The sequence below is a fragment of the Aplidium turbinatum genome, chromosome 10 (genome assembly GCF_918807975.1).
Source record: "Aplidium turbinatum chromosome 10, kaAplTurb1.1, whole genome shotgun sequence".
In the NCBI taxonomy this organism is placed as follows: domain Eukaryota; kingdom Metazoa; phylum Chordata; class Ascidiacea; order Aplousobranchia; family Polyclinidae; genus Aplidium; species Aplidium turbinatum.
Window position 1 is genome coordinate 11,805,269 of NC_137481.1, and position 112,881 is coordinate 11,918,149.

Here is a 112,881-nt window from a genome sequence, read left to right on the forward strand (position 1 = left end):
TTTAAAAAAAATCTGGCGGGTTAGGCAATCTCAACCTTGCTTTTGCTACGCTATGCCCCCCCCCCCCCCCCCCCCCGGACAGGAGAATAACTAACTTTTATGATTTAATTTAGGGTGCTTTTAAGAGAACATTTTTAACGTAAAGCATTAAATCACCATGTTAGGCCCCTAATTTGCGCACAATGCACTTAGTTACCTTTCCGGGCCCTCTTGCTACATTACGGGCCCCCCCAGGACTTAATAATAACAACTTTTATGCTTGAATTAAGTCGTTTAGGGTGGTTTTAATCAAACATTTTTGCGCGTAAACTATAAAATCACAATTCCGGGCCCCCCAACAATCACAGGTCTGGGCTCTCAAGGGTACGCCGTACCCTCCGTACCCCCCTCTCATAGGCCCTGACCCCAGATGGGGACAACATCTCGGGTGAGTTCACCCCGGAAGAATTTTCCGCCGCCCTCCAGCACATAAAGCCAGGTAAAGCCCCGGGCCGCAACTTTCCAAAAGGTACCATTAAAAAATCCCCTTTGAGAAACAAAACAAAAACGCAAATCATAGTTAAATTAAGTCATTCGTATTCCATCGGCTGACTTGGCGCAGAGGGTTAGGGCGGTGATAGGCTAGTCATTTCATTGACGTGGGTTTGATTCCCACCACTGCTATTGCTCTTTTTTCTTCTGTAATTACCAAACAAACTTCAAAGGGGATTTTTTAATGGTACCTTTTGGAAAGTTGCCCCCGGGCCCTGACCCTTTGCCTGCTGATACTCCATGCTGCTTCCTTAAAGTCCTGGTTAAAAGACTTCCTTTCCTGCTGTTTGCGCCACCTGAGAATTCCCAGAATCTGGAGAAGAGCCCTTGTGGTTGCAGTTCCTAAGACGAATAAGCCCCCAGGGGACCCGAAGAACTACCATCATCATCATCATCATGCAAATAGAAAAAAGATATGTGACAACTGCGTCAAACTAATTCTAATCTAGTTTAAACTCTGGCAATCTTAGTAAATTGGTGATTAAGTGAAAATCTAAAAATTAAAAATCGCCACTAGACGTTCAGCTTCAGCAAATTGAATTGATTGATCATTTAATGATGATTCGTGCATGGGTTTTACTTTTTATTATGTGCAATAATTTAAATAAGCTTATTAAAGCATTTGAACGATAAATTACTTTTTTCTAGACCTCTTCTTCGTAAAAATGAAAAAGACATTAACAACACGCAAAACATCAACACTCGAAAACGAATTGCGAAATGCTATATATGGACTACGTTATACTCTACAATGCAGAAACATGGACACTGTCATCACAGATGGTTAAACGACTTGAGGCATTTGAAATGTGGATTTATAAAAGAGTGCTGAAAATTTCATGGAAGGATAAAATCACAAACAAAGACGTACTAGCCAGAATACAAACCAACATGAAAGTTCTACAAACAATTAAATCAAAAAAATTGAAATATTTTGGCCACATGATTCGCAATAATTCTATTCAAAGACAACTAGGGGAGGGTGGGGTAAGATGAGCAGCTTTTTGCTTAAGTCGCTTTTTCAAAAAAACGGTTTGTTTTGGAAAATTTTAATAAGGTGAACTTAAAGCACTAATGAATCAGCTACATTTTAGATTGAGTTTTATCACCTTGCGATTTTTAAATTTTTTTTTATTGATACTTATTTGTGTGTTGCTCAACTTACCCCGGCATAAATTGCATGGGGTAAATTGAGCAATGACCTGGGGTAAGTTGAGCAATTCGATTAAGTTGAAGCATTCCCCTGTCAGTTTGTTTGTATTATTGCGAGGCATTATGCTTTACAACACAACACTGTTTTTTTATCCAATACGAACCTAAAAAGACACAAATTCAGCAGTTCAACATTAAATAAGCTAAGGTTATTTCTTTTGGGGTAAGTTGAGCAACTGCTCCAAGATACGTCAACTAGCATTGCACATTTTACCCCATCCTGATTTTTCTGACAAAATTACAAATATTTAAAAAACTACAAGACTAACCAACCTGAACGTTTTATTGAATATCCTCACACTTTATACTTACCAATACAAAAAAACAGATTTGATTTACATAGTGTAACAATAAAGTTATTTAGTTTTTGGCAAAAAAATAAAAATTTCGATTTTTCGACATACCGGTACGTAAACAATATAATTGCGTGCCATTGTAAAATGCAATTCGCAGTGGACAAAACAAATACATTGAATGAAGTGGTATTATGAGTGATATATCCAGAATAAAAAAAAAAAAATTTCGCCAACTCGTTTTTCCAAAAACAGGGGTTGCTCATCTTACCCCATTGCACACTTTACCCCAGTCTCCCCTACTAGAAGGAAAAATGAACGGCAAACGAAACAGGGGCAGACCACCAAGAATTTGGACTAATGATATTGAAGACTGGTCAGGACTTAACTACAAAACTGCAGTAGAAAAATCTTACAACAGAGAAACTTGGCGTCTCATTGCCTCCAACCCTCGACGAGAGGAAGGAACTTAATGATGATGATGATGAGACCTCTTCTATGTTTGATATATATTGTTTTAAGTTGTGATGGTCAGAAATAAAAACAAACTGAAACGTGTGTCGTTGATGCTCATGCCAATTCAGTCTTTTCTTGTGGTTAATGAAAAAATCATTATCCTCCAAGAGACCCACTACCACAGCGCAGACAGACTACAGTAGTAATTTCAAATTACTCACTAGCTGGATCAATCCTAAGCAGGACACACAGCCTATAGCCACATTTGTCCATGAGGTGCTGACCTGAAGTCTTGTCTAACAATCCTTTTCAGACTCAGAGCTTAAATGGTTAAGTGTGATCGTCAGTTGCTACAAAGTTGTCAACATCTACAAGCCACCTCGCTCGCTATTCACTCGAATGGCCATTCCAGTGTAACCTAACCCCACCCAGTGATGTACGCGCATACAAAAAATATTGACACCGTCAGCGTAAACGCAAACGTTCGAAATAGTCCGGTTGCCAAATCCATTTTTTGGCTGAACCTGGAAATTTTATGCAAACTTTTTTTTTTATTGATTTTGGTAGCCTAGGGTCTACTCTTTCAGAATCTGGCGGGTGCACTCCGTGCATACTTGAGCGTTTTGAGAAATTCTAGATGGCGTCCAAAATGGCCGCTGTTTCAGATAACTCCCTATAACTCAGTTAGTATTTGACCTAGGATGATAGTTTTGGTGTCTAACCAAATGTTTTGAGGGGCAAGGAATACATTGAAACTATTTATTTGACTGTTTGGGGATTGCATCATGTAGAAATGCAATAATGCCGCCAATAGGGCTGCCATGTTACAAAATTCAAACAAAACGTACGAACCTTCTTTATTGTGTACTTGTGGGGCTTCGATCATACATTTGTGACTATAACTCCGCGTATCGTTACTGTAGATTCAATTTCCAAACTACGGAGATCAATTCGGAGACTCTTGGGCTATGACGGACCATAATCGGTAAATACCCTGTATGCATTCCCACTTTCGTGTTAATTATTCGTGATAGAATCGTACCTGAGTACCTTTATTTATCTATTTTAGAAAACCGTCCTCCAGCACGAGGTTAGAATTGGCGGAGAGAAAATGCGTCTTCAATTGGAAATTCAACTGTGACGACAAATCAGAAAGACTTACTGAGGCAGGCTCTGCCAGAATTCAGAACATTATTAGATGTAGCAGGATCTACGATGACGATGTACACATTTCGCTGCAGGAAAAACTTGAGAATAATGCTAACTTAACCATTGACTGCCATAAAAGCTGTGTTTCTAGTTACACATCCACTCATCATGTTAAAGTGTTTAATAAGCGAAAACATTCCGAAGAACCATCATCCTATATTCTCCCAAAGACAAGGCGACGATCGTCCGCTTGTGGAAAGTTTGATCTCCTTCAGGACTGTTTGTTTTGTGGAGAAAAATGTGAACTCCAGAAAGACAGTAAGAATCCATCACGTTGGAGAACTGCTTATAAATTCAGACAAATACTCAGTCCAGATAAAAAGACGACTCTGAAGGAATCGATCTTAGAGACATGTGTTGTTCGAAATGATTACTTGGCTGAACAAGTTAGACTCCGCATTCATGGGATTGTGGGTGATCTCCATGCTGCTGAAGCAAGATACCACACAGACTGTCGGGCATGCTTTCTGTCTCTCGATCACGTAACATTTGCAGCAACTAAGCCAAATAAACTTGAACAAGATGATCTTGCCATGGAATACGTCATTGGTGTGATGAAGAAAGAACAGTCACAACTTTGGAATTCGATTGACCTGTACAAACTATACACGGAAAATGGGGGCAAAATTCAGTCACGGAAAACCCTGCTACGGAAATTGTCAATTCATATTCATATTTTATTTTTCTTTAAAGAGAATGTAAGAAGGGCCTATCACCAAGCCATTGTGTGGCGTTCCCTGGAAGACAGCAATCCGCCTGAACGTGATGTAGAAATGTACGGATGGGTGAGAGACTCGAAACAAAACGCTACAACCGGTCCTCTTTCCCGCAAATGTTGAACTCGCCCCAGAAACTGTCATGCGCATGATCAGATGTGGATGCAAGAGTGACAACCCCTGCAGAACGCTTTTTTGCAACTGCACAAGGGATGGTTTGAAATGTACAATATTCTGTGCGTGTTATGTTGCAGGTTGCAGCCAGACTCTTACTTAGCATTTTAATTCAATTGGACAACGTCGCAGATTTATGGACTAGCTTAATGACGAGATGATAACCACAACTGACTGTCCTGTGACTGTGAGAGAGGCTTGTAAATTACTTAATGGTAACATTTGTGATAACTAATGATGGTGACATTTGTAAGTGATGTTATATGTTAGATGGTATTTCACAAGCAAAGTCGTAGAAATAATGATTTTCTATAAGTATTCAGCAAATGTATCAGCAGCCATTTTGGATTTTACTGCAACGGAATTCATATGCAACTGTTTTAATCCCTTAAATGGAATCCTTGTCAACGAAACATATGGATAGACACCAAAATTATCATTCTAGACCAAATACAAGTGAATTTGTTTGTTTTTGTTTGAATTTTGTAACATGGCAGCCCTATTGGCGGCATTATTGCATTTCTACATGATGCAATCCCCAACCAGTCAAATAAATAGTTTCAATGTATTCCTTGCCACTCAAAACATATGATTAGACACCAAAATTATCATCATGGGTCAAATACTAACTGAGTTATAGGGAGTTATCTAAAACCGCGGCCATTTTGGACGCCATCTAGAATTTCTCAAAACGCTCAAGTATGCACGGAATGCACCCGACAGATTCTGAAAGAGTAGACCCTAGGCTACCAAAATTAATAAAAAAAAAAGTTTGCATAAAATTTCCAGGTTCAGTCATACTTCTGCCGGACTAAAAAACCATACGCCGTATGCGTCAACGTAACTTGTAAAAAAAGTTGGCGGCGTCAGCGTCAGCGCATATACTAGCGTAAACTCATTTTGTTTGCTAGGTGCCAAACATTCACACGGTATAAACCACTCGAAACAAACAAGTTTTATTTTGAATTTCCACGAAGAAACACAAGCATCTGAAAGTGTTCATCTGACATTTTGCTGCGTTTTTGTTTCAATATGTCTTTGCCCATTGAAAACAATCTTTTAACTTATTTAAAATTTGGAAAGTTTGGCTTAAAAAAATGCAAACAACAGCTAAGACATTAAAAAGTATGCGTTGACGCTATGCGCTAAAAACCGCGAAAACTTTACGGCGTAGCCTCAAGCGACAATTATCTAAAAAAATGTGGCCGCAAGCGTTAGCGTAAATAAAAAGTCTACGCCGCAAGTCTACAATTAAAAAGAAAGAAAAAGCTAAACAGATATGAACAATGATACTACGACATATACGATATGCTAAAAAATAGACATTAAAACAACCACTTTCATCAATTGTGATGCCGAGGGACTAATATCAGCTGTTTAGAAGCATATCAAACCATTTGATGCGGAAACATACAATTTTTCACAAAATTTCGGGGGGGGGGCCGGGCCCCCCCCATAAATCCGCGCCTGGAAGCAAGTGCTGCAAAATGTTGTTCATCAACAAATTCTTGCCACGCTGATAAGCACCGCAAGTGACAGTTGTCAAAGAAAGACGGTTTTATAGACTCTCACAAAAAGGATGAAAAACCAACTCATTGCTTTTTTAGAGGGAAGCCTGCTCATGAATTACGATAGAATTACGATTTTTCGGTGATTTCCACAAGCGTTTGTTTCATGGTGCCTGGTTTCTTTTTCCCTGTTATTGGAGCCTCTTTTTCGCTGATATGTTTGCAGGTCACTATTGTTGCCTCATTGCCTGTATTGCGATGTGTCAAACATTTCCTTGTTTACTGAAATTGTTAATTGCAAGATATCTTTTGTGAAGCGAAGTGACAACACCACTCTTGCTTGACGATGAATATTCTGATGAAACCGCTCGCCTCGCTATAAGTGCGCAAAACAAGTGGCCTCGTTTATTAGACATTGTCAAAAAAGTCAAAAGTGCTGTAAAAGAGCTTGGCCTGGCAGTAGCGTTGTTCGATTAATTTTGTTGGTGCGGTATTCTAACATAAATATGAACAACATGTAACGCTGGATACTGGGTACGAAATGCGTTCTTCTCTACCATAAGAGTCAAGCTATCTAACATTTTATTAGTGCGGCCCGCCACAGCTCTCCTTAGTGCCTAAGTGGCCCGCATGCAAAAAAGGTTGGTGACCCCTGACCTAGACAATGCCATTCCTGCTAATACGATCGCATCGCAGATAATAAAAACGGTACATAGGCGGCTAGGCCATATAGCCTAAGCCGTGTGATCGTAGCCAACATCTGACCGTTTTGTGACCAAACAAGTGACAAGCTTTGGAAGATTAATACACACACCAGGAGAGCGTTTTTAACTTCTTTTCACAGAGCGAATTCAATGCTTCCCTCGATCAAGCATCTAAAAACTGGGAAAGCTCCTGGTCCAGATAGAATAGGCCTATGTCCAGAGCTTATCAACGCACGCTGGTTACAGATTAAAGTCCTGGTTATGCGATATCCTCCACGATAAAGCTCAATTGGTTAGCGCGTTACTTCGTGATCGAAGAAGCTTTAATATTAGGCCTAAGCGATGGTGTTTCGACTTTCAGGGTGTGCGCATGCATGCGCAACGCTTCCCAAAAAACAAGCTGGATTTCAACACGAGAGATCAACCGTAGATCAAGTCACACCAGTCTATGAGTCACCCTAATAACTCAGAACATTGAGCAGGGGCGAGTTTAACTGATGGAGGGCCCGGGGGCACTTTTAGATTGGGGGGCCCTCGTGCAAAAATTTTTTTCGCCCAAATGGCGCGAAAAACTTTACAAGGTAACTTGGAAGTCACCCACACCGTTGCTAATGCCTGTACGCCAAGTTCAGTCGCCACCTTGTGACTAAAAATTAACCTTGAAAGAGAAAGGAGGTACTTTGCAGAAACTTCAATGGCTGAGAGAAAATAATCATGATAACACAAAATCATATTTTTTCACGTTGGAGAGCCCTTCAAAAAGGGCCCGGGGCAACTGCACCCTCTTCCCTCCTCTAAATCTGGACCTGACATTGAGGAGGGTTATTTTCGGCAAAAAAGAAAGCGGAGGCTGTGTTTGTTGATCTATCAGCAGTCTATGACAGCGTCTGGCAACGTGGTCTAGTCTACAAGCTAATTCGCCTACTTCCTAATAGATAGCCTACATAGTCAAAATGATCATGGGACTCATCCACAACAGAAGTTTTACCCTTACCACCCAGGGGCGCCGGAAGCGGGGGGGCAATAGTGCAATTTTAAAGTCATGTAAGCTACTGCACATTTTGCAATATAACAATTTCTGCTATTCGCTTTTAGCCTAATTATAATCTTTCATTTTTGCCTCAAAATAATATTTACGGCAAAAAAATTTGCAACACAGTAGGCCTACAGGCCTTAAAACTCGTGTTTTTGCGGCAGCCGTCGTGGCCTACCGGGAGCTCCTTCTCGGCAGCCAAATCTGCGTGCTTGGAGGCCAAAATAAAAATAACGATATCACAAGTAAATAGAATTAAACTTGCAACAATGCTAAAATGATCATTTAGCGTTGTTGAAGTCTGGGCCTGGGCGACGTCCTACGATAGAATCGTTGCACCACACAATAACTGCTTTATCGGGATTGTAATCCAGTACTGCGGGACCATCTAACGACACTCGCACGAGTGTCTCCAATGTGGCTGATTTTAAAGAAGTTCGCCACTCCCCTAGAATTCTTTTTAGCAACAAAAAACAACGTTCGACATGTGTTGACGATGACGGCAAGGTAATAAAATAAGTATTTCAATGATGTGAAGGACATTACTAAACGAAGCATGATTTTTGCAAAATATAATCAAAAAATGTTTTCCCCTCGGATGTCAACTAACCTAGTTCTCCTTTTTAACAACGATTCAATGTGCGACAACATCGAATCGACATAAAAACGAAAATATTGCCAGCCGATGTAAATTAGCACTTCGGATTAAGACTTTGTTAAAATAAACGTCGGTAATTACAAACAAGACTTAGGCTACAGCGCTGGTGATCGCAGATGGATATATTCCATCAATAACAAATATTCCCGCACAATGCAACAGTGGCGATTATGACGCGCTGACCTAATTTTGCGTCACTCTTTGATACTACATATTTTCGACAGTTAATCCACGATCATTCTATTGCGAAATTAAATAATTGGCTAGAAGAGACCGGCGGCCAAACTTGGCCGATTGAGGAGGTAGCACCGGCGGTCATTCAAGCACTACTTAGAGGCCATGGCCGCAGGCTGCTTTAAGGTTTGACAGTAGGTTACATTCAGGGGCGCCGGAAGCGGGGGGGCAGGGGGGGCAAATGCCCCCCCTGCCCTCAATTTTTCTGCAGATGGAGGGGCAGGGGGGGCAATGGTGCCTTTTTAAAGTCACGTAAGCTACTGCACATTTTACAACATAACAATTTCTGCTATTCGCTTTTAGTCTAATTATAATCTTTCATTTTTGCCTCAAAATAATATTTACTGCACAAAATTTTGCAACACAGTACAGGCCTTAAAACTCGTTTCTTTTTCGGCAGCCATCGTGGCCTACCGGAAACTCCTCCTCGGCGGCCAAATCTGTGCGCTTGGAGGCCAAAATACAAAATAAAAATAACAATAGCACAAGTAAATAGAATTAAACTTGCAACAATGCTAAAATGATCACTTAGCGTTGTTGAAGTCTGGGCCTGGGCGACGTCCTACAATAGAATCGTTGCACCACGCAATAACTGCTTTATCGGGATTGCAATCCAGTACTGCGGGACCATCTAACGACACTCGCACGAGTGTCTCCAATGTGGCTGATTTTAAAGAAGTTCGCCACTCCCTTAGAATTCTTTTTAGCAACGAAAAACAACGTTCGACATGTGTTGACGATGACGGCAAGGTAATAAAATAAGTATTTCAATGATGTGAAGGACATTACCGGTACTAAAAGAAGCATAATTTTTGCAAAATATGATCAAAAAATGTTTTTCCCTCGGATTTCAACTAACCTAGTTCTCCTTTTTAACAACGATTCAATGTCCGACAACATCGAATCGACATAAAAACGACAATAACTTATTGCCAGCCAATGTAAATTAGCACTTGGATAAAGACTGTGTTAAAATAAACGTCGGTAATTACAAACAAGACTTACAGCGCTGGTGATCGCAGATGGATATATTCCATCAATAACAAATATTCCCGCACAATGCAACAGTGGCGATTATGACGCGCTGACCTAATTTTGCGTCACTCATTGATACTACATATTTTCGACAGTTAATCCACGATCATTCTATTGCGAAATTAAATAATTGGCTAGAAGAGACCGGCGGCCAAACTTGGCCGATTGAGGAGGTAGCACCGGCGGTCATTCAAGCACTACTTAGCGGCCATGGCCGCCGGCTGCTTTAAGGCTTGACAGTAGGTTACATCATTATAACATAGCATGATGCCCTTCTTTGTATACCCATGGCCACCTCAAGATATGGCCTGATTTGTCACATTTTGCAGAAATTTTCAGGTTTTTCTAACTTTGGGCGAACGTTTAAATAAATTTTTCTAAAAATTAGATTTTTACGCTTTCTTTATTCTTTTCCCCAGATGACACAATAGGTTTTAACATTCTCACATGTTGAAAAACAAAGAAAATTTGATTTCGAAGATTTTAGTCAGACTGTTAATTTTCAATAACAGTCTGATTTAGCGTTTTTCAACTTATTTTTGCTCATTTGCTACTGCTTTCCCAAGGCAACAAAAAAGTTTTATGTCATTAGGAAACAGCAAAAAGTAAAAGCATCTCAGAAAATGTCAGTCAAACACTAGCAGTAGCTGTAATCAAAATCTGCAAAATGTGACAAATCAGGCCGCATCTCCAGGTGGTCATGGTATACCGAACACTTGTAGGCTATCATTACTCAGTAAAAATTGAGCTGATAGATTAGCATTATCGCTATATTTTATAACTTGAAAAAAATTGGCCTTTTAGTAAACAAAAGTGCCCTTTTTTCGTAATCTTGCCCCCCCAGTCAAAAATCGTTCCGGCGCCCCTGGTTACATTATTATAACATAGCATGATGCCCTTCTTTGTATACCGGACACTTGTAGGCTATCATTACTCAATACATAGTGAGCTGATAGATTAGCATTATCTCTATATCTTAGGCTATCTTAAAACTTGAAAAAAATTGGCCTTTTAATAAACAAAAGTGCCCTTTTTCGTAATCTTGCCCCCCTAAACAAAAATCGTTCCGGCGCCCTTGTTACCACCGGAAGCGGAAAACCGAGTAGGTTACAGTAGATAGGGCGTCTCAAAAATAGGGATCAGTCTTGGCACCCCTTCTTTTCAACGTCTAAATGCATGACCTACCATTTACAACATCTGACAAATATGCATATAGGCTACGCTATGATGACTTGGCCATTTGGCCAACTTGCACACTGCGAAAGACTGGCAATCATTAAAAACGACGTTGAGTCAAGACATCACGAGCATATCAGGATACTTTCATCTTATTTTAATTTTTTCAGCTTATTCTTTGTGGAAACATGCTAGGCATTCGTCACTTGTTTCTAACGAACGTGAGAGAGCTTAGTGTTTGCTAAAATGATACAAAAACTTTTATTCCCGCCTAGACGTTCAAAAGTCTGTGACCCAAACCCAATATTTCCAACTCCCACATTCGAACTTTGGCTCATAATTTGAGACGCACCATCGTGAAACATTTTAGTCGCTGTTGCCAAAATATAGAGTGACCGGAGATTGAGGTGGTGCTCACATAGGCTACGACTGTTCAACTTATACATTTTATTGAATTAAAGGATGGCGAGTTAATATAATAAATAGGTTTTTCACCCTTTTCTTGCCACTCTAAATAAGCTATTGAGCATGAACATTCAAAATCAAACTTCCAAGTTCATCAATGCTCACATGGATTCATCATTGAGTGAAGAAATCTGTTTAATGCACCTTCAAGATAAAGGAAATGCAGATATTTCAAAATGTAAACTCACCAATGATTTGATTCATTTTTCTTATTCTAAAATTATTTCAAAATGTAAAATCACCAATAATTTCATTCATTTTTGTTATTCTAAAGTCCATGTTTTGCAATTTGACAATGTATTAAAAAGCAGCCTGTTAAAGCAGCTAAATAGGGTATTTTTCAGTATGCTTTGTGTTACAAAAGTAACACTACTGCCTGGTGTATAATCATGACATGCTATGAAATGATCGGTATACACACCTTGTTAAAAGTTGAATAATGACAAAACACCGTCAAATTGATTCTTCACTTGGAATATCAAATTTTAACCGGCAAAAATTTTACATAGCTTGAACTAGCCTGTTCTTATGAAAGCCTCAGCAACATAATCATAGGCTATCGCGCATTCATCTTAATTGCTTCAGTTGTTAGGTCAGCCTTAGAAAAAGCGCAAGTAGTCGTAAGAATTTGTTTTTCATTGTTTTCACATATGCAAACTAAAAGTTCAAACATGTAAGCCTATATAATACCATGCCAGGTCCCAGTATAGAAATAGAAGGATTAAATGTAATGAGAGATATCAGAGATTACCACTGTTATTACATTTTCATTTCTCTTGTGAATATTTCAAGAGGAATCATAAAAAGGTGCCATAATTTGTGACAGCAGTTTTGGCAAGTCAATTATTCTCATGAGATCTGCTGAGAAATAGGTTGGCCTACAACCAAGCTTTGGTGATGTGTCAGATTATTTTTTAATTTAACATCTAAGAATGTTAAAATAACGCAATATACTGCTTGGCCGGGCATGGATTGATCATCGCGATCATAAAACATCCAAGCTCTTTCATATTTTCTTGATGCACTGACGTCAATCGAGCGTGATCGACGTTTGTCCCTTTGCAATGTTCCATCATGGTTTACAACATTTTGTCATGTTTCGATCACACCAAATGAAGTCGTCGTCCTCGAACAAAAAGTGACATTTCGGCCGAAGTTAATCAGGCGTAACTCATCACAACACGATGCAATCAGCAAGCGATTTACACAGTCATGCTGTCTTCATCAAGAAAATAACCCACATGCTTCGTCGGCTGCGCAGAGCCACCTGCAAAGGCCATTTATACATAGTAATTGCTCCGCTCCATCTGCGTATTTGCAAAAACTATAATTAATCCCGTGAGGCCAATCTTTCCCTCGCTCAAAGACTAATCAAATTATCGACTGGCAAAACGTTAATTTCTTTTTGATTGAAAATTCCAACTTTGAGAAAGCTGACTTTAACTAGGATGAAGAAATCCTAACTGCCATCCTTGATTTTCTTAATTAGATTTGTGAATATCTCACGTCTGATCAAAGATAATCATGCATCAGTAATTTTCTGAACTGCTGCTATCACATCTATTTAAAACCGTTACAAAATAAAAATAACTCTTCAAAAGAATATAATACAGCCCGCAATGAGATACGAAAATTCCACTCTTGTATCATTTCAGTGATTCTTAAAGCCATTTCTACAAGTAGGCTACGTTTCATATATTTTAAAGAAACAAGCGTAACTATTGCAATTGGCCTATTTCAAAAATAATGTTAGGCTACGTTTTTTTCACAAAAGTGCTAAAGTGTAAGATTACAAACGAAGTCAAAGAAGATGGACACGGACAGTTTGTAAAGTGAGCTTTCAATATGTGTGAAACAGAAAGGAAACATCAATAAATTAGATAATTATGTTGGATAAATGATTTGCAATGGGTGGGGAAAAGAACGAGAAGAATACCCAAAAAGAGATAGGAAGCTTTGAAAATGAAAATGTGGAAGTGGTTGGTTACAGAAATGAGAATTCGAGCCAAAGACACTGCGTTGTAAAATTTAAGTCAGAAATAAAGGCTGTAAGTTGTGGATGTGATGCTTGATAATAGTGCCCTTACAATTTTCACATTCACACATCGTTTTAAAACTTCTTGATGTTCATGAAAAGTGACACCATGAGTTTATTAACTTAGCGTTCGGTCTACCGTAGCTTTTAGTCGCATTACAAAACCTGCAAGATTTATCTTTATGTAGTTGTACCACAGACATGTGGTACCCACAACAAAGTGAACTCTCTACCAAAGCTGTACGATTTATGTACAGTAGTTCGTAACCGAAGGCATCGAACTGCTTGGAAATTGTGAACACATTCTGTTGAAAAAATTGACTTTTACAAAAGATCTTCAACAAGCAAAATGTCTACAACGCATGAGGAAAGAAAATTACTTTTCTTGCAGCAATTAAACGCAGCAAAGAAACGCTAACTGTAGCCTATATTCATCAACTTCAACTGCATCAACTGAAACAAACAAGCCCAGAAATTAGATTCTAATTTCGAACTAGTAGCGAATCGAATGGACAGACATTAATTACCTGAAAGGAATTAAGCCTATTGAAGCGTAACAGCATTTGTCATTGCTCCGTTAATGAGACTTCGATCGGATATCTAGCACAGGAAGGAGTGGTAAATGACTTGTCAATCGCAAGACATCTCTCACTGAATAAGCTTCAACAAGCTTCATCACCAGCCAAGGCTTTTCGCTTTAGATAATTTGTATTTATTTTTATCCACTAAACGTTTTATATGATCGAATCAATGTTATACAAAAGAGAACTACTACCGAACAAACGTGTTAATGACACTCAAGAACAAGAAAGTTACAAGAGCAATGCTAACAACCGTAAACGTGAAATATGGTGTGGTAATGCACAAGAATTATGTGTGCAGTACTGTGCAATGTGCATTTACTGGCCAGTTTTCAATATATTATCATACTAAAATTTTCTGCAGACGTCTTTGCAAAATTACCCAATTAACTTAAATTCACTGCCTAACATGCTCTGTGATTACGTGTTTTCAATTTTTAAATTATTCACACTTTTAGCTCTAATTTTCAATAAATACAGTCCATGGCATGTAGGTGATTGTCTGGGATGTTTAAGCAGCTCATGGTATACTGGAGCGGTTTTTGCAATAAAAATTGCAACTTTTATCACAAAAATCTACTGTACAATAACTGTTTGCTTGATTGGTCTCATATCGTAATCTGCTTATTTAGGTCAAGTAGTTCGTTGTAATAAATAAAATATTTCATTTGTGAGAAATTTTCAGACGAGCGAAAGTGACCTCCAAAGCCTACATCTCGTTTACAAAAATAAAAGCCTCTCGCGGTAATCACGAAAAACGACGCGTACGTCGTTCCTCAGGGTCTTATTCATCGTGGCAGTCGCGTCGGACTCACAACCGAGACTTGGGAAATCCTGATCAGGTGTGTTTTCTATTTAAACCCAGGCATAAATTTTTATCCGATTATAACTAGGACCTCAACAAAAGTCAGTTTGTCTTTAGAAACAGAAGCAAAAGCAGGTCATAGCGGTCTGAGATGAGTGCGTCACTTGTGGCAACACTCGGAGTTGAAACAAAGCAAAAGGATAATTTACAAGCAAGCAAAGTGAGGTGTACATAACAAACCAGAGCTTGAATTTGAAGTCATGATTGCGGTAGGTCACAGCCAGTGGAAATTTTCAAGTTAAGTGAACAGGTGCAATGCAAATCTAAAGTAAAGATGGATTGTATGGATAATTTATATTCATTACGTTAAAGTGATAACACAATCTCAAAACCTATTTACTGGAAAATATAGAGGTTTGCAATTTGTACGAGAGGTAAAAGCTTCATAAAATGCACTCAAAAGTTTAAGACCACCAGAAAGAAAGCAATTTATTTTGCAGAATCTAAATTTTTGTCCATTTTTCATTGTAATCTTTTCACGTTTCACAAAACAAAGATTCAGATTTAAATGAAAAAGCACACTTCTAAAAAAGTCTTCCATCACATTAGTGTCTGATAAAAACAGGATTTTCTTACTTGTCATTTAGCGAGCTCTATGGTCATAAATCAAATGCAATAAGCTCAATGTCAACAAAATACATTCGAAGGTAGCATTTCATCTTCGCTGCGTGTCGAAAGGAGCAGGACGTAATACGAAGGTTTCACACAGCAGCGGGTGTTTAAATAGGTAAAAGGCACGCGTGAAGTCATTTCCTAAAGTGTTTTTTAACTTTGCAATTTCAAACAGTTTTCTGGCTTTGTATACAAAAAGTGAAAATAAGTTAAATAATTTTGAAGTTCAAAGCTTCAAAATATTTCAAGCAGAACAGTGACGATAGGTTTGATACCAGACAGAAAGATTACGCATGAAAAATTGAAAGAGAGTTCGTGCAAAATATTAAATCTGAGTAAAATCTTCCGCTGATGACAATTTGATATTTTACAAAACTTTTTTAAAGCTTGCCCTACTTAAAGCAAAACAATTGAGTTGGAGGTTCAAGTTATAAGTTGTATCAAGGCTAGTGACTTTGTTTTAATTGTCGCTGCTACCAAGAACTGTTTCAAACATTATGGCTATCTTTGATTACGTAGATACTTTGAAACTACTATAGTTTGGAATAGCTATTTATCGCAGTCAAATAGGCTAACCACAAAAATTTACTTTAGGTTTGAAACAAGAACTGGAAATTTTATCAATAAAACATTGTTTCTAAAGTATATGCTGTCTTATAGGCCACAGTAGATATTAGGTAGGCGTAGGCTACATTAAAGGAGTGGCAGACGAAAGTTGTCTAATTCAACCATTTTGTTTTTTAGATTAATTAAGCTTATATAGTTGCATAAATAAATCTAGCCTATAGGTCACTTTTTATCTGTTATGGCTGTTAGATTGTCAAATCAAATTGGACACGAACAAAATAAAAACAATTCCATCTGTGTCCACGAAAAGCGAATCACACCTTTCTCAATTGACGATATCTTAGCGAATACGAAAGATCACGCAGAAAAGTTGAAGAGCACGAACAATTGTAACTTTTCGAATCATGACTGCCTACCTTCGTATTCAAATTTTGCAAGTAACATCGCCAACGATAATCGCTGCTGGAATCAAGAGGCGTATGCAAAGTGGATAGAAGGTTTTCAACAGATCTGTGCTGCAACCGCTTTGCAGCCATTTTGGTTTTCCGAATATCGGACGCAACCGAAACTCGCAAGTTGCTACAAAGCTGTGCGTCGAAGTTGTTCACATCTTTACGCGAAAGACAAACTGAAACTGCGACCCCAAAATAAACTTGATGTTTGTGACTTGGATGATTGCCTAAATGGCATTCCAAAAAGACAAAACAGGACAATCCCGTGCGAAACAAGATCAACTGAACTGAAAATTAACAACCGTCAGCCGAAAGAGGAATTGATTGCAAATGGCGACGATTCAAAAGAGGTTTCATGTGGTTCGGGTAGTGAAGATGGTCTCTCTATTCAAACGTCAAACAAAGATCCTGTAGCTTCTGACTCTCCATTAAGCGCACTTGAAAAGTTAACTTGCGTCACTTTTAGAGGAATGGAAGAAAGTAAGACCAACAAATAGACTTATAATGCTTACTGTAGCCTATCAATAAATCAAATTGTGGTTATAAAAGTAATACGAAAAACGCTAAGCCACGTAGGCTTCCAGTGTCCAGTATATATTTTATTCTCCTTGTAAAAAAAAAAATTTAAATGATTTTATAGAATAAATATTACAATGTTTTTATAAAAAATATTAAAATGCACCTACAAAGCACAAGCGAATGTGGGTGACAAATTCTCAAAGTTCTTTTGTCAGTATAGCTTCTACAATTTGTATTAAATTTTTTATTGTCCGTGCTTTTAGAACCACATGAACTGCATGCCGTAGCTGTTGGTCGTGAGGCGAAACAAAAACGAAGAAAATGCAGAACAGCCTTCACTGCTCTTCAACTGTCCGTTCTTGAACGAAGATTTACCTGTCACAAATATTTAACTCCGACGGACAGAGATCAAATTGCCCGAATTCTCGGACTTTCGGCACCACAAGTAAGAAGAATCTTAAATTTGTTATGGCAATAACATTTAAAGCCGTAGACGTCTTAAACAAATCAGTACAAAATAAAACAAAAGCAAAATTTCCCATGTTAGAATTGATGCAGGCTGAACATCAGCAGCCTGGCAAGCAGCAATGAAACAATTTTACTTGGACCCTGTGAAGCTTAAATAATGTTAATTTTTCTACACTACAAGATAAAATAAATTTTGAACGTTGATATGGCACAGGAGGTGAAACAGGTACCATAGCATGAACAAAATATATTTTTATTACTTTTTATGGAATCGGTCATCGGGTAGTGAAATGTATTAAAACTTGTTTAAATCAAATATAGCCTATCAGACAAAGGGAAAATTTGCTGTAAATCCAAGAAATTAGAACAAACAATCCAAAAAAATTATGAACATTTTGTGAATTTTCTAAGATTTGTATGTTGTTTTATCAGTTTCATCAAAACTTTGACAATGTTTCAAAATTTTAAATTTTTACAATTCAAAATTTCATCACAGCCTCTCTATTGTGATTAGGCGGAGAAAGATGAACCTTTTATAGATTTAATATCCTACAACTTTTGTTGTCATAATACATTTCTATTTTTAGTAAGTTGCTATGAAGCACCCTTGAGACTGCCCGGTTGAGTGAGATATGAAAGTGTATGCATGATGTTCGAAAGGACATCGATTCGATACCTTTCAAAAGCAAGCGGCTGTGTCTTAGCAAAAATTTGAAGGTTGGCATCAAAATGGCTTCCTTGCCTTCTTGTCCACTTATTTCAAATTTTTACCTGTGGAAATCAGCCTGGATACGACAAAGCAAAGCTGTCGGTAGTCTGCCCTCAAACTTTTGTGTGAATTTGTACATTTCTGGGACTATTTTTCGTTTATAGGTGATCACATGGTTTCAAAATAGAAGAGCAAAGCTGAAGCGAGATCTGGAAGAAATGAGAAACGACATAAAAACGGTAAGGAAGTCAGAAATCATTATTTGATTGTTTACAGGTGCGCTTGTCATTTCCTTCCCAGTTGATAGATAAGAAACTCGGTCAAAACATTTGGAAAACGTTATTATTGATGTGTTGCTTTTGTGATACATAAGTTGACGTTTACGTCACATCTCCGGCGTGTTGGCATCATTATCAGAAGACAAATTGAAACTTTTAAAAGTACTGTAGATAATAAAACACAATATTCACCAGAATGTTTAAAAAAATAGGGAGTTTACATATTGTACACCGAAGTAATGTTGTGAAGATTGCCATGGTAAAGACTATTTACTTAGCCTATCTATGATCTTGGTTGCCAGCAGACGATCCAAAAGCTTCATGCCGTTTTGTTTTCTTCTACTTCAAATTTTTCAATAAATTTATTGCCGATTAACGACCATGGCAATGTGATCAATTCATATTTTTGAAAAACGTTTTGACAAACGGGAGCATTTACCGGATATTTAACAGTTTTTAATTTTTTGGAATTGTTGCTCACAAGAATCTCAGTTGAAAGTTTAAAATTTGAAAATAGAGGGTTACGAGTACGACTGTCCTTGATTGCTGGCCATCTATTTTGCTGTGAAAATAACGCTAGAACAAACACTTTTTTTAACGATTTTCAATGTTTTGCAGCCTAAAATTTTGTAAGACCCAAACACATTTGAAATACGTTATACGGTTGATTGATTTCCGTTGTTTTTATAAACGAAGAGTTCTATACAAGCCTTATATTGGTATTTGAGTTGAATTTATTCAAACTGTCATCTCAAAAAATATCTTTCTAAAAAAATTTGTTAGTAAAATTTTCTTTTGAAAAGTAAAAACAATAGGCATTCGGGAATTGGCCTCTTCCAACCATTATATCAACTTATGACCAAAACAAAATAATCGAAGATGCTCCTTGCAAACGCTTTGTAATTTAAAATAAGAAGGAAAAAGATCAAGAATCAGTGACATGGACTAACCATGGCCAGGCCCATTCGTTTTCAAAAATAGTTCCTTCAAAGTTTGATGACAAGCTTGATTTCGGTTTTTATTTCATAGTTTGCAAACCACATGACCGCTTTTATCATTCAAGAAAATTTGAATATGAGACATTATACAAAAAGCTGATAGTATTTTTACTACCTTCCTGGTAAGCAAAATAAAAGAGGTTTCTGAATTTGAGTCAAAGATATGCATTTTATCACATTATCCATGTATCCATGCATTCAACAACCGTTGCCTTTCCTGACGCAAAGTCGAAGTTACGCCACTGGTGGTATACAACAGTTGGTACAACTTTTTTAAATTTATGTGCATGCTTAATTGAGATAGTTAAATTTATCCGCAACTTTGTACACACAGGTGAAGAAATGGTCACAAAAAGATCAAAAAATATTATCGCCGTCTTCGCCATACGCCAAGCTCACGTGCGATGAAAGAATGGAAGCGGACAATGAATAAGTTAAATTTAATGGTATTTTTACTTTTGCGAACAAATATTGTTTCTGGCTTTCCGGTTGTCTTATTTTTTCATAATGATGTAAAATTATTGCAAGACCTTCAGCCTGGCTGGCTATTCTTTGCACGAAATGGTATTTTGAGAATGCGTTTTCATGCAAGCAGCGATGTCAAACCGTGGATGACACTTTCGCAACGATTTATTAGCGGAAAATGATATAACTTGTGAGATCAGTAAACAATCCTATTTCCTAATTTTTTTTCAATAATGAAGAAATTTGTTAACCGTGACGTACAATCTTCATTGAATCGTGACAAATTGGAATAACTTAGTGACATTATGTGCTTCAAAAGTTACGGTTTTGCATCAAGTGTTATAAATATTATGTGTTTGAGCCAGTTTGAGCACTAAATTTTCATAAATAGTTTATAGATTTGCTTTTCCTTATTGTGTTTTTTTACTGTTTATTAATGAAACAGAATTTATTGTCAAAATTTAGTAGTATTGTTCAACACTTTACAAAAAAAAATTAGAAAACATGTTTTAAAATATAATTGCTTCTCAAAGTGTGCTGGAATACAAAGCAGTGACCAGTCGTTTCAAGCCATTGGTTTGGTTTTAGTATGAAATCTGCCTACACAAAATTTAACATTGTGTATTTTTAGGCGAAAGCGTTTTACACAAAAATTCCACATTCAAACTTTTCAGTATTTGTTCGTTGTTGTTTTTGGCATTCAAGGTTATTAAATACTATATTACTGAATGCTAACATAATAAACGGTGTCTCGCTTTTTGAATGGAGCTTACACATAACAAGTCATAGACAAAAAGCACCATTTAACCCCACATCTGAGGCCACCCAAGTTGCTAACGATTTAAGGAGTGCATGGGTGAGCTGCAGGCCATCTTACATCCCAATTAACATACCTGTCAAACGAAAATAAATAACCTATTATCCAACCCATTCAACTAGCAGTGATCGCATTTTGTCCGCGTCTTTGCATTTTAAACAGTGTTTGAATGCTCCAACCTTTCTTTTCTGATTTGACGTCAAATACATGAAAAAAAGATTTGAAACCAAAACACCTTGATCCGGAATGAATAGCGCCAATAGATAATTGGTTGATCCTGATGGGCACTAGGCAGAGTACAGCTTGTGTAAGCCCACCCATCGTGCCGTGTTAGATATCGATGGTTTTGCTTTGATCGATTTGTGTTTGAACAGGTTTGAGAGTGATAATTTCTTGAACCGATTTTATTCACTCACCCGAAGCATACGCCCCGTGCTTCACATCAATAAGCTTGTTTGGCAATTGTTAAGCTTCCCCGTTTGCAGCTCGTTCCTAATCAAGTAATCCTCTTGTGACGTCAAATATATGACGTAAAGTTTGGTTACAGGCTCTTGATAAAAAGATTTTTTTTATTCACAAAACCTCAACCTATCTAATTTCAAGAAGTTAAGAAGATGATCGAATTTGAAAATACTCATAAGACTAAAACTAAAATACCAATAAGACTCTTTTTATCGTTAAGACAGCTTTCAAGGACATATAAGGAAGCAATAGTCAGTCTGCAGTGAAAGCAACACCGATAAAGCCAAACAAGGAAAAAAGCTTGTTTCTTTTGTTAGCAGCCCCACATCACTAGACCAATTTTGAAATTTTGCATGCTGAATTGAGAAAGATAGAGTTTCCACTTTCAACGGTATGTGACGTGCGCGATTTCGTAAATTGCTCTGTCGTTTCACACCTGAAGTCAGCATTAGAATTCTTTATTGAGATCTCCTTAAAATCCCATAAATTTCCTAAAGGTTGAGTGATCATTTTATCTACCATCTCTATTGAACTTGTACCTTCCTGACTAATTGTAAATATTTTGCTATGTACATTTGTATCGTTTAGTGAAAGAATGAAATTAATTAATGGCTTAAACGTTAGTCTCACTTGTATAAGCATTACATCGAGAAGTATTAGTTGTTAACCCAGCTGTGAGATGTGGGTGTCCGATTACGGCTCTCTTCCTTTGACTTTGGAATGACAGATATTGTTAACTTTCAATTAACTGCGAATGAACCAGAACGTTTCGGTAAGCGATTTTCAAACTTTGCGTGGACTTCTGTTGTTTTGCTTAATCGTTGTTAAGACGTTGTGAGAAATTAGCCGCATCACTTTCAATGCAGGACCTTTCACGACCTTCACAGCAGCAAGCTCTATTCAAGCCAACACCAGTGCCAAGATAGCAGAAGCTTATTAAATGGATTCATCAAACCTTATAAAAATCGATAGTCAGTGATTGTTTGACAATAGGTCATGGGAAAATGTTTATCGATTTTAGGGTTAACACAAGCAAATGCTTTAAAAAAAATTTACAACTAGGTCTAATAATTTTAACTGTTTTGAAAAGATGGTGTTTTTCTTTCTCAATAGGCCACTTCAATTTTTATTGATTTCAAGCAAGCAATTTAATGCTCTCTAATACGGCTTCTCGGAACTTAGAAGACTGTGGCAAGTAACTTGGGATTGTAAAAGGATAGATACTAGATAGCGAGCCCAGGAGTTCAAACAAGCAAACTCTTTCCCAAACGCACAAAAAGATCAAACATAAACCTTTGATTTTCAGCACCATTATTTTTTGTCTGGTTTTACAATGGAGCTAAGTTGTAGATTTTTTTATTTTAGTATCTTCCCAGTCCGCTGATTTGAGAAATAATTTTCCAATCTCGTTTGGTTTAATTTCACCCAGTAAAGACATATTATTTCAATCGTTGCACCTGCACTTTTGCAAATGAGATTAACGATTGCAAATATTTAACCATAATTTGTAAAACAGCCTTAATATTTTTACAACACTACGTAATAATCAATCAACGACCTCACATTCGGTCTCATCATTCATAATTAACTTGTCATGCGTCGCCTACATATTCCATTAGAACTGAGACAAAATTTCAAGCAGGCATTATTTATTTAAACAACTACCAAATGTTAAGAGTTGTTTCTACACGTTAGAAAAACAATTCTGTTGAAGAAGAAATTTTTTCAGTTATTTCATCAACATATTAAATTCGCTTTGCGTGTCATTAGGCTAGACCAGTGCTTCCCAACCGGTGGGTCGCGACCCATTGGTGGGTGGCAAAGCTATTTAAGATGGGTCGCGAAGCATTTCTAAATGTTACTGAATGTTAAAATTTTCTAAAAAATACCGACATTACTATGGATCTCACAAGCCGCAGTTTGGTCTTGAGCAGTACTGCGCCTTCGCCATCGCTACCCTTCACTTCATTTGTTGACCTTCCATTTTCATGAATTGTGCACCCTGTTTTCTATTAGATCGGGAAATTATTGCATTATGATTACGTAACAATTATGTAACAATGCAACAAATATGTAATAATGTGTAGTGTTGTGACGCATTAACTATTTCAGTACGTACGCTAGCAGATCTCATCGTGGGTCGAACAATAAAACTTGCATTGAAAGTGGGTCGCGAACTGAAAAAGGTTGGGAAGCACTGGGCTAGACTCTGATTTTGATTTTCTTGAGTAGGTCTACTAAGCGAAAAGAATACTGCAACTCTATCATGAAGGTTTAAATTACACTGGATGTTTAAATATTAAAGTATTAAAAATTGGGAATTGTATCATAAAATTTCCCAAGTTTTTTTTAAAACGATAACATTTATTTTTCGATTAAAAAAGTGATTTCCATACTTGAATCCAAGCATCGGAGATGAACAGATAAGGTTTTCATTGTAACCCTTCCGCACCTGTGAGAGTAGTGTGACCAGCTCTTTTCTTGCGGCCGCCTTTTTCAACAATTACGCCCGTTTCATTTGTTACATCCTGAGCGATGATTTTCAACAACTAGTTTAAACCGGGTGTCGAACCAGGATTACTTGATTAGAAAATCAACGTCTTATTCGCTACGCTATGACAAGACATCGGCATGCTTAACAACAAGTTAAAACTACGTGTAGGTATATGCACAATGCACATGAAAAGAAAAATAGCCGCAGTTGCCTATTCTTCCAGCCGCTACAAAAACCATCAGCACAAAAGCCAAGTTTGTCGAAGTTGTAGAAACTGTGGACGTTACAGATGACTTTCAAAATACGATTAGCTGCACCTGTGATTGATCATGTGGGACTGAGCAAATACGATTATTATCGCCTGGCTCATGAAGAAGTATTAATGGGACATTTATCACCCGATAACGACATTTTAACTTTTCGAAGGATAGTGAAGAATCGGATACGGAAATATTCACCTCGCTTTTGTTTGCTAACCGTTTATCGTAGGTTACAAGACGACTAAATAGATGGATAACTTACATTGCAGGCCATACCTAAATCTTAAAATTTACCTTTTACTTTCATTCAATGTCTTGCAATCAAAATTTTTGGTCAAACTGATGGATTTCGTTTGCTGTCGCTCGTCTGTACATAGGTCTATGAGGCGCCAACGAACAAAAGAACACGCCTTTTCGAGACGCGTTGATTTTTCAGATAAATTTTTGATTAATCAATGTAGTTTAAAGCGTGTGTCGCTAACTACTTTGTTCACACAAGCGTTGGAAAAATATTCTTTTATGAAAAGAAAGGTCTAAATATGATTTTCTGCGTGATTAATCTGACAGTTCCACATAGGCTAGCATAGTTAATAAGTTTTTATCAGTCCTTTTTGTCATTGCTGTTTTATACATCACTTTTGGTTGATTTATCAACTAGCCTATGTTGAAGGGTTATCAAGTGGCAATGGCGTACGCAGGGAGGGGGCCATGCCCCCCCTGCCCCTTAAAAATGGTTTAGTAGTTAACGACGTAGATTAAGGCATTTAATATGTTTTGCATTGCTTTGTCAAAGCAATCAATGTAACAATGTTGTTTTATAGACTAAGCCAATGCGAAATACATGGCCCAATCCACCTACCCCACCCTAGGTATGCCAATGTAGCATAGTGTTCTGTAAGCCTATTATAGTGATTAGTGAGAGAGAAATGGATAAAGTCTAAACTAAAACCATACTGGGATATCATGAAGACGTCTGGGATATCAATGGCTAGTGGCGTAGCCAAAGGGGGGGGGGGGAGGTTGGGGGTTACAACCCCACTTTGGCACGCGTGTGACGTCACGATATTGAGAATGATGCTTCCAGTCTCTTTATGCTTGGGAATGATGCTTTCAGTCTAAAAAAAACTTGCCTAATTTTTAACAAAACTGCATTAAAAGAGCGAGTTTTGCCAATACCAAACATTCAAACATTTCAGCCAGGAATTAACAACAAGAAAACATAGAGACTTAGCTTTATTTCCGAAAAATGCCGAAGAAAACATGATCTTATCCTTTTGCTATGCCACCAGACAGCACCATTTTACAGGAATATTCATACCCACATTTTTTTGAAAATGCTCTCAGAATGCACCAAATTCAAAGTAATTTTTCAAAATTTTCTGGGGGAGGCCCCCCAGACCCCCCGCCGCTGGGTGTCCTCTTGTCCTCTTGTCGTCCTGTCGTCAAAAACCCCCCTTTCAAAATTTCTAGCTACGCTACTCTCAATGGCCCCCCCCCCTTGAGAAAATCCTGCGTACGCCACTGTCAAGTGGTCAGACCATTCGAGACCAGGAATCAGAAAAAATTTATAAACTTTTTAAAGGGTCCGAAAACGAAAAAAATGCCGTCACCGCGTATTCTATCGAGTCCTATTGCTCTACCTATCACGTGTTTTAATATAGGATTAGTAAAAGCCTACATCTACAACAACACAATTAATTAGGCCTACATAAATATATTATTCAAGTTTCTGAGTAACAATGTGTGAACAAGAAAATCGGTATAGGCCACTGTACGTAAAAGTATGTTTGCCTTTTATCAAGCTAAATTAGCTAACGTAGGCCTAAATGGTGAGAATACATCGTCTCAATAAGAAAACAAGCGAATGAAGTAGGCTACCGAAGACTAGATAAAATTGCAATCGAAATACTTTGTAAAGTAAGTTAAGATTATCTTTAATTAATTTACGATGTAATGGCTTGGTATTCAAACACCCAGTTATTTTACACAATCAGTCCGTTCCCCAAACTCGGCGAATGACCACAAGGCTTTGACTAGGTAGAAACGAAAAAAGGTCAAGTAAAGTAATGATTACTTCACAGCAGGGGCTCCGGACACTTCCTGAGAGTGGGGGGGTAATTTAAGCAGAGCGGGAACGATGTTTTGACATCGACAGGGGGCTCATTGGATTATCGCATCACATATACTTCTGGGAGGTCGCTTCCCAGACCCTCCTTCGCATTACTGAAAGCTTCAGTTTCTTATACAGCGTCTTAGGCGGCAAATTTCGCGCCGAAGGCGCAAAATTTTTGCCTTTCAGCACGATTTAAGGTCGAAAAATTATTTCAACAAATCTAAAATCGCGAGCAAAAGCTCTTTAATATTTGCCACATTTTTTGAGGTTTTTAGACAAATTTGACTGGAAGAGGGGACGTAGGCCTACGCAAAAATTCCTCTCTGTATTCTTCTTTGGCTCAAGTCTTCCAAACTTTGCGCTTCAGACGCTAAATGGTTACATTTAAAAGATCAAAAGCGTTAAGGTCCAAGCTTTCTATAACTTAATTTACAATTGCATGAATACAACACGATAACCTGTGCCATAACATCCACAGTGAAAGAAAAAGTTTCGGCATCTAGGGTCTAGGCCAACGGTGTTTAACCTGCGGCCGTATGGCCGCATGCGGCGTCGATGAATAATTATGCGGCCGTTAACACGTAGCCTAATTTCATAAGCATGTGTTGGCGACCGTGTCCTATTGTTAAAATGAAAAAATTATTTCATTAAAAAAATGAAATGTATTTTAAATATTATAGGCTACAAGGATATCTAGAACCACTGGATACCTTCAAATTTTAGAGCTTGAAAAACATTTTCATCGTAACTTTTTGTAGGCTAGACTGTATTGTTAAAATCGTTTAGAGACAAAACTTTTTCCTCGACCCAATTTCATTGTAACATTAGCCTACATTGCATTATGTCCTTAAAAAGAAAAAGAAAACTAGCAGAGGAGAAAAGGGTATTCAATTCCAAATGGGAGTTGGATTATTTCATGATCGAGACGGCAGCGCATACTATGATATGTCTAATATGCAGTCAAGTAGTTAAAACTGTTAAAGGAGATAATGCAAAGCAGCATTTTCGTCGTCATATGTCACACAATTACGCAAAATTAGGCAAGTCGAGGAAAATCTGTGTCGAAAATGTGGAAAAGTGCACTTGATTATCCAATGTTGCGAGAATTGGCAAGAGAAACTCTTGTTCATTTCGGAAGCCCTTAGGCTACGTGTGCGAGTCTGCCTTTTCACAAATGAAGTAGCCTACCTGAAAAACGAGTAGCCTACCGAACGCGATTGTTGGACGGAAACCTGGAGTCTCAACTAAGACTGTATCTCGAGAGGTTCTCAACTTAGCAATTTTGTCTGCTCGTATGCAAAATCAAGGGAGTCACTTGTTGCAATGTCGCAGACGGAATAAATTCATTTCAAAAAGTGTTATGGCGCTATTAGGTAGAAGTATGATAAGTTTAGTAGATATTAACGAATAAATTCTTCTCTTTAATAACGCAAATTAAAAAAAATCATTTAAAACTCACTAGCGGCCGTGCTTTGTAGAATTAATCTGAATGCGGCCGACAATAGCAAAAAGGTTGTGCACCCCTGGTCTAGGCCTACATTCAATTCACAAAAAAAATAAAAGCTAAAATGCATTAACTTTTACAACAACCAAAAGTATAAAGACATTGAAACAGTGCAACTGCAGTGGGTTTCGTTCGTGAGTGGTAAAAGCGAAATTAAACAGTTTGTAGCAGTGAGAAACTATGACGTCACACACAGCGCATTGCGATGCGTATATTTTTGACAGGATTCATAGTTTGGCCATAGATGACTTGGCGTTGTCTTGCGAGTCGGAGTTTCCAAACAAAAACCTCAAAAGTTGTGCAAAGAAAAATAAAAACATAAAAATAAAACACAAAAGTAAAAACTATATTAAAAATGACATTTTTATCTCTACATTAGTGGGGGGGTAATTTTGCATTAGTTACTCCCCCCGGCCCCCCCTCTAACGGAGCCCATGCTTCACAGTGTAGATTCAAACGATCTGTTATAGCCTGATGCTGCGGGTTCTTTTTGGCAATATCAAATGACACTAGCTTTCGGAACACAGTTCCCTAGTCATGTGCTATGACGAATGGTGTTGAAGTCAGTGAGTGGTTCTTTAAAGTGGCTCTTTGGTTTAGCTTGAGGCTGCCGGCTGTTGAGTTTCTGTGCTGTTAGGCGTTATTGCTGTGAGGTTTTGTTGGATCAGTTGCTGTGAGGTTTTGTTGGATCACTAATCTACTAATCAACTGATCCAACAAAACCTCACAGCAATAACGCCTAACAGCACAGAAACTCAACAGCCGGCAGCCTCAAGCTAAACCAAAGAGCCACTTTAAAGAACCACTCACTGACTTCAACACCATTCGTCATAGCACATGACTAGGGAACTGTGTTCCGAAAGCTAGTGTAATTTGATGTTGCCAAATAGAACCCGCAGCATCAGGCTATAACAGATCGTTTGAATCTACACTGTGAAGTAAGCAACGATCATGCTGCTAAAAGCGAAACTCATTCAACTAAAGCAGAGGTGACAAACCTGCGGCCCGCGGGCCGCATGCGGACCGTCAAAGAATTTTGTGCGGTCCGCAAAACAATTTGACATACGCTCATGCATTAAGACAAAAGATCAAAGGAAGAGTTTCCAAACTTGAGAGCTCAAGCTCTCAAATGGTCATCTGTTTTTGGCAGCACGTCCCTATGCGAACAGCTTTTTTCTAAAATGCACTTTACAAAAAGTCGTTAGCCTACAGGTCGAGGCTGACAGATGAAAATCTTAGTAGCCTATGCAGTTGAGAGTTGCCACATCGTCTGTTCGACCTAATATTGAACGCTTAGTCAAGCAAAAAAACTTTCCAAAATTCCACTAAGCAAAACAATTCAATGCTTCAATGTTATTTTGTAATATTTTATGCTTCAATGCTGCATTAGATAGCTTCAGGTGTATGATTCGCATGGGCTTTTGTTTGTTGTTTGAAAAGAAATTTTATCAACTGATTTGTTGTTTCGGAGCATAATGGTCGAAACATTTAGTCAACTTGAGCAAAAAGGATAGAGCCAAAAAAGAAGAAATCATGCTCATATGAAAGCAAACGCTTCGAAAATTAAACTGTCTTCATTGTCAGTGCAAGTACTGTTGCTCTATCCTTTTTGCTTAAGTTGATTTGTTTTTATTTTTTACTGTTGTATGTTTCGATTCTGCGTAAGATAATTTGAACTGTGTGGGTTTTATTACTTTCATCTGCCGTTTGTTACTTTTCATAAATAATATCTTGTGTCGCTTCCAAAAGATTTCATAGTAGGTTACGATTAAAAAGTTGTGTGGCCCGATAACTCATGTGTAATTGACAAAGTGGCCCGCGACCGCAAAAAGGTTCGTCACCCCTGAACTAAAGTAATGATCTTTCAACTCTCGACTTGTGCACTTGAACAACGCAATTTCTGGACAGCTATCCTTCAGTAACACCTAGTGGACTAAATAAATGAAAAACATCAACACCTGGAAACCTGACGAGGTATCAACCTCATAGACCTGGCCTCAGTTTGTGATTCAAAACTTTCCAAAACTGATAGGATTCAGCTTTCCCAGTTTTAGATAAAGATTCCAATATTAAGTAAAAGGATCACGTTTGCTTCTCATGTGAAATATAAGCCACCACAATAAATGTACATTTTTTCAGTCACTACAAGTGTTGTTTGATGCAGCCTGCATGATGTTGTTTTAGTCTGATACTGTATTTTGTGATACCTAACTGTTTAAAATTTGAATTCTATGGACTTTGTGTCGGATGCAAATAAATAGATATCATTTGTTTACGCTGCCCTTTCAACGTTGTTGTTAACTTAGAAAACACGTTGTAGGCTAGGTGAAATTTATCGTTACGAATCTTTCAAAAACACCATCATTTTACAATGCGGGTCTTTGAATCTTGCTCACTTGGGCTTCGGCACGTCTTTTCTAATGGACAAAAGTCTATCCACGTCCGCCCCGTTAACTCAGTGGTTAGGCTACGCGCCTGGCTTAAGATCACGCGGCGCAAGTTCGACTCTCGAGGTGTCCGCTTGAGCAACGCATTTCAGGACTGCTCTCCTTTTAGCGGCACCTAGTGAATGGAACATTGGAATAATTTCCCAGCAACAACACTTCAACATATTGTCAGCTGCTATGCGTAACCGAGTGGTGAGAACGTCTGCGCGACGTTCGAAAGGACGTGGATGCGGCACCGCTCCAGAGCACGCGGCTGTGCCTCGGCAAAGACACTTAATGGCAAGCCAAAATAAAGGAAGCAGCTGACTCGAAGACTATATGTCACTTCTCTGCTTCCTGTATAGTCTGTTGTATCGCATCTGTGATCGCAGTGTACTGTATGTTATCGCAATGGGCGCAAATAAAAACACGATTATTATTAACAATTGAAAAGTTCACTCTGCCAATCTCGGTAACCGGCCCTGTGTCAAGAGCCCCTACAAGTATGCGAAACTACCAGGAATAACCAATCAAGGCTTGTCAGTCCGAGGATAAAGATTCAAAACCAAACCAACCAACCACCACAACACTGGAAGTTGTGTGTGGCGAATGGGGGTGTTATATTTAATGAACAAACGTTTTAAATCGGCACTGGGAAAGCTCAAGGACTTGGTTTTGTCTGCCCGTACCGACGTTGCATGCGATGGCACCAACACACCAAAAAAATTCATCCTTGGAGTAGTGACTGGTGTTGGTTTCACTCCTGTCGGTATCAACGTGGCTTGATGTTTCTTGCAATAGTCGAATGATTTCTGCCTTGACTTTTTTATGCATTGTTGCCATAAAAATCTCCAAAAACGAGTCATTTTTTTAACATTAAATTGGAAAGTAGCGGGTAGTGCGACTGAAAAAAATGCAGCACCTGTACACTGTATTGAAAAAAAGTAGCTCCAAAACGTTATCGTTACTCCAAAAATGTACCGTCGCTACCGCTACAACTACCAGCAGCGCTGTACTGCCCACCTCTGCAATTCGGCAACACCCATTGAAACATAGCCTATGGCTGTTGAAACGTCCCACTTGTCTTTTTGAATGTTGAAAATATAGTCTCAGAAGTCTGTAGCATGTCGAGAAAAAAGTAGGCGAGGGACCGGAAAGTTGTGCCTATGAATGGACAGTTTTGAATTTTAACCCTTATCCTGTAATTACGGACCTGGGAGGCCCGGTGAGAGAGAAAATTCTTTTAATTTTTTTTTTTTTTGGTTTTTAGAGCTGTTCTCCAGAAATGCCTAAAATAGTGTCGTTTGCAAAACTTAAACCCGGAATGTAAGGATTAATAAGTCCAAAAAAATTTTTTTTGGCTAAAAACAAAAGTACACCTCAAATTGCAATTTAGGGCCTCGGAGGCCCGGTTGTAACTTAGTTTAGAGTAAACTTTAGATTATAATCTAAGTTATAATAGAATAAAGAAGTGGTAGGCATACACCAGCGAGGTGGTGTTCGCCCATTTGAAAGTTCATGAGTCAGTAATTCTAGAACTGGCCTGTGTTGACTTTGATTTGGGTACGAACATCGGTCTTGCGTAGCGTGAAGTGTCGACCTAAGATTAGTCACCTTGCCATCTCTGAGCTGTGTCGTTCTGTGTTCTGCAGAGGCTGTTAGGAGAGTTTCACTATCCCAACCTGAGTATAGCTTCAATTGGGGTTTCAGGGTGGGATTGGGGAATGATTTGGATGTCGGGGTGGCTCTCTTGAGTGTGGAGCTCATTTATCTTGGGTTAGGGTTGTGTTTGTCCATCATTCACATTACGTTTTTTTCATTTTGTTTCCGTATATGTTAATTCCGTAGGCTATATATATATATATAATATGTAGGCTATAACGATCAATGCAACCTTCCAACCGCTACATATGGTGCAGAAACTTGGAACCTTACAAAGAAATTAACACTTAAACTAAGAACTATGCAGAGAGCACATGAACGAATCATGATGGGATTAACATGGCGAGATAAAAAGACTGCCGAATGGATCAGAAATCAAACGAAATTACGACATATATTAAGCACAATCAAGAAACTAAAATGGTCCTGGGCAGGTCATATAGCAAGATATCAGGACAATAGATGGACTAAAAAATTAACAACATGTACACCACGAGAAACCAAAAGAAAGAAAGGAAAACCAAAAGTGAGATGGAGGGACGACATTGACAAACAATGCAATACAACCAATTGGTACCAACTAGCACACAATCATGTAAATTGGCATGAAAAAGGGAAGGCTTACGCTTTGCAGCTTGGGCTCTCACAGGCTAACAATGATGATGATGATATGTTAATTCATTTACATAGATAGTAGTAGACAAAACGTTAAATTTCAGTAACATATATTGGGCTGCAGATTCATTGCTTTATATCCAATGAAACACATTTACTGTTTAGTTTTACAAAGATTTACAACTGTCAACATTGAAGTGATTACTGGTAATGCTTACTGAGTATTCTATTGGCGTGCCCATAATCTAATTAATCTATTTCAATTATATCACTAAGTTATGACTGTATTACAATAGTTGTTTGTTTGTTTATCTTTATCCTGCATTGCGGGAAAGCGGACTTGAGCGCTATGCATCGGTGTACGCCTTCCGACATACACCTGACCCACGCTGCAGCCGACTGCAATGTCTGTTTTCCGGTTGTCTACTTTACTTATGACTTAAATTTGGTACTACCCATTACTCGAAATCGACCACTAGGTAAAGGCAATTATCGTTAAGTTTCTTGCCCAGAGAAACAACAGCAAGTGCGGGTGGCTGGAGTCGAACATGCAGGCTCTCGACTGCGAGCCCAACGCGCTAACCACTCGGCCACGGCTGCCGAAGTTGCTTAATACATGTGTTTTTTATATAACTACAGTTGTTTGATTTTGACACTGGATAGGCTGAAAATGTAGTTTTTTGTTGTTAATTATTGCAGGAATGAAACCAGTTTCAAAAAATTTGGGGGAAAAAAGGAAAATCTGGAGTCACCCCAAGAAAATATTTTTGAAACGGTAGAGCTACATTGAATTTAGCACATTCTGTGGCAATTTTGGGATCGCAATTTTTCGGAGGGCAAAATAATTTTTTAGGGGGGCAGTTCCTCCCCTGGGAAACCCTGTTGCTACATCCGTGCATTATAGGCAACTTTGGCCTGCAATCATTTTCTGAAAACGAATACAGCCGATGTCATGAATTGAGATACGATTGACTTACTTTTTCATATTATTGTTAGTATTGGGCCTAAGAGGCCCGTAATCGCTGTTTGTGTTACAGAACAGTAATTACAGGGTAAGGGTTAAAATAAAATTACCAGTTTAAACATTTTCATAAAGCACATCAAGGTTTTCTTCTTCAGCAACTGAATCACAAGCAAAGCTACCCAAACAATCAAAAACGTCTTGCTTTAAAAGCAAAATTCAATCAATGCACGAAACTTGGAAATATTAAATAAATGACGCCTTACAAAAGGGCACCTTTGTTTCCTAGTCTGAATATCAAATGAAAACTGAGCACTTGAACACGAAATGAATATTGCGCTCTGCTGATCATGTCGGTAGGCCTATTAGATTAACATACATGTGGCATAGAAAGCGTAAAGTTGCAATCTGTTTGATGGCTTTTGAAATTTTTGTACATATACTGTATATTAAGCAGACGCAAGCCTTAGACACGGTGAGCCCTGCAAATCTCACACGTGACTAAATATTGCAATAAATACTAAATCGTTTAAAGTTTACACGCTATTGCTACAGAACGGCGTAAGATGTCACGTAAAACCTATCAACACGGCAGGCAAGTACCACGAGAATAATCGTTGCATCGACGATTTGCTCGTCCGCAGCTGCTGAGATCACGCAGGGTGTTGCAACTGACGTCACATCAGGCAACTACAATGTGAAACGTGCTCATACCAAACTGTAACAAGGGAGTGAGTTTTAAGATATGGCAACAGGTGTGTCCGTCTATGTGCAATTCATCAACATTCACAAATTGTAAACAACGAATTTTATAACTACGGTATTTTTAGTGGCGTAGCTACGCGATGAATACTTAATGCGGCAGAATTATTGGGACAAAAAATGTAGTTTTTTGCGGAATGTTACTCAATCTGTAAAGACAAAACAAAATGTAGTCAAACTTATGCTAAGTTTATGTCATAACATGGTGTGCAGTTAGGTTAACAGCCAAACATCAAAAACGTTATGCCAATAAAGACTAAAGTGGGTAGTTGAATCAAAGAATGAGCAATACCATAACAGCCAGAGTAAAGACAACACAAACCTTGTCATGGTGATGACATGGACATTGGACAGTGGGCACACAAAGCTTACGCTTCCTTGGCCTTGTAGCCAATTTCTTACTAATGCAACAGGCAGTGATTAACTGATTATAACACTGCGATACCAAGCGTATTATACTGTATTGTGAGGGGGGAGCACAAAGACGGTTGCATCTCAATTGATTGGTAATAATGTGAAGGCCACCCCACTAGTGGGGAACAAACCGACGATGGATTATGATGATGTGAAGCATACATTCATAAGAAAATAAACATCGTAGGACGACGTAGATGATAAAAACAAAACACCACAACGGAGCTTAGAAATTTTCTCTGAAACCAAAAGGACATTTTGTTAAAATCTAAAAGGAACAGCGCAGCAGGAATAAGGAATAGATGTTGCATTGCAAACATCTCACAACCGAAGCGAAAACGTCGCAATAAAATGAATGTTGCCTACAATAGTAATGATAGTCGTGATGCCTGTCTTTTACAGTGTTTTTAGAAATAAGCACGTACATTAAAATTAAATAGTCACAGTATGAATGCACAAAAAAATAACAGGACAGTTAAAAGTCACCTGAACAAAGGCACTGATGCAATCTGTGAAATTCTTCAAGGTTACCTTTTACCTATGAAATACTGATAAAAAAAAATACCTTTCCGGACAAGCACCTCAGCTAACCAATCGCGTAGTCGGACAGAAAAGTCAACCATAGTGTTAAAAAAAATCTTTATAAAGCTTTTCAACAAACTACCGACAAAGGCTAATGCATGTTCTTTTGGGGGAATATATATCATCTTTGTGAGCATTGAAAATGTCGCATATCTGTCTGACTTTAGGATTTGGCTTGTCAACTTGACATGCCGCAAGAATCGACAAAGTGCAGATAAGTTGAAAAAAATACACAAAAGCCTAAAGCAGTGACATTTGCGTAATTGCAGCAACAAGACTTGCGATGACAACGAGGGGTTGTGTCCACGTACAGATGACGCGTACAACTTGGTTCCTTCGGGACAAGGCTACCATCTTTGCAATTCGTAATCTGAGTCTTCGCCAAGGCACATGAAAAATCCCAGTATAGTTAAAAAGGCGATTACATTCCCAGCAAGAACAAGTGCACAAGCTCCCGGCTGAATCTGGAAGGTAAATAAATGAAATCCTAATGCAAGCTGACAACACTCAACAGATACAACATTCACGATTTTTAAGAAATTGAAACAAAAATCAATTGGTGATAATGCTGCCCAAAATTTTGTAATTATTCAAATACTATAGTCAAAGAAACGCAGCGTAGTTCGTTCCTTGGGTACCACTAATCCGCGCCAAATGCGAACATCCTGTGATAATAAATCGTTTTTCTACGAGTTGTTATCATTGAAGTTTTGTTATTACACTACTTTCACCAGGTATTATTATTATTTATTTGCATCAGGCACTAAAGAGACAGGCCCATATTCATAAACACAACACAAGTCACAGAACACACAAGGTTACATATATAAGCAAAACCTATGCATACATAGTCAGTTAGTCACGTTATAGTGAGACGCATAGTCAGAAGAAGCATAACACTCTGAGGTAAAAACTGCAACTAACCACTTGTTAGATGAGACCTGACAGCGGTTGACAAAATTAAATATACGATTTCGAAATAGGGCATGAAACGTAGGAATATGATGGTACGTCTGAATACTACTAACGCTAACAATGTTCGAAATGCGGAATGGCCCGTTTCGGTGAGTCCGATTCGGTTAGTCCGATTCGGTGAGTCCGACCCCTTAACGGGAAATTTTTTCAATTTTTTTTTTTAAATTATTGAGTACCGTAGCCTAATTATCATTGCCGTTTTAGGGTTAAGGGTTAGGGGTTAAGGTTAGGGGTTAGAAGTTAGGAACTCACCGAATCAGACTCACCGAATCGGACTCACCGAATAGTAGCAGACCCTTCGAAATGCATTATTGTAAGCCACACGCAATTTATTCATACTTGAGGATAAGTATCTGGCCCACAGTTGACTGGAGTACATAGGTAAACAAAACGTGCGAAATAGTACATTCAGTACAGCGAAAGAGCAGTTAGAAAAGCGTGAACGTAGCAGGTTTGCTGTACAATATATAAAGCTCTAACTAGGCGCTTAATGTCAAAGCTCTAACTTGGCGCTTAATGTCATCGTCATCAGACAAAAACTTGTTTATAACAATGCCTAGATACTTGACAGCAGTGGTGTACGCAGGGGGGGGGCCATTGGGCCATGCCCCCCCCCCTTAAAATTTGTTTTGTAATTAACGACGTAGATTAAGGCATTTAATATGTTTTGCATTCCTCTGTCAAAGCAATTACTGTAACAATGTTGTTTTATAGACTAAGCCAATACGAAATACATGGGGGGGGGGGGTTACAACTCCACTTTGGCACGCGTGTGACGTTACGATATTGAGAATGATGCTTTCAGTCTCTTTATGCTTGGGAATGATGCTTTCAGTCTAAAAAAAAACTTGCCTAATTTTAAACAAAACTGCATTAAAAGAGCGAGTTTTGCCAATACCAAACATCTCAGCCAGGAATTAACAACAAGAAAACATAGAGACTTAGCTTTATTTCCGAAAAATGCCAAAGAAAACATGATCTTATCCTTTTGCTATGCCACCTGTCAGCGCCATTTTACAGGAATATTCATACCCACGTTTTTGTTGAAAATGCTCTCAGAATGCACCAAATTCAAAGTAATTTTTCAAAATTTTCTGGGGGAGGCCCCCCAGACCCCCCGCCGCTGGGTGTCGTCTTACGCGAAAACGCTGTCGGGTTTCGCCCGCCGGTAGTCAAAAACCCCCCTTTCAAAATTCCTGGCTACGCTACTCTCAATGGGCCCCCCCTTGAGAAAATCCTGCGTACGCCACTGCTTGACAGTGTCAACAAATTTGATGTAGGAGGTTCCCAATTTGACTTTGGGCTGCAGGTTTAGCTTTGGGTAAGTAGTATCAAACATCATGCCAACAGTTTTATCAGAATTAAATAAAATATCATGTGAACCTGCATATGAATAACACTCATCAACCAATGTTTGCAACCCATTCAAACCAGGTGCAAAGCAGCATACATTAAATGATTTAGACATGAACTGCCAACATAGCAACCTATTTCGAAGTTGTTTAGATTACTGTACAGTTCATCCATATACACAGTGAGAGGTATGGACTGAGTACCAGGGCTGGGGAGCCACTGCAAAAAAGCATAGGCTCCGGCTCCAGCTCCGGAGCTATCAAGCATTCATCCACTAGCTCCAGCGCTATAAACTTTTAAACAACGGCTCCGGCTCCCTTAAGAGTGTTTTGTAGCATTTGCCACAGTAGGATGCAATGGTTTAGAAGTCTGCACTGCAGCGCTTAAAATTCTGTTAAAAAATATAAACACACATTTCAAATTTTGTAAAGGGAAAAGACACTAAATTACTAACTTACAACTTCTTGTCTTCAGTTTAGACTACGGTACTTAATTTCAAGCTAAGACAAATTATTAAAGTTTGTTATGTATTCAATACTGGAGCTGATAAATATTTTGTAGCTCCAGCTCCACAAGAAATGTTTAAAAAGGCTCCAGCTCCGGCGAAAATGCTTGGCTCCAACGCTCCAGCTCCGGCTCCCCAGCCCTGCTGAGTACACCTCCTTGTCTCACTCCGTTAGATACAGTAAATGAGTCAGAAAAAGCACAACCTCACCTCACAATCATTGATTGCTGGCTATACCAAAACGCTATTAGACGAACAAATATTGCAGGCACATTCCTAGCAATTAGTTTGCAGAACAATACAGAATGATTTACATGGTCGAATGCTTTGGAAGCATCAAGAAATACCGCAAACATAGGGCTACCATGACTGACATAGTGGGAAATAGCCTGTTTAAGCATGTGTACACACATGTCGATGTCAGTACTGTGTTTCGATTTAAAGCCAAATTGGTTGTCAGTAGTGTATAGAAAATGCTCAATGTGATACAAAATGAAATGTTCAAACAACTTAGAAATGACACTAGCAATGGCTATTGGTCTAAAGTTTCCAGTGTCACTGATATCAGATCTGCTATTTTTAACAATAGGTAACAACACAGTCTTCAGGCAACTGTTTGGTACAAACCCATGAAAAAGACAGATATTAAAAAATAAACTTATGTACAAAGCAGTAACTGGGTGAGAGTGAATAATATGCTCAGCAAAAATATTATCTGGGCCAGCAGAGCGGTTCATAGACAACTTTCGACACAACATAAGTACAGTATCAATGGTACACAAATACCTTCTGCTATCAGCATAATTGGACGAATTGATAACATAAGAATGGACAAAATCTTTGGGTTGACTACTGGACTCAACAGAGTTGAGCAGTGTTCTATAATGATTTTCCCACATATGACCTGCCAGCTATATCTGAGCTACCTGTGTCCTGTAGCCTCACCTACTGAAAGTGGTAAAGGAGGTTCTCCTTTGGCACGATTTATGTGCTTCCAGAATTTGTTTGTTGGACAACCTGCAATTAACTTATTAGCTAGGTTATTAGCTTTTATACAGTCTTTTTTCCTTTTACACCGCCGTAGTGCGTACTTGAAGTCCTTTCTACTGCAAGTCATACGAGAATAAATTGGGCCATTGCGTGGCCTCCCGTGGTCCACCCACAAGGAGTAGCTATCACGTGCAAGATCATGTGCTTGCCTGACTGTTTCGTTCCATCCGTGAACCACATTTTGACTGTGTCTTTGAGAGGTAACAAAGCAGCTAGATGCATCCAGCATGGCGTTGACAATGCAGTCATAAAGCATAGTTATATCCTCCAAATGTGAAGAGTTGTTACAAATAGGATAAAAAGCAAACCATAAGACTACAGTATTTGCAGATGAAACTTCGCGCATCCATTATAATTAGTTTCAAAGAGAAGGAGATCTACTTGCTGGCCGATCATAGACAAAAGCATATCAGATAAAAATTGCTACATTTAAGCAAAGCAATCAAGTAGAAAGCTGGGAATGGTTGCTTATTGACACAAGCACGAAGTAGCCAAGAAATGCAAGATTCGATGTGGACTTACCGTTCCGGCATGTGCTAAAACACATGGAAGACCAAATGCACAGACAACTATTCCTGTTGTGAAGAATATGGCTAGTTCCTTACAAGCAGTGCTGGTGGTGGCTGGACCACCTTCAAGGTGGCGAACAATTACCATGGGGACCGGTGCCATAAAATAAAACATCAACACGAAAAGAGGCCAGTAAACACTGCAAATTAGAATACCAGTAAGTCATACAAATGTGCAACACATCAATAGAGCAGAAATGCCATTCACTTTCGCTGAAATGCATTTAATGTCATTGTCAAAAAATTGCCATAAGATATGTCACATGTGCCTTACAATGAAGTGTTTTTTTTATGAAACGTACTGATGAACATGACTGGTGCGTTCTAGTTTGAAAATGTTACAGGTGAAACAATGGATTTATCATTATGAAATATGAAGGTATCAAAAAATAAATAGTATCAAAAACATGCAAAACATTTAAGCAACATATTGCATTTGGCAGACTCCTTGATATGCATTATGCATGCTTACCCAAAACTTGGTAGAGCACATGATAACATGAGAAATGTCAATGCTAGAGCACCAGAAAGAGCAAGTAACATCAACCTAAATACAAAAGCATTTAAGCACATGAACAGATGCAACAGGAAACATAACAGAAACAAAACTTCTCACGTGACAAGCCCCCAATGTTAGAACCCTGATATGCCAATGTAGCTACTTTCGTGACCATACATAATGAACACTGCCAGATTGGAAAGTTTGAACATTGCGCGGGGGAGAAGAGTTTCAGGTGTTGCATTTGCGCGGCTGTCAACATCAAACGCTGGTAATTGCGCGGTTGTCAATATCAAACGCTGGAAATTGCGCGTTTGAAAATTATTTACAAAAACGTAAGGAAAATGCTTACTGAAACCTTAACTTTGCAATTGCAATGCTGTCCTGCCTCGTTGAGCTTCTTTTGGAAATAGCATAACAGCAGCAGCTTAATAACTGCGCTAAGCGTGCTCCTATAGAATCAAGGCGATCTCTATCGTCTTATAGGGATCGTCTTGTATATAATCCGCCTCCCTGGTTAATATGACGTCACAAAACAGACGCAACTATTATTGGGAGGGTGAAAAAAAGGAAGGTAAAAAGCGGCGGAATGGAGATGATAAGACGGAATGGATATGGATTTTTTTACAATTTTACTATGTGTTTAACAATAAAAACATTACACCAACGTCGAGTGTTCGATATAAGGCCCTAGAATGACTTAAAACTTATCAATTTGCATCAATTCAACTAAAAAATTGTCTAATTAAAGTTTAACATTAAAGATATGAAACCTTTGCCACTATAGTCAGGAAAGATCAGTTGACTGGTAAAACGGGTCGTACCAGGGCAATTGATAGCACTTTAATTCAAGAACCTTTAGCCAGAGTGCATATCGATACTTCTTACCTTACCGGAATGGTGGAAGCTTTGTGTTTGGAAAGGTGTTTGTTTGACATTGATTTAGTAATTGGTAATGTGGATGAAGCAAGGGCACCTAGTAAACCTGATCCGGAGTGGGGTATATGTGCTGCCGCTGTTACGAGGGCACAGGCAAGGAAGATGGAAGATAATGTAAAGCCTCTAAGGATAGCTGAGGTACAGTCTAAATTAACCGTTAAGAGGAATAAATTGGCTGAGATTCAAGAAAACGACCTGACAGGCTGACACTGAAGAAATTTGTTAATATGAAAGACTCAATTAAAAGAGGAGGCAGGGGACGGCCATTTGGAGTTTGCTACAGATGCGGTAGACACGGACACTTTGCCAGGGAATGCGTTGCTGACGGCGGACATTCGGAAAACAGACGTTGCCGTGACAACCATTGCTACCGATGTTGGGAGATTGGACACATAGCTTGGAGCTGCCCTTTTGATGAAAAGGCTTGCTACAATTGTCACAAAGAAGGTCATCTCGCCAAGGACTGTCCGGAGAGGAAGTGTTTCCGATTTAAGAAGATGGGTCATCTCGCTCGCCAGTGCACTGAAGACATTGAGGACGTTGGAAACTTTCGCAGAAAACGTAATTATTGTTTTGAAAAACGCCGTCCTTGGTAATTCATGCAACGATGGACTAATGAGTCGTTGAAGATAACTTATGAGAATTGTTTTATCGAGTAATTAATTGTTTTGTAATGTGTTTTGTATTGATTGTGGTGTTATATTGTTTGCAACAATATTCTAAGGAGAGGCGTATGTCACAATCAATGTGCAATGCCTCGCGATGGGTTGCTTTGTATCTTGACCGAACGCGCTGTTTTAATTATAGAATTCTTGAGCGGTATGTTATTATCGGTCAATGACCAGTAGTAACCTTTGATTGCGAATCTTTGTTATGTAATGTAATTTTATATCATTCTGTAAAATGCGAACCTCGAATATTCTGTTGTTTTCCACAATTGCCAAATGTCGTATGTCATGACGCCATAAGGATGTTTACCAATGAATCTCTGATTGCGAAATTATTATTAGGTAATGTATTTTCTAGAACCGTTTACCCTACGTGACAATCTAGAAACTTCTGCTGTTTACGGTTTAATGCAACTTGACAGAACAATGAGTCCTTCTCGACGTTACTAGACCAACAACCTTCTATAAATAGTGGTGTAATTAACGTAATGATTATTATGATGAGTTGATTATGAGAGATCATTGTTGTAGTAGTAGCAGTTGTTAATAGACGCAAAGATTATTGTTGATCGAGAGTTGAAGTATTGAATACGAGTAAAGCAAAGTTGATGCTAATATCAGAAAAGAAGATTTAGAAAATATCTGTCTAAGCAGCCGCCTTCTCGGGAAACGTGCTCGTGGCAGACAACGAACAACATTTATATCCAATTTCAATACATCAATCAGCCAACCAAGAACACTTTGGGACACTGCGCGACAAAGGGAACACTGGAAAAATTTACGAACTGAGCATCTAGTTCTTCAAAGGCCGCAATAATCGGCTATGATACTGTTGATGATGATGCTAATATAATTTCTGATTGAAATTAGAATCGTATGAGAAGCTGTGAGTGGATTACGTTAAACTCGATCAATAGTCGCAAGCGTTGGAATCTATTGCTGTTCACTGTTACTTTGATTAATTGCTGGAAGTGGTGAACCATTCGTTGGAGTCCTTCAAGCGTTTTCATATATCATTTCACTAGTATAACTGTAACGTTCCTAGGATTGCTGGTTGAATGCTTCTGTCTAAGGGTGGCTGACAACGATACTAGATTGTTGGTATCAGGAAGTACATCTTGTATTACGCCACGTGTGAAGCGATCAAGGCGGATTCAGAAACGTCACGTCATTCCATCAGAAGTTTGTTGATTGAAAAAGGAGAAAATTACCACACCAGTCTGTTTTATAGGCGAAATCAGTCACCCTTGGCGAGTGCTGCCAGACGCAATGCTAAAAATATTAAAACTTGAAAGTAGGCTAAACAGTACAGAATTATGAGAACGTTGGACTGCACCGCAGAATACCGGCTGGTGACGAATACGAGACAGCAGTCGGTACAGAACTATCCGTGAATTTAATTGACTGCTTTTCGGTTATAATCCATTAAACTACGTCATTGAACCTTTCCAAGTCTCTTTTCTGGTAAGAGATAAAAAAAAATCGTGACATATCTACAAAACGGGCAATCGTCGTTCAAACGTTGCCGCTCGGCAACACTTTTTTCCAATGCATTGTAAAGGCGAATCGATCATTATATTCAGTATAAGCCACCCCCTGTTTGCTGTGATCGGTAAATATAGTGCTTCCACTAAACTTGCTGTAGTTTTCTCGTTTCTTCTCGAATTTTATCAATTTTGCCATAGTTGGAAAGCACAATCATACATCTACACGATTCAATTGGCTACAAATCCAAAACAAGTACTATCTTTGTCTTGTAATAACTTAAACTTCACCAACTTGTACCAATTTTCAGTAATTTAATTTTTACAATAAAATTATTATTTTGTTGCAAACTAAAAGAGTATGTCTTGCTTTATGCACCTGCAAAATTTCATGTTGATGTCTTATCTGTGAAGCGAGCATTCGTCGTTCGTATTTGGACAACACTGATACATCTCACATCTAAAACAAGAGCAAGATGCTATCCGTTTTCGTTACTCGTCCATTTCAAAGAACATGGAACACAATTTAAACCCTTTGAATTGGGATTGTTTGGAGGGTAGCTCATAGCCTTCCTACCCAAAAAAATGAAACATAGGCCTATGTGTCTGTTATGGCTATTTGGAAGCTTGATTGTTTTTAAATTTTAAAGTGATCACAAAACATGGACTACGGTAAGTTAGCCTACTCTTTTTGTTGTTGAGTAGCCCTAAAAAAGACTGTTTCGGTAGCCCCAACAACGACTATTTGTGTAGCTCTTGTGTAGACTGTTTTGAATATATGAGCGCTTGGGATAGCCTACTATAGCAGCGGGTATGATTCCGCTTTGGCTCGAATAACTTCTGGAAAATATCCTACTGTTCCCGTGCGAATTGGTGTCTCCACATAAATTCGTCCAAATAACCAGGAATCATATCCCTGCTTGTACCCCCCATTCTTTTTAGCTCCCTCTTGCTGTTCAGCCACAGGTTTTTTATGTGATTGGTGTGAGCCCCTGTGGCTGATACGTACCGATAACGGTGATTTGCCGTTTGATGCAGATAACCAATACCTAAAAATGCAAAATAAGGTGCTGTATGAAATTTTTTTAATTAAAAGGTTGGCTACAAAACATTTCATTCATCTGTAAACTGGCATAGCCTAGTAAATGATTGTGTTGGCATAATTCGTTTATACCCATAAACCCGTATCAATCGCTGGGTTACTGATTGGTTGCTGTCATAAAATCTTCTTCAAAATCAGATACTTTCCATCAGATACGGTAGGCCCACACTAACAAAGTTGTGGGTAGCCTACGTGTCGAGAGCTGCAATCAGATGACTAAATGCAGTCACTTGTTAGGCTATTTATCAGGGACAGTAGGCTAACACAAGCCTACTGACTTTATTCGTTGCTTTATTGCATGTTTGCGATAAAACTGAAAGATAAACAAACACTCACTGGATAAATTCGAGTATGCGCCCCATTCATCAGAATGGATTTCGGTGCCGGGAGCAATGTGGCGTATAATTTCAGCCACGAGAGTAGCTCGGTCCCGGCGCGGCACCAGTGTGATGAAGCAACAAAACACTGGAATTAAAACTCCTTTTAAATAGGGTGTTTATTGACATATCATAGTCCATTGTCTACAAATAACAAGTAGCCTAGTATGGACAACAAGATATTGACCAATTGTCATAGCTACGGTACTAACTGCGTTCGCTGGACTTAACCGCTAAGCAATTACCAAGGAGGATTTTTACCTGAAAGAATTCGACCCAAAACTGTTGTCATAAGTTTCTCGGCAGCCGATTTGTAGCAAGAATTGACAGCGATAGACACCTTGTTTCGCCCATGAGGCGAAAACTCGTCAGTATCACACCATTAGTGTTAAACTGTTTTATTTGCATCAACAGCGCACGGGTACAAATAATTGACACGGCGAGAGAGCACAAACAAACATAGCCAGGTCGAAGACTTTAGAAAACCGGCCTGCCACACCCCGCGGCGGCGGGGAGCAGGGTTGCCAACCTGTCTTCACCAAAAAAAGCCAGACCTAGTCACAAAAAAAGCCTAAAAAAAGCCAGAAGAAAATAGCTGAAAAAGCCAGTATAAAATAGCTGAAACAGCCAAGAAAAAGCCAATTAGTATTCATTAAACATACACATATAAAAATTGCACAACCAAATAGTGTTCCACCGAACTTTGACTTCAGCGACAACGCAGAAATATAGTTAATGAAAAGACAAGCAACTAGAAAATTTTCTCGTTTCGGCTTCAAAACGACATTCGGTCGGACACTACAACCAAATATAAGTTAGAAATTACTGCTCCGATTGACGCTGACTGAATTTTTTTTCTAAAAAAAACGGGAAAGATAAAATTAAGCCAAAAAAAGCCAAAATTATGTTGGCTTTTTATTAAGTTGACAAAAAATCGATGAAACATGAAAAAAAGCCAGAAAAAGCCTAATTTTTCTGGCTTTTTTTATTTAAAAAAAATAAGCCAAGGGAGTTGAAAAACAGCCAGATTCTCAAAATCTGGCTTCAAAAAAGCCAAATTGGTCACCCTGGCGGGGAGTGGCGTGATTTAGGGGTGACGATGCACCCGGAGGGGTAAGTCCACCAGCTTAGGTCGCGGGGGCACAATGATATTCGACCACCGCTTTACCAGTCAGTTTAACTCTTATCTTTGTGGAAACAAAGAAAGAGCCAACAAAACCAGCAGGCGCCAGGGCAGAGGACATGTGAAGAGAGGGGCGTTCTTCCCGGCTATCAGCACAAGGCTGAGCACTCGCTAGCACAGCGAAAGCTACACCGTTATGGTTAGCGAATCGCAGCTGCTCGCTGTGCTAGCGAGTGCTCAGCCTTGTGCTGATAGCCGGGAAGAACGCCCCTCTCTTCACTGTTGTCATAACTTAGAGTTTAGCAGGCTGAGTAACCTTTCTCTTCTTTCCGATCAAAACTAGGCAATGTAAAGTCTTGTTACTGAATCAAACAGGGGTGGCTTAGAGGCTACTGATGAATGATCGATTCGCCTTTACAATGCATTGTAAAAAAGCTTCTCCAGGCGATTAAGTTTGAACGACGATTGCCCGTTTTATAGATGAGACATAAACTTGAAACTTTTCAGGTGCATAAAGCAAGACATATTGTTTTAGCTTGGAAAGAAATAATAGTTTTATTGTAAAAATTAAATTGCTGAGAATTGGTACAAGTTGGTGAAGTTTAAGTTATCACAAAATAAAGATAGTAGCCTACTTGTTTTGGGTTTGTAGCCAATTGATTCAGGTAGATGTAGGCCTACGATCGTGCTTTCCAACGATGGCAAAATTGCTAAAATCCGAGCAGTATGAGAAAGCTACAGCACATAGTGGCAAAGGTTTCATATTTTTGATGTTAAACTTTAATTAGATAAATTTTTAGTTGAGTTGATGCAAATTGATAAGCTTTAAGTTATCCTAGGGCCTTATATCGAACACTCGACGTTGGTGTAATGTTTTTATTGTGAAAAAATAGTAAAATTGTCAAAAAACCATATTCATTCCGCCTTATCACCTCCATTCCGCCGCTTTTTACATTCCTTTTTTTCACCCTCCCAATAATAGTTGCGTCCGTTTTGTGACGTCATATTGACATTAAAGCGGATTTTACACGAGCAATGGAGCACCATTGTTGCCATTATTTAGTTGCAGTCTCGCGGCTGGCCTGAGCGATTTTGCGCGACTGCGCTTGTAATTTTTTGTGAATTGCGCGGCTGAAACCGCGGCTGGAATTTGAAGTGCGCGGGGGATTTATCCCCCGCGCAGGCCAAACTTTCCAATGTGGGAACACTGCATAATTATACTGACTTATTCACAACAGTATCATAACATAGCCTACCTAGTCATTTGAAAATAAATGGAACAATACCTGGAATTAACAAACAAAAAAATGTATTTTGTTGAACAAAAGAGTCACATTCCTTGCTTGGTTTGTAAATTAAATATCTTATTCTGGAATCTGCATATCCTACCGACTGACGTCAAATGGAAGGATATTTACAATCTAAGTTTACAGAAAACTGTCTCAAAAACATCACTTTTACATTAAAAGCAAATTTGTGTTTTACAGAACTATACCTTATGGCCTCTATAATAAAATATAATAACCTAAAGTAACAGGTGATAAAGGTTTTTTTTCTTGTTCCCTCAACTCATTTGAAAAATTTTAAACTGAACAACAATGACTTACAAATATCTTCATGACAACTAAAATGCTGCCTTAGTTTAAAAAAAATAAATAAAAAATATTAACAAAAACCAGTTGTCACTTATTGCAGAAATAATAAAAATTATCAAGCATTCAAGCAGGCATAGAATCATGAAAAATTGAACTGTCATGTCATAAACTTGACTAAAACTTTGCTACTGGAACATAAATTTAAAAAATCTGTTTTAAAACTTACGCTTTGAAGATCATCAATGTTAATATGTGTGCATTGGAGAAAACATGAAAAAAAAGATTTTAAGTTAGAAATATGTAGTGTAAGTTTCTCAGAAGTCATACATGCATGTAAAACATTTTTTTATAATATAGCTTTGGTAGAGAGGTACTTTTTAAAAACCATAGACAGACAATCGATAACAACTTAATAACATTGAATTGCATAATTCAAAATTAATACAGAAATGAAATAGATACATAATTTCGAACGTTTTCGGCAAAACTTTCTGCCCTCTTCAGGAAAATATCTTAATTCATCTAAACAAAACAGTTATTCGTGAAATGTTAATAATAAATGACTGAAATTCAATAAAACTGCACTGACCTGCGTACAAGCAACAACTGACGAACAAACACAAAAGGTGGTAGCAATCTGTCATAATTATGCGGGAGTGTGGTCATGAGACGAGATAGTGAGCGGACAACATAACATAAAATAAACGTAAGCTAATACAAATTCAACAAAAAAGATGCCCCTCCAGCGAATAATTGTTTGTTGAGCCTGGGGTTGTGCTGCTTTATTTGGAGTGCCTCATGAATTTTAGTTTCAAACTCCGATTGACAGTTGCGAATTATTTTGAATGAATCTAATGTAAATTTGATGTTGGAACAAATACTGCAGTCATAAATGTGGTCTTTGATTGCACTGTGCTTATTGATGTCTGTTAAATTTAGGTGTTCCGTTGCTCTTGTTACCAAGTGTCTTGTGGACATACCTATGTATGTCATGTTCGTGTCGCACGAACAAGTGAATTTGTAGACAATGTTGGAACGAAGAGACTGCGGAACGGGAGATTTCAGCGAAAAATATCTACTGATTTTAAAGGTTTTGTACAGAGGAACAATGTCGATATCAAATTTACACTTAAAGAGTTTAGATAGTTTTTTAGCATATACGAGAGATTCCTTTCCTAGGAAAGGTATGGATATAGAGTTTTGGAAATTTATGACGTCAGTATTCGGTGAAGATACTGAATTGAAACGTTGTAGAACCTTATCAAAAAACTGCCCGGGATATCCATTCGCACATAACATGGATTTAATTTTGGCGATTTCATTCATGTAGTGGTATTTGTCTGAGCAGATAGAACGAGCACGATTAAGCAAACTTAACACCAACCCAAATTTCCATTTCATAGGACACACTGCGTTGAAATTTAATAATAATCCAGTGTTACTAGGTTTTCGCCAAACCCATGTGTCAAAAGTACTTTCGTTAATCTTTAGTTCAACATCCAAGAATGGTATAGTTTCTCTAGCTTTTTCCACTGTGAATTTTATGTTTTTATGTTGGGAATTTAGCACATTTAGAAAAGTTGAGCACGAATCTTCATCATCAAAAACAGCAAAAATATCATCTACATACCTAAGATAAAGTTTCGGATGGAAATCTTTAGACTCTTCAAGAACTTTTGTTTCAATAAAATAATTTATAAAAAATAATTTATACAAACAAATCGATGGCGCAGCAATGGGGTCTCCATTAGGCCCTACCATTGCTAATTTTTTCCTCGCACATATTGAAACAAAAGTTCTTGAAGAGTCTAAAGATTTCCATCCGAAACTTTATCTTAGGTATGTAGATGATATTTTTGCTGTTTTTGATGATGAAGATTCGTGCTCAACTTTTCTAAATGTGCTAAATTCCCAACATAAAAACATAAAATTCACAGTGGAAAAAGCTAGAGAAACTATACCATTCTTGGATGTTGAACTAAAGATTAACGAAAGTACTTTTGACACATGGGTTTGGAGAAAACCTAGTAACACTGGATTATTATTAAATTTCAACGCAGTGTGTCCTATGAAATGGAAATTTGGGTTGGTGTTAGGTTTGCTTAATCGTGCTCGTTCTATCTGCTCAGACAAATACCACTACATGAATGAAATCGCCAAAATTAAATCCATGTTATGTGCGAATGGATATCCCGGGCAGTTTTTTGATAAGGTTCTACAACGTTTCAATTCAGTATCTTCACCGAATACTGACGTCATAAATTTCCAAAACTCTATATCCATACCTTTCCTAGGAAAGGAATCTCTCGTATATGCTAAAAAACTATCTAAACTCTTTAAGTGTAAATTTGATATCGACATTGTTCCTCTGTACAAAACCTTTAAAATCAGTAGATATTTTTCGCTGAAATCTCCCGTTCCGCAGTCTCTTCGTTCCAACATTGTCTACAAATTCACTTGTTCGTGCGACACGAACATGACATACATAGGTATGTCCACAAGACACTTGGTAACAAGAGCAACGGAACACCTAAATTTAACAGACATCAATAAGCACAGTGCAATCAAAGACCACATTTATGACTGCAGTATTTGTTCCAACATCAAATTTACATTAGATTCATTCAAAATAATTCGCAACTGTCAATCGGAGTTTGAAACTAAAATTCATGAGGCACTCCAAATAAAGCAGCACAACCCCAGGCTCAACAAACAATTATTCGCTGGAGGGGCATCTTTTTTGTTGAATTTGTATTAGCTTACGTTTATTTTATGTTATGTTGTCCGCTCACTATCTCGTCTCATGACCACACTCCCGCATAATTATGACAGATTGCTACCACCTTTTGTGTTTGTTCGTCAGTTGTTGCTTGTACGCAGGTCAGTGCAGTTTTATTGAATTTCAGTCATTTATTATTAACATTTCACGAATAACTGTTTTGTTTAGATGAATTAAGATATTTTCCTGAAGAGGGCAGAAAGTTTTGCCGAAAACGTTCGAAATTATGTATCTATTTCATTTCTGTATTAATTTTGAATTATGCAATTCAATGTTATTAAGTTGTTATCGATTGTCTGTCTATTTTTTTATAATTTTATCAACACTACATTGAATAAATTTTTACACCAATAGGCCTAGACAAGGAAGTGCCATGCATGTTGCATAAAACATCATTATATTTTTTGTCATCTTAAAAAGATAGGAAGTCTATTACCATATGTGTAATCAGCTACATACCAAACATCAATAAATGGAAGGTTAAGCACGTTAAGAACTGCTCTCCATTCAGTGGCAAGTGATGGATGGAATAATTCCCCGGTAACAACATTTCAACAATCGGAAATTTCACTCTGTCAATCTGGGTAATCGGCCTTGCGTCAAAAGCCTCTACAAGTATGCAAAACAACCAGGAATAACCTATCAAAGCTTTGTCAGTCCGAGGATAAAGATTCCAAACCAAACTAACAATTAGATACATATACAATTATACATACCTTTTATTGTCATTGTCAAAACCTCTCTGCTATTTTAAAACTTTGTCTTCAATACAAAGATACAGTTATTTTGATCCAGTACCGGTAGCTATTAATGTGGTATATCTTTCCTATTTTACTTTATGTATGTGAATCCTGGACGTTAAGCAAAGAAACACAAAACTATTTAAATGCCACTGAAATGTGGTTTACTTGAAGAATGCAACAAATACTATACCACAACCATAAAACAAATGAAGGCATATATATGTATGATATGTACTAACTCAAACCAGAACTCTCTTGAAGCACATCATCAAGCAACAGACAAGCTTTTTTGGCCATGTTGTGAGAAAAGAAATGTTAAACACTGCTTTTTGTGGAAAAATCAAAGAAAAATGAGCTCGTGGAAAATATCATCTCACTTTCTTCAATAACTTTAAGGATCACCTTCAAGTTACAACCGCCAAAATTTTTAATACTTTATTACATTTGATTGATTGATTTGAATACAGTTAAACAAAGAAATAAATGGAAAGAACTACCCGATTCATGAATGCCTAAGCCTAGAACAGGCACGGTACACGAAGAAGAACTATGTACATCTAAACATAAAGGAGGCAATCTGACATGACTGAAAAGCTTCAAAATATACATCATTACAATACTGAAGTTTGATTATGGCCAGAGATGGGCAACTTAGGGCAAGATCACCAGTTTTGGTGATAAGGATTAAGGAACAATAGAATAGACATTTCCCGTAGGGTTGCCAGAGGTTAATATAAAAAAGAACCCTAGCTCAGTCCTCGAAATTAGCGGCGGCACACGCAATTGCCGTGGTAAATGCTGCCGCAAACGTCATAATGGCCATTTTGCTACGGCAATAAAAATGCAATAAAAACGGCAATAAAACTTTGACGGCGTCATATGACGGCGTCAGCTTTTTGTTTACGCTGAGGCTAGCGCCGTCAATTTATTTTTCAGTTGACGGAAGTGATAGCGCCGTCAACTATTTTGCCGATTTTAAGCGTCAAGCGCTAAGCGTCATTTTTTGTTTTCATGGAAAATCTCGTTTCACAATAAGAGTTTCACAATATATTCTGGCCAGCGCGACTCATCCGAATTACCGGCCTTGGCGTTGGTTGGAATGGCTTCCTGGAATACACGCGGAAGAAGTTCGCCAAATGGTGATCACCCATGTACGGTATTGAGAACGAGGGATCAGAGACAGAAAGCGAAAAATCGATGAATGGCATCGTGGAGGTTGAATATACTTTATTTCAAGAACTCTATGCCCCTGAAAAGAGCGATGTTGGTGCAGTGGACTTCGTTAAAAGATTTATGCATGCTAAACTATCACAGTATGCTTGGAACAGTGATACTTTTCCGACTAAACGTTTTCAACTTGTTTTTGAAATACAACACACCAATACTAACCAAGCGCTGCTGTGAAACGCATGTTTTCACTTGGAAAGGACAATATGCGCAGGGGCGCCGGAAGTGGGTGGGGGGGAGCGGATGCCCACCTGTCCTCAAATTTCTGTGGATGGGGAGGGAAGAGGGGGCAATGGTGCCCTTTTAAGGTCATGTAAGCTACTGCACACTTTGCAATATAACAATTTATGCTATTCGCTTTTAGCCTAATTATAATGTTCTATTTTTGCCTCAAAATAATATTCACGACACAAAATTCTCCATCACAGTAAGTTATATTACATCATTATAAAATAGCATGATGCCCTTCCGTGCCATTGTTGTTTGTATAGCGGACACTTGTATCATTACTCGATAATGAGCTGATAGATGAGCATTATCGCTATATCTTATCTTAAAACTTAAAAACAAATTAGCCTTTCAGCAACAAAAGTGCCATTTTTTCATACTCTTGCCCTCCACTCAAAAATCGCTCCGGCGCCCCTGAATATGCGTCCCAAACGCAGCAGATTGTCAGACAAACGTTTTGAAAAGCTTGTTTTTCTGCAAGGAAATAACTAATAGGCTGAGCAGCTAATTACAATACAGTCTCAAAACATAATATCTGCTCTTTATTTACAGCTTTTGTTAGTCTGAACTTGGTTGAAATATTTCCGTTTTATGAGACGCTGGCAAAAAATAGCGCTAGAAATTAGCGCTGACGCCGTCAATTTCTTCAAGAGCTTACGCAGTCTTTCACGCCGTAAAGTTTTTAGGCAATTTGCGCTGACGCTGACGCCGTCAAATTATTTCAATGACGCGTACAACACTGGTCAGCAGACATCACACGACTCACCAAAAATAAAAACTTTCAGCACTAACTGTGAAAGTGAAATAAATCATTGTCTACTTCGCTGCATTTTTTATCTGTAAATAAAACTTCGAAATTTTTAGTGGACGGCTATGTTATTTCTCATTTTATGTGGCCCGCAATACTAAAACGGTTCCCCACCCCTGATATAGAGTAACCTACCGTAGGCTCGTAGTGTAGGCTACAGTGTCGAACAGACGTCTTTTACGGACGTCGCGCAAACGTTCTCACCACTCAACTATGCAACTCCTGCATTAGGCTACCGTACTATAAGTTGTAGTTAATCAGAATTTTACAATGTTAAAAAGTTTACTAAAAATTTAGACAACAGTTAATGGGCTGATAGGCTACTTTAAATACATGTAGTAGCCTAGCTAAAAAGTATGGTATTTGATGGATCCATTTGCTCTGAAGTCAAATTTAAAATGAAAGCGTATGTGTTACTAACTTATGATGAGATTGTTTCTATTTCGGCAGAAAGTAACAATTGCAAAAATACAAATGCTGTTTAATTCTACATTAATATATTAGTTCCATTATAGCAAAAGAAACTGAACTAAACACAGACATTAAGTGGCTAGAGACCTGGATTGACCCAGGGAGTGATTCTAAGCAGGGAGTGATTTCTACTTTTCGTTCAGTGGCCCGATACAGTTGAGTAGACTGTGCCGGCTGCACGATGTGCTAGGGAAGTTCGGCCTACGATCTCAGTAGCCTAATAGGCCTACCCAGTCAATGAAGTAGCATTAGTACAAAATGTACCGTAGCCTAGGCCTACAACTAAAATGCGTGATTGTTTGATCAAAACAACAACCAAAATGTTCAAACACTGTGCTTCACCCACTATAAACTTACCTAGTGGAGTGCTTTGTTTTCCACGTCACGCTTCATTGGGTGGCTGCGGGAAAGGTTTATTAATTCATCATTGTTATGACTGTTACTGCACTTCCGATAAGCATATTCTGCATAACAATACAACAGGGTTGAGCATTATAACAATATATTTTACATAGGCTATTTACAAATAATTTAACAGTCAAATTTTCGGCTTAACTTAAGCCCTCATCGGGAATCTACAGATATTTATAAAAATGCACTAAATTTCAACTTTTTGAAGGTATAACTAACTAACTGACTATAAGCATCAAGAAACACGCAGCGATTAAAAGCAATGGTGTGGAAAACATGTAACGTTCCTAGGATTGCCGGTTGAATGCTTCTGACTAAGGGTGGCTGACAACGATACTAGATTGTTGAGATCAGGAAGTACATCTTGTATTACGCCACGTGTGAAGCGATCAAGGCGGATTCAGAAACGTCACGTCATTCCATCAAAGGTGTGTTGATTGAAAAAGGAAGAAGATTACCACACCAGTCTGTTTTATAGGCGAAATCAGTCATCCTTGGCGAGTGCTGCCAGATTCAATGGTAATAATATTAAAACTTGAAAGTAAGCTAAACAGCAGAATTATGAGAACATTGGACTGCACTGCAAAATATTGGCTGGTGACAAATACGAGACAGCAGTCGGTACAAACAGACAGACATGGGGAAAACAAATTACATTAAGAAAAGTCAACTACAGTAGTTTTTGACTGATACCCCATCACATCACTAATTCCTTGGCAACTGTTGGAAGTGTTTCTACTAGTACGGATCTTTACCAAATAAGTACCCGACCTGGTAACGATCATAACCAGATGAAATGGCTGTCTGAGTGTTCATTATGATTACGATATTTTTAATGATTGACTGGATTGTTTTACATTGTTACGCAATGCTGAGAAATTGAGTAGACATGTCATTTGATTTTAAAACAGGCTTATAGGAGTTTAGCGGAATTTTGTCTTTAATTAGAAAAATTTGGTCCAGATCCTGAACACCTCTGCTCCTCTGGCTGTGTTGAGCGAAGTGTAATTTTTGACACTTTGACTCCACTCCTACTCGATGAAACCAGACGCCACTCCAACCATAAATGCTCCAACCCGGCTCCGAAAAATCTCATCACTTTAGACTGCGAATCAGCTCCACTCCAAAATCGAATTACAAGTTAACAATAGCTAAGGGGTGCGAAAATCTTGGTCAATTATTAGCATTACACACTTATTAGCATTACCGCTTGGTCGAAAATTGTGGGGATATTTTTTCTACAATCATAACTATTCGGCACTAGTAGAGTACGGTAGCCTAGTAGTAGTTTCGTTTGGTGTTCAGTTCAGTTTGTTATTTTTCTGACCATCACAGCGAAAAAACAATATATGACAAATATAGCAGAGGTCTAGAAAAAGGTAGAAGCGACAAAACGATGACGTTATAACGTGTATGATACCAAAGCAAGACAATGAGTTTAAACTCCATTTTTTGAAAATCAGGCAAATTCCAGCTACTCTCCGACTCCACTGCAAGCTAATCCATGGCTAAACTCAATCCTTTCTGCGTGGGGATAAAAAAAAAAATTACTTCAGTGTTGCCAGATAAAAATATCTTTCCATAAATTTGAAAAAAAGTTGGTGAAGTTTTTTAGAGTGCTTGGGAACAAAAATTTGACTACAAACCCGTCAAGATTCACAACCTTGAATTTGTAAGGCAGTTGTGAAAAAATTCATTTGACGACATCTAGCAACATTCCTTTTGAAGCGTCTGGCAACTCTTGTCCTAAAACACGTGAGTTTTAAAAACTTCAACTTGTGAGGAATGAGTCAATGAGATTATGAGAAAACCAATGCGGTATTGATCAAAATGAGGAAATAAGAGAATTTGTTAAAGAAATAAGATGGATACAAAACAAAGTTCCTTTTTAACATGTAGAATTTCACAGAAATTGTAGGACTAAGCAAAAAACTTCATTTTAAGTATTTTTAACACTCCCTGAGCTTCAACGTTTGGACAAATTGTTATGGAGCTTCAGATTTTAGACTCTCTTGTATCTTCTTCTTCTTCAAAAAAAACTTACCTCTTTGATTTTTACACATTTTAAAAAAAATTTCCTAAGTTATAACTTGCACCCTTCAAAATATCATAATCGATACGGTATGATAAATAAACCGATTGATTGTTCCACATTATCAAAAGGTCAAAATAGAAATAACCCCAAATAACTGAAAACTTTTTAAAACTAACTTCAAAAACAGTTTTCTTACCAAATTTTCAACTCAATAGTAGCTCTTAATTCATCAGATTATTATTGAGATTGATTAAGGATTATTGAGATACTTACCGTTACCGTATAGTGCATGTTGCATGCAAGTGAATTCGTTGATTTGTTCTTTTCACTTAATATACTGTAGATTGCAAGGTCTGAAATAAACATTTAATGATACTAATTTTGCAAACTATATTAAGAAATTGTAAACTGCTATTTCTTGTGGAGTGTGGAATATTAGTCAGGGTGAGATAAAGGTTTAGATTGTTTTCAATTACAAGCTTCATTGCTGCCAAGTTGGCAAGTTTCAGACCAATCGAAAAGAGTAGTTTGAGATTGTGTGTTTTTTTTGACAGTTGAAATGCCATAGAGTAGCCTAACCCTATACGGCACCACAGTTTTTTGAAGCAAATTTTTGTCTGTAGAAATAATAGCCTATTCTTCACAAAGAATTTAATTCAAAACAAATTTTGTATCAATTTTTTTTGTCCAAATACCCATAAGCCTGTTACAAATTGACAACAAACATTAATCACATTATGAAATAGGCTACATGCAAATACAGTAGAATACTTGTAAGCGATCATACACCAATCACCAACAACAATAATCATTATTTATCGCTTGAAGGTGACATATTGAACTAACTGCTTGAGACGAACTTACCACATCAGTGTTTGGAAACATGCCATGTAACTATTTTTGAGTTATATACTACAGCCTGTTTCACCTTAAAAGAGGGATCATCAGAAGGTCCTTATTCAAATAGAATTTATAGGCCTATGTATTACACTATATTATTTGTATCAGTCTCTGAGACCATTAAACATCTGATACAGTTTCTTAGTCCAGGTTTTTGCTGCTGTGTGAGAAACTTTACTGGAAGTCTTATTCACACATTTTTTAATTGAACATATATTTATATTACTTGTATAATCTGCAAGTTTTGTAGGAAAATGCAAAGAAAATACCAGTTATATTGCGAGCATGTTGTGTGAGTTACTTAGAGCTCTAATTGCTTTGGTTTCATTCATGGCAACTTATATACACTGGCCTTGCCAGTGTTTGCTTCAAACTTGACTGGAGGTCAATCTGCTACGCTTGATATTCAGTCAAGCTTGCTGATATAATTTGATGGTTTATTAATTGAAACATTTAACTGTTGTGTAGTTTTGAGCTTTCGTGCTTCTGTTCTGTTACCATGCAGATATTGAACTAGATCTTTGCATTTGTTCCGGAAATGTGAAGAGCATCTGGCAATGCTGGTAACAGGGCTGGTTTGTCATTTTTTAAAAGTGAAATCATGAGCTATGCAGTGATTTGAGGTTAAGTTTTTTCATTAATTGTCTTTAAAGATTACATCAATGTCAGTTACTACTCTCTAAAAATCTCTACAGTCTGTTTCACCCTTATTCAGGATCATTAGAAACTCCTTATTCAAATAGGAGGTTTTTAGAGTGTAGGCTACTAGGCTAGTAACTGAATTTGATGTAATTTGTTCTGCTTGGTATTTTTGCTTGGAATTGAACACTTTTTTTTTAGTATATATTAATAGCATTTATTGTTTTTACAGATTAAACTCTTCTTTTACTGAAACATTTGTTATTCATTAAAATAATGACTGCAACTTCAAAAAAACTTCGGGCATCCTGTGGATTGGATCTTGGCTTTGAAGCAGATGTGGAATGTGCAATAGAAAGTGCTTGTGGTGAGGGTTATGATTTCGCTTGTATAAATGTGGTTGACCCATCCCAGATGACCTCACTTATCAAGTGTGAACCTGGGCACCGGCTGGGAGATGCATCAAAACCTGAATTCATGCTGAAAAGCCAAGAATGGAGTACTGTAGTTGTTGGAAAATTGTCACAATGGTTATTATTAGAGGATGAAAATGACTTTGAAAAGGCTAAAGCTCAAGAAGCTGCAATTGAGGAACTGAATTTTGCAGCTTACTTGAGTTTACCAGCAATCTTAATTTCTGTGCAAACTGAAAAATGTGAAAACCTTGCAAAATTGGTGTACTCTCATTTACTAACAAGTCATCATAGCATGAGTATGTGGGTTACTGTGCCTTTAACTACTTCAAAAGAAGAGTGCAATAGCACTCCAGAAGAAGCAGCAGAATGCTGTACATGGAATTGGTGGAACAAGTTTCGTTGTCTTTGTAATGAACATAGCCGTGTTGGTGTTGTTTTAGAAATTACAGCCAACTTGCCTGACAGTATTTATCTAAAACAATGGTTAGGTGAACCTGTACGGGCAGTTATTTTACCAACTTCAATTTTTCTTGTCAACAAAAAAGGTTTCCCAGTTTTATCAAGAGCTCATCAGTATCTTATGATGCAGTTGTTTAGATTAAACTGTCAGATTATCATTACTGGCAGCAACAGTCACAATTATGGAATGCGTGTTTACCAGCAATATATTACTCATCTTTATGAGAATCGCCCACCTCCTGATCAGTATGAAATGTTTTCCAAAGGCTATGAGGATTACTTGCAGTCTCCATTGCAACCTCTTATGGATAATTTAGAATCTGCAACATATGAAGTTTTTGAAAAAGATCCTGTGAAGTATGCCAAGTATGAAGAAGCCATTAGCAAGTGTCTTACCAAACGCATCTCTGTTGAAGAATCAAAGAAAAATCCTGTTGTGTTAATGGTTTTGGGTGCTGGAAGAGGTCCTCTAGTCCGAGCAGCTTTGCAAGCTTCAAATAAAGTTAGCAGAAAGATCAAATGTTATGCTGTTGAAAAGAATGCCAACGCTGCAATAACACTTAATCTGCTGAAACGCACAGAATGGAAAGAAGATGATGTGACTGTTGTGTCATGTGATATGAGAGTTTGGTCACCACCAGAGTTGGCAGACATTATTGTTTCAGAGCTTTTAGGGTCTTTTGGAGATAACGAACTTTCTCCAGAATGCTTGGATGGTGCTGAAAGGTTTCTCAAGCATGATGCCATCAGCATACCTTCCTCCTACACCAGTTATATGTCTCCTGCCTCCTCTCAAAAACTATTCAATGAAGTCACATCGGCCAGTGGAATTGACTGCGATAAACCTAAAGAAACTGCATTTGAAACACCATATGTGGTTCGTATTCATAATTACCATGAACTAGCAAAAGCTAAGCCTGTCTTCACTTTTACTCATCCCAGTTTTTCCAATCAAAAACAAGACAATGATAAAGAAAAACCGCTGTTGAAGGATGCACATTTAAAAAATTCCCGTAGTATAGAGTTAACCTTTCAAATGCCATGTGATAGTTTACTTCACGGTTTTGCCGGTTATTTTTACTGCACACTTTATGATGATGTTTTTATCAGCATAGTACCAGAATCTCACTCTCCAGGAATGTTTAGTTGGTTTCCAATTTTCTTTCCTCTACGAAACCCAATTCATGTCACTCAGGGATGTAACGTAACTGTGAAAATTTGGCGCCAATGCACAAAGCAGAAGGTCTGGTATGAATGGGCTGTTACCAAGCCCTATATGTCTGCTATTCACAATCCATCAGGAAGATCATACACAATTGGACTATGATAGAATAGTGACCACTGCTTTTGTGTTTGATTGTCCATCGCATTACAAGTCTCATTGTGTTTGGTGTCAGTTTTCATCTCTGTTTGTATGGCATTACTGATGGCGCAACATCGCCTTTTTGAAAAAAATATTTTACCCCACGTCATGTAGTAGCTTACTATAACTCTTAAATGCCTTCACACGTATCTAACGCAATATAAACTTTTAAATGATTAAAAGCAAAAAAATCTGGCCATTCGTTATCATCCGTGACCTTATGCAGTGGCGAAATCACACTGCAGTATTGGTGACACAGAGTTTTCCACTTTTGTGCCAAGTACGTCGCTGAAAGCTGAGTGTGTTTCACACCAAAATGTGTTTCATTAGCTCTCCATAGCACTATCTATTCGATCGTCAGACTACTTGGCAGTGGCCGCTTGTCCTAATAGACTGCAAGGCTGCAGTTGACCCTCGTAAAATTAGTAAATGTAATGTAAAATATTTTTGCAGCCTATCCATTAAAGCTAACCATGAACTGCCACTCGGCATGCGACAACTCAGCAAGTACATTTCAGCCACTGCCACGTCAGCAAATGAGATTTACTTTCGCAGTTCTAACTTGCTTGGTCATCGCTTGCTAAACTGATTTTACTGACTTGTGACGTGCTAACTTCAGCCACTTGCTGAAATGTTGCTAGCTCAGTTGTCATTTGCTCAGTTCACAACTTCTGACTTGTAGGAGACTCTATGTATTCAACTAAAAATTATTTGATTCAATTGAATTTTACTGATTGCTGTAGAACAGGGGTGTGCAACGTGCGGCCCGCGAAGAAAAATTATGCGGCCCGCAAAGATGTGCCAATTTTGAATTGTGTGCGGCCCGCGAAACGTGTTTATAATTTAGTTTAGTGTGGTACGTGCGAACGATTCATTATAGAGTGGATTATTGTACATTTCTCACCTTCTGTTAACCACTTTAGAAATCTTCCCCCGGCCACCGCTCATCCGATTGTGTTTAATTATTTGGAACGTCTGTAGATCAGAGGCACAGAATTGCACAGAGAATAGCTGAACTATGAAACCGTATTCTGACAGTAATTTTGTGAAGCAATGTCTTATCTATGTCGCAGAGGAAATGTGCCCTAAAATGAAGAGTGAGTTCGAGAAAATAAGTAGGCTATGTCACGGTAGACGGTAGCGAGGCGTAGGCTATCGATGATCTTGCTTGTGATATTAGTGACACTCTCAGGGATAAGGTGAAGAACTTTGTTTCATGGAGTTTTGCAATCGATGAAAGTACGGACCAGAAGGACACAGCACAGTTGGCCATATTTGTAAAAGGAGTGGACAAAGACTTGAACGAAACGGAAGAGCTTCTGTCACTACAGTCAATGAAGGGCAATGAAGGGCAATACAGTCAATGAACAACTTACTGGTGCTGACATTTTTACTGAAGTAATTGATGCTTTTGACAAGTTCGAACTGGACTTTTCCAGCTTATGCGGAATCGCAACTGATGGTGGTCGATCCATGTCCGGAACTGGCATTGGATTCATAGGTCTCTTGAAGTCTGCCTTGAGGGAGGGAAAAATCGATGATGACATAGCAAATATTCATTGTATCCTTCACCAGCAAAACCTGTGCGCAAAACCCTTGAAGTTCAAACACGTCTTGAGCCCGGTTATTAAGGCAGCAATTTCATTCGAGCACGAGGGCTCAACCATCGTCAGTTTCAAAAGTTTCTGGATGATCTCAACACGACACATACAGATCTTTACTTTTCCGAGGTGCGTGGGTTAAGCAAGGGCTGCATGTTGCAACGATTTTACGAACTGCGGAAAGAAGTCGTGAATTTTTTGATTTTTCCGAAAACATCTCAACCAAGATGACTTTCCACATTTGAAAAAATTTATGACTTCAAAAATGGCTCTTTTTGGCTCAACGTATTTGTGAGAACAATTTTTTTTCTAAAATGGGCGTCATAAAATATCCCTATCGATCGGTTCTGACAGGCGAACACCTGGAAAATGGACTTCGAATTGCGAGCACTTCCACTAAAGTAAATTTGGAAAAAGTCGTCAGGAAAAGAAACCAGCTGCAAACTTCTCACTGAACTCGTAGTCAGTGTGACAAAAAATTTGAATAGCAGTTTTCTTCAGAAATTTATGCGTCTTAACTTATTATTTCTGCAAGGAGATAACCTCTAATAATGCCATAAGAATAACATGAATAACAAAAAACTACTTTTTTGTACCTGCAACTACTAGAAAGCATATGTTAAATAAACGTGTGGCCCGCGGTTTCATCCATATATTTATATATGGCCCTCGACGCTAGACATTTCAGGTTATATTTTTGCTAGATTCCAGATTAACTCTCTCACGAGGTTTGCCCCTTTTACCATTGGTTCACTTTGTCATATGGTCACTTTGGTTTCAGACCGTTATAAATGGACAATACACGATCAAACGCAGCTCAAGCAGGACTTCTAGTAACGACACAATAACATGAAACGTACTTGAGAAATGCCAAGTTGTTATTCACAACATATGGCATGTGATTTTCTACGATGAGCTAGCAGTGTTTTCAACCCTTTCCGATCCACGGAACACTATACATCAAAATAATCTTGCGGAACACCAAACGAACTTTTATAATGGTGCAACAAAATAAACAACACAACGTCAATTTATTTACTTTCAGTTTTTCTCAGTGCGATATCTCAGTCTGTTTGGATGACCACATAATTGCAAAGATCTTGATTTTCGACCGGTCCATGGAACACTAGTCAAACTAACAAATTTCTTGTGGAACTCCTGACGATCTTTTACGGAACACCGGTTGAAAAGCACCGGGGTATACTGCAAAGTAGTGTTATTATCCTTTTGTTGACATTCCTCCAACAATGATCACATGCTCTGCACCCCCCTCGGTTTTAAACAGCTGTAGCACCAATAGTCATAGGCGCCGACTTTTATTTTTGCACGGGGTGGCGGATAGCACAATATGGCAACCTAAAAACTTTCAAACTGCTTGTTTTTGTTTGATTTTTACTAAGCGTGTTTCGTAGATGCAATTGTCTTTTCACACCTGATTTGTAGCTCGATAATTTACAAAGCAACTTTAAAACAAAGCACAGGAGGTATGTCGTGAATTTTATTGTTACGTTGCTGCTCTGACACTTAACATTTGGCAAAAGTATTTTTGCGAACAGCAGCTCTGTCAATCCAACTGTTAATCAACTGGTCAAGTTGTAACCGTGAAGCTTCAGCTTGATAAACATTTAAAATTAGGACGTGGTTCAATCGCTGTTGCGTCATGGTAGATCGCAAGTAGGTTTTTATGCGCCTGAGTGCACTAAACGATCGCTCCGCCTCGCAGGTGGTGGAAGGCAAACGATAAGTATATTTTCAAAACTTTCTTTTCAAAAGTATAGCTTTCCTCGAATAGAATCATGTAAACGTGTAAATTTGCAGAACGTTAAAACTGCGACTTTACTAAGTGCACTTTTTAAATAAAGCTCAAAAAGTTTCGAAAATTGCATTTTTTTTAATGAAATTTGAAAATAAATATTCATTTAGGGGGTGGAGCACTGGAGCTATCGATCAACGAGATAATTTTATTTCCAAGTATTTTATAGCTGTCATAATTTATAGCGATATTATGAGCAGTTTAAAAATTTTCAAAACAGATTTTTGAGGGAGGCAATGGAAAAATCGTATTTTATTGATTAATAAATCCCATTGTAAACCTAACAAATGTAACAATGACTTATGACAAGTAACAAATAAAACGATCGCAACAACAAGGAAAAAACTCGTAGCCACGTGTTGCGTAATCTTCACGTAGCTTGCTTGATGTTACGCGAGCATCATGCTTGTGACAAAAACAATCATTTTCTTCGCGATACTGTATTGGTTCACCTCTTGCTTTACGTTGACTTGAAGCGAAAACCAATGATCAAAAAAAGATTTAAACGTCCGTTCAAATTACATTTATTTGCAGTAAGTAATGTAACGTAAACGAGGTGACTGCCACCCCGTAACCCTCGTAAGTCGGCGCCAGTGCCAATGGTCATTTAATTTTTATTTATTTACTGATCGCGGTAGATATTAGTGACTATCCTACTTGAAATTTCTTCTAAGCAACTAGATTTTTAATGCGAGGTAATATTTTGAGTTGAGGAAAGTGGGTCAATAAGGAAGGTCATCTCGAGTTTCAGCTCTTTGAAAGCAAAAACTCCTCTTCTGCTTCTTCAAAAACATTTGATTGGTTTCCACGTTTGTATCTGGAAAGTATTTTATAATTTTTCCTTTCAAGCCATTTAGATGAGCTGTTGCTTGATTCGTCCACTCAAACTTACCATCTGCGAGTGCAGCGTCCAACTTATTGAATCTTCCTAGATTTCCTTGTTCACATGGGCTCTTTCAAATATAGTTTGGATATGACACTTCAAATTAGCATGTTCTTTGGTGTGTTCATTCCATCAAACATTCGTGTGGAAAATACACGAGATGAGATTTTACGATCAGATTACATCTCCTTACAACAGGTTGAATTGCAAAATGCTTCATCGTGTTATAATGCCTCCAGCTTTTGTAAAGTTGACTACCTTGATAATCAAGTTCAAAACACCCTTGATTGTTTCACTGGAGGCAAACTTTTGGATGCTAAGGCTTTGCGATAAATGCAATGAATACTTAATTATTTTTTTTTTACTTTCTGTTCCACGTAGCCAGATGGCAGAGCAAGGACGACAAAAGTTTTATTTATATTAAGCCCTACCTGTGAAACAGGACATCGAAGTCACTACAAAAAGATTGTATATCGTTGTAAACTGTCTCACATTCAGATGCGTCTGTTAAAATCGCTACAGCAAACCATTCGTAGTAAAGTTGATCTTGTCAACTCACCCTTATCCGGTTTAGCACAAACAAATCATATTTCTAATCATTTCGAGCTGACGGTAAAATATGAGTTGAATGCATTTACAATATTACTGCTGAGTAGCCTAGGTGTTTTTGTCCGAAAACCAATGAGTTAAAGAATTTAAAACGTTTTTTCTTTCATTTTACACAACAAATAAAGGACCTTCAGAGTGGACACATACTTCCGGATGAAGTCGGCTTGCTTTGTTTATAATTTTTTTCTCTGCGTGATGTGAATCAGACATATGGATATGTCAACGTGGCATTTCTCTTTCAAGGCTGGTTAGCGTTGCCAAACGAAATGACAAACACTGCGTTGCTTTTGGACGTAAAGATGTTCAAATGAAAATATACTCAGCCTACTTCAAATTACTGATCAAGCTAAGCTTATGTAGGCTGACCAAATGAAACAACCTGTCGTCGTGACGTTTATTAGTAGGCCTACTACCCAAAAGGTAATACTCGATACGATTTAGAAGTCACATGTGTTCAAAGTTGGTGAAAAAAATGCGTGTAAAGTACTGCGTTGTTCTGCCTAAGATTGTAGGCCACTCAATCATTGTTTTTGAAAATGGACGTTTTTCCAGCTACAGAGCTTGTAATTAAATGGACTACCTACTTATTAACTCCACAGACAACATTTTATTTTATATTGGCCTCGATTTTTGTGAGTTTTGAGCCATTTTCTTGCTCTAGGCTCGTTCTATGCGATACCGGACACCACCATCTGTTCATGTTAGCCTAGTTTGTTCTGTAATCTTTTCATCAGGCAGCCGTGGCCGAGTGGTTAGCGCGTTGGGCTCGCAGTCGAGAGTCTGCATGTTCTACTCCAGCCACCCGCACTTGCTGTTGTTTCTCTGGGCAAGAAACTTAACGATAATTGCCTCTACCCAGTAATCGATTTTGAGTAATGGGTAGTACCAAATTTAAGTCATAAGTGGAGTAGACAACCGGAAACAGACATTGCCGTCGGCTGCAGCGTGGGTCAGGTGTACGTCGGAAGGCCTATACCGATGCATAGCGCTCAAGTCCGCTTTCTCGCAATGCAGGATAAAGATAAACAAACAAAAAACAAACATCAGTTACTCGCAGTGAATGGAATTTAAGCATCGAAGTAAATTATCGAATATTGTTGTGGAAGGCATTTTTGTATGTATTTTTAGAGACACTAGTTTCGACTTGACATAATTTGTGCTTATATTTTATGCTGCCAACTGCATGATCTTCCGTGTTGAATGAAGCCAGGTTTTCGCATTGGTTTGGATAAGTTTATTTTTGTCAGTTGAGTTGCATGATTTTTTTTTATGTAAGTTGTGTTCACACGCATGCCCAGTTTCCCAGTCAGCAACAGTTTCTGGTTTACATCGTTTAGCGACCTTAAAAGTTTTGCTGGCTGGACTGTTTCTTGTAACTGGTGGTGCTTTTTGTAATGTTCAGTTTTATAATGTGATTTCAGTAATAAACTTCTTTATTTCGTACCTTGACTTTTAGCAATCGTTGAGCTGCCAACTTTTGAAACTGTCGGTTCAAAGAAGCAGCTGCTTTAGTAACAAAAATCAACCACTGCTGTCACATGTTTCCACAGTGATCTGCGACTTGTAGGACTACAGCGAAACAGTACAAGCTGTAATATAGCAAATGTAGAAAGATGGGTTTGCTAGACAAAATACAGCGTTATGTCATGCTTGAAATCGAAACGAGATGGTCAGTAAAACATATTTACGCTTATACTATAAAATACATTGGCTTATCAGTGTACAACATGGTGCTTTGATCTAATTACCCTACAACAATGCATTGTTATGCTTAAGCACAGCAAGGTTTCCGCTTGTTTTTAGCATATGGCCATTCAAACATGTCATTGCTTCGTCAGAAAAAATGCATGACCAGGAAGCATGTTAGTCTTCGCAGCCTCAGTAGATTTGCCATCAGATGACTTTGCCAGTCACAGCTTTAAACGTGGTTTGCTAGACATGTTTTTTGAACTGTAACGTTGATCCTTGGCAAATAAGGTTGAAATGTTTTAGCTTATTTACTGATCTTGATAATATAAAAGCGTATTGAATAGTCAGGCTCTGTCGATGAAGAAAGTTTGTCTGTTGAGTACAGCTATGATCTACTTTACAGAACTAATATTTTTCATATCGCACACTGGCTAGCTAGATTCAGGCAATCTATAAACAACACCCGTCGATTGCGAAGTGGCGCCCCTTCGACAACAGCCCTTGATTTTTCTCATGATTATGAACAGTAGGCTATACAGCTCTAGATGGAAATGTCTCCTGCCCTTAGATTAGAGCTATGGCCTGCTGAATTGAATACACAGCGCCCAGTCGTTACTATTTTGGACAAGACAGGGAGTAAGAAGTGTTTGCGTTGGTTGTTCAGAGTGGGGATAAAGCAGATTTTCTACTTTTGGTTATGGGTCACAAATGTCACTTGCTGTCTTAAAAATATATTAAACGGTCATATTCTATTTTACGGTTTAAATCTAGTCCTACCAGTCGAAAGTGATGGCTTTAGTTTGTCCGTAACACAAATCAGACAAAAAGATTGCTCATTTTTACATTGATTCAGCGTCTGCAAACGTTGAATGGACGGATTTGGCTGTCTGGGATAGTTGAATTACAGTGTCATGTAGCCTAATAATAATCAACACACATTCGATATAGCGAAACTTAGTGGATGGTAAGTCTGTCGTTTACCGCAATCATTGTTTCTGACCAGTGACCCAAATATTTTGCAAATATGTGAACCTGCAGGGATTAAGCTTCCAAATTGACCTTTTCAAAGATAAACATTCTGGGTTTACCAATATTATCAAGTGTCGGTTTGGAAGATTGGCTGTCAATTGCTTCCATACGTCACGTTCTTCCGCTACTCTTCTTGTTTTCTGATGTTTGACAAGTCAGTCCACTGTTTTACATCATCTCTCCAAGTTAATATCCTTCTTCTCATGCATCTTTTTTTTTCCACCATACCTTCAATAACAAATTGTGGTAGCTGCCCTGCCGATCCTCTCAAAATATGTGCTGTGAACTTCATCTTTTATTTTGCTAAATCATTTGCCCATCTATCTTGCATTCCAATTTTTTTCTAACTGTTTCGTTTGTAATGTGTTTTTTTTTTATGATAATTTTAATATTCTTCTGTAGCACCAAAGCTAAAAAGCATTAATTTTTTTCTGAATTTCTTTGATGTAGATCCAACTTTCAATTCCATACGGTATAACATAACTGGCTTGAAATAAAAATATAATAGTTTCAGTTTAATTGCAAATCTATATCGCTTTGTAGGTAGTGACCTGTTTCAATTCTTTTCCTTCCAGCTTGTTTTTTTTTTACATCGCTATTTTCTATCAACATTGTCTTTGTTTTCTTTCAATTTAGTTTCATTCTGTACTTTTTTCTGCTTTTATTAATTTTGTTCATACTTTCCTGAAATTTTTCCTCGGTGTCAGCCAGAATGACAGTAGGCCTATCATCTGCAATCTACATATCGTATGTTGCTCACTATTTGTCCAATAAATCTGATTCCGTTTCTGTCCAGTGTCGTTAACGTTTCCTTGGTTTTGCTTCGCTTTATAAATTAAATAAAATTGGTGAGAGTAGGCTACGCAATACGCATCCCCGTGGAACTCCTTTGGATCTATAAAACTAGTGGTCTACAAACCTACGTAATTGTAATTAGGCTATGAAAACCAAGAGTGTTAACCCTTACGAGGTTGGGCTCCCTGGAGTCTTGCTCAGTTTGGGGGGGGGCTGTCGATTCTTCTTATGCTTTAGGAGTGATATCTCTGTTATTTTTTAAGGTACGGCTTCAAACTTTGGGATTCACTTTGTAAAATTATTCACGCTGAGCATATCCGAAAATTAAACCTATGTGAATTTTAGAACTGCTCATAGACGTTGAAATGTTGAGGTGACTTATGACTTTTGGATTATTTTGCGATTAAAGCAATTGTAGCGTGAGTTTACACATTATTTTTTGGTAGAGTAATGAAGAACATGCATTGCCATGTTGTGATTAAATTTTTTTTACATAATCTCAATTTGAATCTATATTTTTCATGCAAAATAATAACTTTTCCCACGCTCAAAATAAAGCTCGCTTCTTGACTAAAAGAACAATGCTTCATCAATTACATGCAGTAATGAGATTTCTGAACGCGTGTCACACCAATTTGGATTACGATCTTGTGACCTCGGTTCCAAGAACAGCAACTCCTACGCTTTATTAACAAATGTAGACCAGCTGAAGAAGCAGGGTGGCGTTTATCAAATACTATTATGTAATCCACGAAACGAATGAAAAATCATGCAACAAAAAAAGCGGTTTAAATGCAATGTATTGTAGTTGCAACAGCGTCTCTCAATGTAAGTTCAATGTGAACTCGGCTACATACAAGGCTAGTACTAGGAGTAAGATTACCCGATAAAGTCGATGATGCTTTACATAAACAGAAGTCAGAAAGAAATTCAAAATAAAACAGTTACGGTTCATTAATTAACAGAACGTCACAACGCTTTTCATCAAAAGGAAAATCTGTAATGCCTCGGGTCATTTTCTTGTGGATTCAATAAGCTCTCTAAGATTCATATGCCACACACTAAAATCCAAACAATATTTAGATTTATTCAAAGTAGTATTTATTATGCGTCAAATCATTGTGAACCTGGAGAAATACTTTACAAAGAATTAGCTGCCTTTTTTTTTTGCCTAATGGGCGTTTATGCGATAAAAATGTCAGTTTGGCAGCAAAATATTGATAAGTATTTTGATTTGGTTACAGCAATACCGGACTGCAGCAATTGGCACAAGGCTCTTGCAGCAACGTTTTTCAACTTGATTCAATGGTAAAGCAACCTGTGTTCTGTCAGGTTATGTACACACAAATTCAGAAATATTTAAGAATATGCAATGAGGCACATTGAAATTACAAGTGGCTGCACATTTACAGTTCGATAATACGAGAAATTGAATACAACGCTAATACAATCATTTCGACGTGGATTCAACATTGCAAGACGATGTAAACATGCGCGGGTTTGCAATTAGATTACTTCTCTTCTGTCCTTGTTTGTATAAAAGTCATAAAATCAGTCGTTGTATCCGTGCTAAAATTCAGCTATGCTCAAACCGCATTCTATTGATATTTTCTAAATAGAAAATGGATTTATAAAATATGAATACAATACTGTTTCAGCATATAAAAATGCTGAATTTTACATCGAGTATTACGATTAGTTTTATGACCCACTTTTTATACAAAAAAGGATAGATGATTTTGATAAGCAATCTAATTGCAAAACCGCACATGTTTACAAGTATTCAACGTCTTGATATGTTGAATCAACGTAAAAATAGCTATCTGTCTAATAAAAGGAAAAAAGGAAAATCTCTCATTGAGCTCCGCGTTTTATTTAGGCTGTGGTTGAAGCCAAAGTTTATAAAACCGCAATCATTCAAATAGTTTATTCTGCGCAAAAGCAAACTTGACATACTCGTATGGAATGTGCAGGGCATAAAGGCTTTTCACAGCATTGACATTGGCCACGGTTTTTTGGTAGTTTATTTTTTCTGGCTTTGGCACCTTCTCAATAAGCAAACGCAGTAGTTGTCCACCGTGGGGACTTCGCTTTGCACGTGAATGAACCCATCCTTTGGTCGATGATATCGGTGCCACCCTTTGTGAAGTCGTAAAGCTTATACAAGCCTGGCTTCTTTTTGCCGTCATCCTTGGTAATCCCCAATAGAGGTTGCATGGTCGTCAACATCAACACATTCCGCATGCCAGAATTCTTCGTTTTTACTACATAAGAATGTAGGCTGAGATCAGCCTCACTCGTCTGCCAATAAATTTCGTACGAAGATTTCTCCCTACCACTCACTTGCTTCACTTCCAGGGGTATTCCTCTACGTATAGCGTTGAGGGTTCCAGCTGACGTTATACCCCTCTCAAGCAACCACTGCGCGAGTGGTATGGAGGTGTAAAAGCGCTCATACAAAATATTCCGACCTTGAAGGTCACCGTGTTGTTCCAGGCTCATCACCATTCCTTTTACCAGTTCTTCTGTTCCACAAACGTAAAAATTAAATGGCTTTTCCTTCGGTTTACCTAAATAGACCGATGCCGCAAATGTGTATGGGAATCTGCTGGCGTTTACCGACTTGAACAGAAGGCCATATTTCGCAGGCTTGTTTGGATTATATTGCTTGAAGGCAATTTGTGTCCTCATGGGGTATAGCGTTTTGTCCAACGACAAGTAGTCACCTGGAATGACATGTTTGCCGCAGTTTTCGTTAAACATTTCGAAAACGACTCGAAATGCGGCCAACCGGTCATTCTTCCAACGTTGCGGCCTAGTATTTTGGTCGTCGAACGAAATGTTCGAAAATAAAAATTTAAAGCGGTTCTTGCTCATTGTTGCACTAAACACGGGATGTCCTTGCAGTTGATTGAACAATACATCCGTGGAATGACCAGCCTGTCCTAAAAGCCCCCGAAAATACTCCAATTCAACAAAGGCCAGCATCTCCTCGTTGTTGGTTGGGCCAAAATAACAGTATCTGCTGTCATCTAAAATTCTCTCTGGCAATTGAGAAATGAGTGTGGCAATTTTTCTATTTGTTTCTTGAACAATAATGTTCAAAATGTTTAAAGAAAAAAATAGTTCCCATGCTTGCCGAGGGGTCTTGGCTTCTTTGGCTTTTCCTCTAACACCAATCGGGCCAGATATAATGTTAGCCCGGCCCCTTCTCCCATTGTGGACCGGTCTCGCATTAGACCAAGTAATGCTGACGCTGCCCTCTTGTCTGTTCTTTGGCTTTTCTACAAAAGTTGTATAAGACTTCAGTGTGTCAGGAAAACTCAACAGCATCGTAGTTGTTCATGTCGAGATAGGAATCTATGCTGTTCACCAGTCTTTTCGATGTTATAATCCGTCCTGATGGCGCAAACTCCGGTTGAACATCGCCCATGGAAGGTAACTGGTCGTCAATCTCGATCGGAATCGCTGTTGCGGAAGTTGACGGAGAAGAATCCGCTTCTTCATCTGAATCGGAGTGCCATAAATCCTCCAAATCATCCGCCTGGCTTTCGTCGTCAGAATCCAGTAAAACATGTTGCAATATTTCTTCAGCACTGAATCCTTGCCTTGCCATGTTTTATTTAAAAGTGAAAAGGACGTAATTTTTTTAATAATGGCGTTGAAATACTAAAGAAAATGTATAGTGAAACAAATTGTTAGTCCCATAGAAACTAGTTAGAAAAAAACTGTTACACAGAATTATAAAAATCGAGAATAAATCAAAACTTTGCAATATAATAAATTGTCAGACCGTTGTTAAAAATTGTGAAGTGCACTTTACATATTTACTGATGATGAAACTATATGAATGCTATGGTTATCTATGGTGATTCAGATTAGCTTTTTGAGCAATGCTTCACGTTTATGATAAACTACACGTAGAAGGGAAATCCAACAGGCGTTTGCACAATATCGTCGTTTAGCGATGTAGATTCGACGAAAGCGGCGTAATAATTAGTAGGCCTACCTGGTATCAATATTGGCTGTTTCTGCAATGTTGCGTTATGACCATGAACGCCACGTGGCTTGAAAAACAACATTATAACGCTGAATGAAACCATGTGCATGAAACTGATAATCTATCTAATAAAATTATCTCTGATGTAAATTCAACGATTGGGCAATGGTATGTCTCAACAAAATTACCAAATATTCCATCATTTTGACGGCTAGAATGCATTGTTGAACCTAAACCGAAAAATATAGATGCGTTGTTCATTCATAATTTTTGATATTTGTTTATATGTTTAGTGAAAATAAGCTGTCATTCTTGTTATTATATTGAAAACGAAAAGAGCAGTTTGCAAAACGTCTATATTACCATGAATGCGGTTTCATCTATTTTGATTGTCCCTTGCTGTAGGCCTACTCAGGCAAGTTGTAATTATCACAATCTAACTTTTCCAAACTGTGAGCACTATATCTCGATGCGCATTTGTGTATTGTGAGAAAATTTTGATGGTGTCCAAAAATCAAATACTATTTACAAAATAACTCGGTCTCTTACAATATCCTCATATGTCACATCAACAAATACTTTCCTGACTTACCAATAGGCCTAACTAAGGTAATAAAGAAACATTCTACTAACGGACAGTTTAGTGATAAAAAAAATCCAAAAGTTTGATATTTCTTGCAAATGCAAACAATATAAGCTTTTCATAAAAAGATGAAGTTCAATAGCATTACAAGAATTCCATCACCATAATTCAAAAAGAACCTTTCCATTACTTGGGTTGACCCTTGCGATTACCCCGCATATGGGTTATGTTATGTACCACTATAGTTCACCGTACTGCCGATTGCCTAAAGCATGAAAAAAGTTGCATCTGTCTGCGGTTATAAGTTATATTTTTTTCTAAATTCAACTAAAACAGCTATTCGCATTATGAAACAGTTGGATAAGTGCCATAAATCAAACTATGGAATAAGTTTGTATCTCTATAAAAACGCCTGCCTGCAAAATGATACCATGTTCATAAAAATTACTAGATGTACATAACGCAATATACTTTATGATATTATATTTTCTGATTATACATTTCCAGTCCTTGTCGCAGACTGCATAATGCTTACTCATTCACTTTCAATGTAACTGAAAGTAGTTGTTAGATAAAACCTATATATCACACGCGCTATCAAGTAAAAGCGTTCTATTTTACATTGATTGGATTGGCTCAATATGAGATGGCTACTTCTAAACTACACTTATGAAGGCAGAGTCTGCAATTGCTTGAATTTTTGCAGGTGTTACCTACAATAAATAATGCGATTAATCGAATACAATTCTCACACAACTCGTGAATATGTCTAGTCAATCAGCGCTGACATAATGCTGGATGATGCATTATTGTTTATTGAATAATTTAGTAAATATGCGTAACTTCATTTGTTTGTTATTGTGAGACGAAACTAGGAAAAATGGAAATAGAAATAGATAAAATAAAGGTATTTTTATTCAATGTAAACGCGCTGCCGCGTGTCATTATCTAACTAAAATATCTCTCGCCGCTAGCCTATGTCGATTCATCGTTTTCTGACGTCACGTCCATTCGATAATAAACGATTTCTTTCATGCATTCTCAGTTCAGTTTGGCAGTTACCCGCCTTTCCGTCGATTCAACGTTGCAAGACGTCGCATAAGTTCATATCTTTAGTTTGGTAAACGGAGATAAGATTTCATTGTGACATTGCTATGCAAACTTATATTTCACATGAGACAACTTGACAAGTAAATACACAAGTTTTCACAATTTATGACGAGTTATAGCACATGGAAATGTTACGCTACAATTGCTTTGCGAGGTACTGCATCGCGGTTTAGTTTATCAGTGACAGTGAACCTGGTACAAGAAGCCTCGAATATATTGATTCAACTAAGCTGCATCACGTATAAACGTGGTGGAATGATCGTCCTTTTCACAAAAGCGTGATGTTCTGGTTTATCCTACACAAATGAGAAGTGTATTGCATTTCAAATCTTTACATGTCGACTTGGAAATAAATGTTTACAAGTATATGTGAGAAGCTTTGGGAACATCGACGCCTTTTCTGCTTTTGATAGTGTGTCGGACAAAAGGAAAGATTTGAAACCAAAATCATAATATGTTACAGAGCAGCTTCTATAGTAGGCAATAACGTTGTAGCCTATGCTTTGTTTGATTGAAAGGACATAATTGTCTGCGAAAAACTATTCTCGCTCTAGATGCATTGGCACCAAGTCTTATGTTTAATTTTACGCAATTTCAACCGCAAGCGACGGTAACTCATCGTATCAAAGTTGAAACTTTTCTTGTATCGACGTCGCTTATAAGCCGTGGTGAGAACAAAAGGTCCACGCATACTGTCAATTTCCTTCACGCTGTGAAGCAGTTAGGATTAACGAGACATGGGCCAAATTAATTACTTTCATCCAGCTGGTGGGAAAATTTTGAACAATAGAATATGAAATATTTCAGAGGATGTGCTGAGAAATGCCTTATATCTCTCAATTTATAATCTTTATTCGCTCAAAATTTCAGCTCAATAGAGGTGAATGAAAGTTAGGAAAAGTCAAGAAATCTCATAGTCGCAGCCTCAGTGGTTTTAGAGATACAACTGTTGATGCAAAAAAGTTGAATTGACAGCCCCCCCCCCAACCTTCAAACAGTTAAAAGTCATTCATTTGCAATAAGCAATTTTCGGAATCAGTTATCTATTCGACTAGCCTGCTGTAGGCCTATGATAAGTCATTTTGTGTGTAAAAAAGTAAAGTAGCCTACACGTTAGCTAACATATTGCAGCAACGGGCTGTAGCCTAATCAGTGTAGAAAGACGGAAGGTCTTCTTAGTGATCTGTGGCCTCTAAAATCTGATTGAGCCCTCATCGGTAACTTACAGAAAGCTTATTTCGACTTTCCAACTGATCAATGGACTAAACTGGTGCATATATTATGGTGATCGAAACCCATTGTAGGAAGAATTAACGGTGCGGTACAGATAAGATAAGACCAGCCCAAATTTCGAAACATGTTTCTATCGCTATCGATTCTTGGTACACTACAACTGTCAAGCACATGCACAATCAATGTTGCTCTATGTAGATGTTGTTTGCATTGAATGTTACTATATTGATATATCTGAACTGTGTGTTGATTGACGCTGCAAATGAGGTAAAATCAGACCTACTTCCATTGGGAAAACAAAAGCCTACTCTAGGACCAATTAAAATTCTTCATTATGAGCCCACTCCTAACGACTTTTATCACAACTTTATTTGGTCCAGTGTACCTGTCTTAATTCGTACTAGAAATCCATCCTGGCTTGAAAGCTTTGCTTCATTAAAAAAATCTGATGCTTTAAGCAAACATTACGGAGACGTATTTGGGAGAGCATACAAGAGAACAGTTTGGACAAAAAGTTGGCCCCTAGAGATCAGATTAAAATTCAATAATTTTTTGGAAAAAAAGTCGGAAAATTTGTACTGGGACTCTCAGCTTCCTTTAAATAATAAACTTTTAAATCACGTCCCGCTGCCGTTGTTTTTGCAATGTCCGGCTTACAAAGACTGGATCAACGAGGGCACTGTTTTGTACACCAATCAAAACGCTAGTTCTGTTTTCCATCAAGACGATGCAGAAAACTTCTTCTTTCAAGTTTCTGGACAAAAAACGTGGCTTCTTACTGATCCTTCTTCTGGCCATAAAGCTTACGCCAATGATTTCGATACTCAACCTGGCTTGTCACCCGTCAATCCTGAAAGCATCGACTTGACAAAATATCCGCTAATTTCCGAAATCGATTTTTATGAAATCACAACAAAGCCTGGCGATATGTTGTACGTTCCTCAACAATGGTGGCATCAAGTTCGTTCCCACCATCCGCCGATCGTGTCAGTGAACTTGTGGAGTGAAATATTTTATTCACCTGAACACAATGATAAAGATGTTGTACTGAATTCACAAACATTTGCAGAGGCTCGCAAGGCTGCATCCCCTTCAATTGATTGTGAATGGGAAAGAGCAACTTTATACGATGCTCTGAAAAACGATCACAATCACTTTTTTCCGCTGCTTTCTCAGAACGCAGAAAAAAGCCTTTTCATATATTTTGGTTCTGATGAAGACGCTTTTTATGCAGTTAACCCGGAAAAGGGACAAGTTATTTGGAAGCGTACTACAAAGCAAGATGCAGGCTCCACTCCAGTATTACATGGGAAATCGGTATACTTTGCAGGAGAAGACTCCACGGTATACGCGTACGCTTCTGAATCTGGTGAACTGCTTTGGAAGACGTTGATCAGCAATGGAGTGGCTGCGTCGCTCAGACTTAATGCCGATGGCTCGATTTTGCTTGTCGCGGCTATTGCTGGGCAAGTTTACGGAATTGACACAAAGACTGGGAAAATATTATGGAAAATGAACATAAAAGGAGAAATCTGGTCTTCACCGCTTGTGTACAAAAATGGAATGATTGTATGTATATGGTTTGAAGATGCATTGGATGAAGGGGATCCAGTTGTTGTAATGCTCGACACACGGAATGGAAAAGAAATTTGGAAATACTCTATAAACGAGCCAATTTTTTCCTCTCCAGAAATTGACTTCATGAACGGCTTGCTCTACGTCTTAGACTACAGCGGGCGATTCCATGTTTTAGACGCAGAAACTGGAACAGTGACAAAAAATTTTCTTACCGAAGGTCCCTGTGAAGCTTCTCCGGTTTTGAGCCCAAAGTTTGACAAAGTGTACTTTATGACAATATTAGGAGTAACTAAGCGTGTAGATTTGAAAACGAGGAAAGTTGATTGGGAAACCGAATTTAACTTCGACAGCAAAAGCGACGCATTATCATCACCATTGTTGTCATCAAAATTCAATGTCTTGTACGTTGCTGTGGATGCCACTCTCAGTGCTCTAAATGCAGACACTGGAGAAACTTTATGGAAATTTTACGCCAATGGAACATTTATTTCAAGCCCCCGAATAGACAAAAGCCGAGTACTCTACATTGGTTGCAATGACGGCATACTGTATGCCATCAAAGCTGCAGACGGCACACTGGTGTGGAAGTTGCTAACTAATGGCCCTGTTGTCAGCAGTGTCGCAATGCATGACGAGTTCATGGAGGAAGGGAGTGCTGGTGGGCTGATAGCACGAAAATTCAAATAGTCTTGCTCAACTTACTCGTTGCATGTTAAATTGTTAATCCACCGATGTTTGATATCATGACCGCACGAAATTCACTGTACGGATTAAAATAACGTTTATTGTTAAAGAGCTTAATGAATATAAGTTGTTTCGAGTTTTGATATAGCGGATTGCTTTAAGAAATTGCACAGTAGTCTACTTGTTGAACCATAGGCATACGAAGCCGAGTAACGTGATCAAGTTTAACATCTTCAAGTTTATTACATATAGAAACACAAAACTACGTAGTTTTGTGTTTCTATATGTAGTAAACTTGACTTATTACATATAGAAACACAAGACTACGTAGTTTTGTGTTTCTATATGTAATAAACTTGAAGATGTTAAACTTGATCACGTTACTCGGCTTCGTATGCCTATGGTTCAACAAGACAAACTCTCTACCGAAGCTCTACTAGTCTACTTCTACATCATAAAGCTTGCAATTCAGTTGCTAGTAGGTGTGCCGTGTGAGTACACCATTTCAAGTGACGGAAATATTGTGGATTAATGGTAGCGTAAGCTGACAAATCATGTTGCTAATGTTACGACTGCTACAGACATCGCTTAACAATGATCAGTAATCTGACCAACCCGTAATTCAATCAATAGAATACAATAGAAAAGAACGATAATATGTTGTGCTGTTTATTGTGAAGGTTTGCATCGACAATAATTACATTTTTATAAAAATATATTTTAATTTGAAAAACTAACCACTTCAAACAAATCGATCTATACCTAGACAGCAAATCAATCGTGTGTTACACTGATTCTGCGGACGTTGAATCAATGTAAAAAACCCAATTGATTTGCTGTCTAGGCACAAGACAACATCATAAAAAAATCACGTCACTTCTTCTTTGATTCAACATTGTAGACGTTGAGACGATGTTGAATCAACGTGATATCGGGTTGGGAAACAAGATGAAAATCAGGCAACATCTAACGTCTGTAGCTCGTCGACTTCTAGAGCTTGAAGTGTTTGCTGAACGAATATCGAGCGAATGTCCTATGGGAAGAAATATTTGTTAATGTTTTTACGTTTAAAATAAAAGTTTGCCAATGGTTGGTTTAATATTGGTTAGTTTAAGATCTTTATCCTCGGACTGATAAAGCCTTGATTGGTTATTCCTGGTAGTTTCGCATATTTGTACAGGCTTTTGACGCAGGGCCGGTTACCGAGATTGGCACAGTCAAGTTTCCCATTGTTGAAGTGTTCTTGCCTGTGAATTATTTCATCTACTAGGTGCCGCTGAATAAAGAGTAGTTCTGGAAATGCGTTGCTCAAGCGCACACCCTAAGAGCCGAACCAGCGCCGCGTGAACTTGAGGCAGGCGCTCAACCACTGAGCTAACGCGGCGGGCATGAGTAACACGGTCTCAACAGTAATTCACGATCTCAACATTACCTGAGGATTCAGCGTAAACTTACTGGAAGTCGGTGGCGCTTTGCTGAAGCTATGGCATCCTGCAAGACGGAATGACGAACTAGAATTTGTATGGGAAGAGCCGTACCATCTGCAGAATCAAGCTCGCTGTAAACTTGCCGAAGTTTTTCCTGATTTGAAAACAAAAAACACATTTTGAATAAAAAAACATACAAGATTTTTTTTTAGAAAATATGAGTGTTAAGTAACAACAACGCATACGCGTAAGAAACAAGTAACAACTACGCAATTAAAAAGTAGGAAACAGTCTTTTTTATGTTTGTTTGTTTGTTTTTCATATCTTTATCCTGCATTGCGAGAAAGCGGACTTGAGCGCTATGCATCGGTGTACGCCTTCCGACGTACACCAGACCCACGCTGCAGCCGACGGCAATGTCTGTTTCCGGTTGTCTACTCTACTTATGACTTAAATTTAGTACTACCCATTACTCGAAATCGATCACTGGATAGAGGCAATTATCGTAAAGTTTCTTGCCCAGAGAAACAACAGCAAGTGCGAGTAGTTGGAGTCGAACATGCAGGCTCTAAAAGTATTTACTTGATGCTGAAAAGTACCACACAAGCCTAACAGTTAGAAAGACAAATATAATTATGAAAACAGATAAGACTTACGACAATGGACACAGGTTAAGAAATAAAACTCCAAAGAAACGGGCAGTCACAAAATGCCCGTCTACTTCTTCAGACGTGTAAACAACATCAGAAAAGCTATGTTTAAAAAACATACAAAATACCACGAAAATTTTCAACACTACGCTGCAGGTTTGCAGCTTAGCTACAATGTTTTGACTTCGGGTCATTTTTTATATACAAACCATCGAATATTTTTCTTCCGGGTCCTCCGACATGGAAAAGCGATGAGAATCTCCCAGACGGGAGCTCCCGTGATGCAGCACCAGCCACCAGATATCAGGAGTGATGGTGGGAGAAGGAGAAGGTTCCAGTTCGATGTAGAATCTTTTGTAGGAAGAACGTTCGGATGGAAGTTCGAAAGTAATCGCATCTTCAGGACCTATGTCCTGTAAAAAAAGTTTTGATGACAGCTCAGCAACAAAATTACGAGGCTTTTGCATTAAGTGACGTAACCAGTGGTTCTCAAATGTTTTTGCTATGTTGAAACATTATTTTCTCCCCCTTTTTGAAAATGCAATAGGCTATTTCACGCAATCAATACAAGATAGCCTGGTTCACGATTCAATGTAATGCATGAGCTTAGTTTGAAAGATTTATCATAATCTTAGTACGGTAATGCATGTAACGAATATACCATCCAATACACTTGGCTAGTGGTTTAATATTTTAGCCAATCAATCGCCCCTTTTGACTTTTTTCTTTCCATTAATTTTAAAATCGCCTACTTTGAGAACTACTGGCCCTAGCCTACTGTAGCCTACATTGAACTAAACACAGTTCAATATTAACTTTTTCATGCTACGCGATTGAACAAAGTGTCAGTACCAACTAGTTTTACGTCCTTTTAAGTCATCTTACCCAGTTTCATCATGGTAATTGGTACTGGAACCTTATTAACAGGCATGGTACAAAAAAAAAAACAATCGGAAACATCACTGTCAATCTTGGTGACCGGCCTTGGTCAGTGGTTCAAAGCTTCTACAAGTATGCAAAACTGCCAGGATTAAGCTCTTAAAGAAGCTTTCCCAGTCCGAGGATAAAAATTCAATCAATCAATCCATTTGAGCTGTTGCTTACTAGGCTACTCTAAGGAGCATTGCAATGCTATCATCCGACACGTCAAATCGTTCACACCTGCAATAATCTTTTGCACTACTAAAATATTAAAGAAAGTCGTTACCATTATCCTCTATCCTTCTCACCTTTTCTGGAGCTTGCAACTCAGATGATTTGGTAAACTTTGGCATCATTTGTCCAGACGCTACGCTCAAAGCACTAGGACGAAAAAGAAACGATTTCATTAAAAATAAAATGTTTAGTCAATACCTCATTAAATTTGAGTCTCTAAAAAAAATTTACAAGGTCTTACAGCGTCATGACCAATACAGAGAAATGCTGCTTGCGATAGGCCTACATCTATGGAATCCAAAGTAACGACATTAAAAAAACAAAACAGTCGATTACAAAAATTACTTAAAAACTCCGGTGAGGTGATCTCTATCAGCCGAGAAATAGATCAACATGTTGACGTAATCCAATCGAGAAGGAAGCTGTGAAAAAGATAAATTCAATATCAGAACCATTTCATTGGAATCGCAGCTGGGGTATTATTTGCATCTGTTTCCTTTACGTTAAACTAGCCTACACCATAGCACTGAAATTTCACTGATTATAGTAAGTAGGTTAGCTATGAAGAGATATGTGCATTGTGCAACCTCTTGATTCGCGGCTTAAGCCATCACGGAAGAAAGTTATGATAAGTTTAGAAAAAAACATAACAGCGTATGATTATAAATGACGTTTCTTCATTGCGTGGGTAGCCGTTGCATCACTGAAAAGACAAATTCATCAATCATGTAGCCTACGATTGTGCGTGGAAAAGAGTGATTAAATGAAAGATCTACCGCTAAAGTTAGTTCTAATAACTATTTGCAGAACACAATACAATGATGAATACGTCACGGCGTACCTGCTCCCAATCAGCAAACAAGGTGTAGAAGAAATCTTTGAGATTCCGATCACGATTGTAAGGATATGGCTCTTCAAGATCCTCTGGTGATTGCGGACGTGAATTTTGTCGACTTGAAAACCACAAATCAACCTGAAAGTTCAAACACTTTTTCTGAAAAAATGCTCAAAAATCCAGGCTTCGAAAGTAACGCAGAATTGTTCATATGATTCAGGCTTTCGCTTTATGTACTTTACCATTTTTTCGCTACCAGGCGAAATACATGACGCAATAGAAGAGTTTTGGTGACGCAGCACATGTAAGGAAAACGATGGTAATAATTTATCGCGCACTGTTGTATACAAATTCAAAATATAGCACATAGTTTAGCTTAGCAATGAAAACATATATAAAAACCAACGTACCATGTCATACTGGTCTTTAGTGATCCAACCGTTCCCAGCAACATCAACTTCAACGAATGCATTTCTGACAGTTAGAAGGTGCTCACACGTTGGCCTGGGCCAAGGCTGGGCAGCGAGCAACAGGAACTTTCTCCAATCAATGTATTCAGATTGTGGGGCAAGATGGCCGCACAGGTCCAACAGCTGTGGAAGTAGGGGAAGGTGGGGTTAGTTGAGTCATGTTTCAGATTTTTCCTTATAATTTTTCACCTATTGTAGATACACTTATGAAACTCTAAGTGAAACAAAGGTAATGAAGTATGGTTGCTACTACCCATTTATCAAAATGTCATCTCCCATTTAATTGCCATTTTTATTACCTCGAACACAGAGCACCGTTTGACTCAACCAACTCCGCATGCAGGGTTAGTTGAGTCAGTGGGTGGGGTTAGTTGAGGCGCAATTGCATTCATGAGATGCATAACTTTTTGGGGCTATTGGGCACCGTCCCCATATGGCAGACTGGCACCTCTGATCTATACCATCAATGAACGTTTATTGTACCCAGAAGTGGGGAATAACCTACTTTGTAATATGAGCCACAGGAAATATTAAAAATACCAGGCGGGCCACATGGCTCCTCCAAATTCGCCCGTTTCCACAAACTTTCTATAAAAAAAAGAGTTTTCACAGCAACCAGCAGACACAAATTTTCTTCGAATTTGCCCGACTTCATGCCATTTCTCTAAAAAAAATTTAAAAAAAGGTCTTCACCGCAACCAGGCCCAAATTTCTCTCGATTTCGCCCGACTTCATGCCATTTCTCTAAAAAAAAGGTCTTCATACCGCCCAGACCCAAATTTCGCACGTATATCGAAAGTGACGTGAAATCTAATACTTTTCATGCTCCCACAGGCCACATTATATTGCTTCGCGAACCACATTTGGCCCGCGGGCCGTAAGTTCCCTACCCCTGAATTAATCACAAGTGGGACATGTTGTCGGTGCACGCCAAATGTGCCCAACTGTTGCATTGGAAACATGTAGAACTACTACTTCCACCATAGGACAGCACGAGTTGCATCCAGTGCAGCAACAACAAATCGAGCAATTCCAAGAGTATTGATGGTGCCGATCATAGTCACTGAATCTCCTCTATCCCAAATTGTTTCATGCCTTGTTTGTGGTTTGAGTATCCCATCTTTACTTTAGAAGCATCAGCTCCAGTTTCATTTATCTTCTTCAAATATCTACGAAACGTTTCTTTGTCCACACCAACTCTTTCTGCTGCCTTTCTTAACGACATAGCCTACCATCTTGCACTAACTTCAAACCAGCTTCAAAAGTCTCCATAAACCATTGTCCACGACCAGTTTTTTTCATTAATTTTTAAGACTTAATTTGAAAATATTTTAAAGCTAAACAGAAAAGTAATAATCAAATAATAGCTCATTTTGTCTAAGTAACTGAATTAATAATGCGCGTTTAGCAATAAAATTCAGAAGAAAGATTTCAGCAGCCTGCAACTTGAGATATAGGGTTAGTTGAGTCACTGCCTCAACTAGCCCCGCAGCAATTGACTCAACCAACCCCAATCCTTCCTCGTGACAATTATTGAAAGTATTATCTATACGTAAAGCTTTATCAGTTTTACACAAATACACTTTGCATAAGATAGCTATAAACTATATGAAACTTTGACGCTATCTTCGCTTACGCCTAGCATAGCTTCAGCATCCCAATCAACTTTGAGCTGAAAATATTTACTTTTTAGTCAAAAAAATGGCATTTTGCTGACTGTATAACCTGTATAACTTACACAGCTGCTAAAACAAGATGGACGCAGTTACCCATAATTCTCATTATTTCAAGCAATTAATCTTCACGAAGTCATGCTTGGTTAGTCAGAAAACAATGGTGACTCAACTAACCCACTGACTCAACTAACCCCACCTTCCCCTACGAGGTGATGATGAAGAAAATAATCTTCTCGTAACAAAAATTCATGCTAAAAGCGGCTTTATCTCAGCTAGTCAACTCGTACTGTTTACATTGATTCAACGCCTGCAAACGTGGCATTGCCGGACTACAGTGGGAGGCTACTTGAGAACAGCCAGACTTTAGCACCCTCATCCAATACACAAAGACCTTCCAATCTGTTTGGTGGACGTAGGATGGTACAGTCATTGATGACATGATCTGCGGTTTGTTCCTTAGCGTCATAGTCTCAAAAAGATGCCACTCCTCATTAGTGCATAGTTGAACAAAAAGTCTAACGCCAGTATAAAGACCTTTAAGACTCGTGGTTATCTCGATAGGGACAGAGCAGTGGGGTGGATATCAGCACCGGGATGAAAGGACAGCACCTACTTGCATTGGCTTTCCCATTCCATAACTTAAAGAAGAATTGCTTTACGCTTAAATGCAATCATGATTCACTTAGAACAAAACTATTTACAATCGCAGTTTTCAATCAAGAACACTTCACTGATGTACCTGCGAGTAAGAGATGTTCATCCACATGTCCGGTAGAGCATCAAGACCATGAGTCAAAGCAGCCACGTCAGCAAGTAATTCCACGAACGCTTTGTTGATTATCATGCCGCCGGGCGCAACCTCTATAAGTGTGGGTGTCAGGTTACCATGTTAAATGTGGAATAAATTGTGAATGTCAACTAAACATTTGTCTATGGCTCGCATTCTCTTACACAATAGTTTTTCAAACTTTAAACCATCGTAGCTTTTCGGTTAAATACAAAAGATCGAAGAATAATATAATGTATGGACTTGGGAGCAACGTTTCCCACCTTTGAATTGCTCGAAAAGATTGCGGAGTTGAACGATGGTGAATACATCGACCTGGGTCGTTTCCACTGACGGTGGGCGAGGCGGGGGAGGGGGAGAGGCCACAACTTTTCTTTCGCTGTTGATCACAAACTCCTAAACGGTGCATCAAAGTGTCAGATGTAAAACTTACAGCTAGTAAAAAAGTCTACCTTGAGATTGATTGATTGATTGATTGATTGAATCTTTATCCTCGGACTGGGAAAGCTTCTTGCAGAGCTTAATCCTGGCAGTTTCGCATACTTGTAGAGGCTTTGAATCACTGACGCAGGCCCGGTCACCGAGATTGACAGAGTGAAGTTTCCGATTGTTGAAGTCTTGTTGCCAGGGAATTATTCCATCCATTAGATGCCGCTGAATGGAGAGCAGTCCTTAACGTGCGTTGCTCAAGCGCACACCCCGAGAGTCGAACCAGCGGCCCTTGATCTTGAAGCTTCTTCGTTCCAGAAGTGACGCGCTAACCAATTGAGCTATCGGGGCGGTTTTCTCAAAATGAAGAGAAAATTAAATGTCAACGAAAAACGTTTTAGGTTAAAAGAAAATCAGTAAGTTTGGAGAGATTTTTTTCATCTAAATTCATAATTTTCAATTTGATAACTTTGCACCTGATATTCAGTCCCTTGGTTTTTTAAAAAAGATCCCAATTGGGTAACGTTGCTTTTGTTTATGTAACCCAAAATTTAACAAGAATAATCAGCTTGTAGGCAACATAAATAGCTACTTTGATGTAAAACAAACGCATATTCAGAGCGATGTTTATTCGAAAAAGTTTTGAAATTATTCAACATTAACTTTCAAACAAAAGAATCTTTAAATTCCACGACATTCTGTGGTGGCCTAAAAACAGCAGGAAGGCCACTAGAGACAACGTAAAAAGTTACAAGTTTAAACTGTTTGACAATTGCAGTATAAGTAAATACTAGACTGCTTACATCTTGATGAAGTCGAAGTTCTTCTTTCAATTTTTCTCCTTCTTCGATGTGGTGACGTGCAAAAGTACTCAGCGCATCGACAGCCGCCATTTCACGCAGGTACCGAGCTCCCAACCAATCGTTCATGTCCATGAAAGTTTGATCGGATTTGGTGTGCAGGTCAGTCAGTGTCAAGCTTGCTCGGTTCCTGTGAAAACAGCAAGTATCAGACGCTGTTGAAAAAGGTAACAGCTTAAACATGGTCATAGATTTGATGAAGCAAAGCATAAGCGACAAGGTAAAAACGAGTGTGGTTTAAAAAAACAAGATAATAACAAGAGAGAGTAACATTGAGGTGGTCTTTTTAATCTCTTGTTTTCGCAAACCATTCTCACTTTTTCTCACCCCTTATGCTTTTCTTTATTAAATCTATGAACATGCATTTATTGAGTTCCATTAAGGATAGGGGATCTCCTGACTACGAAGCAGCAGGCCAGCGATTCTCCATCAAGTATCAGTTCAGTATTTTTTATTAAAAATGCATGGAGAATCAGCAGAGCCCTATTTATGGCATATGCATTTCGCTCTACTACTGTAGAGAATCATTAGTGCCTTATTCAAATAGATTTAAATAGATTCTATTTGAATAAGGCACTAATGATGCTCTACAATAGTAGAGCGAAATGCATATGCCATAAATAGAGCTTTGCTGATTCTCCATGCATTTTTAATAAAAAATCTATGACCATTTTAAAGCTTTTAACGTTGAAAAGAGGCAAGTGTTCAGCAATATACGATAAGATGGCAAACATTGTTTCAACGTTACTTGATCAATTCAAGCCTTTCTTTGACTCCAGCTTCTTCTTGGAAAAGCGCGCCCAGATATTCATTCCGCAACCGAACAGTGGTTTGCCTTTTTCTTTTATCTTCTTCGCTCTCCTCTTCTATTGGTGTAGGAGGAGTGGGAGTTGGAGTTTTGCTCTTTCCCCCTTTACCTTTCTTTCCCTTTGCACTTTTTCCGCCTCCCTTTTTACCACCTGCTTGTAAACCAAAACAAAAATTGCTTTAAAAAATATCGTTTACACTTGAAAATAGTATTTTGTTGTAAAATGCAGTAAAAAAAAAATTGAACAGCCAGGTAATTGTACCAAATATAGAATCTACTAAATCACTAGCTGTTGTCAAATTACGAGTGGACTCCCTTTCATACAAAATGGAGCAACAGTATGAGGGTAGTTATCAAAAAAAACTTTTTTCAGTGGTAACTTGGCAACGAACACACTCAATAAAGAGGAATCGGTATGTTTTCTTTTGTAGTTACTGCACTGATGACACCCAGAAGGTCAAAACAGAGGCTCTGTCTTTAATTATTGCTCTTCAACAACTTGTTGCTCTGATGGACTGACGGTCATTTTGAAAAGTCAATTTGCTTATCATAGTCACTATTAGCTTTAACACGTTTAAGTGCCGGTTCAATGTTGAGCACTTCCCACACTATCACTTCAGTCACCTTTCTTGTCGGGAAGAAGCAACGTCGCCTTCGCTCGCGCCTCTTCCTCCTTGAGACGTTTTTCTTCCTCTTCTTCCGCCTCCTTTTCACTCACACGGCTGTGCACTGTTGAGGTGATAATGCTGAAAAACAAACCAGACAATTAAAAACAGTTTAGGCTGAAAGAACGTTCGTTCAAATAACAATTGGCTGATTCTGAAGAAGCAAACGTAAAAAAAGCAACTTTAACACCATCGTATAATGGGCTATATCAGAGGTTTTAAGAGTCATGAAAACTTAACTCACTTACAATGACTAATTTTAAGTTAATTAAGGCTTAATACTAAACAGTATAAAAGAGGAAAAATATAAACTCTACCGACTTAAAATAAATCAAATCAATGTTTGAATCACACTCTTGCAAAACCTTTGTGCTACTTCTGCTTTCTAGCAACAGCCTAGCCAGCATTGGCAACAGACACTTTGAAGCGAAAACCTGATCACATTGAAATTATAATGTTGCATGAATAATTGAATATATGAGCATAAATAGTTTTGTGAAATATTAGGCATTGTACGTGTAATTTTGAACAAATTTCAAAAACATTGACATGAAAGAACATTTAGATCTTAATCCTGAGCCTACTTTAATGCAAAGTTGTATGCTTCAGCTACTGTCTTCTCCTCCAAATTTTCCTCTCCTACTGGACTTTCACTTCCTTGAGGAGGAGCAGCAGCAGCTTTTCCCTTCTTTCCTTTAGCACCATCATCTCCTGTTTGTGTCCCAATGGCTGCTCCTCGTTGAACCAATGGGATCTTGGTCCGACTTCCGCTGACCATTAAACTGGTGCCATCATCTGATGTGGAGGAATCAAAGAACAAGGATTACAGAGCGCAAAAGAAGAGTAGACGAGTTTCACCGGAAGAAGTGATTATGATCGATAAGATAAAATCTAAGAAGCTTTTCGGAACCCATGTTAGATGCAAAGCGTGTTACGTAAACAAAAGCATCAAAGAGGTAAGACAGTAAATTTAGTTTTGCCTCGAGCTTTTACAGTAAGCCTACAAGCCACACATGTGGCTTTTTAAGTCAGTATTTATTTAACCGAAAAACCCTTTTGTGTATTACTTCATTGATGCGGTATTGAAATGACCGGAGATCTTCTGATACTGACATGCTGAGAAATTAAACGAATCGCACATACTTGAACAACACAAGGAACCATGTTATATACTATTACTAGGCGTATATTAAAAAAGATAAAGCATCAACTTACTGTCATTTACAGCTTCTTCACTGCTCTTCTTGACTGCTTTCAACTGCGAGGCTTGTGGAGACACAGACGGGTCACTGCGTAGTAAAGTGTTATCGCTGATAGAGTTTCAGTAGAAAGTTTTTATTGTTGAATAGAATATGAAATGAAATCGAAATGTCCTTCTCTGAACAATATTTTCGAATTTACAAGCGTTGGTCAGCAAGTTACAAGTTGACAATTTATTCAAATGTTTATTTTCTCACGTTTTTTAACAGTTCTCACATTAAATAAGTAACATACATTCAGTGCATGCAAAGCGTTAGTTTATAAATCATAAACTTGTCAAACGAAACTTCATTGCAGCGAGCGACTGATGCAGTGTGTCCAAACCATAACGATCTACGCACACAGTCCTTCCCAACGTGCGAAACCATAATAATGAGTTGATGCAATTTCGATTTCTAACTCTAAGCTAACAGTACTTTATACTTTTATTGAAATTATAGCTACGGAAAACCAAATTGCGAAAGTGTAATCACCAACTCTCAAATCAATGCAAAACTCTTGGTTTCACTTTGAAGAGATGACAAATCTTCCGTGTCATCAGTGTTGCCAGATGCTTATCGGATTTCTAGCACAAATGTTAAAATCTAACTTGAAGCTTTGATGGCAACAGTAGCACAAACGTTGCCCAACATATACTTCAAGACTATGTGTATCGACTACTGCTCAGACTGTCAACTTATACTAGCAATTCCGACTGCTATCAAGCGTAGCAGATCAGCCTCCAGTCCAGTGGTTCCCAACCTTTTTTGGTGTCGGGGCCGAATTTCAAACTTCAGAGTGCGTATGGAGCCGCATGAAAACACTCAAGTAAATATAGCGAAAATTTTAAAGCATGAAAGCATGTACCAACGAATAGCGACACTAACAAGAAAAATATCACAAATCAATTTAATGTCCAACTTGGCATTGGCTTTGAGCCAAGTTTGTCAAAGCGAGGCGCAATTGCAGAGGATGCAGTAGCTGCTTGAGGTGCTCATCGGTCAACCGATTGCGATATTTATTTTTGATTCTGATCATTTTGCTGAAAAGTGCTTCATTTGCGTAAGTTGATCCAAATACAGAGGCGTTTTTCTGGGCATTGGTTTTCAAGTTGAGATACTTTTCCTCTAGAATTCGACTCCAAAATTCAAGTAGCAACTCCAATTGTAAATTATCAGGAGCAGTGGCCGCATTAACTGCAATAGGATTTGATTTATAATTTCACATGTCGTACCCCCTGCTTTGGTACTTCGTACCCCCAAACGGTACACGTACCCCTGGTAAAGAACCCCTGATGTAAGATGTAAAATGAAAAGTTCACTGACAGTCCAACCTCTACGACACAACGACAATGCACAGTTTGTAAACAATTTTGACAAGTCAAAAAATAATCGCCTTAATTATTATAAATAGATTTTTTATATGTTTTGTGGGATTTTCAGGGGTCAATGAGAGCCGCAAGAAGGCTAGCTTGGAGCCGCATGCGGCTCTAAGAGCCGCGGTTGGGAATCACTGCTCCAGTCGAAGCTGGCATGTTGGTACATCCTGTGTATGTAGATCTCCATGGTCCAAACATATTACCTTCCTATTGTAACAGCGCTATGGGAGGCACTCAGCTCCTGTCCTCCAACATCCAACTCCACCAACGGCATCCGATGGAAGTTGCTCGCGGGTCCAATCTCTCCAGGAGTCTTAACTTGCATCCCTCCGTAATAGTCCTTGAGCACGTGAACAGTGTCTTGAAAGCGATCCACTTCCGCCTGCAAGATTCGACTATTTCACATCTCAAAGCAACGTTGGATTACGAAAATCCACAAAGAAAGAGCCAAATATATTTTCAAAATACATAGTGACTTATGGTAAGGACAAAGTAGTCACAGACACAATGTATCCAGACTAACATAGGAAACTATTCCCTTAACGACACAAACCACATTGCGCTAAAATAAAGCAAGTACTAACCACTGGCAGTTCACTAAAATGTCGAGAATCAATCTGCTGGCTTCTTTGATAGAGCTCATATTTCTGAATCCTGATTTTAAAAAAAGCATCTACAAAGTTTTTCGATACAAATGAAGCAAGTCGAAATGATAAAAGTAAGTTTTTTTTTATAGTACTGTAATAAAAAGGGTCACCTGCATCAGGGTTAAGTAGTGGTTTGTTAGAACTCCCAGATGGTCTTCCATCCAACCTTCGTTTATCAAATTTGCTCTTTCTGTCTCCACTTGCTCTTTCCTTGTGTCGCAAATATCCCACAAGCGCTCACGGAGATCCTAAAAAGAACAACGTCATCATCATCGTTTTCTCACCGGCCACAGCCTACAAGTTGTTTTACTTTCAACAAAGTCAGCAAGTTATGGTGCACGTGAAATGATTTGAAGCCGTGTCTTGGGGTCAAAATCAACACAACAACGACTGAGAGTGATTGCATATTGAAAGTCGACAAACCCACAACACACAGATCGTATCAAGTTGGCACGGCAAATGTGGTCCAACGGCACAAACAGTAATGCCAAAAAACAACACAACTAATTTTTGAGCAGTCAATAAATTTTGCATAATTTACACCAAACTCTTACATCCAGCCTCTGATGCAATTCAGCCTTCAATTCCTCATCCTTCCTCAGGTCACTTGTTACATCGTTGTAATCTTTCTGCCAGGCACTGACGAATATCTGCTTATGGTCAGGTCTCGTCAGGTGCTCACGGAAGTCTTTTCGGATGTTGTACAAATATCTATCAGTAGTTTACAAATTACTAAAATTCGTGGAACTTTTGAAAGTTGACAACGTAGAAAAAGCAGTGAATGGTGAAATCAACTGTATCCGATTGTTGTAATATTCTGAAGTTCGGTGCTGAAGTCGCTTCTAAGAAATAAACTTTCCACAACGCCAAAAAATAACGCAAGAAAAGAAACAAAAAGGAAACTCACGTATTGGTCGCTGTGACAATAAAAAGAAAAGAGATACAACAACAAAATCACTAACTAACGAGGTTCATCTTGGTTTCAGCAACAAAAATTCAACACACTGTTTTACGTCGTCCGTCTTACCTTATGATGCTCTCACGCTCAAAGCGAACTTGACGGAAAATGAACTTGGTCATTTTGAGATAGTTGTTTTCCGTGTTCTCCCAATAAGGAACAAGAGCGTGCACCAGGGAATGTGGCAGATCTTCACTCACGTATACCCAGTCCGCATCTCCCGGCTGAGGTTGGGGAGGACCAACTGGCTCCTCTACTGCTGGTTCTGGATGAAGGATCGGACTGGGAGACCTTGACTTCTTCCTACCTTTCGGACTGAAAAAAGATATTCTTCGCTATGAATTGAAATCCACGATAAGCAGTAATGGTGTGTTAATAAGTTAAGTCTATTTCACAACCTTGACGTCATCGCCATTCAAGTTTTCGACAATATGTACATAGTAGTTGGCAGTCTTCGATTAACTCAATATTTGAGGGCAGAAACGAATAGAAAGTCAAAAACAACAGACTCGTTCGTTGGTCACATGACTATAATGTGCGGCTTTCCTTGGCAGCACAAGTCTGCATTAGGTCTAGCACCGATTAGGGAAAGAATGAATGCGAGAAACAAAGAAACTAAACGTTGTTTTGTCGCATTACAGAATAGTTCGACAAAGTCACCTCATGGTCTCTAGCGGTCTATGGACAAAATCTGAACAGGAAACTCTAAAATCACCTCTTTCCAGAATGAATTCTACTTTTCGATTTTCCACCTTTATCACCCGACTCAGACTTCTTTCTTCCACGGCCTGACCCTTTGGGAGACTTCACATTTTCACTCGATGGCTTCGATTTTCGGCTAAATCAAAAGAATGTAACTTATGCTGTGTTGATAGTTCAATGAACGAAATAAATTGATCTATTTTTGTGAATAAAAAAACATCCGTAAGTAACACAGTTGTAATAGCAGATCAGATTCTGAACAGACAGCAAGTAGCGAAAGAATAAATACTAAAATAGTCATCAAATTAGGTGCTCCATTGATAATGGAGGTTGAGATAGTATTATCGATAGCGTAAGGAAGCCAACTTTTGTGTCCACCCTGCAGCGCGCCATTAAGTGTCGTGCCAAGACACAGCTGCGTGATTTCAGTGGGTTTCGAACCGATGACTTATGAAGGCTCAGCCTTTTACCACTCAACCACACAATTGTAGATGGTCATCAGTGTTGACTTCTATCAAAGATGATCCTTACTGGCTGGAGCGAGATTCTGATCTTGGCGTTTCTGTGCTTTCCGCGGGAGGAGGAGGAGTAGATATTGGAAGAGGAGGAACTTGTGCAACTTTCAATATCTCACTTTCTGATTCCTTTTGTAGCTCTTTCTCTGCATCTTGTTTCGCTTGAATCTGCAAAAACACAAAAGATTCAAAGATGAAAACAAGCGAACAAGACAAGAACCAGTGGCACTGATGCTACTACTACAACTACAGAAAAACTCATTTGTCCATAAGCTTTTAAGGTAACCTGATAAAAAAGGATCCCTGGAAGAAAGGTAAACCTGAGGCACAGAAAAGGTTCGATCAAGCAAAAACATATGAAAGTTTAAGGAGGTAAGGAACTCCCACAATAATGACTTGCCAAAATCAGACCCACAAAATACTGCTCTATCAAGATCGTTCATGCGTAGCAATGAAAAAATAACTGTATCTTCAGCGGTAAAAATGAGCTCAAGTGCATACCGACCTTGTCTAAAGTATCGAAAAAACACTGTTGAAGATCATCATACACAGTTTGAGGGTCATGGTCTGCGTCAACGTGACGTATGGTCGATACTTCCGCGTACAACTTCTCCAACGTTCCCCAGTTCTTGTGGAACTCTAAAAAAAATAAGCTGACACTTTCGAAATGGTAAATTCCTTCCATACAAGCTAGTCAGTAGCCATAAAAACGACATAAAAAAGATCACACGCGTTTTTTGTTTTGTTTTTTCACCCAACTTTTCTTGAGTAGCAGCAGCAATCAGAGCTCACCTGATATTCTTTGCTGAACTTGTTCTTTGTCAAAAGCGACATCTTTAATTGGAACGACTTGCTCAGTGTTTGCGTGTCCAGTTTGGCTTCCTAGCGGAGGTGGACGGAACTCAGCGTGGTATGATTCGTTCGCTTCTTTCGCTTCTGTTGACAATGCGATAAAACCCGATAAAAATTGAAACCTACAGCAAACGTGTGAGATTGCGGTCGACCCTGTTGTCACTCTGACTTAGTCGACAACAGAAGTGTTTCTAGCCCGGTTCAATTTGGTATCAACGTTCAAAAATTGACTTTCTCAGAAACGTAAAATAACTTCAATGAAAGTAACTAAAATATCCCGTATTGCAGTTGGTGATACGAGTCGTTTTGAACCTACCAGTCCTGCCGTAAGCTCTCTTCAGTACCAATTCGTCGTTCAAGTCCAACACAATGACAACATCGATGCCTGAAACGACTGGTGGAAACTTCGCGACTGGTGTCGGGTCATTCACGATAGTCGACTTCCTAAGCAAAAGCAAAAGAAAACAAATTTATGTATTAAATTAACGTTGATACTATATTAACTAGTTAACATAGTTGATATTGTGAAGAAAGAGGCGTTCTTCCCGGCTATCAGCACAAGGCTGAGCACTCACTAGTACAGCGAGCAGTTGCGATTCGCTAACCATAACGGTGTAGCTTTCACGCTAGCCATTCAGACCATCCAATCAACAATATGTTTCTCGGCAGCCGATTTGTAGCAAGAATTGACAGCGATAGACACGTGTTTCGCCCATGAGGCTGGGCTCATCAGTATCGCACCGTATTCTAGCCACAAACTCTTGCTACAAATCGGCTGCCGAGAAACATATTGTTGATTGGATGGTCTGAATGGCTAGCGTGGAAGCTACACCGTTATGGTTAGCGAATCGCAACTGCTCGCTGTACTAGTGAGTGCTCAGCTTTGTGCTGATAGCCGCGCCCGGCCCATCGCAGGCCATCTTTCTGGGCTATGCAGAAGGAGCATGTCTCCCTGGCCCGCTCCGCCATTCTAAATTTGCGGACGGATCATGAAACGTTTTCGATCCACACTCTCCCTCCACAGGTACCTCGACTCCCCAGCCTGGTCCCCGCGACCTAAGCTGGTGGACTTACCCCTCCGGGTGCATCGTCACCCCTAAATCACGCCGCTCCCCGCCGCCGCGGGGTGTGGCAGACCGGTTTCTTAAAGTCTTCGACCTGGCTATGTTTGTTTGTGCTCTCTCGCCGTGTCAATCCTTTGTACCCGTGCGCTGTTGATGCGAATAAAACAGTTGAACATACGGTGCGATACTGATGAGCCCAGCCTCATGGGCGAAACATGTGTCTATCGCTGTCAACTCTTGCTACAAATCGGCTGCCGAGAAACATATAATTAATATTGTCATAATTACTTGGATCCTTTTCTTTTCACGGGTGGGTTTTGCGATACATCTTTTCCAGTCAAAGCTTTTTCGAATGTTATAGCCTGCTCAACAGTGGTCGGAAATCCATCCAGTACCCAACCAGTTCCATCAGGAATCCTGCGGATGGCCTCGACTATCACCTCAACTAAAACCGATTCAGGAACTGGTAGTCCTTTCTTGAGGTAACCCTTGTGTAAAAATATCTAATGAGTGTATGCTCAAGTGAACAGCCGATATTGCAAAGTTTCAAGTAATATGGAAACGCATGACATGACACTACGTCATATGTTGATTCTCTTGAAGCATAAAAACTAGTTTATCAAAAACTTTAAAATATCTCTTTTGTTTAATGAAGAGATTACCTAGCAATTTATCAGTGTAACATACGAATTTTAGGCTAAAGAAGAGAAAGTCGTGACATGTTGAAAGGTGATCAGAAGAGAGAATGTAAAGAGGATAAAATTCTGTGGCAGCAACTTACCATTGCTTGCTTTCCTAACTTGGCTCTGAGCGAATATCGCGGCTCTGTAGTTTTGCTCGGAATTTCATTTCCTTCTTCATCATACGTCACTTCCTTTTCAGCGTCTCGTTTCTCTTCACCTTCCCCTGGTGATAAAGATCGATCATACGTTGTTATTTTTGTTGTTGTAAATTTTATGATGTTCTCGCTTAAAACACATTTCTAATACGTTATTTGCCATTATTAATTGATTGAGTTTCGCTTTTAGCAGCATGATCGTTGCTTTCTTCACAGTGTAGATTCTAACGATCTGTTTTAGCCTGATGCTGCGAGTTCGTTGTGGCAATATCGAATTACACTAGCTTTCGAAACATATGTGCTATGACGAATGGTCTCAACGTTCAAAAAATTAGTCATTATTAGTTTGTCGCAACTTACCAACATCGTTTTCAAGCAGCTGAACAGAGTCCGTGTTGTCGATCCCTGGTCTGCTATTTTCCATTGTGACCAACGTTACAGGTGCTATACCTTCCAATGACACTGCCAAAGAATGTAGGACCAGTAAATACAATGCGAAACCTTATATTTTTCTTACACCATAAACAAAAAATATATGTAAAAAATGCCAAATTTAAAGATTACTCTTGAACATACCAACATTACTGGCCAAGCAATAGCATTTTTTAAACATTTTATAAACTTCTAAGCGCTTTTAATTTTAAAGTTTAAAAAAGCGCAATGGACTTACTTGCGCTATGCAAGGGAGCAGTGGTATCCAGTTCAATGGTTTGAAAAGATTCAACGGCCGCAGCAAGCAACTTGTCGACTGAGAGGCAAACGATGCGATGGTTTTGGCAGAGGCGAGCTAAGGCGGTCGACTTGCCAGAAAACATTTTTCCAACCACGGCCGCTCTGATTGAAAACTCGGGAAATATCGGAGGAGGCGTGGGAGGCTGAATGTAATAGCAAACAGGGTTAATATAGAATTTTAAATACTGACAGAAACTACAATAGCAAAACCTGTAATATTTTTTTTTCATTCATAAGAGCATCACCATTCATGTTCAGCCTGTGGTAACCCACTGGCTTCCACTTTTCTTGCCAATCCAGTCGATCGTGTGTTTTTATGTACGTTTATTGTTCTGCATTCTTTATCAATTTCGTCTCTCCATCTCATTTTTGGCTTTCCTCGTTTGCGTTTATTTTCTCAGGGTGTCCAAGCTCATAGAAGCATAACAGAATATGCGTTTTTGAGCAGTCATTTTTGGCGCTGCAAAGCAATTACTGGAAGTCAAAACACTTTTTTTCAAATCACTCACCGGTGTCGGAGCCACAATGCTAAATATTCTATGTAGAATGTGCCCGAGAATGTTGTTGTTGGCCGGGGTTTGTTTCACGACTGCGTCTTCATGAGGGGACCACTCCCCGACCATATTCTAAATAAAGTGCAAAAATCAGACGTGAAAATTTTGATAAACTCTGTCAAATTTAACGATAAATCTGCATTGTAGCACAACATGCATCCACAAATCTGCAACGATTTTGTAAACTTGCATAAAAAGTTGCGGTTGCTATAACCCGCATAGATAATACACTCTAGAAATCGTGCATTTGTTTTTTATACAAACAAGCGGCATCTTACTTTGTATTCTGCAAAATCTTGATTATCCAAAAGCTCTTCTCTGCTCATGTCTAACTCAGCTTGTTTGCTACCATCGCTTTCAATGTAGAGAGGTTGGCCAGACAGCACAAGTTCCCTCCACTCTCGAACAAGCTTGTCCGGGACTTTTCTGCAGAAAATATTTTTCCAGTTAGCAAAATCTGTCTTTTTTACATTGATTCAACGACAGAAGACGTTGAATCAATGTAAAAAGGGCAGATTTTTCTATTTGGGCTTAAAATGCGACGCAAGAGCATTAAGAAACTGTTCAACATATCAGTGTCTACTTATAGTTGTTACACTTTTGCTAATTCATATTCACTTTTCAGTAAGCTCCCTGTATTCCGCTATCTTGCAAGAAAAGTCAAGAATAGAACACAGAGTGTCGTGGCAAACGTCGTAATGTATACAGTATTTGTTATGCGCTTCCTCGCTCATGATTCGTTCATGTAACTCCTTTTCTCTTGTCAGTTCCTCTTCGTAATCTATGCGTGCTTGTCGGCATAGCTCCTAGGAAAATACAAAGTTTGTGTTGAACTCCCATTGTTACCGCCATTTTAAGAGTTGCCACTTACATTTTTTCACATTGTCCTATCGTTAACCATTTCTGTAATATTAGCATAAGTAGATATTTGCGTCCATTCTTTTAGTCTTAAAATTATAAAAAGCTTTCATTACTTGTCGATTTTGGTTTTATTTTAGTGACGTCTTGTATTTTATCATAGGAGCATGGACCTACCGCTTCTTTGTCAAGTGCTTCTTGAAAATCTTTGAGACGTCGCGCTTCGTTTTGCTTCTCCTGGAATATTCGGTTCTTTCTGATCGTGTCTTTCTCACAACGAGTCTGTTTAGCAAATGAGTTCAAAATTAGATGAGTTCTAAACGCATCAAGCTCAGTTAAAGTGCTATCAAGAAATAACAAAGCTTTCCGAACAACGGTCATTTCAACATAGACGTATTGAAAGTTCTACAAACCTGCATCAGCTGCACAGCAATCCTTCGCTCCTGCTGGGATTGTCTCATCAGCCTTTGAACAACTTGCTCTTGTCGCAGAGCTTCCTAGAGGACACACGACAAGAGTTATATCTGCCGGAATTATGCTGCAGCTTCTGAGCATATGACCTGTCAGCTAACATCCACACAAACTTAATAGAGAGTCTGTTGAAAAATGTAAATAGAATCTACATAAAATGGATTCGCAACGAGATTTACTTCCTGAGCGTGGTGTGCTTTCATCTGATCGACCAAGACTTTTCTCCTCCGCTTTGCTCTCTCCTCCCTTGCAGTAGAATCCTCCTCCAAACGATTCTTGATCCTTTGCAAGTATTCCATGCTGCTCTCCACGCTCCCGTCTCCACGGTCTCTGTTTAACGTAAGCGAAGTCAGCACTTGGTGATATTTTCAATAGAAACATAATGGTTGTCACTAAAATAAAACAATATGGACTGTAACTGGAAAAACTTTAAAATGTCCAGCAATGCTCCAATCGCGGCAAAGTTAGTACCAAAGTAAACAAGAGTAGGGCAATTGAATTTGACATAAAGTATCAAACAACTATTTGGTGCAGTGCCAAGATGCTTGTAGGCTATGGTCCGTGCTTCAAAGCAAAAGCACCTAAGTAAACCAATGCAAATACCCTTCAAAATGAAAACAGCAAATCGATAGGGGCTTAGATACTGTAGCTATTCGTCAAATACGAGTTCATCGACAGCGTTCAAGCATACAACAACGCTGACGTCGCAATGTCGCTTTCTAAAACCAAGCAAATTAAACGTAAGTCCCGGTTAGCAAAAATTAGTCCCTTTGCAGCCTGCAGACGTTGAATCAATGTAAAAAAGATCAATTTTTGGTCGCCGTGGTAAGGTTTTTAAGGATAATAAACGATTGCTTACGTTTCTTCGTCGTCATGAGATGACGCAGGTGCTACCAGCCTCTTCAAACTTGTCTCAAAGTTTTCAATGTTGATTGAAGCCGCCATTGCTTCTCTCTTTCTTCGAGCTTCTCTTTTTTGATTCATAGCCTAACACAATAATTTTATTGTAGTTTTCAACACAAGAAATGTGACCCCACGTATAAGATAACGTTGATGCCAGCTGCAACAAGGGAGAAAGCCGGGACAACCTTGTCACAAACGTTGGATTGGCACGTAAGTTTTAAAAAGCTCTTTAAACTTGGAGATATTCAACACTTTTCCAACTATTTTTAAACATATGGTGGTGAAATCTGTTAGCTTAGTAGTTGCAACAGAAGTTTTGTCAAAATATCATTACGGATGTAAAAAGGCACGAATGAAGAACAACGGCAATCAAACTCCTAAATGTTGGATTACCACCTTTAGGCTATACAATTAAACAAAATAAAAACGGTAAAAACTTAAAAGTAGATTGTACTCGTAACTTTAGTATCTTTGCAAGCAAAGATATTGAACAATAACACAATTTTGTACAACGCATCAACTTTGATCAACCTTCAATGATTTGACAGGGGGAGGCTTGGGAATGTGCACACTGGCTGCTTGAATTTTGGCGAGAAGTTCTGTTTGCTTCTGCCTCGCTACTCGTGATTTCTCAATTGAAACTCTTCTCTGTTCTTGCTTGACCAGCTCATAGGCTTTCATTTCTTTGTATCTAGAAACAATTAACTGATCAAAATAATGCAATTAACTCCAATAAAAAGAACATGTAGGCCTATGTCGAAAAGCGTTTTTTAGTCTCGTTTTCAATATATTATTTATTTAAGATTTGTTTACGTTCTGTTTATTTTGGTTTGTTTACATTACAAGGTGGTATAACTGATGTAACCAACCCTCTCTAGCAAGTTTTGCAACACAAAAACCAATAATACACCACCTCTCGTCCATTGCCTTCTTGTCTTGCTCTTCTCCTTTGGCAAGAAATTGAGTGGAAACTTTCCTCAAAGTCAAATCCGCTTCACGGGGAACAAGAACTTTTAATCTCTGAAATTTAAATTGCAAATACGTTTTGATCTATAAACTCCATTTGTTAAAACATCGGTGCAGCTGCTCGTGGTTAAAAGTCGAATTCTACTAAAAGAAACTAAATTAGGCAAAACTTCATTGTAACCTCAAAGTTAGTTTCAATTCAATTTATTTTTCTTTGTCAGAATGCAGAAGAAATGATATTGTGAAAAAGAAATACAGTAACGAAACCAACAAAAGGAAAAGGTGGCAAAACCTTAATGGTTTAAGACGTGCATGAAAAGATCTAATTCTGCGGTATATGCATCGATAATAAATATAGTTAAGCACGGCCACCAAACCAGAAAACTAGATTATCATTCATTTAGGAAAGAAGAAAAAGGGAATTCTCCAGGAGAAACAGATTCTATACAAACGGTGTTACGTTTACCGGTAACGTTTATAAAAAAACAATCAACACGAAAAACAGTTGAAAATCCACAACTTCAAAAGCAACAGCTCCACAATACCTCCTTGTATAATCCACTTTCAATGTTTTGTAGCTTCACAGGAGCAGCAGCTCGCATCGTTTCCATGGCAGCTCCAGTGAGATTGTTCTTAACTTTTCTTTGTATGGCGACGTAAAGCTATGCAACAAAAATAGATAATCAGTGAATTCATTTTATATACAGTCCCAAGATTAGATATGTTTACATGCTTGACAAAAGTGTATTGTGGGCATAGTTTCTGTGTGCACAGTCGCACGTTCATAAGTTATTCTAAATATTGAAAAGATCAGTTGCATTTAGAATTTAGACTATTCGAGTTCGCATTCATTGCGGACCTGTGAGTGACACATATTAAACATAAAATTAATACAAAATCACATGCGGACTGTTGTGAACAAAATTACGGTCTATTTTTATAGCTTTTAAAAGTTAAAAACTGAAGCCATGCTGATTCAACTATAGTGCGACAACAAAGCAAGCTACATTCTCTCTCTCCATATTGCTTCAAAGAAGCCTGGTCGAGTGGTCGTCATCCTGAAACACCAGGTTCAACTAGAATCAAGCTACATAGCTACAGATACGATAAATGGTGATCAACTTGTGGTAACAGCGGTACTCACCTGGTATAGAAGTCTTGTGGCAACGCCATGCTTTAGCATCATGATATCGTATGCCAAGTTGGTGTCAAAAGGAATCTGGAACATTATACCAAGCTTGTGTGTTATGTTAACAAATTTTATGCACCAAATGGTGTGCGTGAAATGGATGAGGAATCAATTCAATGGCTGCTCGACACCTGCCCAGACATCTAGACCGCGTCGCCACCACTGGCCAAGCGTGGTAAAATGCAGAGCCCCTCGACTCCTGGAGTGGCGAAGAAGGTTCAAACAAAGAAGAAGATGAAATTTTGTGAACAGTTCTAAAAGTCACAAAAAGTTTAAATGAACATTTTGTTGCGATACATATTCAGTAAAATGGGTATTTTGAAGCAGTACTAACATTACGCTTTATGTCAACAACTCCGCTTGAAAACCACATGACAACACAAGTATTTGTGTTACAAAGGTTGAGCATTACCAGAATATTTTTAAATAAAAAATATTAATTGAAGAACTTTTTGCTTTGGATGAATAAAATACTGACAATAGCACTACCAAAATGGTTTAAGTTTTGTATTGTAACCTTTAAAAAAATTCAAATTCCAAAACTACAAATTATGCTTAACCTATCGAGTATATCAATATTCAAAATTATCCTAGTGTATCAATATTGCTGATTAAGCCATTGAAACTAGAAAACCTGCAACAGATGCAGAGTGGGTTCAAGCCTTGTAAAGTTGTTGAGCTTTGCATCTGCCGTTTGACCCATTGAAAAGGCATCAAAGTCATTTTGCAGTTGAGATTTGTGAAGGATTTCTCCAAGATAATATCCGGATGCAAAAGTTTCAGCCACTGATGTTTTTTCTACAAAAGGAAAACAAAATATTTTAAATTTTTATTGTAATTTAGTAAGCTACTATGCATCACAAATGCTTGCAATACTATAGAAGTAACGTTTTGCAATAACCCGTTACACAAAAGTGTTATAAAATGATATAGGCCTACACACAAATTTGCTTAATGTAACATTTTGAGTTTTTGGATGTGGTTCTGTTGTTTGTCATCTTTAAAGATTGTTATTTGACAAATCATTTTTGATTCATAGGGCATGACATCTATAAGAGAGCTTACATCAATACTACTACACACCTATATGCTTGGAAAGCTTCACTTCTTCATTGAGCCACTTGCAAAGGATTTCAGTCATAATGCTTGTGCTTTTATTACACTTTTTTGTTGCCCATTACAAATAGTTGAATTTGGTACTGATTCGGCCTCACCATGACCTAAAAATACATGATACAATTATAACAACGAGGGTTTTTATATAGCACTGTATCCATTCCCTAAATGTGTTGCTCTCGGTGCTATAAACTACAAGGCAGACAGTGTCAACACAGTCATAAAAAAGCATAGCCAAATACACTATTACCCTAAATTGATTCTTTTGCTGAGCGCCAAGCAAGATTCAGTACTATTTTTTAAGTTTGTGGTATAACCTGACAGGACATTGAGCCCATCGACTGGCTGTGAGAATCTTCATCCTTGAACTGAAAAAATCGCTATATGGAAGCTTATTTCAGGCAGTTGCGCTTAGTTGGCATTGAACCGCTGATGTAGACCCAGCCACTGAGGTTAACAGAGTGAAGTTTCTGCTTGTTGTTGAAGTGTTGTTGTGTAAAGTATTTTATTCACTAGATGTCAAGGAATGGAGAAGTGTTATCGAAATGTGTTGCTCAAGCACATGCCCCGAAAGTCAAACTAGCATCGCAATGTTGCTGTTTTTTTGTTGAAAAATCTGAGAGCTTAACCAATCAAGCTAACAGTTAATCGAAACAGCTGCTGTATTCAGTTAAAATGCTTAGGAATCAGAGGATTGAGTAGGCTATATTTATTTTTACCACATAAAAACTAGTACATTAACAAGTATTTACAGTGAATGTTTTCAAAGCATCATGGTTTCTTTATAAAGAAAAAACAATAGAATAATATGATTTAGCTGCATCTAAAAAACAACATTGCAACGGTTGTAGAATGATTTTAAATTAACATGATAAACAGCACTTCTAAACAGAATAACTTGAACATCACATACAACAATTGGAATTGACCGAGATTGGAATAATTGAAATAAATTGGAATTGACCAAGAATGAAGATTGAAGTAGCTGTTTTGTGTTTTGACCACTTTCCCTTTGCTTTACTAGTTTCTAACCCCAGCCGTAACCCTTGCCAACCCTGAAAGTTGGAGTTGAAAATAGTGAAGTAAAAGGAAAATAGTAAAGTCTTAAATTTCTTTTTTTGTGTAATAAAATTTTAAATCGCCTTTGCACTTGCAAGTGTTAATTGTAAAACTATCTTTGCAAAAAAAAGTTTTAATTTTTCTATCTCTCTTCTAGGTTTGATAGCTGTACAATTTTAAGATTGATTGAATTCTTATCCTCAGTCTGGCAAAGCTTCTTTGAGAGCTTAATCCAAGCAGTTTCGCATACTTGTAGAGGCTTTTGAACCACTGGCGAAGGTCTGGTCACCGAGATTGACAGAGTGAAGTTTCCAATTGTTAAAGTATGGTTGCCAGGGAATTATTCCATCCACTTAGTGTACCGCTGAATGGAGAGCAGTCCTTAGAATGCGCTGCTCAAGCGCATATCCCGAGAGTCGAACCAGCGCCAATTGATCTTGAAGCTTCTTCATTCCAGAAATCACGCGCTAACCAACTGAGCTATCTGGGCGATAGTAGTAACACTGTTTTATCGATGTATACTTTAAACCTTTAAGTTTTGCCATCTTTTCCTTTTGTTGTTGTCAAATTTGAATGTTTACTTTGCCGTTTTGCACATGTTTGCACCAGCAGCAAAAAATAAAATAAAAATAGAAGTAAAAGATGAAAACTACATAAACAGAGCACTGGACTTTTTTAGATTTAGATTTAAGGACATAGAATTTTCACCTTGTAGTCTATGTGGAGGCAGACTGGCAGTTTTTACAAACAAATCTAATTTTAATTCCCTGTTTTTTCAAAATTCTTACAAATGTTTTACTTTAGTAAAAGTTTTAAAATTAACTGTGACTTTCTACAACGATTGATTGGGCTAATGAAAGACATGAAGCAACAAATATTTTAAATGTGTTCTTAGTTGATGACAGTGGGTAATGAAAACACAGTGATAATGATCAGGCATGATTACCGTACTGTAGCTTGTTGAGTCAGTTGATTAATACAATAGATTAGGTCTTGTCATTTCACCAAGCCTCAACACACCACAGTAATGACAGCAGCCTCGAGCCAATGTAAAAAACTTTTTAAAATAATGACACTCTGACTGCAACACCACTCGTTATTGCAAATAACTATAAAACTGTGTATTGAAAGCTAGTGACAAAACCGCTACCACCACAGCAAAACCAAAGCATCAAGCTAAAACAGGGCGTTTGTACATTAGCCTACCGGTACCGTACTGTAGCCTACCTGTGAAACAAACAGCAATCATGCTGCAAAAAACGAAACTCAATTTATTATACATTTTCATTATACAAACTCTACCTTATAAAGCAAAGTATGCTGGCCCCACTGCCACCCAGTCTGATTTAATGCTTGCTTATGATAGGCCATAGCACCATACCACAATAGGCCAGTATGAGTAAGATGAGAAGTTTGCTGAAAACCGAAAGCAATCAAGCATCACACTTTATTCGTTTCCATAGAAGCAATAGAGTCGCTGTAGCGAAAACTTGATTTTCAAGAAATGCAAAGAATCTCTACTTTGAAGTGAGGGAGAGAGAGAAACCTTTTATTTCATCTGTTGCGAGAATAGTATACGGTACAAATATAAACCCGTACAAATATATTTCACAAAAATATATTCCATTTCCCAGCTATACAAATGATTTTATTTTCACACGAGTCAGTTCAATCATAAACAGTTCAATCAATTTAGCTGTTTATGATTGAACTGACTCGAGTGAAAATAAATTCGTTTGTATTACAAGACATGTAACCGAGTCGTTCATATCAAACATTGTCGTGGGTTTGACACCTGTCAGAAGATATTCCATTTTCTTGACTACTTTAAAGCTTCCACTTTTTCATGACATTGACCTAGTTTCGAATCTTCTTTTCACTACCCTACAAACAGAACTTGATTGTTTATCAGCTCATAGTTACTCAGTTTATAACTTTAATTACTTGTTTTGAAACTAAATTTACATCAAAAAACAAAAAGCAGGTTCGCTTTAGAAAATAACAAACAAGATTGGTCCATTTTTCAATTCCCTTTATTATTAATTTATAGTTCGATTTTTTTTTCTTGAGAAGAAGAATAAATAAAATAAAAAATACACACTGCTTTATTTTTATGCTGCAGGCTATGTGAAAGTTAAATAAGCTACCAGTAGGCTAGCAAACGATATGGTAGCAGTTGAAACCTTTTCTTGTTGGCTACTATACCTCCCTTCTTCTTTGTGGTGCGAGCCTCTGAGGCCGAGGGTCTGTCCTTTTACTAACCCAGATTCAAGATGCTCCCGAACTACACTGGAAACATAGACTGGAAAGCTACTAAAGAGCAGCCAGTCTTTGGTTTCATCATTCATCAAGACGCGCAGACCTTCCATTCTGTTAGGTGGCTTGAAGATGATGCAACCATTGATGATGTGGTCTGCGATCTGTTCCTCGGCTGCGCTTTCTGCACACCAGAGTTGGATCAAATACTAGGCCTATAGGCCTACGGTACAATTGCAATTGAATGTTTTACATTGAATTGATTACATATTTTTATGCAGTTATAATTATATTTGAGAATTGAGACCATGTGTTGTTGTGCAATGGAGAAAAGTATGGTAATATGATATTAGGCATGCCATTCGTCTCAGTTTAGTCGGAACAGTCCCGATTTTGAGGCCTTGTCCCGTTGTCCGCCCGTTTAACCAGTTCGTCCCGGAGTTTTCAATTTGAGATTGAGTTAGCCATTTTAGCAATTCTTTCTCAAGTGAGTCTGCGGAAAATATCAACAAAATGTTTCCGAAGCAAATGATCAACATCGATCGACTTCCTTTTCGATGAGCATGATTTGATAAAGAACTACATGTCTGAGCGGAAAGAATCATGGCAAAATGCAACGACATCTCTTGAACAAAAGGAGATCCAATTGTTCCAAACTTTCATTAACAAAAAAATAACCATTCCAAACTTTTAAAAACTTGTCGAGTTTGTGTTTTGTTTGCCTAGGACATCAGCACCAGCTGAGCGGATACTTTCAATTATGAACAATATGTGGTCTGATGACAGAAGCCAAATGCAAGAACAGCATGTCAAAGCTCTCCTCACTTGCAAACTTAATGTTGATTTGACATGTAGTGAATCTTATGAAAAGATAAAATCGAACACTGTAGGCCTACTTTTGAAAAGGGTGCTTAACACAGAAAAATATTATTAGCCTGATTCATTTGCTCATAAATATGATTAAGTTCTTTTGTTTTTGTTGGTGAAATAGGTCTATAGCCTACATATATTGGTAAGTTGCCCATATTAATTTGTTGCATTATATTCTTTTGTATTAGGCCTACATTAAGTTCATTTGCGGTTTTCAATATGCGTCCCGGATTTGCATTTCTAAAAAATGGCAAGCCTAGTAAGTAGGCTAATATGGGCAGTGATGGGCATTATCGGCGATAATTTATCGGCGATAATTATCGGCGATAAATTTTTATCGCTTATCGTTATCGCTTAATTATTTTTTCAGTTATCGTTTATCGTTATCGCCAAAGGCAATATTTGATTATCGCCGATAATTAATCGCCGATAAATTTTATTTCGGATCAACACACAAGTGGAAAGACCATGAAAAGTAATATTTTTACTAGCCACCTAGTTAATGAAACTAGAATTAAAACCAGTTCTTCTTCAGTGCCTGAAGTGTATGTGCACAGATCGTTGTCAAGGGAGGGGCACGCCCCCCTGCAGCGACGGCCCTGACAACACAATAATTTTTAGAGTTGCAAATTGCAATGCAATGAAATGCATGCAACAAGTCTCTTGTTGTTTTGCTGCAATCGGCAATCGCGAGTGAATTTTACAATTAAAATGTAAGCGCACAGACAGTACAGATTCCTTTGAAGCGAAGCGAAAGAAATTGGCAAGTGGTTTGTGAAAGTGTCGCAATACGAGGCCGTTTTTACATCGGAAACATGGTCTTTCGCGCCACCTCACGATCAACCATTTTATTCTTGTGTTTTCTTTTTTCTTTGGAAGTGTTAGTTTTTAGTAATTGTCGTAAAAAAATAAAATCCCTCTCGTCAAAACATGAAACTTACTGTTTTAAGCGCATTAAATCTTTAGATGAGTAGATTAACTAAAATTGCAAGAACTTGCCTTGAGACGTGCGGTTACGTCACAAACTCAGTTTAAAAGACAAAATTCACACACAATAACAACACAAGATCGGTTATAGACTGTAAGATCGATTTTTTTCTAGCTTGGCGATCTAACTTTAATCCAAAAATAATACCCAAATTCGTAAGACCCATTTAACTTAAAAAGTTAACCCATTTGTGCCGAAAGTGAAAGTAGGCTACTTAAAAAAAATTTCGGAAAATTTAAATACAAATTGCATAATTATGACCTAAAGAACATAGCCTATCACAATTACTTTTTTCCTAATTGTGTTTGTACTTTTTGAGAAAAAAACCGTCCTATAAGACGCTAGGCAAATCCGTTATCAAATTTCACAAGTTTCTTGTGCGTAATGCTTAAGCGTTATTACATTTTACTTATCGCTCAAAGTGATAAATGGGAAATGTCTTGTTCATGTCTTGTCATGTCATTATTGTCATCAAGCATTTTATTAAAATGAAAGTTCAAAAAATATGAAGATGAAAATTAGCAAAGTAACACAATATCACTGAAACAAGTCATTGCGGAATATGATATTGCTTGAAGCATTTGACATGCAGACCGACATCACATTTTTTGCATCTTGTAGTAGTTTTTGCATGACAATAGGCGCATCGAGTTGCGTGGTAAAATGATGCTAAATACAGTATAACCTTTCTCATTTACCTATGCGACCTAGCCTACCTCAATCAAATATTTTTATTCCCACTAATACAGTGCCTATATTGTAATTCTTATCTCAACAACTCAGCGTTCTGCCATTGCTTTAATGATGGTGTTCACAAAAAAAACAAAAAAAATTATCTGAAATTAGCAGTAGGCTAAATTACGATAATTATGTTATTGTTTTTAAACAAACAAGACAAGCTTGATTTATAATTTGACAAGCTTGATGGATTTCACAGTATGCACATTTTTACTACCAATAACGCTTAAGATTACAGATAAATTTTCAAGCATTTTGCGTTTTTTGGAATTTTTTCAATTATTGCTGACTTTGCTGTAAACAGCCCTTTAAGCAGAAAGCAAAATACAAAGTTTGGAATTTTTATGGTATTTTCATTTGATTTAATTATTTTTCCTACTGCACGTAAGCGGCAGTGTAACTCAATTGATAAAAGCATCCAACTGGTATCTGAAGGTATAATCATAAGCACGGCCGTTACCTCAGTGATTTGATTCTGGATCAAGAGGTTGAAGATTCGATACCTACTGCCGCTGTTGCGATTCTATTCATGCATAACTTACAAAAAGTTTTGTCCCTTTACAGCATATTATGTTCGATTTTTCGTCATGTTGATGAAAACAGTTCGTGCTGCATGGGATGGGGCAGCGTTAATCAAGAAAAAAAATTATCGTTATCGGACATTATCGGCGATAATTTATCGCTTAACTTTTTTTTGATTTATCGTTTATCGTTATCGCTTTAGGCATTTTTCGTTTATCGATTATCGTTATCGCTTAACTGAAAAATGTGTTATCGCGCCCAACACTGAATATGGGCCACTTGGTAATATGGTCCACCTTTCTTGGCGTATTTGAAAAGGGCTGTAGTCAAGCTTCCTGAACAACTTAACAGACAACTTAGAAAAATGGTTGAAAGCTTAAACATGCACAGAAAATTTGTGCATAGTGTAACAGAAAGCTTTGAAAAGATTTGTTCATATATGATGAAAAAATGAGAAATTACAAAAGGTCGTGCCATTGTGTAATAGCCTACGGGCCACGTGGTTTTGTGTAGTAGCTATAGACTAGTGGTCCTGCTTAGGTGGTCTATATTTAGGCTACTTCCTTTCCCCCGAATTGTAATTTCAAAAATTTTTAGTCCAAATTAATTACATATTTTTTGATTTACACCCATTGCACTTAGCCTATCAGGTACAGACAATTTTTATCAAAAAAATATAGTTCTACTGTCTTTCATGAAATCAAACTGATCAAACCATTGTTGAACATAAATCTTGAAACATTTAATTTTTGTTATAGAAGCGTGTATATTAGAAGTTGCACCAAAAAAAGACCACAGTAGCCTATAGGTTTTCTACAGTGGGTAAGTTCCAACACCAGACTGCACATAATCCTTAGAAAAATTGAATATTAAATTAAATTTAATTTCATATTCAATTGGCCTTATTAAATTTCTTAGCCACAAAATTTGTAGATGGAAGAAATTTTTAAAATGGAATGGAAGAAAATCTCAGAATGAAAGATGGAAAAAACTTTCCATTCCATCTCATACCCTGCCTACCAGACATTTTTGTAGCCCCAAACCACCTCATTCCTCAATGATTTTGATTAGGTTTGATTTGGGTTTGTTTTTTCACTTTTGAAACGTTCCTTGTTTCTTTTTAGAGATGTCTTGAAATGGCCGGGGCTCCAGGGTTTACAATGATATCGGGTCTAAAATATCTTCTCATTGGTCTTAATTATAATAGGCTTAAATAAATCTACTTCTAGTTTTAAAACTTATGTTTTAGGTAGGCTATAGGCAGTAGCGTTAACAGGGGGTACTTTTAGACCCTATAGCCCGGGATGATTCTAGAGAGTAGAGACCCTTAACCAAGGGGCCCGGAAACTTGAAGAAACTATCACGTATTCTCTAAATTAGTGTGTTTTATTTAAAATTGACTTAATTTGGCCCCCGAGAATTTTATTGGCATCGGGCCTAAACTATTTTCTCAACGGCCCTGGGTAGGCTATATGCTAAGTATGATGTTAAAAATCTAACAGTCTAGCAGTAACATGAATGAGCTCAACCTTTTATTGGGCTACATAGAGTTATTTTTACCTTTTCTTGCCAAAAAGCTGCTGTTTAAAGCTTACTTGTTTTTTTACCAATGAGCATAGTAGCTGAAGTGATTCATTGCTGGTTTGTACTGTGCCTGAACTTTTTTGTCAACAAGCAAGCTTCCTGTGAATCAGTAACGTCCTTGCTTAGATATTGCTTTTAACTTTTTCGAATTTTTTTAGGTGTTGACACTATTATTTACTTCTGGTTTCTTTACTTTTTGGCGTACCGGCAGTCAAGTGCTTGCCTACCGGCACCGGAACGCGTACCTCAGTTTGAGTAGCACTGCGTAGGCTGCTACTTCGTCAAGATAACTGCTCAGTGCCGTGAGGGAATTTCCCTATTCTGCAAACGTATCGGCAAGTCAAACAACGATTGTTCATAATGTTCAACCCTCGGGTTGTGTGCTCAATCAACTTAAGGCCAAATATAATAAGGCCAGTTTCCCATTTAGTGACCCCTACTGAAAGAAATAATTCACAGACCGTAACACCAGTAACAATTTACTGACAAGAAGAAATTTCACTCGGTCAATATCAGTAACCTTGCCTGTAAGCAATCAATGGTTCAAAACCTATCAAGTAATTAGAATTGTCAGGACCAAGCTTTTTAACGATGCTTTGTTTGACTGAAGATAAAAAAAAATCATAATAGTAATTGTAGTCTACTGAGCAATTTATTAGCGATATAGGCTCATAACTTGCACCAAACAAAGTTTTTCTCGACCCGGAATCAGTGCTTGAAATTGTGTTTCCAAGTTTAACATACAACTAGATAGAATAACCTCATCTGCAGGACACCTTGAAAATTGGCCTAATGTTGGTGAATGGCATAGCTGTAAGGCTGTTGTGGATAAGTAGAACTTGCTTGGTAGCATGCAAAGAAAAGTTGTAAGCCTTGTTTGGAATTTGAAATCGATCTAACAATGATTGAACGACTAATGACGGTCGTTATCCGTAGTGATCTTTTAGATTACGTATCTAACTGTTATCGCAATTCTAGATCTTCTATTAGAATCTGGGGTATCTGCTTGACTCGAAGACCCATAGTCTCTTCCCAGATTCCCGTTGCTGGGAATTCCTTTTTTATTGCTGTATTTATTGTACTATATTTACCTACAACGAAATAAATCAATCAATCAATCGAAGTAATAAAGTAACCACCGCAAGAGGTGCACTTTCGCTTAAAATCAAACCTCTGTCTTGTGTAAAAGTAGGATGTGAGCCAAACCAGTAAGCTGTAGTTACCACAACTAACCAATTTAAGAAAATGATTATTTGAATGACGTATAAACAAAAACAGGAAATATGACTATTTTGAATTTTGGATAGAAAGAGATATGCTTGTCATACTTACCTTTGTAAATTTTTATTCGACTCAATGTAAGCAAGAATTCACGCTCTGGATATTTGCGTTGAAACTTGAAAGCCTGGGTACCTAATAATCAAAGATAGACTGTTTACTGGAAATTTTACCTTCTTTTTTAACAGCATTTTAACATGCAGTGCATAGCACGTGATAATCAAGATCATTTGCATTGTGCGGCCTTACTTTTTTCATGCAACATATGGATTGAAAGCCACTATATATACCGCAGTTGTCGAGTATCAGAAGTCAGATGATGCAGCCCGGCTTCCTGCTTATGTAGCACTAGTAAAACGTATTTTTCCTGAGCAAACTACGCAGCAATAGTAAGACATGAAAATTGTCCTGCACAAGTCTTGATATTTTTGTTTGGCACAGACAGGCTTTTATTAAGTTAATTTAATTATTTTTCCCATCAACGGTAAATTTTGTTTGTGGTTAATATACAGTCGCGCTCAAACGTTTAAGACCACCTGTCAAAATTTTGACAGGTGGTCTTAAACGTTTGAGCGCCACTGTAGGTCTTAACCTTAAAATCCTCAAAAAAAGACACAGACAGGTGTAGGCTAAGGTTAGAAGAAAAACTAAGCAAGTAATTTTATTGTTTTTGACCCATTTCCTAATTACACCGGCCCGGCAAGTTGGGCGTTAGATTAATTTTTCCATTATCATCTATCTTACGTAATTATCCAACTCCAGTACTCGTACTTTTCGGTAGCTTATAACTTACACAGCCATTTTAAATTAACCAGAGAAAATTATTTTCAGTTCGGGTGGCGACTGTTCAAATGGATTAACCTACTTATTTCGAGGCATTCACAGTATACAGTATGTGATTGAAGCGATGCACACTTATCGTAAGTAGCCTATAAAGGTCATAAAAGCGCTTGTGTAAACTTTCCTTCGCAGTCACATGGCACACAACACATGGGATAAGTTAACCAAACTGTAAATATGATATATATTCTTTATCATTAGTTGGTGGGTAGTATTATAGCCTGATACCACAGTAGAAAGTATTTAGACCGCAATAACTTTATTGCAATTGTCAAAGCAATAGGCTAAAGTGTCACGAAGACATCGCAGTGATGCATGCATTGGCTTTGTCCGAAATTGTTGTAGTTTATGTTGTGCAGTACAATAAAGCACCGTCAATGGACACAAATTAGGCTACGACGTTTGTAGTGATCTAGTTTTTGCACAGTAAACCCTCTAATAAAATATTCCGAGAAAGCTATAAAATTTTATGTGAGTTAGCCTATCACTGTGTTCACAAAGAAAAACATTCGTTATGTTCAGTGGGCTAACTGTTGGCACTTTAAGATTTTCGATTTAATTTTTTAAAACAAAAAAATAAATGTGCCATTATTATAGTGGGCCTAAGTTAAAATTGTCTTATCAGTTTAGTTCAGTTTGTTTTTATTTCTAA

At 38.1% G+C, this 112,881-nt stretch overlaps 5 protein-coding genes and 1 long non-coding RNA gene across 8 annotated transcripts; 4 read left to right on the forward strand and 2 right to left on the reverse strand.

Annotated features, from left to right (window-relative positions):
* Nucleotides 1–16,302: 16,302 nt before the first annotated feature.
* Nucleotides 16,303–20,933, forward strand: LOC145778960 (uncharacterized). The gene is made up of 4 exons (XM_082590546.1): nt 16,303–16,996; nt 17,299–17,480; nt 18,377–18,451; nt 19,823–20,933. The coding sequence occupies exons 1-4, from the start codon at nt 16,303–16,305 to the stop codon at nt 19,919–19,921; spliced, it is 1,050 nt and encodes a 349-aa protein (XP_082446672.1). The 3' UTR covers nt 19,922–20,933.
* A 13,269-nt stretch (nt 20,934–34,202) lies between these two features.
* LOC145778961 (leptin receptor gene-related protein-like) lies at nt 34,203–40,914 on the reverse strand. Its single transcript, XM_082590547.1, has 4 exons — nt 40,865–40,914; nt 39,950–40,024; nt 39,431–39,617; nt 34,203–35,489 (listed from the first exon to the last, which is right to left on the reverse strand). The coding sequence occupies exons 1-4, from the start codon at nt 40,912–40,914 to the stop codon at nt 35,373–35,375; spliced, it is 429 nt and encodes a 142-aa protein (XP_082446673.1). The 3' UTR covers nt 34,203–35,372.
* A 16,849-nt stretch (nt 40,915–57,763) lies between these two features.
* LOC145778260 (protein arginine N-methyltransferase 5-like) lies at nt 57,764–60,541 on the forward strand. Its single transcript, XM_082589717.1, has one exon. It carries the CDS (start codon nt 57,782–57,784, stop codon nt 59,705–59,707), a length of 1,926 nt encoding a protein of 641 aa, XP_082445843.1. The 5' UTR covers nt 57,764–57,781; the 3' UTR covers nt 59,708–60,541.
* Nucleotides 60,542–63,730: 3,189 nt separating this feature from the next.
* LOC145778728 (uncharacterized) lies at nt 63,731–66,098 on the forward strand. The gene is made up of 2 exons (XR_014290460.1): nt 63,731–65,383; nt 65,697–66,098. It is a non-coding gene; the product is annotated as an uncharacterized LOC145778728 (long non-coding RNA).
* A 9,188-nt stretch (nt 66,099–75,286) lies between these two features.
* On the forward strand, nt 75,287–78,010 carry LOC145778962 (uncharacterized). The gene has a single exon (XM_082590548.1). The coding sequence runs from the start codon at nt 75,287–75,289 to the stop codon at nt 77,351–77,353; it is 2,067 nt and encodes a 688-aa protein (XP_082446674.1). The 3' UTR covers nt 77,354–78,010.
* On the reverse strand, nt 77,999–104,538 carry LOC145777903 (sperm flagellar protein 2-like). 3 transcript variants are annotated; one of them, XR_014290394.1, is made up of 42 exons: nt 104,456–104,538; nt 102,062–102,198; nt 101,613–101,776; nt 100,934–101,008; nt 100,335–100,451; nt 99,737–99,843; nt 99,355–99,514; nt 98,780–98,907; nt 98,100–98,250; nt 97,863–97,946; nt 97,627–97,731; nt 97,210–97,397; nt 96,870–97,017; nt 96,547–96,663; nt 95,976–96,180; nt 95,666–95,767; nt 95,249–95,373; nt 94,756–94,955; nt 93,720–93,847; nt 93,344–93,487; nt 93,057–93,190; nt 92,568–92,719; nt 92,050–92,172; nt 91,404–91,649; nt 90,931–91,087; nt 90,487–90,624; nt 89,933–90,111; nt 88,328–88,401; nt 87,697–87,907; nt 87,072–87,193; nt 86,388–86,601; nt 85,583–85,769; nt 84,614–84,746; nt 84,303–84,424; nt 81,828–82,010; nt 81,424–81,555; nt 80,928–81,004; nt 80,657–80,729; nt 79,637–79,840; nt 78,806–78,931; nt 78,200–78,383; nt 77,999–78,114 (listed from the first exon to the last, which is right to left on the reverse strand). XR_014290394.1 is itself a non-coding variant. In XM_082589260.1 (41 exons), the coding sequence occupies exons 2-41, from the start codon at nt 102,117–102,119 to the stop codon at nt 78,306–78,308; spliced, it is 5,568 nt and encodes a 1,855-aa protein (XP_082445386.1). In that variant the 5' UTR covers nt 102,120–102,198; nt 104,456–104,538; the 3' UTR covers nt 77,999–78,305. The 3 variants fall into 3 exon arrangements, 2 of the variants coding, with proteins under 2 accessions (XP_082445386.1, XP_082445385.1); XM_082589260.1 differs by having other exon boundaries at nt 77,999–78,383; nt 86,388–86,598; XM_082589259.1 differs by having other exon boundaries at nt 77,999–78,383.
* Nucleotides 104,539–112,881: the final 8,343 nt, after the last annotated feature.

Coding starts and splice junctions, on each gene's coding strand:
- LOC145777903 (XM_082589259.1), bottom strand. CDS start 102,119: ATGACTGAAATCCTTTGCAAGTGGCTCAATGAAGAAGTGAAGCTTTCC. Junction 96,181..96,546: donor GCATTGTGGCTCCGACACCG/GTGAGTGATTTG, acceptor TATTACATTCAG/CCTCCCACGCCTCCTCCGAT. Junction 93,848..94,755: donor GTGAAAAGAAAAGGATCCAA/GTAATTATGACA, acceptor GCTTTTGCTTAG/GAAGTCGACTATCGTGAATG.
- LOC145778960 (XM_082590546.1), top strand. CDS start 16,303: ATGGCTGTTAGATTGTCAAATCAAATTGGACACGAACAAAATAAAAAC. Junction 17,481..18,376: donor TCGGACTTTCGGCACCACAA/GTAAGAAGAATC, acceptor TTTCGTTTATAG/GTGATCACATGGTTTCAAAA. Junction 18,452..19,822: donor TGAGAAACGACATAAAAACG/GTAAGGAAGTCA, acceptor TTGTACACACAG/GTGAAGAAATGGTCACAAAA.
- LOC145778962 (XM_082590548.1), top strand. CDS start 75,287: ATGTTGTTTGCATTGAATGTTACTATATTGATATATCTGAACTGTGTG.
- LOC145778961 (XM_082590547.1), bottom strand. CDS start 40,914: ATGTCAAACAAACACCTTTCCAAACACAAAGCTTCCACCATTCCGGTA. Junction 40,025..40,864: donor GCTTCCACCATTCCGGTAAG/GTAAGAAGTATC, acceptor TTTTGTATTTAG/GTTGATGTTACTTGCTCTTT. Junction 39,618..39,949: donor TGTGCTCTACCAAGTTTTGG/GTAAGCATGCAT, acceptor TCTAATTTGCAG/TGTTTACTGGCCTCTTTTCG.
- LOC145778260 (XM_082589717.1), top strand. CDS start 57,782: ATGACTGCAACTTCAAAAAAACTTCGGGCATCCTGTGGATTGGATCTT.